The sequence below is a fragment of the Prionailurus viverrinus genome, chromosome B2 (assembly GCF_022837055.1).
Source record: "Prionailurus viverrinus isolate Anna chromosome B2, UM_Priviv_1.0, whole genome shotgun sequence".
NCBI classification, from domain to species: domain Eukaryota; kingdom Metazoa; phylum Chordata; class Mammalia; order Carnivora; family Felidae; genus Prionailurus; species Prionailurus viverrinus.
Genome location: NC_062565.1, coordinates 17,800,907 through 17,945,085, shown reverse-complemented (window position 1 = coordinate 17,945,085; position 144,179 = coordinate 17,800,907). Strand labels below are relative to the sequence as shown.

At 44.9% G+C, this 144,179-nt stretch overlaps 3 protein-coding genes and 1 long non-coding RNA gene across 7 annotated transcripts; 3 read left to right on the top strand and 1 right to left on the bottom strand.

Moving 5' to 3' along the window:
* Window positions 1-21,846: 21,846 nt before the first annotated feature.
* Window positions 21,847-22,823, top strand: LOC125166247 (F-actin-capping protein subunit alpha-1-like). Its single transcript, XM_047860090.1, is given in 2 exon segments — window positions 21,847-22,291; window positions 22,293-22,823. Coding segments are annotated over 2 exon segments (852 nt in total). The 5' UTR covers window positions 21,847-21,970.
* Window positions 22,824-41,847: 19,024 nt separating this feature from the next.
* On the top strand, window positions 41,848-104,096 carry LOC125165762 (N-acetyllactosaminide beta-1,6-N-acetylglucosaminyl-transferase-like). Of its 3 annotated transcripts, none has more exons than XM_047859031.1 (2): window positions 41,848-43,449; window positions 103,932-104,096. In XM_047859031.1, the coding sequence occupies exons 1-2, from the start codon at window positions 42,525-42,527 to the stop codon at window positions 104,012-104,014; spliced, it is 1,008 nt and encodes a 335-aa protein (XP_047714987.1). In that variant the 5' UTR covers window positions 41,848-42,524; the 3' UTR covers window positions 104,015-104,096. The 3 variants fall into 3 exon arrangements, with proteins under 3 accessions (XP_047714987.1, XP_047714989.1, XP_047714988.1); XM_047859033.1 differs by lacking the exon at window positions 103,932-104,096 and adding an exon at window positions 43,613-43,835; XM_047859032.1 differs by lacking the exon at window positions 103,932-104,096 and adding an exon at window positions 43,610-43,835.
* Window positions 68,523-126,819, top strand: GCNT2 (glucosaminyl (N-acetyl) transferase 2 (I blood group)). Of its 2 annotated transcripts, none has more exons than XM_047859030.1 (3): window positions 68,523-69,701; window positions 118,788-118,880; window positions 124,251-126,819. In XM_047859030.1, the coding sequence occupies exons 1-3, from the start codon at window positions 68,780-68,782 to the stop codon at window positions 124,439-124,441; spliced, it is 1,206 nt and encodes a 401-aa protein (XP_047714986.1). In that variant the 5' UTR covers window positions 68,523-68,779; the 3' UTR covers window positions 124,442-126,819. The 2 variants fall into 2 exon arrangements, with proteins under 2 accessions (XP_047714986.1, XP_047714985.1); XM_047859029.1 differs by lacking the exon at window positions 68,523-69,701 and adding an exon at window positions 93,219-94,430.
* LOC125165763 (uncharacterized) lies at window positions 80,816-108,009 on the bottom strand. Its single transcript, XR_007152212.1, has 3 exons — window positions 107,999-108,009; window positions 100,117-100,131; window positions 80,816-80,931 (listed from the first exon to the last, which is right to left on the bottom strand). It is a non-coding gene; the product is annotated as an uncharacterized LOC125165763 (long non-coding RNA).
* Window positions 126,820-144,179: the final 17,360 nt, after the last annotated feature.

Genomic DNA, 144,179 nt, shown 5'->3' with positions numbered 1-144,179 from the left:
GGGGCAGAGAGAGAGGGAGACACAGAATCAGAAACAGGCTCCAGGCTCTGAGCCATCAGCCCAGAGCCTGACGCGGGGCTCGAACTCACGGACCGCGAGATCGTGACCTGGCTGAAGCCGGACGCTTAACCGACTGCGCCACCCAGGCGCCCCAATTACTTGCACTTTTTAACAGGGTAGCCACAAGCCACATGTAACTGTTGAGCACCTGAAATACGGCTAGTGTGACCAAGAAACTGAATTTTCTATTATTTTTTAACAACTCGGGGAGCTGAGTCTAGATGATGACCAGAAGTGGGCTCTGAAGAGAAGAACCAGGGGGCTCCCTGCAGGCTCTGTGAGAAACCTCAGCCCCACCTTCCCTGATGGTATACACCAGGCCAGTAACATTGACCTTGCAGCTTCCACCAAGGTCTAAGAGGAACTGAGACGACATGATTCCTTTTCCTTTTTTTTTTTTTTTAATTTTTTTAAATGTTCATTTTTGAGAGAGACAGGGAGTGAGCAGGGGAGGGGCAGAGACAGAGGGAGACACAGAATCCAAAGCGGGCTCCAGGCTCCGAGCCGTCAGCGCAGAGCCCGACGCAGGGCTCGAACTCACGAACTGTGAGATCGTGACCTGAGCTGAAGTCGGGTGCTTAACCAACTGAGCCATGAGGTGCCCCATTTTCTTTAACTGACTAGTCGTCTCATATCAAGTTCTGGAAGTTCAGTATATACTCTCCGAGAGTCTCACGACCCCATTAGATAGCATCTTCTCTCTGTTGTCAAGAATAGGAAACTGATTCACAGCATGACTGTCATGAGCTGAAGCCTCAAAATGATTCATAGAAGATGTAAGGCTAGACTTAGCAAGATACAAACCTCGCTCCCTTAGCAGGCGAGCGGGTCAGTGACTCAAGTTCAAACCTACAAGAACCTGGGGGTAATAATTAGAGCATTGATGGTTGGGGGGGGGGGGGAGCCTCGGTGGCTCAGTCAGTTAAGCATCCAACTCTTGATTTTGGATCGGGTCACGCTCTCATGGTTCGTGGGATTGAACTCCACATTGGTCTCTGTGCTGATAGCTCTGAGCCTGCTTGGGATTCTCTCTCCCCTCCCCCTTCTCTGCCCCTCCCCTGCCCTCTCTCTCTCAAAATAAATCAATAAACTTAAAAAAAAAATTAAAAAGAGCACTGATGATGTGCTATAGAGTGTTCCAAGTGGTTTCCATCGTGAAGTACATCCCGGTATTTCCTCTTTCACAAGTTAAGAGATTGAGATACAGAGAAGTCAGGTTTGCCAAAGATGACACACACTGTGGAAAAATAATAAATGTTGTTGTTTTAAAAGCTGCTACATTCCGGACAGCTTTGTTAGGCAGCACTAGCTAACTGATATCAGAGCTTTCGGGACTCCGGCCATGGCAGGATCTTTCACCAAAGATGACCCAGCAGGTAAAGGCTGAGTGAGGACTTCAACCCAGCAGTAGGATGGCCGAGCCAGTGAGCCTGCCCAGGGCGCTCCGTTACGTCTCATGTGGCACCATCTGGGAGGGCGCACGTGGCCTCTATTCCCCCTCCTGTCATCCACCTTGCACAGCTTCCACCACGCGCTCTTTCCCACTCACAGCCTCGCTGTGTGTCATACACCCAGAGCAAGTCTTTCTTCTTTTTCTGCCATCAATACCTGCCCTTCTTCCTGCCAGTAAGTGGCTCAAAGAAGAATCACAGAATATCGAAATGTGCCAAGGCCATTAGCGTACAAGAAAGAATTGTGGTTTTCTCAGTGGGAAGATCACCACCAGACTGGGCTGATGGGGACTGAGGGGCAGTTGGAAGACGTGTAGTCTAAAGATGGCCATTAGATCATGAGATAGCAGATCTTATCGAGACTGGGACCCGGACCTTGGAGCCAAAGGATTGGATGAGAAGCAGGATGCTACAGGGTCCCCCCAGAAGGCGTCAGCATCAGGAAGCTTCTGCATAACAGAACACCCAAAAGCTCAGCAGCTTTGTTATTTTGCACAGTTCTGAGGGTTGACTGGGTGGCTCTTGTCTGGGCTTGCCCAAGCTAGGGTGGTCTCACTCATACGTCTGGGGCCTCGGCTGGAAGAGTTGAGATGATGGAGGCCTTTCTCCACACGGTTTCTCATTCTCAAGGAAGCAAGCCAAGACTTGCTAACAGACAAGCTGCTGACAGCAGCAAGAGAAGGTGAATCTCAATGTACGAGCACTTTTCAAACCTCTGCTTGGATCACATGTGCTAATGTCCAATTGGCTAACGCAAGTCACCAGGCCAAGTCCAGATTCCAGGGATGGAGACACAGTCTCTTGATGGGAGGGAGGAGCTGCAAAGCCACACTGCAAAAAAAAAAGGGGGGGGGCCCACAGTGTCCCCGGGGGAAAGAATGTGCAGGCAGCTTGCAATCTACCGCGGTTTCTGAGCTCAACGGTCATTTCCGAGTACTACCCAGGACGTGTTGGAGATGTTGTCACCTTCTGATTTATTTACCGTGGAACCATTTTCGCCTAAAGGGGAAAATAGAAATCACACCTCGAATCTGAAATACAACAACTCTGGAATGATAGCTCAGCTTGATGGGAGAAGGTTTGGGTGGAGGTATAGAGAAAGGCGCTGCATCGTGGTAGTCTTAGAGAAAATTCCAAAGAATCCCAAATTCGGTAAACTTGGCAAGACCAGTTCCTAGTAGTATCTTTTATTTTGAATGTTTATTTATTTTTGAGACACAGAGAGAGAGACAGAGTGCCAGCAGGGGAGAGGCAGAGAGAGACAGAGACACAGAATCCGAAGCAGGCTCCAGGCTCTGAGCTGTCAGCACAGAGCCTGACGTGGGGCTCGAACCCACGAGCCGTGAGATCATGACCTGAGCCGAAGGCAGACACCTACCCGACGGAGCCACCCAGGCGCCCCTAATTGCTAGTAGTAACTCTAAGAATTGCGATAGTTCAGGGGTACCTGACTGGTTCAGTTGATATAGCCTGTAGCTCTTGTTCTGTGGGTCATGAGTTTGAGCCCCATGTTGGGTGTATAGATTGCTTAAATAAATAAATGTAAAAAAAATGCAACAGTTCAGTCCTCTGGGTTGAAAGAGAATGAAATCCCTGAGTGAGTCTGCTGATTGGGTTATGATGAACATTCCAGTTAATTTATCTGTGAGGCTAAACCCCCTCTTCTTATCTAACTTCTCCTGACCCTATAACCCCTGTAGCGCTCTAGGGACTATGTGACCCCATCTCCCCGTCCGTACCTGACTGTCAGAGGTAGATGCCTGATACACAGCCTGGTCCATATGCGGCTGAGCAATGAAGAAACTGAACCAAGAAACACAGAAGTTTGGGCATATAAGAGGGACATTTGAATGACAGTGGTGGAGAGCTCCATCGGGACCATGGCAAGAAAAGTGTAGGCAAACTCAAATGATATGAAGGCAGAAACCACACACAAGCACGATGAGAGTATTCAGAGGGGAAAATGCACTGCCCATGCAGAAATGAGCATGTCCGGATGTTTTCTTATGTCCTGTCTCCCAGCCAGCTCCTCTTAGCTTTACCTTGAACATGGCTATAACGATTTATTTGTTTTTAGGTTTATTTATTTTGGGAGAGACAGAGAGACAGTGGTGGAGGGACAGAGGGAGAGGGAGAGAGAGAGAGAGAGAGAGAGAGAGAGAGAGAGAGAATCCCAAGCAGGCTCCTTGCTGTCAGCGGGGAGCCCAATGCGGGGCTCGAGTTCTTGAACCTCGAGATCATGACCTGAGCGGAAATCAACAGTCAGACGCTTCACCAGCTAAGCCACCTGGGCACCCCGGCTATAATGATTTGATTCTAGATTCATTAGCTTTTCTGACTCTAGCACTTATGACATTGATCTGCTGTCTCAATACCCCTGTTCCAATGTTTCAAAAGACCTTGACTGGTCCAGCTCACCTTTCAAGCCAAGCCGCACAACAACATAGCTGTTGGAAAGCCAGTCGTGGCTCCTGTCAGCCCACACGAGCGAAGCACGGTCCCTCCTCAAAGATGCTGCTGCTGAACAGATGAAGGCAGCCATGTCTGGTATATAACCCAGCTCACAATTTTATACTCATGTATGCATTCACCCATACATGCATGTCTGCAAGAAGCATTTATTTAAATTTTTTTTAATGTTTATTTATTTTTGAGATAGAGAGAGAGACAGAGCATGAATGGGGGAGGGTCAAAGAGAGGGAGACACAGAATCCGAAATAGGCTCCAGTCTCTGAGCTGTCAGCACAGAGCCTGACGCGAGGCTCGAACTCACAAACCGCGAGATCATGACCTGGGCCGAAGTCGGCCGCCCAACCGACTGAGCCACCCAGGCGCCCCAGCAAGAAGCATTTATTGAGCACCCCCTCCACCCCAGATCCTTCTCTGAATTTCCAAACACCCGCAACGTCATGATGGACTGGTAACTTCTGTCACTGGGCATGATTCCTTTCGTACAAGCAGAGCCGAAGAGAAGCATTTGTGCGTCCCCAAACTCCCGGCTCTCTCTGATGTAGTTCCCCTCTTTAGGCAGAAAGTACATTTTATAAACTGGCTGGTTGCCTCATCCTCCAACTCATGGTATCTCAGCCTGTGTCCTGGGCTGTCACGTTAACAGCCAACTGGCGCCCATGCCCACGAGGTGGGGTTCTGGAGCCCCTTCACTTTGGCAGGTAGCTCATGGGAGCTTCTGTGGAGCCTGGAAAGAGGAACCAGAGATTCTAGCCGCTGTGCCAAGTCTGTGTTACTTCTCCTTGCCATGGCCTGCCTCAGTGCTGCTGTCGTCATTTCTTCTGTGTCTGCTCTCTCTTGCTCATTGGTGTGAGTGACGGCTTCTCGAACAACTTCATCGGTGAAAAGAAGTCAGGAAGGGAGTGAGCTCAGTCGGGCTGGGGTCGGAGTGCTACACAGCACTCTGGGTTGCACTTAGTGCCATCCATTCTAAACCTGCCCAGGGAGTACATTCTGGAGCCGAAGCTTCCCTAGTGTGCTGTGATGGGCAGACTAATTGTCCCCCTTAAAATGTCCGCGTCCTAATTCCTGAAACCTTTGAATAGCTTACCTTACGTGGCAAAAGGGACCTTGCGACTATGCCAAAGTTAAGGAACTTCAGGTAGGGAAGATTATCCTGGATTGTCCGGGTGGCCAATGTCATCACGTGGGTCCTTACAAGAGGGAAACAGGAGGGTCAGAGTCAGGAAAGAGGTGCAATAAGGTTGGAGTGATGCTCTTTGAAGATGGAGAAGGGGTCCAGGACCCAAGGAATACAGGTGGAAAAGGCAAGGGAACAGTCTTTTCTAGAACCTATAGGAGGAACTGACACCTTGATTTTAGCCTGTAAGGCCCATTTCAGACATCTGACCTCAAGACGGTCAGATAATAAGTTGGTGCTGTTTGAAGTCATTAACATTTGTGGGGATTTTTTACAGCACCAACGGGAAACTAATGTGTCAGCAAAGGTGGCCGGCTGGGCACGAACACAGACCTCTTTCCTCTGGTTGTGTGAGCTTATATCTTGGTGGCCAGCAACAGAAAACAATGCTTGCGAACACACACAGAGAAGGAACTGGTTGATAGACTACCAGGGAGTTCACGGAATGGATGGGAAATCTGCGGATCCAGGCTTAAAACTAGACAGGACCCAAGGGAAGCCAGCCAACAGGGGTCACAGCCAAGGCTACACGACAGATGATTGGGTAAGCGCATTGCCCAGGACATCACTGCTGTTGCCGTGAACGACTTCTGAATTGTCTTGGCATCATTGCGTCACTTCCTTAGAATTCAAGCACTTGGCCGCAGCATCTAGATGGCAGAGCTTGGATCACTTGCTTGGGCTCTGGCTGATGGAGTGGGAGTCCGATCTCCCCACTTTCGTTTCCACAGCGGGAGGCAGGGCACTGAATCCTGATGGTGCCAGAGAGTTTGCAGAGGCAGAGGGAAGTTTGCCCAAACATCTGATCAATTCTGAATACAGCAGCCTTCCTGAGCTGCTCTCCTATTTTCAACGCACCCCAAAGAGGTGCATTGAATTCTGAGGGTGGAAACGTAACCAGGTTCTGATGTCCAAGGGACTGAGAGCCCAGGCAGAGGGAAGATCTAAGTGGGAGACAGTGGGGGACTGAGGTGGACACCAACGGCGGATAGGGGAACAGGCACATTATAAAAGTCCCTTGTGGGGTGCCTGGGTGGCTCAGTCGGTTGAGCATCCGACTCTTGATCTCGGTTCAGGTCATGATCTCATGGTTTGTGGGATTGGGCCCTAAGTCAGTCTCTGTGCTGACAGCGTGGAGCCTGCTTGGGATTCTCTCTCTCTCCCTCTTTCTCTGCCCCTCTCCCACTCATGCTCATTCTCACTCTCACTCGCTCTCACTCTCTTTCTCTCTCTCTCTCAAAAATAAATAAATTTCATTGTTTCTTAATATAGCCCCTGATGATTCAATCGGATCCTGCTGAAACCACAGTAAGGGCTCTTGCCCACATCCTGCCCACTCCCTCCACTCCCTCTTCCTCCTGAGGAACCTTGGTGATTCCCTGTACGCCCACTACCCCATGCGTGACGTGTCCCCTCCACTTGTGAACCCTGAGTAATAAACCATCTTTCCAATGGCCATTGTCTGAGCTGTTGGCCTCACCACACTCGAATGATCATAAAATTCATACTTCAGGACGTTGAGTCACATTTCTGTGGGCGTTGGATGAGTAAAATTTTGGTGCTGATTGAATGGTGTGCAGGTATCAGTTTTATCTGTGGCTCTGCCAATCTTGGGAAATCACAGGACAAGGGGTCTGTCTAACTAGCTCCAAAGAGGTTCGCCGTCAGGCATTCCAAGTTACCGTGGGGTTTATTTCTGAGGAAGCACCAGCCTTCCATGGAGAACCAGCACCCCTACGGAGGTAACTTCTGGTAGCAGTCTCCACCAACCAGTGGCATGGGCATCACCTGGGCACTTCTCCTGAATCAGAATGTACATGCTACTCTGCCCCCAACAGGTGATTCTTCTCCATTCAATAGTGATCTATTAATCTGTGTTCCATGAATCCGTGATCACGTCTACAGCGTCCAGAGCAGGATGCTTGTGCATCTGACCACCCTCCTCACCAGCAAGGTTTGTTCTTTCTCCTGTGCTACTCTCTGAGCCCCAAATCTATGTCCCTGAACTCCACATCACTGCCCCATTTTGCTACAAAGGATAACAGTTACACGGTTCAGGATTTAGCGGGGTGACCCCAGTGTGTGGTCTAAGATGTTTCCTCCGGGGCAGAAGCCCCACCCATTCCCTTGTGACTTTCTTTGTCTTCTCCTTTTTATTGTGGTAGAGTATACACAACACGAAATTTTTCATTTTAACCATTTGTAAATACATAGTTCAGTGGCACTTACGTATGGTCACATTGTGTTGCAAATATCCCTGCCGTCTATCTCCAGATCCCATGTTCTTTACCCTTCTAGCTAGAACATGACAGAGATGAATATCTCCATAGGTGGTAACACCCCAGAGGGGTTCCTGCTTTCTCTGTGACTTCTAAGACCCTTGCAGAAATCTCTAATGGGCATGGGAAGCCTAGCCTAGGCCATGCCAAAAAGGTATTTCCCGAGAGATTTAACAGGAGGGTCTTCTCCTCTGATCCAGAATCTGTTCGTCAGCCGTGCCAATGCAGAATCTAATTTGTCAGAAAGTCGAGAGCAAATCTGTCTGTCGGGAATAGACATTTATCAAACCCTCAAGACTGATGGGAGATCAGAACACCGCATACCTACCCTGTGCATGAGAACTGCAAATTCTTCCCGGCCGGGGCAGGTAGACTGAAATACCACATGGAAAATGAAACGTAACCAGGAGGTGATTTGATGAGCCCATCATCAAATCAAGAGGCATTGCTAGATCTGAACATCTAATGTCCCAGCCTGCTGCTCTGTCTCCTCACGCTGACCCCAAGTCCTTGACCAAGCACTGGTTCCCCAGGACAATTCTCAGATGTCTTTTCCAAGACTTTGCCACCCTCTCTTCTCTCCTTGGGAACATTAATATCAGCAGTTAGGGTCAAGTTCTGTCCCTTGCCGCCTAGGCTGGTTTCACAGTCTCTCTCTCTCTCTCAGGGAAATATTTTATTTCCCAGTTCTTGGGAGAAGCTCATGGAAACTGATACCAGCCCTATTATTCAATGGCTTCTTTCTTTCCTTTCTGTGGTTTTATTTTTCACTTCCTGGGCTCCATTAGTGCCTCTACTGAGGCTTTCATTATTAATGTACTTTTGCTATGAATTGGGTTTGCTGGGGGAAGGGCATGTTCAGCATTGCTCAACCTTTGGCCTTTTGACATCAAGGCTGTTTTTCAGAGCTCTGTGAACGTCTCTGCCTCCCACAATACTGTTCCACACCATCTGTGTCGTCACCACTTCTTCCCTTATGCGCATGCCCATTATTTCACATTTAGTGATTTTCAAGCTCCGCTTTCCACATTTGGGTTCTGTTTCCTGTTTTCTTCGACACCGTCCTGCTCCTCCTGCCCTGTAGACTTTGCTCCTGTCCCTCGCCTGATCCTTGGAAACTTTTCTCCTAATACCTTAGATCTCAGCTCTGGCTGCACTGTTCACAACCATCTGAGGGGAGTTCTGACAGTCCCAGATGCCCGGGCTGCATCCAGACCAATCTGTTCAGACATTCCAGGGTGGGGCCCCAGCTTGGGTACTTTTCCAGGCCCCCAGACGTTAGTCTTCAGATGATTCCAGTGGGCGGCCCAGGTGGAGTCATACAGTGACCCAAGGGACTGTCTCCACCAGCTGCCTCCAGGCTCCCTCTCAAATAGGGTTTGTGTGTGTGTGTGTGTGTGTGTGTGTGTGTTTTAATTGAAGTATCTTTGATGTATACTGTTGTGTCCGTTTAAGGTGCACAACACGTTGATGCGATATATTCATATAGTGCAATATGATTGCTCAGAGAATTCTTTCTTTTTTCATTTTTCTGCCTTTTTTTTTTCAATTTAAATCCAAGGCAGTTAACGTGGAGTGTGATAATGGTTTCGGGAATAGAGTTTAGTGATTCATCACTTACGTATAACATCCGGTGCTCAACCCAACGAGTGCCCTCCTTAATGCCCACCACCCATTTAGCCCATCCCCCCACCCAACACCCCTTCAGCAACTCTCAGTTTATGCTCTGTATTTAAGAGTCTCTTATGATTTGCCTCCCTCTCTGTTTTTTATCTTACTTTTGCTTCCCTTCCCTCGTGGTCATCTGTTTTGTCTCTTAAATTCCACATATGAGTGAAATCATATATTTGTCTTTCTCTGACCTATTTCGCTTAGCATAACACCTTCTAGTTTTGAGAAGGAACTAGATTGTTGAAAATGGCAAGATTTCACTCTTTTTGATTGCTGAGTAATAGTCCAATATATATATATATATATATATACACACACACACATCTTCATTATCTTTTTTTTTAATATATGAAATTTATTGTCAAATTGGTTTCCATACAACACATATTCTTTATCCATTCATCTGTCAAAGGACATTTAGGCTGTTTCCATACTTTGGCTATTGTCAATAGTGTTGCTATAAACACGGGGGTGCATGTGCCCCTTTGAAATAGCACTCTTGTATCCTTTGGATAAATGCCTAGTAGTGCAATTGCTGGGTCGTAGGGTAGGTCTATTTTTAATTTTTTGAGCAACCTCCGTACTGTTTTCCAGAGTGGCTGCACCAGCTTGCATTCCCACCAGCCGTGCAAGAGGGATCCTCTTTCTCTGCATCCTCGCCAACACCTGTTGTTGCCTGAGTCGTGAATTCTGGCCAGAACTGTTTCTTTCTTGTGGTGGGAATAAGGGATCCTTTGCTTGGCTCTCCAGAGATCAACTTTGAGAAGTCCATGAACCCCTAAACATGTTTGGTTTTAAAGGGAGGGCTCACAGCTTTCAACCAATTCTGAAAGGGAGCTGTGTCTCAAAAAAAAAAAAAAAAAAAAAAAAGGAAATTGCTCGAATACCCTTTATTCCCAGACGAGATCTTAGCCCAGGAGCTTTCCAGCTTTTCTGGCACAGAAGCCCTTGCTTCTCTCCTATAAGCATGGTGGACCGCAGGTGGCAAGGCCGGTCACAGCAGGTGATTTGCCTCCGTGATCCCTCGATGCTCACAATTCTTCCGAAGTCCTTGTTGGTAATTTGTTGCTCTCATGTTTGCTGCTGAATCTCCTGCACTGCGGGTCTGTATATCTGCTGGCCCAAACTTTCCCCGTGGTGTCATAATGCTTTCTTAATTCAACCTGTATGGGCAGGGATTTTTCATTCTAGACTTCTTATTAGGTATAAATGAATGTTTCTGGGTTTGGCCCTTGTCATTGTTTCTGATATTTGTATTGTACGGGGTGGATTTCTACAAAAGGCCATACCTTGAACCTTCTCACGGAAGAGAAAATCCTTCTGTGCCCTTTCTCTCTGTCGTCTCCCCAGAGGTAGGGGACAGGAGGGTCAGTGATGTTTTTTGAGTGCTTAGGCGTAACTGGGGGCTGGGCTTCAGCTACTTGCTCAGGTTTGATGACCCTCTGAGGAAGCCAGCAGTATTTGCTAATGTGGAAGTTCCCCTTAATTTTTTTTTTTGATTCATGTTGATAAGTCATTTTCAAGGGAGGATAAGCTCCATTCTGTCCCATCCCCCGACACACCAATCCCATATACACCATCTCACCTGCTTCCCTATTCAGGAGTGAAGCTCTCTGCACTAAGGCTCCTGTTCCTTGGTATGTTGTTAAACTCTGCCCTTGTCCTGATTCTGCCTTATCCCTGTGGGGCCCAGCAAAGTGCCTATATGGGGTAGGTGCTCAGTCAGTACTTGTGGAATGATTGTTAACCTCCAAATACCGCCTCTTTAAGAACAGAAAAGGTACACTCGTGGGACATGGGCTCTGGACTTTCTTCTTCTTTTTTTATTTTTATTTTTATTTATTTTTTTATTTTATTATTATTTTTTTCAACGTTTATTTATTTTTGGGACAGAGAGAGACAGAGCATGAACGGGGGAGGGGCAGAGAGAGAGGGAGACACAGAATCAGAAATAGGCTCCAGGCTCTGAGCCATCAGCCCAGAGCCTGACGCGGGGCTCGAACTCCTGGACCGCGAGATTGTGACCTGGCTGAAGTTGGATGCCCAACCGACTGAGCCACCCAGGCGCCCCATCTTCTTCTTTTTTTAATGTTTATTTATTTTTGAGAGAGAGAGTGAGAGAGCGAGAGAGTGAGCAGGGGAGGGGCAGAGAGAAGAGGCCACAAAAGATCCAAAGTGGGCTCCTTGCTAAGGCAGCGAGCTGATGTGGGGCTCGAACTCATGGACCATGAGATCATGACCTGAGCCAAAGTCAGCCGTTCAACTGACTGAGCCACCCAGGAATCCCCGGCCCTGGGCTTTCCAAACAGTCCCTGAAAACCAGTGCTTGGCTAATACTGTTGGTACAGCCTCCTCATTTCCATACCTTTTCCTTTTCTCCACCCAGTTTCAAATGGCTTTAAGATTCTGGATCTTGGGGTGCCTGGGTGGCTCAGTCGGTTGGGCGACCGACTTCGGCTCAGGTCATGATCTCACACTCCGTGGGTTCAAGCCCCGCATCGGGCTCTGTGCTGACAGCTCGGAGCCTGGAGCCTGTTTCAGATTCTGTGTCTCCCTCTCTCTCTGACCCTCCCCCGTTCATGCTCTGTCTCTCTATGTCTCAAAAATAAATAAACGTCAAATAAAAAAAAATTAAAAAAAAAAGATTCTGGATCTTTCTTTCACCTGTCCTCAGACTTGGTGACCCCTTTTGCTGATCCCCAGTGCTTGATCTCAGAAAAAAAAAAACCCTCGAGATTCTCATGCACTCTGCTCATACCTGATGTGGGTGTTCCATCTCCGTTCCTGCTGTGTGACAGCTTCCTGAGCCAATTTCCAATCTGTGGTCTCATGGTTGCTTCTGCCATTCTGAAAGGGCTCTGTGTGAAGCCTTTTCTGTTTGATGTGTTAATGAGGTAGCCAGTGTGCTCCTTGCTAAGCCGGAAGAATTCATAAAGGAGATTCCCCCCCCTCCACCCCCCTACCCCTCCCTTCACCCCCCCACACCCCCCACCCACCCCGCCAGTGGCCAGAGTATGGAAAGGTCAGTACATGACAGCCGCGATCACAGGGCTCCAGCCCGAAAAGGAGTACAGTGTTGGAAAAGTTTTATGACTGATGTTTGTCCAGTGATGAAAATGCTGGAAGATGTGTGAGACGGGATACGACTTAATGAGGAGCACCCATGTTCTGGGAGAAATCAGCACTGTCTCCTGGGATATATGACATTCGATGAGGATTAGGGATATAAGCATTTATCAAGTGCTTTCTACTTGCCAGGCACTGTGCTAAGTATGAACTCTCACGGTAATCCAGGAAGGTAGGCACTCTTTTGGTCCCTATATTAGTGTGGTTTTAAAAGTTTTCTTTGTCACATTTATTTATTTTTGAGAGACAGAGTGAGACAGAGCGCAAGCGGGGGAGGGGCAGAGAGAGAAGGAGACACAGAATCCGAAGCGGGCTCCAGGCTCTGGGCAGTCAGCACAGAGCCGGACGTGGGGCTCGAACCCACGAACCGTGAGATCGTGACCTGAGCTGAAGTCGGACACTTAACCGACTGAGCCACCCAGGCGCCCCTGGTCCCTATATTCGTGTTTTCAGGCTGCCATAGCAAAATGCCACAGACCAACTCGCTTAAACAACGGAAATTTACTTTCTCACAGCTCTGGACGCTGAGAAGTCCAAGGTCAAGGTGCCAGCAAGGTTGGTTTCTGGTGAAACCTCTCTTCCTGGCTCACAGATGGCCGCCTTCTCACTGTGTCCTCACATGGCTTTTTCTCTTTGCACGTGCACGCACGCACACACACACACTCACACACACACACACACACTCATTCTTGGTGTCTCTTCCTCTTCTCATAAGGACACTGCTCATACAGGATTAGGGCCATACCCTTATGACTTCTGTAACCTTAATTATCTCTTGAAGGCTCTATCTCCAAATATCATTATATTGGGAGTGAAGTTCTTCAACATGAATTTTGGGGGGCCCAATATAATCCATAACAGTCCCTCTTCTGGGAATAGTGAAAGTGAGATGGAGAGAAGATAAACCCCTTCCTTGCCCAAGGTCACAGCAAAGATGAGAAAAACAGAGATTTGAAACCACATCTGTTTGTCCTCAAAACCCACACTCCTGGCCACCCCACCACACTGCCACGGGTGTGAGAACCGAGGTGGCCTCACCGACCACCTGAGGGTAGCACACCCTGCTTGCTGCCGTGCTGTCTTCTGGGCCTGCGTCATTTTGTGCGGGGCCGAGGCACTCTCTCTCTGTGTTCTGACCGGCTTAGTGAAGCAGGTTCTAAGCATGACGACTGTCCACCCGTGGACGTGCGTCAGGAAGAGAAGCCTTTCCATCCCCGGAAGAGAAGCCTGGTTGCAGCGGGCACAGAGGCCAAGGTTCCCCGGGTTCATCTCGTCCTCCAGGTGTTCATCATCAAGTGTCTCCATATATCGGCAGAGGGGGACATGCTTGTGTGTGAGTTAGTATTTCTAGCCACAACTTCCTAGACCCACAGTGACATCAGTGTGGCCTATTGTTGCCGGTGGGGACTTCCACCTGGATTTCCAGTTACTCTGAGTTCTTTGAAAGGCCCTTCTGGGGCGCCCGGGTGGCTCAGTCGGTTGGGTGTCTGACTTTGGCTCAGGTCATGATCTCGAGGTTTGTGGGTTCGAGCCCTGTGTCGGGCTCTGTGCTGACAGCTCGGAGCCTGGAGCCTGCTTCGGATTCTGTGTCTCCCTCTCTCTCTGCCCCTTCCCCGCTCATGCTCTGCCTCTCTCTGTTTCTCAAAAATGAATAGACATTGGGGCGCCTGGGTGGCTCAGTCGGTTAAGCGGCCGACTTCAGCTCAGGTCACGATCTTGCGGTCTGTGAATTCGAGCCCCGCGTCGGGCTCTGGGCTGACAGCTCAGAGCCTGGAGCCTGTTTCAGATTCTGTGTCTCCCTCTCTCTGACCCTCCCCCGTTCATGCTCTGTCTCTCTCTGTCTCAAAAATAAATAAACGTTAAAAAAAAAAATTAAAAAAAAAATGAATAGACATTTAAAAAAAATGTGTAAAGGCCCTTCTGTCAATGCCTGCCCTTCAGATGTTGATCACCCAATGTCTTACACTTTGCTTGTTCATAGGGGTTCTATTGGAGACATTTCTTCTTCTTCTTCTTATTTATTTATTTATTTATTTTGAGAGAGAGAGCAAGAACAAGCTGGTGGGGGTGGGGGAGTGGTAGAGAGAGGGGGGGACAGAAGACCCGAAGTAGGCTCTGTGCTGACAGCAGCCAGTCTGAAGGGGGGCTCGAACTCACGAACCGTGAGATCATGACCTGAGCCGAAGTTGGATGCTCAACCGACTGAGCCACCCAGGATCCCTAAATGTTTCTTTTTTTTTTTTTTTTTAACATTTTTATTATTTTATTTTCGAGAGAGACAGAGTGTGAGCAGAGGAGGGTCAGAGAGAGAGGAAGACACAGAATCCGAAGCAGGCTCCAGGCTCTGAGCTGTCAGCACAGAGCCCGTGGGCTCGAACTCACGAACTGCGAAATCATGACCTGAGGCAAAGTTGGATGCTTAAACCGCTGAGTCATCCAGGAGCCCCTAAATGTTTTTTTTTTTTTAATTATTTTTATTTTGAGAGAGAGAGAGATAGTGCGAGGGGAAGGAACAGAGAGAGCGAGAGAGAGAGAATCCCAACCAGGCTTTGCACTGTCGGCATGGAACCTGACGTGGGGCTCAAATTCCGGAAGCGTGAGATCACAACCTGAGCCAAAATCGAGAATCGGATTCTTAACCCACTGAGCCAGCCAGGTGCCCCTTCCTAATGTTTTTATTGTCCACAATTCCATCAAACAAACAAACGAAAAATCTGAGAATTTACTTTGTGAAACAACTTCTTGGTAAATTACCTTTTAATTAAATAATCTTGTAAATCTGTGTTTTCACAGACGATGGCTGCTTAAAACAGCACACACTGGTTAGGGTGATCCGTCAGCTGGACTGCACGAGGCAGAGGGCGTATGAGAAAGGTAAAGCTTTTCACCAAGACGGCACAGAGGAAGGAGGTTGAGGAAACACTGGTGAAGGTGACCTTTAGCCAGGACTTGAAGAATGCATCCTAGCTCACCAGACAGGGAGGTGAGGAGAGCAAGATAGTTGCAGGAAGGAGGGATTCCTTCATAGGTCTCCATTCTCCTTTCTTCTTTTTGCCCTTGGGCTTTCCACTTTGCTTAATACGCCTTCAGGATTTCTTGGTCATTGGTAGAAATTCTCAGAGCTGAAGATCTGGGTAACTTTGTACATAATAGATGAATAAGGGCGCTTGCTCTGGTCTTCTTGGGAAAGGGGTGAGAATCCAATAAATACAACTAGTGTCTGTAGGGTGACCCTAGTCCTGTTACTTCCACAGTTGAATGAAAACGGAGGCTTTGACAAAGTACTGTGGTGGGGTCTCAGTGTCTGTTTTTACATACTATTGAAGTACATGATAAAAATATGTGCATTATAATAGCAAGGTTAGGGGCACCTGGCTGGCTCTGTTGGTGGAACCGGCCACTCTTGATCTCTTGATCTTGGGGTTGTAAATTCAAGCCCCACATTGGGTACAAAGATAACTTAAAATTTTTTTAAAAATCAGGATTAAGGGGTGCCTGGGTGGCTTAGTCGGTTAAGCATCCGACTTTGGCTCAAGTCATGATCTCATGGTTCGTAGGTTCGAGCCCCGTGTCGGGCTCTGTGCTGACAGCTCAGAGCCTGGAGCCTGTTTCAGATTCTGTATCTTCCTCTCTCTCTGCCCCTCCCCCACTTGCACTCTGTCTCTCTCTGTCTCAAAAATAAATAAACATTAAAAAAAATTTTTTTTAAAAAAATCAGGATTAAAAGTGAGATAAAGGCAAAAAAAAAGTTTCTAAGGTGTAAGTAGACAATTTCTTTAATGATGTTTCCAACACAGGGACAGGCTATTGGGGTAAAAAAAAAGAAAAGTTATTCATGAAAGCAGAGGCGAGCTGGTCTGGGGTGGCCCCGCAGCCCCAGTCCTGATCAGGCTTAGTCTAGAATGCAACGGCTAATCCTAATGGGGAATTCCAATTAATTAGCCAACTAAATGGATTCCGAGGCAGGCTGGTGCGGCTAATAGGTTAACATGTTCACATCGATCTCAGGAGCACTAGGACCTTGGTTCCCTATCACTGTTTGGATGGATGGGACCTCTACTTGCCTCTGGGATCTCTGGAGGCACCTGGAAAGGAAGGTACATTCCTCAAGTGTGTTCTCACCACACCCACCTCCCAGGGTGGGTTCTCTAGAACCAACCTCAACTGCCTTCTTGGAATGCAAACAAAGTTGAAGGGCGGAATGGTCAGACAAGTTTGATCTTGCCCCAACTTGAACTTTGGCTTGAGAAAATTGTGGTCATTTACATTCCCTCCTTTCAAAATGGCCGAGAGATTGTCTCCTGTCTCTTAGGGTTGGGCAGCCGTTGTGGAATCCTGGCTCTCCCCGTCTATCGGCGACGTGAGGAAGGAGTGTCACAAAGGACTCTCAAAGCTTCACCAGTCCTATTCTCCATTGCCGTTAGTTCTGGAAGCATTGATCTTACTTCCCATAAATGTCAAGTGAAAAAGGGGCCCTCCTGACACCTGCATCGATAAAGGGAAAAGACTGAGCCTGACTGGATCCACTCAGGGCTTTTGCTGCCCCAGCGGCTCAGTTGAGCCTCCCAAGGGCTGGAAAGCTTCAGGGTTGCTGCATTGACTTCTTCGCTGGAAAAACGTGCAGAGGCCCGTGCCCAATCCTTCAAGAAAAGCAAGAAAGTGGCATCGAGAGTCACAGCCTTCCTCGCTGCCCAGTGAGCACCTGACGGGAAAGGCAGAGAGGGCATCATAGCGCTCTGAATCACGATGGGTCACTAGAGAAGCCTGCTCTGAACCATTTGTATAGATTCTGAACATTTTATGCTGCCTAGGTCTTGCTTTAAGATTTATGTATACACACACACACACAAAAAGATTTACATATATACATATGTATAAACACACACACACACACATATACGTATATATATAGGTATGACTCTTAGGGTTGGGTGCCATATATATATATATATATATACGTATATGTGTGTGTGTGTGTACGTATATATATGTATATATACATCAGGTGTTTATTTGGCTCTCCGCATGAAAGCGTCATTCGTGGAATAGGAAGTTTAATTGAATGAAATGAAATGGTAACTCAATTTACATCTAGGAGCACCTAGGAGCATCTTGATTATCATTAAGGTCTCTGGCCAGCCTTAGAAAGTGCCTATGGAGCAGCAGTCACCTATTTGTGAAGTCACATCCTGGCAGCTAAAAGCCAGGCGGCTCCTCACATTTGCTCATTACTTGGCTGCTTTCGAATCACCATACACATGGCTCGAGTCCTGTGATCTCATCGCCGGGGCTAGTTGGCTCCATCAGCCTGGTACCAAACGTGTTAGGCTAGCGCTAATGAATTCTCGCAGGCGATGTTCGCCAGTAGCAATCACTTGCGCTTTCTGGCAATGAAAGCAAGAAATATCTGGAATCCTTAGACTATGAAAAGGCCATGTTTTCTCCAGAGCATGCATACATACATATTTCTCTGTCTCCGTGTGTGCTACGAGGTGCATATGATCTGCTCCAGAGCCTGGTCTGAAGTGGGTTGTTTTTGTCATTGTATTGCACCCTTTTGAGATGAATTACATCTCCACGGCATCGGACAGGGAGCCCACCCCCAAGCACACACAGCCCTCATTGACCTACTCACCCAAACTTACGTTTATTTGGAGCTCTACAACCTGTCTACTGTTCTGAGAAGGACAACTGTTATTAGCATAGAATAATGCCGCTTACATTTTTTTTTTAAGTTTATTCATTCATTTTGAGAGAGAGAGAGAGAGAAAGAGAGCATGAGTAGGGGAGAGGCAGAAAGAGAGGGAGAGAGAATCCCAAGCAGGCTCCACACTGTCAGCGCGGAGCCTTACGCGGGGCTTGAACCCACAAATGTGAGATCTTGACCTGAGCCAAAAATCAAGAGTCAGACGCTTCATCTACTGAGTTACCCAGGCACCCCAGAACTCTGCCCTTCTTACGAGAGCAGCAACCCAATAAAGCCGAGACAGTTTTTTTGTACTTTATTCCAAACTTTTCTAGAATGTTATCAAATCAGATTATCAATGGATGCCACAATTAATGAAATAACACCCACCCTTATTCTCTTTATGGACTCAAAAGATCTCACGACAATTTTCTACTTAGAAGCTGTCAATGTTTAAGCTGCCCCAACAGAATGTTAAATGTCAGCCAATTGGCATTCTCTGGACTTGGGGCTTGACTTTGGAGACCTGAGTGCGGGACCAGAGGATCTGTCAGCGGTGCTGGATCGTGTCTGAAAGGCTGCATCCACAGTGCCCCTAAATATCTCACTGTGCAACAAGGGTCCGAGCTCTGCTTTTGCCTGAATAAGAGCTACTAATCCAATTTTTTAAAAAAATAAATTCTACTTTGGAATGACCTTAAATTTACAGAATAGTTATAAAGAAAGTACAGAGAGTTCCTATATACCAGTCACCTGGTTTTAGTTTTCCACTAATGTTACAATCGCACGTTACTTTGGTAGTACCTTTGTCAAAACTAAGAAATTAACACTGATACATTGCTACCCAACTCCAGACTTTATTTGATTCCACCCAGAGTCCCACCCATCATACCTTCATTGCATTGAGTTGTCCGTGTCTCCTTGGTCCCCTCTGGTCTCAGAGTTACTGTTCTGCCATGTTTTTGTGACCTTGATAATTTTGAGGAATACTGGCCAGGTATTTTCTAGAATGTCCCTCAGTTTGGATTTGTCTGATGTATCGTCTCTAAAGTATCCTGCAATTCTGAGTTTTGGGGGGAAGGTTGAAGTGAAACGCCCTTCTCATCACAGCTTATCAGGGAGTCCCTGACGTCCATACAATGACACTGAGGTGTTAATATTGATCACTTGGCCAAGGTAATGTTTGCCAGATTTCTCCACAGTAGAGTAATGATTTTTCTCTTTCCATACTCTGTAATTTGGAAATGAGTTACTCAATCCAGCTTACCCTTGGGAACGGGGTTTTGAACTTAAGCTCCTGAGGTGGGACTAATTAGATTGGGTTTTTTTTGAGAAGTGGGGATCACTCTCCTCAATCCTACTCTCCGTATAATTTGCCACTTATCTGTATTACGTGACAGAGGATGTGTCTAATATATCACAGCTGATTTAGGGAAGAAATTGGGCCTGTAGGACATGAAGGAGAACAGGAAATAGACTAGTGAGCATTTGTATTATATCCAATTTTTTTTTGCTGTTACAACTAAAGATGCCCTGCTCAGCCATACCCTGAACAGACTATGCACGAAGATATGCTTTGATTTCTCATCATTATTTTTTTTAATGTTTATTTATTTTTGAGAGAGAGAGAGAGAGAGAGACAGCACAAGTAGGGGAAGGGCAGAGGGAGAAGGAGACACAGAGTCCGAAGCAGGCTCTGGGCTCCAAGCTGTCAGCACAGGGGCCGACACAGGGCTCGAACCCATGAACCGTGAGATCATGACCCGAGCCAAAGTCGGACGCTTAACTGACTGAGCCACCCAGGCGCCCCTGATTTCTCTTCCTTATTAATAGGTTTGATACTTGCAAATTCACCTACTCACTAACATTTGTAACCCCAAATCAGTACCCGTGGTCATCTGCCCACATGTGCAGAGCAAAAAAAAACGAGTCTCCAGACTTGCACATTCCCAGCCAGAGTCAAACAAGACAACGCTCTGTCTGATGCTCTGCCTTCTTGTTTCTTCTGTCAAACAGAGATGACCAGACCATTCAGAGGTGTACGTAAAGCTCCAGACCCTGGGGTCAGTTGAATAGGGATTGAATCCCCACTCGGGCACCTGTTAGGGGGGTAGCCTCAGTCCGTTCACTTAACATTTCTGAACTTTGTTTTCTTTTTTGTAAAATAAAATAGAACCTACTGGGATGAGTTGTCTTTAAGATTTAAGACAATAATCTATGTGACATATATATACACATATGATATGTATCTCTTTATATCTTTTATGTATGATATATGTATCTCTTCGAGGAGCAGTGATTCACTGTTGGCTAATTCAGACTTTGTGGTGCCTTTATAGAAATAACTCCCTCCAATTATTAGAATCTGCTGTATGGTACCACTGGAATGGGTGGGTCTTACAGATGTTATATATTTAACATTTGAAGAAACTCCCAGGGCGCCTGACGGACTCAGTGTGATCAGTTTTGTTTTGTTTTTATTTTATTTTTTTAACAAAACGAGACTCTGACGTCAATGATTTTTTTTTTCTATTTTCCCATAGACCTCCTCTGTTTTCGTTTTCTGTTTCTGCTTTAGTGGTTTCTGCAGGTATTGTTGACAATAGGCAAAAGTTTGAAACAACCCAAGTGTCCATCAACAGATGAATGAAGAGACAAAACATATAACATATATACAACGCAATACTATTGTGCCAAAATAGAGTGAGATTCTGACACATGCCTCAACATGGATGAGCTTTGAAAACATTATACAAAGTGAAAGAAGCCAACCCCCAAAGGACAAAGATCATTTGGTTGCACTCATATGAGGTATCTAGAATGGGCAAATTCATAAAGACAGAAAGCAGAATAGAGGTTAGCAGGGGCTTGGATGGAGATGGGGAAGTATTGTTTAATGAGTAAAGAATTTCTGTTCGGGATGATCAGAAAGTTCTGGAAATGGTGGTGATGGTTGAACAACATTTTGAGTGTATTTAATGCCATCGGATTATACATTTTAATCTTATGTATATTTTACACAATAAAATAAAAGCTAGATTGGTAAAAAAAAAATGAGGTTGGACAACACTGGATCGAATACCGCATGGCATCTCAGAATCTTTTTTTATTTTATTTTCTCTTTATTTAGAGAGACAAAGTGTGAGCAGGGCAAGGGCAGAGACAGAGAGGGAGACACAGAATCAGAAGCAGGCTCCAGGCTCTGAGCTGTGGGCACAGAGCCGGATTCAGGGCTTGAATTCACAAACCACGAGGCCATGACCTGAGGACGTTTAATCAACTGAGCCACACAGGACCCCTGGCATCTCAGAATTCGTTAGAATTGTCCGTCTTGGAGAAGGGGAGTTAGCATGTCTCAAATCACCTGTTTTTGCAGAAGTAATCCACAATAAAAGTTGATAAATAACTTTTAGGCATTTAAATTTGAAATATAAGACAGCAGAACAAAATAGAACAAGCATTGATCTTGAGCACTGTTTTCATTAATCAGTCCAGGGTTCCACTCTATAAGCATTTGGCCAGGAAGGATATAACAGGTGGCCTGCGTGCCACACTCAGTGGCCCAGAGGTCAAAGTCAAGGAGAGGAAGAACTAAAGGAAATGAATGCTTCTACCCACCCTCCCCCACCCCAGCAATCTTTCTCGGCTCTGGAAAGAATATGTAGAAAGAAAGACAGTGTTTTATTTCTTCCTGACTAATCTCTTAATTTCATTAAACTGAATCAAATTATCCAGGACACAGAAAAGAGCTTAATAAAAAAATCAGATACTATTTCTTTTTCTTCTCATTGATATATGCCACCAGAAGTCTCTGGGTAGTTCTCTTAGGAATTTCAGATCCACAGTCATTTTGAAACAGGAGGCCCACACTTAGTGCTCCGCGAAACTCACCTCCACTTTGATATTTCTGGATTCCAGTATTTACCTCTTAAAAATGAGACGAAACAAAATGCTTCCCCCTGAATAAAAGCAACGCATACTCTGGAATAGAGTGAAAGTAACAAAAATAATCCATAATCCTGGCCTGGCTGGGCCAGAGCAGTCCAAGATGGCCGACTTCGAGGATCGGACGTCGGATGTGGAGAAGGTACTCATAGCTGCTAAATTCATCACTCATGCACCACCAGGGGAATTTAATGAAGTGTTCAACGATGTCCGGCTACTACCTAATAATGACAATCTCCTCAGGGAAGGGGCAGCGCATGCATTTGCTCGGTATAACATGGATCAGTTTACTCCTGTGAAGATAGAAGGGTATGAAGATCAGGTCTTAATTACAGAACATGGTGAGCTGGGTAATAGCAGATTTTTAGACCTGAGAACCAAAATTTCCTTTAAGCTTGATCATTTACAGAAAGAAGCAAGTGACCTCCCAGCCAGAGGACGTGGATGGAGGTCTGAAGTCTTGGAGAGAACCCTCTGACGGTGCTTTCAGGGCCTACGTGAAAGATCATTACCCCAATGGCTTCCGTACTGTTTGTGCTAAAACTATAGATGGGCAACAGACCATTATTGCCTGTATTGAAAGCCACCAGTTGCAGCCTAAAAACTTCCGGAATGGTCGTTGGAGATCAGAGCGGAAGTTCACCACCACACCACCTACAGCCCAGGTGGTCGGAGTACTTAAGATTCAGGTTCACTGTGACCAAGATGGCAATGTTCAGTCGGTTAGTCAGGAAGATGTACAGGATGCAGGAACTGTTTCGAATGAAGTCCGAACTGCCAAGGAGTTTCTTCACATCATAGAGCATGCAGAAAATGAACGTCAGACAGCAATTAGTGAAAACTATCAAAACAACGTCAGACGCCGCATTCAAGGCCTTGAGCCGGCTACCCGCACCGCAATCGACTGGAACGAGATCCTCAGCTACAGGACTGGCAAAGAAATGCAGAATGCTTAAAGGCTGAGTGTAGGATTCTTCAGTCTGTGGAAAGAAAGGATTCAACATGCAGTCCTAGGATAGTAAGTGATTTATAAACAAGAATGATATTTTGCTAGGGCTTTCAAAGTTAACGGGTTTTCTAGCTTCCTGGAATACTGTTGAACGTATAGCATCATCTTGATTCTTTTGTGTTGTCTGCCTTGTAATTTTCAGTTTTCACTATACCTACTTGTACTTGTTTTTTTTTTAATTCTGTCACGTTTAACAATGGAAAGAGAGAGAGCTATACTGGAGTCGTTTTACTGTTTAGAAAATTTTCCTAGCCATGAAGCCCTGTTATTGAAGTTGACAGTTAACAAGCTCACCACTTTTCTACTCCTATCCTTCAAAGCAATTCCGGTACTTCAGTGCTTTCTCCTGATCCACCAACAGCTAAAGAGGCTATGCTACAGGGGCGCCTGAGTGTCTCAGTCGGTTGAGAGTCCGACTTCAGCTCAGGTCACGATCTCGCAGTTTGTGAGTTCGAGCCCCGAGTGCTCTGTGCTGATGGCTCAGAGCCTGGAGCCTGCTTTGGGTTCTGTGTCTCCCTGTCTCTCCGCCCCTCCCACACTCATTCTCTGTCTCTCTCCATCTCTCAACAATAAACATTAAAAAAAAAAATTTTTTTTTTAAGGCTATGCTACAATGGAAGACACATTCATCCTTCTCCCCCTGACTGCTTTGATCATCATTTACAGCATCTCATAACTACTTTTCAATAGTTTGGATTGGGCTTTTCAGGTCCTTTTGTGGGGGCAGAGGAAGTTTTCTGGAAATTCCATTATAGCCAGCTTCTCTGGAGAAGTTGTTTTAAATCCAAGGACTTGAACCACATTCCCTGCGCGTGAACGTGTTTGCTTTTTTCTCTTCCCTCATTGTCTCCTTCCCACCTGGTACCAGTATAGTTATAGACATCTGCATTTTTAGAAGAGTTTTACCCATTTATTATTATCATTATTATTATTTTATTATTCAAGAGCTGCTGACATACTAGGGATGTAGTACAGTATACAACTTGAAAAATGCAGATGTTGGGGCGCCTGGGTGGCGCAGTCGGTTAAGTGTCCGACTTCAGCCAGGTCACGATCTCGCGGTCCGTGAGTTCGAGCCCCGCGTCGGGCTCTGGGCTGATGGCTCAGAGCCTGGAGCCTGTTTCCGATTCTGTGTCTCCCTCTCTCTCTCTGCCCCTCCCCCGTTCATGCTCTGTCTCTCTCTGTCCCAAAAATAAATAAACGTTGGAAAAAAAAAAAAAGAAAAGAAAAATGCAGATGTTGAAGCACTGACAGTATCTTGTGCTTTAATACTTTGTGGCGGGATTGTACTACAGGCAGATGCTTCAAACAACTACGTAAATCACAAACAAAAGCCAAAAACGAAGCCAAGTGAAAAGGATACGCTCCAGGCTTTCTCTTGTAACCTGTTATTTAAGGGAATACAAGTGATTTGTTCTAAAGAGGATGTAAAACTTGTTCCAAGTTACTCTTCCTCCTTCCTGCCCTGCCAAGAACTTAAATGTAACTGTGATACAGCAACCCTTCCCGGGTATACTGGCAGGTGTATGTGTGATCTCAGAATACACAGGTGACATAGATATGCTATGACAGCTGGTCATGGTGGATTCATTTACATTGTTTACACTTCTATGACCCGGCCTTAAGGGAAGCTCAGTTTTTTAAAAAAACAAGCAGTGGCTTACCTACCTATCCAAATACATGTCAAAAAAGAAGGGTGTTTGTGTTTCAGCTTTGTTTTTGCTCAGTAATACAGTCAAACAAGTTTGTTTCCAAGGGACCTGGTGAGCTGTGTAAGCATTTTTGTTTATTTCAAATAAACTATGTTGGCATATTGAAAAAAACCTGTAATCCTATAACTTAGAGATGACCACTATTCACAAACCAATGTACGTGTGTGTGTGTGTGTCTAGAAAGAATCTATCACTCACCCCTGTCTCCCAAGCACTGAGAACCTATTGAGCTCAATCCCTGTTGTGCAGAAGTTATCCAATAAATCGAACTAAATATTCTTGCATAAATGATCGTAAAATTATACACATTCAATTTTATATCGTACTCCCTTTGTATGACACCTTGAGAATAAGCAAATCTATAGAATCAGGAAGTAGATTAGTGGTTGCTGGGCTCTGAGTTGGGGGAAGGTTAGAGCAGTGACTGTGAATAGGCATATGATTTCTCTGGGAGATAATAAAAATGTTATGGAATCAGATAGTGGTGATGGTTGTCTGACCTTGTAAATATAGTAAAAACCACTGAAGCACACACTTCAAATGGGGGGATTCTATGGGGTGCGCACAACATCGCCTTAAAAACACTACAAAAAACACATCGTAATGGCAATGACCTGTATTTGTAGTAAGTTTAAACTTTCAAAGTACCTTCCTTTTCGTATATAGTTTTAATCTCATTATAATCTTATGAAGGACATGGGGCAAGTTTATCTAATCTCCCTAACAGGAGGTGGGATTGAGACCCAGAGGGACTGAGTGATTTTGCCAACATCACACAGCAAATTAGAAATAGAGACCAATTAGATGTAGAATAAAAATATGGCAGTTCCTGTCCAGTGAACTTCTATTGTCCAATGTCATATTAATGAGTCATAATCAATATCTGGCTAATCATTTTTATCTCTTTTATATAACATTGTTATTAAATGATGACTCATTTCTTAGGTGTTTGCTGCTCGCCAGGTGGCTTCATTCAGTATTGACTAGTCATTATACGAATCTCGTGAAGTAGGTAACATTAGCTCCATTTCATGGCTTTTAGAAATTAGCTTACTGGGGGTGCCTGGGTGGCTCGGTCGGTTGAGCGTCCGACTTCGGCTCAGGTCATGATCTCGCAGTTCATGAGTTCAAGCCCCGCGTCAGGTTCTGTGCTGATGGCTTGGAGCCTGGAGCCTGCTTTGGATTCTGTGTCTCCCTCCCTCTCTGCCCCTCCCCGACTTGCACTGTCTCTCTCTCTCTCCCTCTCAAAAATGAATAAACATTAAAAAAAAAAGAAAGAAAGAAAGAAATTAGCTTACTTGTCCAAGGTTGCCTCACAGGGGACATTTGGCAATGTCCGGGAACATTTTTGGTTATCACAGCTGGGGGTGTGCTACTTGTATCTAGTGGATGGGCCAGAATTTTTAAAAAAAAAATGTTTTTTAAATGTTTCTTTATTTTTGAGAGACAGAGAGAGACAGAGAATGATCAGGGGAGGAACAGAGAGAGAGGGAGACACAGAATCTGAAGCAGGGCTCCAGGCTCTGAGCCGTCAGCACAGAGCCCGACGCGGGGCTTAACCCACGAACCATGAGATCGTGACCTGAGCCAAAGTCGTTTGCTTAACCGACTGAGCCACCCGGGTGGCTCTTCTTTTTTCTTTTTTTCCTAATGTTTATTTATTTTTGAGAGAGAGAGAGAGACAGAGAATGAGCAGGGGAGGCACAGAGAGAGAGGGAGACACAGAATGGATGGGCCAGAATTTTTTTGCTAAACTTCCTGCAGTGTATAGGACAGCCCCCCACAACATAGAATTATCCAGCCCCAAACGTCAACAGAGCTGAGACCGAGATACCCTGCTTGAAATGATACAATGGCATAATATATGTGAAAACACTGTATAAATACAAACTACTCTGTTTGTTGTTTTACTCCCTAGTATGATAGTAATTCCCGGGAACATTCGCCAGCACCAGGCCCTCACCTGGTGATTGCTGGATAGAGCGGTGCCTGCTAAAACGTTTCGGCGAACATTACCTGATGAAAACAAGTCAGTCACAAGAAGACAGAGACTGCGAGATATCACTTACATGCGGTGTCTAAAGCAGTCACATTCATAGAAACAAAAAGCAGAATGTGGTTACCAGAGGCGGTGGGGGGGGGGGGCGATTTGGAAAGTGTTCCGTGGGTACAGAGTTTCAGTTACATAAGATGAAAGTTCTAGACCTTTGTTGCACAATAGATGTATGGTTCAGGCTCTGTACTGTGTGCTTAAAGGTGGCGAAGAAAGGAAGTTTTATGTTGTGTGTTTTTATATCGCGAAGGAAAATGATTTGGCGAGTCGTCAACGTCAGTGACTAGGGACAGAATTTGAATCTTACAGGTTTCGGACCTCAGTACTAGGGGTTAGAAAACGATTCTGTGTCAGATTTTCCTGGGGCAGCAGGCACACCTGTTCCAGCCAATCAGACAGAAATGCAAGCATTTGTCAGCCGTGGAAGGACGGAGTGCTGGTGATGGAGGGAAGAGGGGTGAAAAGATCCGCAGTGGGACCTCATGGTGGAGACATCAAACGTATGTTTGGAAGTGGGCTCATGTGCTGGGTTCGTTCTTGTTTTTACCAGAAATATTCTACTGACAAGATTGGGCACCTGGGTGGCTCGGTCAGTTGAGCGCCGACTTAGGCTCGGGTCATGATCTCGCAGTTCGTCGATTCAAGCCCCATGTCGGGCTCTGTGCTGACAGCTCGGAGCCTGGAGCCTGTTTCAGATGCCGTGTCTCCCTCTCTCTGACCCTCCCCTGTTCATGCTCTGTCTCTCTCTGTCTCAAAAATAAATAAACATTAAAAAAAAATTAAAAAAAAAAGCACAAATGTTACCTTTGGCTTGGGTTCTGAGGATAGAAACTGAATATAAGAACAAATCTTATGAAGATCATCTCAGCCCTTGTTCAATTGTCTTTCCGTTGGGGGGTGAGCTGGGATAGGCAAGCGCTTGTGAAATGTTGTTTTCTGAAGTCTTCTCTGTCGGACAGAGGAAGGAAACACTTTGGAAAGTGGCTGACTGCATTGGCCAGCTGGCACTCTTGGGGCTGGCGTTCGATAGCCCTGTGAATTGAGGCAGGTCCCTTTCTTTCTCAGGATGGCACCTTGCTTTCCCGTGTAAAGCGGCAGCATGGGATAAGATGACCCTACCTTCCTTCCTATTCTCTTCTGTAGCCGTTTAACTTTCCCAGAAAGGACTAGAATTGAAAATGTAATAGTCAAACGACACGAAAATAATTACGAAGAAACTTGAATTTTGAGGCGATTGGACCTAGGATGTTAGGGGAAGACTGCATGTTTAAGGCATCTCTAATTCCGAACATGATAACGTAAGTGATGGTGCATGACCCCAGACTTCATCTTCCTGCTTTCGTATTCCCTCCTGCCTTCCCTTCCTGCCAGCACACTATGAAGGATGCCCGATAGCACCCCACACCCCAGAGCTCGCTTGCTTTTCTTCCAGCTAAGCCAACCTGCCGCTTGTCCCATTTTGTCAGACCCTCTGTTGAGTGGCATTGGTTGCTAATGGCTTAATGAGATGGAGAAAGGAAAGCTGTGTCACCCTTCTTGGCGAAATCACTTAAATCATGGGCTTCCTGATGAGACCTCTTCAATAGCATTCTGGACCCCTTGGCTGGCTGGTGGGACTGAGACCTTGAGGGAGACACGCTTTCCAGAGCCCCGCCGATGCCCCATTGAGCACTGTTCCTATGTCTTTGAAGACATGTTCTTTCCTCCAAGTTATGCCCACTCTAACGGGGAACGCAATGCTATAATGGCCTGAAAATTTTTTTGTCCTCTCATTCACGAGATTTTCAACAACGGAGAGGAAAGGAAAGACATGTCACGCTACCTGGTACAGGGCCATTGTGTGGCAACACCACATCTTGTTGATGTCTGTGAACGACAGAGTCAGGCAGAGTGCTGTCCTACGAATTTCCCATTCCCTAGGGGTGCTGGGAGACTTTAAAAGTGACCATATGCAGATAATAATAACCAGCAGTTGGAGAATATTTTTCATGTGTCAGAGTCTGCACAAAGTGCATGCCACTTATGAACTCATTAACTCACAAAAAACCCCTACTGGTATCGTCTTTATTTTACAGAGGCTAAAACTGAAACAGAAAGGTAAAGCAGCTTGCTCAAGGTCACCCAGCGAGGAACCAGCACAACCACATAAGCCTCTCTTGAAAACCCGTGCCCTGCTATTAAATATGATGTTATACTAGCATTCACAAGGAAAAAGAGTAAAGCAAGGGAAGTAATCCAAAAGTTGTAAAATTGTACGAAGTCCACAACAATCATCTTGACGTGAAAAAAAATACGACTTCTAGAGACGTCAGTAATTAACAGGGGAGGGATCAGCAAACTTTTTCTGGTCAAAAGCCAGAGAGTAAGTGTCTTAGGCATTGGTGGTCAGATGGCTTGTGTTACAACCAGTCAACTCTGTGCTTGCAACGGGAAGGCAGCCAGAGCCTATCTGTGAACAAACGAGTATGTATGAGTTCCAATAAAACTCTGCTGATGGACCCTAAAAGGTGAACTTCCTTTCATGTCCATCCATCACAAAGCAGTTTTTTCTTCAGATTTTCTTGCAACAGCTTAAGAATGTAAGACCATTCTTAGCTCACGGGCTGTAAAAAAGCACATGGAAGCCTGCATTGAGGCCCCGTCCCCACCCCCTGCCATAGTCTGTGTAGCGGGAAAAGGAGACACCAGACTTAATTCAATGATGAGTGTCTACTATAAGGTAGGTGCTGAAAATACAGTGATCAGTAGACAGAAGGACCTTCCATGGGCTAATGGTGGAGCAAACAAGCAATTAGAAGGGTACAAAGTCCTATACGGAAGGTGGAAGTTCTTCTAACCCAGACTGGGGAGAATAGAGAAGGGACACCAGGGAAGTAGTACCCCACGGGGACCTGATGGGTGGGAAGGACTCAACAGGAAAAGGTAGGGGGAGAGAATATTCCAGGAGGAAGACCCGTGGAGTCAGAAGAGTTAGACTTGAGAATCGATGCTACCATTAACTCATTATTGGCTACCAGGCAAGTCAGTGTACATGTGGGCTTCCGTTGGTGCCTACTGGTGTGCCAAATGCGTATAATGTCAATGCTTACCTCACCAGTTGTCAGTGAGAAAATGGAGACCAGAGTGTGAAAGAATATTAGCTACAGTTCATTGTCAGTGTTCCCCGTGAATTGAATGAGTTGGTCTGAATAATCTGCAACACTCCCTCCAGTCTGGAAGTTCTATGAATTCCTGATTTTTATTTTTTATTTTTATTTATTTATTTTTTTAGTGTTTATTTATTTGAGAGAGAGAGCGCCGCGCGCACGTGCGCATGAGTGGGGGAGGGGCCGAGAAAGAGGGAAACAGAATCTGAAGCAGGCTCCAGGCTCTGAACTGACAACACAGAGCCTGTTGTGGGGCTCGAACTCACGAACCGTGAGATCATGACCTGAGCTGAAGTCGGATGCATCCAGGTAACCCCTTGATGTTTATTTAATTATTTAAAAGAAAAATTTTTTTTAATGTTTATTCATTTTTGAGAGAGAGACAGAGCAGAGACAGAGCATGAGTGGGGGAAGGGCATAGAGAGAGGGAGACACAGAATGTGAAGCAGGCTCCAGGCTCCAAACTGTCAGCACAGAGTCTGAGGTGGGGCTCGAACTCACAGACCACGAGATCATGACCTCCTGAGCTGAAGTAAGACGTTACACCGACTGAGCCACCCAGGCACCCCCCCCCCCTTGATATTTATTTTTAAATAAAGATAAACGCTGCTATTGAGCAATTCTGGATGCCGTCAATATTAATGTCAACGGTGACTTGCCTTACCACAGCTGAAACTGCCCAAAGTTGAAGAAATATACTGTCCCTTGTATTCCGAGATGACCTCAGTGATTGTGACGGCGGCCCTCTCTGGAGTAAAAGGGCTGCAAGATGGACAAACGACCCCCCACATGGGAAGACCCCCTGGAATGGGCAGCTGTGACAGATTCGTCAGGGTCTTCACTGGAGGTTGACCTGGACGAAGGTAGTCAACACTGCCCCGCTCTTGCTGTCGGCCCTAGTGGCTCATGTTCTCAGATCTGCTCCCCCCCTTCCTTGTAAGAGAGGAGCTGCAGACTTGCGGTTGATCCCCTTCAGTGAGTGGCACCATTTCTCCTCTTGCTCAAAATCACAAGTGGGAGTAGATTTCCCAACAATCTCAGGATAAACGTGAAGACTGACGTCAGCAACGGTATGAAGTCCAGCAAGGGAAAACTAAAAAGAGATGATGGGGAAAATGAAGGTGAAGCTGTTTGGGTTTGCTGAAGGGCTTCTAGCCATTTCTGTAACTGTTGTGTTCCTGTATGCCAATTTAGTTTCACAAAAATACCCACGAATGAGGAAAATCTCAAACTTCAAAATTTCTCCAGTGTTTGCAGAAGTCCATGACAGGATGGTGACAGGAAAGGAAAACTTCTGGGATGAAAATATACCAGCGACACTGCAGGGGAGAGAAAAACTTTCCCCTCTTCCCTTCTAGGTGCTTCGGCTGGTCGAATAATTAAATTGACGTAAGAGAGATGAACAAGGAGAAAAACATTTAATTTCAGAGGTGTGGGAGCTCATAGAAATTTGATACTCAAAGAAGTGACCCACGGAGGCAGCTTTTATATCTTTTAGACAAAGAAATAATGAATGCGTGAAGAATTCAGAAGATGAAGTTTGGCCTGGGGTAGTAAATTAGTGACAAAGATACAAGGTTTGCTTACATGGCCTTCCTTCTTGGCCCTCAATTCCTTACCTCTGGTGATAAGAATGTCTCCCCTTCTCCTGGTACAAGGAGGATAACTTTCGCATGAGAGATTTATCTTCTGCTTTCAGGGGAAAAAGGAGAGTCCGTGCATTCCTCTTGAACTACCTTTTTTCTTTTTTTTTTTTTTTTAATTTTTTTTTTTTCAACGTTTATTTATTTTTGGGACAGAGAGAGACAGAGCATGAACGGGGGAGGGGCAGAGAGAGAGGGAGACACAGTATCGGAAACAGGCTCCAGGCTCTGAGCCATCCGCCCAGAGCCCGACTCGGGGCTCGAACTCACGGACCGCGAGATCGTGACCTGGCTGAAGTCGGACGCTTAACCGACTGCGCCACCCAGGTGCCCCTTGAACTACCTTTTTTCAATCTTAATTCAAAATAATCAATATGCCCAAGAGGCGTATTTGGGGCAGGCTGTTCTGAATCCCATCAACACCACTGAGAAACGTAACTTGTCAACAATACTGGATCCCAAATCACTACCTACTGAAGCCTCTGCCTGAAGGTGAAGCTGAGTTCTCTTTGGTATAGGTTATCCCCAAAGGCTTGAATATATTTGAAAGGCTCTTCGAGACTATTTGCACACCTCAAAATTTCTACTATGTTCATGCAGATGAGAAAGTCATCTCCACTTTCAAAGATGCAGTGGGAAGGCTATCGAGCTCTGCTAACCATGGATATTCCTGTGTGTTTCTTTTGTTTGTTTGTTTTAAACCAAATGTTGACTTTAACATTTATTTATTTTTGAGAGACAGAGTGAGACAGAGCACAAGCAGGGGAGGAGGGTCAGAGAGAGAAGGAGACACAGAATCCTCTGTGTGTTTCTTTTTTTTTTTTTTTAATTTTTTTTTTAACATTTATTTATTTTTGGGACAGAGAGAGACAGAGCATGAATGGGGGAGGGGCAGAGAGAGAGGGAGACACAGAATGGGAAGCAGGCTCCAGGCTCTGAGCCATCAGCCCAGAGCCCGACGCAGGGCTCGAACTCACAGACCGCGAGATCGTGACCTGAGCTAAAGTCGGACGCTTAACCGACTGAGCCACCCAGGCGCCCCTGTGTGTTTCTTTTTAAAAGCTATTTGAATTAGGGGCGCCTGGGTGGCTCAGTCATTTAAGAGTCCGACTTCGGCTCAGGTCATGATCTCACTGTCTGTGAGTTCGAGCCCCACATCGGGCTCTGTGCTGACAGCTCAGAGCCTGGAGCCTGCTTCCCATTCTGTGTCTCCCTCTCTCTCTGCCCCTCCCCTGCTCGCACACTGTCTCCCTCTCTCTCTCTCTTTCTTTCAAAAATAAACAAACATTAAAACAAAAATTTTTTACGCTATTTGAATTAAAGAGCAAAGGAGTTGCATTATTGTTTTTCTTTGCAATTCAGTGGAGGTGAATTTTTAATGCATATTAGCCATTTTTCTGTGTCTGTGAGTTACCAGTTTTCTCCATGGTGGGCGTGGAATTTAAATGTTGTCTTGCTAATTATGGAGAAAAGTAGGTTAGGTGGGTCCCTAGAAGAAATGATAAGGGTATTTAGAGGAGAGAATGCAGCTCCTAATGAGCAGGGAAGGCCTGAAGTTATTTGAATGGGTGGGACCTGTTAAGGAGTATAGTGAAGTAATTAGGTCATCGCCAAGGAATGGAAAATCCATTTGGCTGACATCATTTGGCTTGAATGGCTCTTTAAAATGAGAGGACCCAATCCTTAGCCCTCAGAAGAGCTACTTCTTCTTCCCCTCTTCCATCTTCATAGGCTGGAAGGGTCTGAAAAACTCCGATGTATACGAATACAGATATCTGGTGACTTTGTTCCTTTGTTGGTAAAAGATGTAGACTCCCATAAAGCGTTTTATTTACCTCTGTAGCAAGAGTCCTATGGAGTGGGCTCTGTTTTTTTATACTTTGCAAGTGGTACAGGATGCCAGGCTGTGAAGACGTTAATGAGGAAGTTGAATACAAATAAGGAAGTTGAACTGTAGATCTGTGTCTACACAGAGCACAGTGTAGGATGAAGGAAAAGATAACCAGCCAAAGCAGTTACAATTTTTCTCTTCAGATTAGAAAAATAATCCACGACTACAAACATGGAAAACAGCAATAAGTATATAAGGCAATAATTTCCCATTATCCTTACACTCAAGAGAAAATTCTGTTAAAACAGTTGGGCTCCTTGGGGCGCCCGGGAGGCTCAGTCGGTTCAGCATCTGACTTCGGCTCAGGCCATGATCTCCCAGTTCCTGGATTCGAGTGTCATGTCAGGCTTTGTGCTGACAGCTCAGAGCTTGGAGGCTGCTTCCCATTCTGTGTCTCCCTCTCTCTCTGCCCCTCCCTCTCTCATTCTCCCTCCCTCCCTCTCTCTCTCTCTCTCTTTCTCTTTCTCTCTCTCTCTCTCTCTGTCAAAAATAAATAAACATTAAACACACACACACATACACACACAGTTGGGCTGCTTTTAGTCTTTTCAGGAGAAAGTTGTTTTAAGAATTGCTGGGGCCCCTGGGTGACTCCGTGGGTCAAGCATCTGACCCTTGATTTCAGCTCAGGTCATGATCTCACAGTTTGAGATTGAGCCCCGAGTCAGGCACGGAGCCTGCTTGGGATTCTCACTCTCCCTCGCTCTCTGCCCCTCCCCCAACTCCCCCTCTCAAAATAAATAAATACACTTAAAAAAAAGAAAGAATTGCTGATTTGCTATTCCTTTAGCTTCTGTTGACTCTACTACAAATTTTGAGTTTGAAAACCTATTGGATTTTATAAGTTGCTTCTAACCATTAATGGGAAAAGAGGAACTTGGGTAAAAGTGTAATAGCACTTAGCCTGTTCCCTGGAACGTGAATCATAATTCATTCCTGGAAGAGTACGTTAAGAACACATAGACCCTCCTGTTTGCCTGGCCTGAGGCTCGGAGTGAAGAAGTAACTTGTTCAGGTACAATTTGCATTGTGGATGGTAGAATCTGCCCTCCTAACTCCTAATCTGGGGCATTTCCTATGAATTGCCTCCTTGTGATTCCCCTTCCTTCAGTGGGCCAATGTGTGTGAGGAGTACGGATCTAAATCCCTTAGAACTCGCTCTGGATCTGAGACTATGGGATTTCCCAACGGAACTAAATTTAAGGGGGAATCTTCAGCACAAATGATCTGTGAAGAGAACCCCAAAATCCCTTCTCTGGCAAAAGCGAACTTTGAGTGGGGGAAATGGAGGGTAGTCTCTGAAAAATACCAGAGAATAATGCTTATGCATCCTACCTCGGGGAGCCCTCGTGGGAGCTCCGGTTATATCAAGGACGACTATTTCCCTATGCAACTTCTTATAACCTCTCTCGGGTTGGAAGCCTTAGATTCAAAGCCCTTCGGGATTCTGTAGGGAAGGGATCAGCTGGTAGTAACCCGATTACAGTAACTTGAGACATCAAAACTCCAGCCACAGTTCCTTCTTGTGTTCCCAGGCCAGCCCTTTGAGGGTGGGACTAAAGGCGAGCAAAACTTTGTGCGGCCGCGTTCCAGCTTTTATTATTCTACTTCTAAACACCAAGGGTAATTTGGTTAGGCTGCCTTTACCTTAAAGAGACAGGTATTTGCTGTAGGGTGTTTCTGGGCAACTTTATCCTCCTGGGAAAGAGAGAGAGAGAGAGAGAGAGATTAATTTGGGGAAAATGACCAGAGAGAGGAGATTGAAGGAAGAGGCACACTGCACTACCTCTATTTAAAATTTTTCAAATATTTTTTAAATTATTTATTTTTGGGAGAGAGAGCATGAGTGGGGGCGGGGGATAGGGACAGAGGCAGGGGCAGGGGGAAGAGAAGGTCCAAAGCAACTCTACGCTGAGCAGCAAGCCCGACAAAGGGCTCGAACTCACAACCCACGAGATCGTGATCTGAGCCGAAGTCTAAGCGCAACCGACCGAGCCACCCAGGAGCCCCGAGTTACCTCGATTTAATCCTGAGAGCCGTGTACGATCCCATACGATTATACTCGTGTGGGCTGCCTTTACGTTGTATATTTCCAGAACGTAGCATCCTGCCTGGCCTAAAGGAAATCCACAAAACATGTTGAACAAGTGAATGAGCCCTTTGATAGTGGTACATGGGATTTCCATCCCTCAGGGTTTCTCAAAGAACAGCTCGGGTTAGCGTGGTGTTTCATTATGTGATGTTCTTCCTGGGGACTGTGATTTTTCATTTGTCTTGGTAAATCGTTGGTGTCCATATATGTTTAATTACAACTTTAAAGTTTTTATTAAAGGACAACATTCATTTCTAATTTAATGGTTTACATTATGTTCCCCGGTTTCCTTGAGGCAAGGGGAAAGTGTTTCCAGAATTTAATAAAATGCTTGGCACCGTCTGGTGGTTAAAACGTACTTTACTTAATCAGTCCCCACAACATTCCTGCGAGGTATGAACTTCAGCTGAGAATAAGGATCACTGAAATGGAACGCTGGACCAGCTAGAAAAAGAACGTAGTTTTGCAAGTGATTTCTACGACAATCCATCTCCCAGAACTACAGACGGATCCACTCAGTAAGTTGGGGTTTTGCCAAACGGGGAGCTACTGTTCTATTTTTCTTATTTTTGCAAGCTAGGCCCGTGGCGAGCACATTAGGAAGGCACGTCCTGAGGTTGTCGTCTTTCTACAACGTTGGCTTTATTCAATCCTGAGGCGAGGTGAACATACTTGTAAAGCAGGTTGGGGATTCTAAACTCCCGGACGTTTCACCGCGCATTTGACTTGGCTTCCACCCCAGCACACGAAACAAAGCACAGTACAAAGTCACGCAACAAACAGGATGCAATACAGAATACGACACAAACGAACCACACGCGAAGTCAATCCGCGGGCGCACCGTTGGGGTGACGCCTTGGTCTGGTCTGGGTCAGCTCTCGGTGTGTGCCGCAGCGGAGGATCTCTGTCGTGTTCAGAGATCGACCAGGCACACAGCCTGTGGTGGCAGTTGCCTTTCAAACGAGGTCAGACGTGTAAGAGCCGACGTGTGGAGCATTGGGCAATTTGCCGCGAGAGTCCTTCCTTTTTAAGAGTTTAATCAGGCCTTTGCAGGCCTCTTCTGATCCTACTGATGATCAGCTCTGGTTCTTCCAGGTTCGTGTAGCCTTACGAATTAACCGTCCTTCGTCCTGTCAGTCTGTGCTGCACTGGGGGGTATCTGGTCTTAGCTGCAGCACCCTTGGCTGCTTTCCTGATCGCCTCACTACTTGACGTGAGTGACTCCATCTTGCTCTCTACAAAGCCTTTGACCTCTTGTAAAGAAGGTTTTTGTTTTTCGAGCGAGAGCATGCACACGAGCGGGGGAGAGGGGCAAAGAGAGAGAGGGAGAGAATCATAAGCAGGTTCCATGCTCAGCATGGAGCCCGACGCAGGGCTCAATCCCCCGACCTGGAATCATGACCCGAGCAGTAATCAGGAGTCAGATGCTCAACCGACTGAGCCACTCAGATGCCCCAAGAAGGTTTTTCCCATCCAGTGGGGGTATTGGCCAAAGAGGGAATAGGCATTAAGAGTTTCTTGTAGACTGTGGGCTTTGGGAATTAAAAATGGGGACCCTGTAACTCCAGTGTCCGGGTGTCCTACAGATGAGGGGCTCACTTCGTTGCACTCTGTTCTGATCGAACAGCATATTGCAGTTGGAAGAAGGGAGGCTATGCTCTTTCAGCCTGTTATTCTCAGTGATCAGAAGCACAGGGTCTCCCCTGTCGTAGGATCACTTGCTGCAGCAGAGGCCTTACGTTCCTCTAACTTCAAAATCAAATTGACGACTTTCTGAGGAATAGAGCAGAAAAGAGAAAGCAGAGAAATCTAGAAAGGCACCAGGATTGGACGGACCCCTGTTCTATTTTCTCTCTTGATACCCAACCTCTAAAATCCAACCAGAACCCAAACCTGAGGATTTTCTGAACTGGGGGGGAGGTCCGGCTGTTCAAACATCCGAAGTCCGTGGGCTCAGACTCCTCCGTTGGCCCTTGGCATTGAAACTGAGGGTTGCCCATTATCTCTTCGTGTGCAAATGAGCCGGAAAGTGTTTGGGCTCAGAGACTCAACTTGACACTATTGAAGTGCTGTTCACTTTTCAGCATGTTTCCTCAGCTCTTAGCATTGTCCCAGGGATGTTTAATTGAGTGCTTGAAAAGAACCAGCTTCTCCGTGCCTTTCCACACTATCCTATGTCCAGTTATTCTGTGTTAAACTACCACAGCCTTCCTCATTTCCTCTCTGCACCCTGCTTTTCCAAGCCTTTCCCTCAAGGTCTGACGCCTCTGGCCAGCCCCGAGCTGGGTGCTGTATTCCTTCTAGAATCCTCTCAGCTCCACCAGGAGGTTGATGTTGCCTAGATTTGGGATATGAAAAACCAAGACTCAGAGGTGCGGGTGACATGGCTAGGAAGGAAGCAGCCGTTGGGAGTTAGAACAACTACAAGGGTGTTTTCTCAAATTTACCCACAAGGAAGCTGTGAAGTGTGAGACTAAATGTGTCGTTCAGGGGCTCCGAGCTGTCCACGTTGGCGTTGGTCCAACTGGAGACTTTCTGACAGGCGAACCCGGGCTCTTTTTGTCTATTTAAAGCCCTGTTGCTTCAGGCTATTTCCTGTGGTTAGAAAAAAGCACTGATGAAGATTAAACAGGGTCCTGAATTTAACGATAGTAAATACAGAAATAAATAGAGGAAGACAGAAGAGGAAGAGAGGAGAGCCAAGGCAGGGCAAGAGCTGGAAGAGTGAAAAAGGGCAAAATGTCAAGTGCATGTAAAACCAACTTAATCCAAGACGCTTGTTTCCTGCGACCTCACCCAGGCTTTCGTAGATTCCGAGCAAGTCTCCATGTGGCTTCCCTGGTTTTGCTCACTTGGGCGCAGAGGTGATGTCACGACGATACTACGCAGAAAGCTCTTTGGGCATCATGTGGCCCCCAAAACAAGTAAGGTGAAGATCATGACAGCTTATCCACCTCCGTAGAAATGAAGCCCTTCTGCTCCCTTCTACAGACAGTTGTTGAGATTACACTCTAAGTGCAGTTTTCTTAGAGGAACAGAAATTCATTGATGTCCAGGGGTGAGAATTTATAGTACGTGTAATACTAACAAAGCAAGCATAGGTTGAACTGTGGGACATAAATATGTACCCTGCAATTTATTGAGTGACCAAGCCACAGGTCTGTACTGGTTCCCACGTTTTTCAGAACTCCATCCCACCCAGTCGCTGCCTCCAACTTAGAATTTGGGACATGAACGTCGATCTAATGCTCAAGCTGGGATGGAGAATCATCTGTTCTTTTTGGTCACCCATTACCACTCCCTTCTATTATTTCGCACAAACGCAAATGCATCAGAGCTCAGGACCTAAGAGAATGAATGGTGCACGTTGCATGGGGTCTCAGGAAAACCGGGAGGATCAGAACCAGCGGTTCCCACGTTTCCTACATGAGCACCAAGAAGGAGAGAGAGCATCAGATAGACTGGGTTGATGAAAAACAAACCAAAACCGACTGGTACTAGTTCTGTCTTTATTTTTTTAATGTTTATTTCGAGAGAGAGTATGTGAACGAGAGGGGAAGGGGCAGAGAGCGGGAGAGAGCGAATCCCGAGCAGGCTCTGTGCTGGAATCACAGAGTCCAACACGGGTTCCAAACTCACAAACCTTGAGATCATGACCTGAGCCGAAATCAAGAGGTGGATGCTTAGCCAACTGAGCCACCCAGGAGCCCTGATACTAGTCTTTAAAAATGTTTAGCATTGTTGAAGATTCTATTTGACATAACTGTGAATGCTTCTCTGGCATCAGCGGGCTTTGTAACAGTGCCAAAAAGTTCAGGTGAGGTGCAATTAAGGATTCAACTGCAGCAAAGCACTAAATTATAAATGGTCTTCGCTCTGCAACTATAAATTCAGGGAGCTGTAGATTCAGAGAAAAGTCAGCCAGCCGTTAGAGATGCATTTCCGTACAAATCCAAACCACAATGAGATACCACCTCACCCCTGTCAGAATGGCTAACATTAACAACTCCGGCAACAGATGTTGGTGAGAATGTGGAGAAAGGGTCTCTTTTGCACTGCTGGTGGGAATGCAAGCTGGGGCAGCCACTCCGGAAAACAGTATGGAGGTTGCTCAAAAAATTAAAAATAGAACTACCCTACGACCCAGCAATTGCACTGCTAGGCATTTATCCACGGGATACAGGTGTGCTGTTTCGAAGGGACACATGCACCCCCATGTTTATAGCAGCACTGTCGACAATAGCCAAAGTATGGAAAGAGCCCAAATGTCCATCGATGGATGAATGGATAAAGAAGATGTGGTATATATATACAATGGAGTATACTCAGCAATCAAAAAGAATGAAATCTTGCCATTTGCAACTATGTGGATAGACCTGGAGGGTGTTATGTTAAGTGAAATTAGTCAGAGAAAGACAAAAATCATATGACTTCACTCATAGGAGGACTTTAAGAGACAAAACAGGTGCACATAAGGGAAGGGAAACAAAAATAATATAAAAACAGGGAGGGGGACACAACAGAAGAGACTCTTAAATATGGAGAACAAACAGAGGTTTGCTGGAGGGGTTGTGGGCTAAACAGATAAGGGGTATTCTCGAATCTACTCCTGAAATCATTGTTGCACTGTATGCTAACTAACTTGGATGTAAATTAAACAATAAAGTAATTAATAAAAAAAAACCATTTTTTCATACAAGTTTTCAGTGAATAAAACTTAAAAGGGCACATCGAAGGAAACACAAGCCAATAAAATTTTTGAAGAACAGAAAAGAAAAAACAAAAGGAAAGAAAAGACATGCATTTCCCGGGGCGGTGCCTGGGTGGCTTAGGCCATTAAGCACACAAGAAATATTATGTAAACAGGTATTTGGGTTGATCCAATTCTATTTTGGGTCCTATTGACAAGACTGTATGCATCTGAATCATGCTCTAGAACTGGATTTAGAAAACAAGTAAGACTTGACTCACCTAGTTCTGGAGAATTTCCACAAGAATGGCCCTATCATCGTTTCCTGCTCCTGAGGCTTACAAAATAAAATTGACAATCACCTCATCAACGCGTCAGCTTTCAACTGGGGTGGGAAAAACTACACGAGATACTAACTCCAGTCTTGTGTTCTAAGGTGATGATTGGGAAGACGATGCCCAATGAGGACCCGGTGGCCCCGTGGCAATGATAGTAAACGCAAGACACGGGCTGCACACGGGCATCGCCCTGGTGTTCTCAGGAAAAGTCAGAACGTGTCTGTCTATGGGCAAGAGGTAAATAGATTTCCCGACATGAAAACACTGTGTTTACAAAGCAGTCTAAAATATTATGTTGTCTTTTAGAAAAAAAATTTTTTTTAATGTTTATTTATTTTTAAGAGACAGAGAGGGAGACACAGAATGGGAAGCAGGCTCCAGGCTCTGAGCTGTCAGCACAGAGCCCGATGCGGGGCTCAAACCCACCGGCCGTGCGATCGTGACCCGAGCTGAAGTCGGGCGCTTAACCGACTGAGCCACCCAGGCGCCCCTATTATGTGGTATTTATAACGAAGATGCATTGAGAAAATAGAGACGTTGGCTGTACCCACGTGTACATACACAAAGATGAGAAATCCTTAATACTTGGAATCTCACACTAATGTGATCAGGGAAACAGGGAAATGAAAACTAGAGCTCTCTCGATCAATAAATATTTGATCGTCTAGCCCGGGCAGACAATGGTGGGAGCCAGAAACAGACAAGAGAGATGTGAGTGCAGCGCTAACTTCTGTGAGTGGGCGCGGCACACTCTCTCTCACCCCCACATGCATCAAGCTACCAAATACAGTAAAAGTGATCCATGCTGTCTTTGACAGATCATCTAACTGGCATAGACTCACGGAGCAAAGAATAAGGGAAGTGTAAAAAAGGTTGCAAAGGAGAAGTGATGATTGTGTCATTTTCTTGACTCATGATGGGGGAGGGGGCTTTTGTTCCCTCTCCTCTCTGCAGCCCTGGGTGTCGTTGGGCGTGGCCATGAACTCTTTATATGTTATCTCATGACTGACCTATGAAGGCGGTAAAATTCATTTTTTTACACAGGATACTCCTTTGGAAGCGCTCGTACGTTTGTAAAGCCTCTCTCCTTGAGTTCTGGAACCTCCCAGACCGAGACAACCTTTCTCTCCTACCTCTCGGGGTCAGTCTACTCCAAGGGTACCCAACTTGGGCCGGGTGTGAAATCAACCTGACATTTCACTAACTTCAGTTTTAGCCTTTACACAATTTCTGGGTAACCACAACTGTTCCTTTTGGGGGTGGCTTTTTTTTTTTTTAATTAACCTTTATTCACCAAGTCCCCCAGTCGCTTTGTGTAGTAAGTTAGGCGGTGACGTAAGTTTGCTAATGTACCTTTTAAAGGACCTCACCTCGCCGCAGAGAAAATTAAGCCCTGGAAAGAATTTGGCTCAGCAGCCAGTCATATGCCTTGCTAAAATAGCACAGCCGGCCAATATAGAGAGGAGGGTGTGTGTGTGGAAAAAGACAGGGTTAAGCAATTAATTTTTAAGCACTAAATATTTATTGACAGAGTGTCTCTCCAGGCAGTGTTCACATGCTTAGAGCTGAAGCTTTTAACTTGGCAGTGCTGTTTAAGCAAACAAAGTCAGTCAGTTGAACGCAATGATTAACAGGAAGTTGGGGAGCTGACATAGTGGGCAACCTTTGGCCGGGAGAAGAAGCTACGGTAGAAATCTTAGAGGGATCACTTGCAGAATGGTGACCTCACCCTTCGGTGATTTTAATGTGGGGACGGGGGGACACATCAGAATCAGAATCTTCCCGAGGCGGCTGGTTTTCGTGTGGTAACAGGTGGCAGGTTCACCGGAGAGAGAGCAGAGCAGATGTCCCCAGGAGCTACTTCAGAAATGTGTCATAGAGAGGTTGAAATGAAACACAGCCGCGAATGAGCCAGAAAGGAAGAAAGAAAAAGGACAAAACCGTCGCCTGGAAGGGCCCAGAGCAGTCGATCAGAATTGCGAGTCCCCAGAGGATGATTTATGGATTCCGGAGGCAATGTAAGTTAAATATATCTACACTCTGATCTGATCTCAAGAGGCGTTTACTCACTTTCTGGCTTTGAATGATGGTCTCTTCGAAGCATTGTCTTTTTAGTGTGTCTCTTATCATGGCCCTGATCTTTGTATTTGTTTATAAGAACGAGTTAAGGGAGGATAAGCGTTTTCTGAGGGCTTCTCTGTCCAATGCCTCGCTGTTAGCAGAAGTCTGTCATCAGATTTTTAAGGGGAAGGTTTTTTACCCAACAGAGAATGCCCTGAAAACTACCCTCAGTGAATCTACCTGCTATGACTACATGGCTCAAAGTCACTATATAACAGAAACGCTCTCTAAGGAAGAAGCGGGGTTCCCTTTGGCTTACACAGTGACCATCCACAAAGACTTTGGCACTTTTGAGAGACTCTTTAGGGCGATTTACATGCCCCAAAACGTCTACTGTGTTCACGTGGATGAAAAGGCGACGGACACATTTAAAAATGCGGTGAAGCAATTACTAAACTGCTTCCCAAATGCTTTTCTGGCTTCTAAAATGGAGCCGGTGGTCTATGGTGGGATTTCCAGGCTCCAGGCCGACCTGAACTGCATCAAAGATCTTGCGGCCTCCGAGGTGCCATGGAGGTATGCCATCAACATGTGTGGGCAAGATTTCCCCCTGAAAACCAACAAGGAGATAGTTCAGTATCTGAAAGGATTTAAAGGGAAAAACATTACCCCGGGGGTGCTGCCCCCCAGTCATGCTATCGGACGGACTAAATACGTCCACCAAGAACTATTACACCAAAAAAACTCCTACGTGATTAAAACGACAAAATTAAAACCTCCACCTCCCCACAACATGACCATTTACTTCGGCACTGCCTATGTGGCCCTCACGAGGGAATTCGCCAACTTTGTCCTCCAAGATCAGCACGCACTCGACTTGCTTTCCTGGTCCAAGGACACCTATAGCCCCGATGAACATTTCTGGGTGACGCTCAATAGGATTCCAGGTACGTGTGTGTCTCTTAACTTTTGTTCTTGTGAGTAAACGTTGCACGATCGGTACTGAATAAACCGCTTTCAAAAATAGTAAAAAAAAAAAAAAAAAACAAAAATGTTGAATGGGGAAGACCGTTACCGTTTTAAATGTTAATCAAAAAATCTTTCCAGCAGTTCTGCTCCCAGATGTAACTCATGATCCGACTCATGTCCATGGCACAGATGAGGAAACTGAGACATTGTGATGAGCAGGGCAGAGCTAGAGCTCAACCGTCTGACTTGATTTTGCTGCTATGCCACGCTGCCTTTTTGGATCCGTAGACTCACTTCAAATGTGTGCGGCAGTCTCGAGACAGGGCAAAGGGTTGAGGGGAAAGCTGGCTGTGCCTATAAAAGATCAAACCCAATTCTCCTTTAAGGGTGATGTTATTTATAATCGGGAGTAAAGCTCATAAAGTAAATCTGAATGGCAGTTCGGACACTTTTTTTTTTTTAATTTTTAACGTTTATTTATTATTGACAGACAGAGAGACACGGAGTGTGAGCAGGGGAGAGGGTAGAGAGAGGGGGAGACACAGAATCCGAAGCAGGCTCCAGGCTCTGAAATGTCAGCACAGAGCCCGACACGGGGCTGGAACTCACAAACTGTGAGATCGTGACCTGAGTCAAAGTCGGTCACCTAACCGACTGAGCCACCCAGGCGCCCTCGGACATTTTAATAATGCTTTTGCTCCTGTTGCAAATTCCCATCCTTTCAACATGGGAGCAGGGGACGACTTCAAAATTTTTTATTTGCAAGTTCTTTCCTGGAATCAAACCAGACATTTAGAGGGCCTTAAAGGAATGTGATTGCATGAATGTGCTCAAGGTACCCAGCTAGCACGCGATCCTGCCAATTGTATAAACCAGGTCTCGTAAGCCTGGTATTCCTTTAACTTGATTTCAATTAGCTCTCAGTGGTTACTAAATTAACGGTACCTTCCCTTTGGTCCACGTTCTAAATGAGTTGAATGATCTTAAGTTGTCTACACTGAACTGATTCAGTCTCGCTAGTTCAAATCAAAATAGGAATTCAGATTCACAGCCAAGGGAAAAGCAACTGGAATCAATATGATGATCAGATTCACGGTTTCTTGAGCTTGTTGCTTCATTAAGGCCAAGTACCACTTCCCAAAGGGCCTGACCACCTGGGTGGACCTCGCCTTAAGTGTTCATTCATTCCGTGTCCAGGTAATTCTCAGAGACGCCCAGGGCTGCGAACCAGGTGCCTGTTTTAGATGTTGTTATACAAAACTTCATAGACCTAGAAACCTGTTTTTTCTCCCCAACCACTTGAAAACAACCTCTTTATTTATTTTTAAGGTTTTTTAAAATTTTTATTTAAAAGAAAAAATTTTTTCAATGTTTATTTAGTTTTGAGAGACAGAGACAGAGTGTGAGCGGGGGAGGGGCAGAGAGAGAAGGAGACACAGAATCCGAAGCAGGCTCCAGGCTCTGAGCTGTCGGCACAGAGCCTGATGTGGGGTTTGAACTCACGAACCGTGAGATCACGACCTGAGCCGAAGTCAGACCCTTAACCAACTGAGCCACCCAGGTGCCCCTAAGATTTATTTTTAATTGAGGTATAATTGATATATAACCTATTAATTTCAGGTATAAAGCATGGCTTACTGTTTGTAGATATTGCAAAATGGTTACCACTATAAATTTTATTTTTCCCGTGATGAGAACTTGTTTGTATGTGTGATGAGAACTTTTAAGAGCTTTCTGAATAGCAATTTTCAAATATATTGTCAGAGAGGAAAAAATTTACCTCTTCTCTTCAAAGTTCTTCTGGCTGGTCTAAAAATTCATTTGACACGAGAGGAATTAACGAGAAGGGGGGAAAAAAACCCAAAATTTAATTAGGGCATGAAGAGACCCAGTAATGAAAGTGAGACCCAGAGAAATGACAAGGGCATCCAACTTTTATACATTTTAGACAAAGAGACAATAAATCTGTGAGGAATTGACAGGACAAAGAAAACTTATTTTGGGAAGCTTCAATCAGTAAGAAATTCTAAACAGGATTTGGGCTGAGGTAGTGAATTAATAGAAGTACCAAGGTTTGTTTATATATTCTTCTCAGCTCTGAATTTCCTACCTCTGTTGATAAGGATGTGTCTTCATCTCCTGATACAGGGAAAGTAGCTTTCACATGGGAGATTTACTTCCTGCTTTCTGGACACAAAGGGGAGAGGCGAGGGTCAGGATGTTGTTTTTGCATTGACTCTTTCTTTCAACGTTTATTTATTTTTGGGACAGAGAGAGACAGAGCATGAATGGGGGAGGGGCAGAGAGAGAGGGAGACACAGAATCGGAAACAGGCTCCAGGCTCTGAGCCATCAGCCCAGAGCCCGACGCGGGGCTCAAACTCACGGACCGCGAGATCGTGACCTGGCTGAAGTCGGACGTCCAACCGACTGCGCCACCCAGGCGCCCCAACACTGACTCTTTCTTAAGTAACTTTTATTCAAAATAATCAAAATGCCAAATGGCACATTTTGAAGTGGACCGTCCTTGGCCCCCACAATACAAAATGCTGTCATTAACGGCAGTCACCATGCTGAACACACTCCAAACTTATTTATTTTAAAACTGGAAGTTTGCAACTTTTGACCACCTTTACCCATTTTGCCTACCCCCCCCCCCCCCAATCTCTGGAAACCATAAATCTGGTCTCTGTATCTGTGACTGTTTTGTTGGTGGGGGTGGTGTTGTTTTTCCCAGATTCCACATATAAATAAGATTATATGGTATTTGTCTTTCTTTGTCTGACTTATTTCATTTAGCATAATGTCTTCAAGGTCCATCCATGTTGTCAAGAATGGCAAGATTTCTTTCTTTTCTATTTTTTTTATGGCTGAGTAACATTTATATATAAAAAATATTAATATATATAAAAATTTAAATATATATTTAAAAATATGTTATTTATATATTTATATAATATATAAGTATACATAAGTAATAACTATATTATTTATATATTACTTATATATTTACATAAAATATAATGTATATTTAAATATATTAATATATAAATATAATCTATATAATCTATATAAATATATTATATATATATTAAATATATATAATCTATATATTATATAAATATATTTTATATATATTTAAATATATATATTTTTATATAAATGTTACTCAGCCATAAAAAAATAGAAAAGAATGAAATCTTGCCATTCGTGACAACATGGATGGACCTCGACGACATTTATTTATTTATCCATGCACCCACTTACGGATACTTAGGTTGTTTCCATGTCTTGGCTATCGTAAATAATGCTGCAGTGAACATGGACTGCCATATCTTTTTCATCTAGTGTTTTTGTTTTTTTCAGATAAATATCTAGAAGTGGATTGCTGGATCATAGGATAGTTTTATTTTTAATTTTTGGAGGAACCTCCATATTGTTTTCCCTGGTGGCTGCACCAACTTACAGTCTTACCGACAGTGCAAGAAGGTTCCCTTTTCTCCACATCCTCGTCAAGACTTGGTATTTCTTGTCCTTTGATAAACAGCCATTCTAGCAGGTGTGAGGTGATATCGCATAGAGTGCTTTTTAAAATGTGGTTTTCCAAAAGCTGGAAGACGTGACGTTGTAGAGATAAAAGAAATCAGGACTCAAGAAAGTGTGGTGGGGGAGTCATGACCATATAGTTGTCTATGTGGAATTCAGTGTCCAGAATGAAGGAGGTAAAAGCCCCACTTCTCTCTTACATGTTGCTGGGATCAAGTATGATGCAGACTGTTTAGGTATAATCACCATGCTTTAAGGGAGGCATTGACAAAGCAGCTTCCAAAGATAGCTTTGGAAAGAGGCCAAACCCCATTTTTTCTCTACAGAGGACCAAGACAAACAAAAAGCATATTCGATCTGAAAAAGATTTGAAGAAGAATCGCTATCTTCACATAATGAAAAGATTTGGGCATTTGGGAAAAGAATCCAGGGTTAGTGGTGGGAGATATAAAAACCCATCAGTCTGGGATTAGAATGGGTAGTTTCCTCAGTGGTGCACAAACCCAAGGGACATGGAGACACAGAGAAGGAGAAATGCTGTAAAGGCGCCTCATTTATCAAGTGTTAGACAAGATGGCCTTGTCTTTTCCACTCCGAGGGTCTGCGATTCTAAAGGAGGATTCTAATCAGACACCCCAGCTTCTCAACCTGATTTATCTGTTGGAAATGGACTTTTACACCTCTGGTTAGCAGTTACAGATCAGTGAAACAATGGAAAACAAATGTGCTGCTCCATGCTTTTCAAAAATGTAGAGGAGTGAGCCCTTGAAGTCGTTTCTGTCTTATGTGTATGTCGGATCCTTTCTGGAAGCCAGTGTCCCTTCCCTGGGGCGGGCCTGAGTATAGTGCTTGGTCATGAGGAGGGAAGGGAACCGAAAACTTAAGTGGCTGTCTTGTTTAACTACTGCTCTTGCTGTGTGGAAATCTGAGTCCGTTCTATTTTGAGGGCACTTCTAGTTGACAGACGAATTGGTGGTTGGTTGTTTAGGATATTTTAAGATTATTGTAGTTGACTGTAGCGATTGGGGGCTTATTAGGCTTCTCAAAGAAGTCACAGGTCAGGGGAAAGAAATCTCACAGACAAAATGGCCTCATGGGGAACTAGAGCAATGCCACCCAGTGGAAATATACTGTGAGCCATAAATGTAATTTTATTTTATTTTTATTTTTTAATGTTTATTTTTAAGAGAGAGAGAGAGAGAGCGCGCGAGGAGGGGAGAGGCAGAGAGACACGGGAGACGTAGAATCCGAAGCAGGCTCCAGGCTCCGAGCTGTCAGCACAGAGCCCGACGGGAGGGGTGGCTCGAACCCACGAACCATGAGATCATGACCTGAGCCGAAGTCGGACGCCTAACTGACTGAGCCAGCCAGGTGCCCCCATAAATGTAGTTTTAGATTTTCCAGCAGCCACATTAGAGAGCAAGAAAAATCAACAGGTGCCATTAATTTAAGTAATATATTCTATTTAACCCCGTATACCCCAAATATCATTTGGACACGTGGCTGGGAGCTACGGTAACGGGTGTACATGTACCAGGCACCCTCCCCCACTCTGGGTAAAATGGTCGCATGATAGCAACGCCATCGCAGCAACGTTGAGAAGTCAGCCACGCTTGTGTCCCAGCGTCTTCATCCCTGTTCCCTTCCTTTGCTTCGCCTGCTTCTTTTTCCTTATCTGAAATTCCTACCCCTGCCTCAGAGCTTCCACTCGTCTCTGGTGCCCCCTGCCCCATGGCTTATACTTTCTGCGTCTTTCCACTCTGCTGCCAGAGTCTGTGCCGTTCTGTTTATATCAATTTCTCGCTGTGTCCCCTTCAGATACACTCAGAGTCTTGCTTTGCGTCACGTGGGAATGGCACGGGTGATCATCTCTGTTCTCATTTCGCATCACTTCGTAGGGTGCCCCGGCCTTCTCTATAGATGACTGACCTTCATCTGGGTCCCAAGTTGCTGCAGTCAGTGTGACCAGGGTGGCCGGGTCATGTGGCTTAAAGCACAAAACGAGACGTGGCCCCCCCTGTCCATATAGTAAGTTCCTTAAGGAGCAGCAGGTCCTCTGGAAAGCCTCAGAAGGGAAGAACTTGTGCCTAGTCCAGAGGAGAAGGTGCTCAGGAGGACAAAAGGGGCACAGAAAGGGGGTTCGCATGTGGTCTTGAAGTGATTGCTCCCCACCCGCCACCCCCAATAAATAGAAATTTAAAAAAATAAAGAAGTTGCCTAATAAATTTCACAAGCTGTTGTGAAGTCAGGGCTTCCTGCCCTTCCTGCTTCCTCTCTCTACCTCCATCTCCCGCCCCCCTCTAAACTCTCTCCTCCCCCACCTCTTCTCTTTATTCCAGTCCGCAACAAGATGGCACCCTCTTAATCCTCTGACATAGCTGGGCATGGTTTCCAGTTGTGGAAAAGATCCATCTTTAGACACCTCCACTTTCCTTCTGAATTACTTCTGAGTTGCTCACCTGGGTTGCGTGGTTTTGCCTGGGTTAGGGACTTTTAGGGGGTGTTGCGCTGGTGGAATGTTCCTTGGATTTAAAGATTTAAAAACTGACCAATGATTTCTGCCTCACTTGCTACAAAGGAGCATTCATAATATGATTCCGTGGGAGTTTCTTTGGAATTCACATTAAAATCTGAATGAGTGAAAAAAAGAAACCTGACAGCAGGTTTTGTTGGAGATGGGGTGGGGGGTGGGGGTCGGAAAGGAATGTCATGGTGCCTGGGGGGATGAAACAGAGAAATGAAGAAAACTGGAGATCATGGACCTGGAAGGCAGACTCCCTGCTTCTCATTTTTCTCTCCCCCTGGAGCCAGCCTATGGACCAGAGCTGATGGTTTTCTGTGCCATCCATGTACCCCAATGCCCTTGGTAGGGGAGGCCTGTTGCTGTAGATTCCATACTAGCTTGACTCTACCATTATCTGAGATTGACTGATCTCTTTAGTTCCAGTCTTTATAGAAATGCGATGTTGAGATGCCAAGCTCTTGAGTCAGGGAAGAGCGGATCTGAGTCACAATGGCCCTGGGAACTCATGCTTGTGGCCCCAGTGACTGGGCTGATATCTTCTAGACCCAGACCAAATTCATGCTCCTCAAACGCATTATGTTCACGGAGCTTCCAAGATCCACTGGGCGTAAGGGGTGGGCTTGCAGGGGGGGGAAAGTTTGGGGAGGTAAGCCTTACAGGTAGCTTGAACAATCTCTTCATTTTTCTGTTAGAAAATACCAATTTTTGTCAACTTACAGGAAAGGGAATCGGTGAATGGGGAATCGGTTCTTTTCAAGGAAATGTGGTCTCTTGAGAAGAGGATAAATGGTGTGACAGACTTCACCTTTATGTAGATAATCAAGGAAATGCTAGTATTAGGTTTTTTTTTTTTTCTCCAGAAGAGATGGGGGCACGTCAGGGGGAAGTAATTTGTAACCTGTGAATGGTCCCATCTGTGCTGTATTTTTGTCTGCCCTCCTTCCCTGATCAATGGATTTGTTCTTGGGGTGTTCTGTGGCTCATATTCTCTCCTGAATTTTCTATTTATCCTTCCTCATGAAGTTAGGCTATTTTTTCCCGGTTCTTTTCTCTCAAGAGGATAATTCAGACCTGTGTCATCTTGCCAATTTCACCCTGATAGGAACAGGGCACCTAGAAATACAGTGTCTTCTATGTTATAAGTTATGGAATAACAAGCTTACTTGCTTCTGATGACCCAACGGAACCAAGGACCGCTGGAGATTTTGACTGGCTTTTTTTTTTTTTTGAGTTTTTAAAAAGATTATAATTTCTGCAAATCAGAAATTGCCCTACGATGTAGTTTAGTTGATTAATGTGCATTTTACATAGCCCCAAGTATTACTCTCAAAAATAGTTGGCTAATAATGATGATGTACATGAACAAGTTTGCTTTGTTAATTATGCCATCTTCTGGGATTTCTGAGGAAGAACCAGAGACATGACCCTAACTTCATTAAATTAAGATACTAATATTTGGACTTAATCAATGTAATGAAAATATTATGAATCCTTAATGTTCAGAAATTACATCTCTTTCTTCGGCGACTCATCTTAATTTTATACCGAGGAAGATCAAAGTAGATTGAAGAGAAAGAAAAAGTAAGGGCCATCAGGCCTCACAGAACTGGAGTCAGGGGTCAATTAGAATGCATTCCAGACTTAAGAGGTCTGTGAAGTGCGTTGAATAAATGATCTAAGGTGGCTGCTATTTGCTGGTGGGATTTAAAGCAGACATCTTGGCTCCTTGTCAGCCTGTTGGAAGGATTTGGCACATTGTAGGAACTCGGTGTTCAAAAAGAGGGGACACAGACTAACTTCTTAGATACTGATTTTTTGAAGGTTGAGTGTTACTATTCCAAAACTTCTGTGTGTGACAACAAACAAAGAAACAAATTAAAAAAAAAACAACCCCCAAAACCATGAACGTTTCGTTTGGAAGGTGCAGGGATATTTTGCTAGAAATGGGGTCTGTGGCCCACGAGGTGACCCTCCCGCTCCCCCAGCTGTAGCTTTTCTTAGCCATGTCAAATGTGTAGAGCCTTAAGAAGTTGGTTTCTCTTTCCTCTTATTAGGAAGGAGGGTTCCGTGACTGGTTGAAAGCCTCCCACTCTGCCAGGCTTCTGTCATCTAGATTGGTCCAAAGACAAATGGTCTCTCCACCCTTGCTGGGTACCATCCCCTTGTTCTAGAATGTTCTTCACTCTCCCTGTTCGTGCTCGGCACTTCTTAAGATTCAGCTGATATGTCACTTCCTCAGAGAAGTTTCCCTTCTCCTTTCCTCCCCCACAGAGGCAGTCACCCTCCCCACCAACTCTACTCCTGGGTGGATTCTAATGTCTCCTCCCTGCATTTTAACTAAATGCGTGGATCTCAGGTTCCCACCTACCACACGTGCCCCAGATGCGAGAACGTGAACTCAATGATTGGCACCAGGACTGAGACATGTGCCTAGCCTTATCATTCTGCGGAGTTCCCGTATAATATTGACTGAGGAGCGGATGAGTTGGACAGAGGAGCCCTGTTGAGCTTGTCTAATACAAGATTTTCTACAGTGAGGACAATCCTTTTTTTCTTCACATTTTTTTCCGTTTCTTAATTTAATTTTATTTTTTAAATTTACATCCAAATTAGTTAGCATCTAGTGCAACAATGATTTCAGGAGTAGATTCCTTAGTGCCCCTTAGTGTCCCCTTTAGCCCATCCCCTTTCCTACCACCCCCCCCCCCCGCCACCAGTAACCCTCTGTTCTCCATATTTACGAGTCTCTTCTGTTTTGTCCCCCTCCCTGTTTTTATATTATTTTTGCTTCCCTTCCCTTATGTTCATCTGTTTAGTCTCTTAAAGTCCTCCTATGAGTGAAGCCGTAGGATATTTGTCTTTCTCTGACTAATTTCACTGAGCATAATACCCTCCAGTTCCATCCACGTAGTTGCAAATGGCAAGATTTCATTCTTTTTGCTTGCCAAGTAATACTCCATTGTACATATGTACCACATCTTCTTTATCCATTCATCCACCGATGGACATCTGGGCTCTTTCCATACTTTGGCTATTGTCGACAGTGCTGCTATAAACATGGGGGTGCATGTGTCCCTTCGAAACAGCACACCTGTGTCCCGTGGACAAATGCCTACTAGTGCAATTGCTGGGTGGTAGGGTAGTTCTATTTTTAGTTTTTTGAGGAACCTCCACACTGTTTCCCAGAGTGGCTGCCCCAGCTTGCATCACCACCAACAACGCAAAAGAGATCCTCTTTCTCTGCATCCACACCAACATCTGTTGTTGCCTGAGTTGTTAATGGTAGCCATAAAAGGTATAATGTGGTATCAGATGACGACAATTCTTAAGCTTTGCAGAAAGTTTATTTTCTTTTCAGTTCTGGTTCAGCTTTTAAGCAGTCCACAAGGCAGGGGTCCTGTCCCCCAACTTCCCATCTCCTTTTCCAAAGGATAAGCCTATGCTGAATCCACTGGAAAACACTCTTGGGAGTGCAGTTGGCCTGTGGGAGTTCTTAGCCATCGGATTGCTAAGGTCAGCATAATTTACCCTCTTTATGCATTTTGGAGATGGAAGTTGTACCTTTCAGTTTGGGTCTGGAAAAGTGAAATCAACAATGAAGGGAATTCGCCAGACTCATTTTGGCCTTGAGAGGCTTTGTTTTAAAATATCCAGAAAATAAGGGCGCCTGGGTGGCTTAGTCGGTTAAGTTTCCGACTTCGGCTCAGGCCGTAATCTCCGGGTTTGTGAGTTCGAGCCCTGCATCGTGCTCTGTGCTGTCAGTGTGGAGCCCACTTGGGATCCTCTCTCCTTCTCTCTCTCTGCCCCTCCTGTGCTCTCTCTCTTAAAAATAAACTTTATATAAAAAATAAATAAAATATCCAGAAATTATAGTCAAAGATATTTGACTACAACTTGAATTCTCTGTGTAATTGTAAGGCCCCAAACAGGCCCCTTGGCCTTTATGCCAGATCTTCCCCTGGGCCCTTCTTTGCCTGGAAAAATCCTGATTTTCTTTGAAGGGTGGAGCTGAGTTGTACCATAGCTGTGAACCTTTGACAAGCCCCAGCCCCAGGCCGAATCCACCTTTGTCCTCTGTGCCCCGGCTGCTCTGTTTTTGCCAAATAGATAGCCCTTATCTTTGGTTTTGTCATTTTAGCAGCTGCCTGGCCTCATGGAATGCGGGCCTGGAGGGTCCTGAGGGCTTTACCTTTTTGCCAGCCTCAACCCACACAAAGCTGGGTGTCAGATTGAATTTAATTCACCTTATGTTGTCACTATGAAATAAATAGGGTGTTGCTTTCAGGCAAATCCAGAAGTTTCCTACTGTCCATGTCTGGACAGCCTACAAGAGGCTGATGGAAATTGCCAGCTGCTTTGTCAACCCTGGGTTTAGGTGCTGTAAAGCCTTTCCAGAAGCCATGAGTCCTTACGATGTCAGGAACTGGACAGATAACCTTTTCTCTTCCCCTAAATTCACAGCTTCTTTGAGGCAGTATTTACATATCGCAAAATTGAGGTATGCAATTCAGCCATCCAGTTCACACACCTCGAAGCACCAAATTCCCCCATTTCAAGTCTTCAACTCAATGAGTTTTAGGATATTTATAGAGAAGTGCAACCATGACCCCAGCCTAACTTAAATCATTTTCGTCACCTCGTGTGCATTTACAGCCACTTTCTATTTCCACACCCAAACCCCACTTTTCTGTCTGCCTGGATATGCCTTTTTTGGACATTAAATATAAATCAAATGATATATGTTTTGTCATGTCTGGCCCTTTCTACTTTGTGTGCTATTTTGAATCAGTACTTTACTCCTTTATATGGACGACCTACTATTCCATAATATGGTTATAACACATTCTGTGTATTCATCCGTTGATAGAACATTTGGGTTGTGTCCACCCTTTGGCCCCTAGGAATGATGCTACTGTGAACATTCCCGAACGAGTCTTTGTATAGACACGTGCTTTCTTTTCTCCTGGGTAGATTCCAAGAGTGAGATTGCCGATCCATATGGTAACTCTCTGGCACTTTGAGGAGCTGTCAAGGTGGTTTCCAAAGCAGGTGCAACCTCTCACGTTCCCAAGGGCGGTCGGTGAGGGTTCCAATCACTCCACAGCGTCACCAGCCCTTGTTACCGCCTGTCTTTTTTATTTACACCATTCTAGAGGGTGTGAAATTATATCTGCGGTGTAGGTTTGCCCCACTCAAACGAACAACAACGTTGAACGCCTTTACACGTGCTTGGTGGCCTTTGGTGTATCTTCTTTGGAGAGGATGAACTCCCTTTTGGGCATTATTTCTTTGAATCTTGGTATTATTGCAATCCTATTTTATAGACGGAGAAACAGAGGTATGGAGAATTTGCAGTACTTGCCCAAGGACACCTGGCGTGGAAGTACCAGAGCCAAGATGGTTAAATTCATTTTGAAGATGGTGTGGATTAAGAGATGAATTTGTCCAACACTGAGTTAAGGACACATTGCATGGCCAGAGCGTTAGGGTTTCTGCCTCTTGAATCCTCTGACTAAGCAATTGGCTAAGACTCTTTTAAAAAATAAATATGGCGGGGGACCTGGCTGGCTCCACTGGTGGAGTCATGTTGATCCCCTGGTCGTGAGTTCGAGCCCCATGTTGGGTGTAGAGACTGCTTAAATAAATACGCTTAAAAAAAAGAAAATCTTTAAAAAGTAAGTAAAGCAACCCTTGTAATTGAGACGCTCTTCGAATACGTGGTTGTGGTGATATGACCCTTTTTCTCTGGGTTTATGCATACCATAATTCCTCCTCTTTTTAAGAACCGAATGGCTGCAATTCCTTCCTTTCTAATAAAACCCTGTTGGCTATTTCAGTCCACGTCCTTATCTTTGCTCTTCTCTAGAAGTGAGAGGAAGGGTTTGTGCGGGAGTCCTGGTTAGAGTTTCTACAGCTTTGAGTCTTTGTTCCTTTCATTCCTCAAGAGTCACCCGATGGCTGTGGTCTCCATTTTGGGGTGTGTTCACTGTCATTCGAACACCAAGAAAAGCAGGAGGGGGGTTTGTTTAAAGCCACATCGGTCTACTGCTTCCAATACTAATTCTTGTGTTACTGAGCTTGACAAATTTAGGGCAATGTCTGACAGGGTTTCGTAACCATTTTTTACCTCAGAGGATTTGTAAATGTGTCTCTGTGTGTAGTCTTCTCCTTATTAGGAACGAAGTGAACTTCAGATTCCTGCAATGCATACAATCCTGCCTCACCCCCTTCTTGCCTTGGTGAAAGATCGTAACAATTTTTATGGAAGGTAAAGCCACTCTTGTAGGATTTTCCATTCACATGCTGAGCCGTGTGCAGCTGTTTTTAGCAGCTCTTGGGACTTTACAGGGCTCAGTCCTGTTCTGTCTGACTCCAGTGTCTTCGGTCTCATGAATCAGGCAAAAGCCAGGCGAGGGATGAGGCTTGAGGCTCTGGTTGTTTACTCTCTCTGAAGCCATAAAAGGGAAGGTTGAGACAGGAGGGGAAAGGAAATCAATGACAAAGCAGCATTGGGGATGAAAGAACTCGCAATGATAGGTCGCTATTGACAAAATGCGGGTCCTGAGAGTAGAGACCTTGACTTGTTCTGAAGGTCATAGTACCCAGCACAGCCGAATGCACAGTGCAGCTGGAAACAGCTGGGCCTTTTTCCAAAGTGTGAGCGTGCTTTTAGCTTCTTCCCGAACTGTCTCCTGTAACAGCAACCTCTTTCCTGGTTATGGTTTGTGCTCGCAGCTGTGCCTGTGTGTGCCAATGGGCTGGCGGTGGTCACAGACAAGCTGCATGTTGATATATATATATATATATATATATATATGTATGTGTGTGTGTGTGTATGCACATATATTTTTAAACTGGTGCCAGACAAATCATTGTTTTCAATATATGTCATGGGGTAAAAACTGCGGAAAAGTATTCCCTTAATAAAGCATCCCGCAGTAGATCCTACATTTCAGAATCTCAGAGGGGCAGGATTTCCAGTTGCTCGTAAAATGTAGGGAAGAGCTGAATCTAGTAACGGAGCGTCGATCTTCAGGTAGCATCATTATCCTCTGTTAATTCCACAAAATGGGGATATTTCCACATTCTGGACAGCCCCAACATTGGCAGTTTTGTTGACGTCAGTAATGCACATTGTATCAAAGAAGAAATTTTGTAGACCAAATGCTTTCTCAAGGAGAAAGCAGAAAGACTTGACATTGAGGCTTCATTGAGTGAGTCATTTAAGTGCCACAAAAATCCTCTGAGGGAGGTAGATATCATTACTTGCAACTTGCAGATGTGGAAACTGAGGCCTCGGAAGGTAAAGTGATTTAATCTAGGTTTGTTTGACCTTTAATTCAGGATCGGTCTAATCCACCATGCTGCCCTGTAAGAGCTCCCACAGCTGAAGCAGTGTATTTAAAATTTGTTTTTTTAACATTTATGTATTATTGAGAGAGACAGAGTGTGAGCAGGGGAGGGGCAGAGGGAGAGGGAGACACAGAATCCGAAGCAGGCTCCAGGCTCTGAGCTGTCAGCACAGAGCCCGACGTGGGGCTCGAACTCACAAACCGCGAGATCATGACCTGAGCTGAAGTCGGATGCTTAACTGACTGAGCCACCCAGGCGCCCCTGAAGCAGGGTATTTAATGGAAACATGACTGGGGGAAAAAAAGAAAGAGAGAGAGAGAGAGAGGAACCAAAAACCAAACTCTTAATTAAAGAGAACTGATGGTCACCAGAGGGAAGGTGGATGGGAGAATGGGCGAAATGGGTGATGGGGATTAAGGAGTGCACCTGTGATGAGCGCTGGGTAAAACCGTTGAATCGTTGAATCGCTCTATTGCGCACCTGAAACTAATACAACACTGTATGTGAACTCTACTGGAATTAAAATTAAAAAAAAAAACCTAACCAAAAGATACTCTCCTACGTGCTCTAGCACAATGATCCAGTGACACATCACCACTCTTTCAACCACAGACCCTATTCCAGTCTTACTGGTTATCCTACACATGTCCTTCATAAATCTGGCATCTGATCAACACTCTCAAGCTGCCCTAGCGGTCCTACCTCTTTAATCTCCTCAAATTTGAAACAATTTCTCCGTCTGTCGGTGTCCTCTCACATCTTATCATTTTCGAAGAATGCAGTCCTGATGTTTCCTCATGATTCGATTCAAGTTATGCCTCTTGGGTAGAGATACCAAAGAAATGCTGCTGTGGAAACACGTTAGTTGACATTCATCTGTAAGGTAGAGCCTTCTCTTCTTCCCGTGTGTTTGTTTGTTCATATCCCTGTGAACATGGATTCCCATTTCACTCGCTGGGTTCCAATCCATTACAACTTGTAGTTATCTTTCTGCTGAAATTACCCTAGGCTTAGCCAACGGGGGCTGCTTCAAGCTGGCTGTTGTGTCCCTTCAACACCGTGATTCTTTGAGAGCTTCCTTCCTTGCATTTAACCTGTCTTGGAACCAGTCATTTTCTTCAAGGAACCCAGTTCCATTTCATAGAGAACGATATTTAGAAGCCACGGTCTGGGCCCTCAAGCGCATGATTACTTCTACATCTTCTCAGGGCTCGGAGCTAGAAAAAAATACACATGTGTGTGTAGGCATAACATCTGTCTACACACATGACACACATTCATGCGTGTGCATTCTCAAACAGGTACTCCAAGTCATTCACATATTCACACGCACATGCCCGTCCATAGTTTAGGTTTCCAAATACATATTACAACCACAAGTTCACACTGAGATCTCCAGTTCCAATCCAACAACACGGGGTTTCTTCCCTCCACTTCCTTCCCTAGCAGCGAGGAACCCAGCCCTGGTTCGCCTCAGTGCCTTCACGGATTTCCTTGCTCCCGCCCTGTGAAATCAGTCCTCCTCAGGGTGCTTAGCTGAAATGCCCACCCCACAATGTGCTCCCAGGATCCACCTCCCCCTGGCTGTAGCTTTAGCCCCTGGGAGAGACCAGGAGCTCGGAATGAATTTTGATACTTTCATAAACTTAGTTGTGTTGGGAGGCCGTTCAGTACGTCAATATGTAAAATACAAAGTTTGGCTCCAACTCTACCTGACATCGTGAGCTTTGGTAATATGTTGGGCCTCTCTGAGTCTCACTTGCTCATCTGTAAAATGGGGCTAATAACGGTGCTTACTTTGCAGAGTTGCTGTGAGCCTTGAATGATGCTCTCTGTGAAATGCTGACCGACGACTTGGCACCTGCCGAGTATTAACTCAAGTGTTATCTTTATCAGTGTTGTATGGGTCAGAGACCCAGCAGGAAACCCACAGCGTACTTAGAAATTGGGCTAAGCAAGAAAGACTTACCACAGGGGCTATTTCTGAAGGTGTGGGCAGAGTGGAGGGAAACTCTAAGGGGTATTACAAAACCGAGGGCCAGTAATAGTGGAACTATTACCATTTCTTGACCTGAAAGGAGTGGTTGCAAAAAAGTGCTGTGGCCAGGGGCCCTTTGAGAAGAAAGAACTTCAGTCAAAGGAGGCAGCTCTCCTGCTGAGGATGGCAAGAAAAGAGCTGGGGAGCCAGCCACTTGAGCCCTGTCTTGTGCCCTCATTGGCAAACCCAATGGGAGCCAGAGCTGCTTGATCCACTCCCTATATGTCAGCCCTCTTACAGGGTGGAGAACAGAGGGAGGGATCTACAAGGGCCAAATAGAGGGGTGTCTGGCTGGCTCAGTCTGGAGAGCATGTGACTCTTGATCTCAGGGCTGGGAATTCGAGCCCCACATTGGGTGTAGAGGTTACTTACGAATAAAATCCTTAAAAATATATCAACGGGGGTGCCTGGGTGGCTCAGTCAGTTGACCGTCCAACTTCGGTTCAGGTCATGATCTCATGGTTCGTGAGTTCAAGCCCCACATCGGGTTCCCTGCTGTCAGCCTGTCTGTGCGGAGCCCGCTTCAGATCCTCTGTCCCTCTCTCTTTGCCCCCTCCCCTGCTTGTGTTCTCCCCCCCCCCCACTAAATAAATATATATATATATAAAGGGACGCCTGGGTGGCTCAGTGGGTTAAGCATCTGACTCTTGATTTTGGCCTAGGTCATGATCTCATGGTTCATGAGATCAAGCCCCATGTCAGGCTTTGCACTGTCAGCACAGAGCCTGCTTGGGATTCTCTCTCTCCCCCCTCTCTCTGCCCCTCCCCTGTGCTCTCTCTCTCTCTCAAAATAAAAAAAAAAAAATTAAAAAAAATATATATGGGCCAATAACAATAAAAGGGCCAAATGAAAGCTGTTCAACTCCATTATTCAAGTTGTGGAGCAGGGGCATGTTTTGGTAAAACTGGTGACTGATTCTGGCAGAATTCTTGCAATGGTGTATCAAACCCCTGTCAATATATCAATCATGTGGATGGCCTCAGACTTAGCCTTCCTGTGAAAGGAAAGCTTAAATTAAAAAAAAAAAAAAAAGAAAGAAAGAAACTTGGCAAAAGTCACCGGGACAGCAGGTGTCTGAGAACTGCGAAGGGCTGGGGATCCAGGAAGCGTGAGACAAGATCTGAGCACCTGGTGTCCCCAAGTCAGAACGGAGGAGGAAGAAGCGATTGGGCACATCCGGGTACTGATGCCATTCCGGGTCCTGCGTGCAGAGGCGCAGGATGGCACAATGACTCACATTCCAGCCCTGGGTCACCCCTCCTCACCGAGTGACCCCAGACCGGGAGGTTCTTGAGTGTCAATTCCACGTCGGGCAGGTGGGCTGGTGTCAGGAGCCAGAGGGGGAACCCCCTTAGCAGTCAGGTTGCTTAAGGGACAAGTAAGGGGGCTCCAGTACGTGGTACTGGAGAGTATTTGGCCACAGGCGATGATAACTCGTGAGCGTTCGTTATTCCAGGACTCCTGATCCCCACTCACCTGGAAGGTTCACCTGGCAGAGTTTTTCTGGAAGAAGGACCATGACTCATTTCATTCATTCATTCATTCATTCTTGGTGAAGAATTTTATAACATAGGAAAACGCACAGATCAGTAAGGAGTGTTGGGCTCAGTGCGGTGTCACTGACAAAACACACCCAAGTAACAACCATCTAAACACAGAACGTGACCAGTATCCCAGTCACTACCCTGATGTCTAACACCATAGATTACTTTCACCTTTGTTCTTCATTAACATGTAAATAACGACATGTACTCTTTTTCTGTCTGGCTTTTTTTGCTCGGTGTTGTGTCTGTGAGATTCACGTTTTGTGTGGTAGGCAGTTATATATATATATATATATATATTTTTTTTCAGGCAGCTATATCTTTTCATTCTCATTTCTGTGTAGACAGAAGGAGGTACATGAGGTGAGGAGGGATGATTTTGCTCCCCAGGGACCATTTGGCGATACCCGGAACAATTTTTGGTTGTCACCACTTGCGGTGGGGTGGGAGGGGGGCAAGGAGGCTACTGGCACTTAGTGGGTAGAAGCCAGAGATACCGCTAAAAATCTACAATGCAAGGGACAGCCCCCACAACAAGGCACGTTCAACCTAAAGTGCCAGTAGTCCGAAGGCTGAGAAACCCTGATGGCATTTGGGTTGGTGGGCGTTAGGGTCTACTGTGAATATGGCTGCAGCGAATACTGACTTGCATGTCCTTTGATAAACGTGTATGCACTTCTATTGACAAAATCCCTGGGAAAGGCATCACTGGGTCGTAGGACCTGCCTGTGCTCAACTTTGGTAGATACTGCATTTTCCAGAGTTGTGTCCATTCCCACTTTGACCAGCAGTACATGAGGTTCAGGGTGTTTCACACCTGCACCAAGATTTGGTATTTTCTGCCTTTTTTTCTCTCTTTCTCTCTCTCTCTTTTTTTTCCTCTTGGTTGTATTTTCTTTTTCTTTTCTTTTTTTTTAGTTTATTTATTTATTTAGAGAGAGAGAGAGAGAGAGCATGTGTGAGCAGGAGAGAGGCAGAGAGAGAGAGGGAGAGAGAGAATCCCGATCAGGCTCAGAATAGAACCCAACGCAGAGTTCGAGCCCACGAACCATGAGATCATGACCTGAGCCAAAATCAAGAGTCGGATGCTGAGCCACCCAGGCGCCCCTCATTCTTGTTTTTTAATCTCTCTCCTACACCCCTCCTCTAATTCAACTTATGGCATATTAGATGCCCAAAACATCAGCTTTTGTCAGTACATAATCCTGTTCCATATTTTGTGGGAGACTGGGATTATGCACAGGTGTGCTTGCTGTATATGTTGGTCCCAAGAGCCTGCTAGAAATGCAGATTGTTAAATTCCACCTGGAAGTTACTACCTCTTGCCTTGCAACCTGTATTTTAACAACCCCTCCAGGTGATGGGATGCTTGACAGAAGTTTGCATACTTTTGATCTGGATGATCCTTATCCCCAAGCCACGAGAACACCTAGTTTGGGCTGAACACTTTTAGAAACAAATGTTTTAGTTCTTCCAGGGTTAAAGAATTCACTTCCACATGTACATTCAGTGGTAAGTTTCATCAGTGGTAATTGGCCGTGACTTCTTTGGGGTCATTTGTTTTTCATTTTCTAAGCCTCCAGCTACGGGGAGATTGCCTCCTATGTGCACATGCTTGGACATTTGCCTATTTGAATGTGTGTAGACTGTGTTTTGCAAGTATTTGCTTAGCACTCTTTAGCATCCAGGAAGTGTTTCCATGATCCCTTCACTCCATCAAAATCGGAGGCAGATCACTTCACCTCACACCGCTGTGATGTGACCCATCTAGCTGGACCATGCTCTGGACCTGCTCTCTAGGTTTTAAGATTCTGCACGTTAAACTTCTTCCTGCCTCCAAAATGAGAGTTTTAATAATGCTTTGGGTTCCACCATCTAGAAAACAACTTCTTCTGTTGCTAATTAGATGAAGGGTATAGAAAGCAAAATGATTGTGTCTCAGGAGAAGGTGGATTTTCCCCAGTGAACCCCAGGACTCCCCAGTTATGGGAGAATTGTTGTTTTAAAGATGTGCTTTGGAAATGTCTCCTTTCTTCTCTTTAACATCATGATCATTATCATGAAAAACACAAACAAAAGCCTCCATTGACAAACTATCTGGTCCCCCAGAACAGATTTATGTAGTTGGCCATCCAAAGGGAATTAGATTGTCCACATTCTCTACTTGCCTGTGAATTCCTGTGAATTCCTGTGAATTTCCTGTGAATTGCATTCAAGGGAAAAACATAAATCCCTATGTTTTATTTTTTTAAGTTTAGTTATTTATTTTGAGAGACGGGGGGGGGGGGGGTGCAGAGAGAGAGGAAAAGAGAATCCCATGAATCATGAGATCATGACCTGAGCCGAAATGGACGCTTAACTGCTTAATCTGAGCCAAGTTGGACGCTTAACCAACTGAGCCCCCCGGGTGCCCCCCCACCTACATTTTATAATTAAAAATGAATCCCTGAGTCATTTGGCCTGCTTCAATAACAAAGGAAACCACACAAAAATGACCTTCCAAAAGACAGCCATCAGCAAACCCAAGAAATGATATAATCTCACCTCATTCACCCAACCATTTCTGCCAGCGTGTGACTTATGCTCTCAATGTTCCTTCAACAAACTTCATTCTGCTGTTATTTAACATTTTAAATGTAGTATGCCTGCTCAAGCCTGTATCCCCTCAATGTCTCTCCCAACTAAAGGACAACAGTTAATTGGGAGTGGAAAAACAAGTCCCAGAACAATGATGAAAGTGTAATGAAGTTTACATAAGTACATGCGATTAAACAAAGAAAAGGTACATGAGGAAATGCAAACACAGTTCAGTGCTGATGTGGGACATTCATAGTTAGGTCTCTCTAGGTGTATGCTGAAACAGGAGAGTGAAGAAAGGACTATCGGGACAGTAAAATCACACATCTAGAACTAGACGTAACTAGAACATCCACTTAAGAGAAAAAATCATGAAGGGCTCTCCTCGCATAGCTCTCCTATGCTATTCCAATATGTAAAATAAAACGGTGGGTATAAATTAAAATAGAAACAGAAATAGAAATTTATATTATAGGTTTTAACACTCCTTCCCCATCGCTAAATTCTGGACCTCTTAAACAAGCTTTGAACGCAGTGTGTGCCCAATGGCCCGCCGGCTGTAACACAAGGGAAGACTCTTGGAGTTGCTGGACCACGGTAGGAACAGGGGGGAGATGTCCCTGCCGTCCTACAGGTCACCTTCTAGCTAGGCCTGGTACTCTGAGGTCACGGCTCACTGATGGGAAGGTTTTATGTGCTGCTCAGCCTGTGAGGTTCTAGATTCACAACTCTGCCTGGGAAATTTCTCCACATTGGGCTTTCTTGTTTTTGTGTTCTTGCTCCCTCCTGTAACGTCTCCAACTGGAATGGATGCCTTCTCCAGATTCGGAGTATAGGAACACACACGTTGAAGGCGCTTTCTCACCATCCCAGCTTCTAGGGAGCTTTTTCTCCTCTGAGCGCCCCCTACGTTTAGTGGCTACCCTCTTGTTTGGAACGGATCCATAGTCTTCTATGTTTCATTGGTTATGCATTTTCAGCTAAATGTATTTTGAAGCCTAGGGAGGAGATGATCTCCTGCGGGACGGGGGTCATACTTCACACTTCCTGGATTCGTCACTGCTGCTTTGTGGACTCACCTTTCACATTCTGAATTACAGCTCAAAGGGCCATAATTTTAGCCAAAAGGGACCATAGAGAACATCCTTTTTTTTTTTTAAGTTTATTTATTTTGAGAGAGAGAGAGAGAATGCACACAAGCACAAGAGTAGGGGAGGGGCAGACAGAGAAAGAGGGAGAGAGAGGCTCTGTGCTGTCAGTGCTGAGCCCCATGGTGGGCTTGATCTCATGAACCATGAGATCATGACCTGAGCCGAAACCAGGAGACAGACGCTTAACCGACTGAGCCACCCAGGCACCCCGGGAGCATCTTTTTTTTAAGACGAAGCAAGTGGGGGCCCAAGATCACATAATCAGTTAAAGGTGGAACAGTAACTAGAACCCAGGTGTCCTGAGTTTTGCACCATGACCTGTTAGCAATATTGTGGGGGTGAATGGGCACCCCTTCTTGATATTCAAATGAAAACACATCTTGCATGGTTTCCCACAGAAATTTGATTGAAAGTTGTGGTTTTTTAAATATCGTTTCATCTATCTGGTCAATCAATCTGGTCAGTTTTTGTGTGTCAAAATAAAAGACACCAGTTGTTCTGTTCCCAGTTCCAGCTAAGAGCGCATTTACCCATGAGCACCTGGAACCTGGGGGTGTGGTCTTTCATTCATTCATTCAACACATACAAACAGGTAAATAGTATAAATAAGGTAACATACACATTTCTACGTTACAATGTTGAGGGAGTGAAAAAGCAAGTCTAGACTTTCCACTAATTTCTTAGCGACCCTGGGACTTTTAAATCCTTCTATCTGCATTTCTGTATCTAAGGAAAAACTCAAAAGATGCCACATCTGATGTTCCGGTTCATTAAAGCCTTGGACTTGTTTCTAGAAGACACTTATTAAGGTGTAGCCAGCACCTTTACCTCATACTTTCAGAGGCTTTATTTACAATTATTATTTTTTAAACACTTTATTTTTTTAATGTTTTTATTTATTTCTTTTAAGACAGAGAGAGAGCCCGTGTGCACGCGCACAAGCGGGGGAGGGGCAGAGAGAGGGGGGAGAGAGAGAATCCCAAGCAGGCCCCACACCTTCGGCGCACAGCCAGACGCAGGGTTCGAACCCACGAGCCCTGAGATCGTGACCTGAGCCGAAATCAAGAGTCAGACACTTAACCCACTGAGCCACCCCGGTGCTCTGATTATTATCATTATTAACGTGATTATATTATCATTATAAACGTAAGCGTTTATGGGCTGACGTAAACTTCTCACCGTGGATTATTTTGCTCTCGCCCTTCCTCCTGTCCTCCTGTTGGCATGTGTTGCCTGGGAATGCTCCTCCACCTAAAAATGTCTTTGGTGTTCCTTTGCAGCAAGATGAAGGCCAAGTGCTTCATGCAAGGCCTTTTACGACTGCCTGGTTAGCCACAATTTCTGTTGTGCCACTGCCTTCAGCTCAGCCCTCTTTAGGTCTCCCCCTTCACATGGGAAGCCGATCAGTGCTGGGATGTCCGAGAATACTCTTTCACCTCTTTGATTATTTAAAAAAAAATTTTTTTTTAATATTTATATTTATTTTTGAGACAGAGAAAGAGAGAGAGAGCATGAGCAGGGGAGGGGCAGAAAGAGAGGGAGACACAGAATCCGAAGCAGGCTCCAGGCTCCGAGCTGTCAGCACAGAGCCCGATGCGGGGCTCAAACTTACAACCTGAGATCATGACCTGAGCTGAAGTCGGTCACTTAACCGACTGAGCCACCCAGGCGCCCCCATTTCTTTATTTCATAGAGATTCTGAGTCTTCTATCATTTCAAATAAAGGGATACCCTCTTCATTTTGGAGCTGTGTTCTGGACAGCTCCATAGCTGGAAAAATTCTTAAATAATGTACAGAAAATAAAAACTGCTGAATGGAATGAAGAGCAGGCTCTGAAGGTGGCCCCAGGGGAGAGTCAACCGTCTAGCCTGATTAATTGGCTGGTTCGGGAATAACTGCTTCCAAAGGAGCCCTGAGGTTTGGTTGCTAGGTCTGCAGGTGCCAAACCGGTCCCTGCCTGTAGTCAAAGGTGTGTAGGGAAGGAAGGCTGAGGTGTTCAGTCTCAGTAGTGAAAACACACGCCGTGGTGTGTGTTCTGAGTAAGCAGGTCTTCTGGCCTATTAGGAGGGAAAGGTAACAGGTACAGCCTTTCTCTATTGCAACATGAAGTTTCTTAAAAGGTTCTCCTGGGAGCTTTTTTTTTTTTTTTCTAAATACCAGAATCTGGGGGGAGGGGGGCAAATTGGCCCAAGGACAGCCGAAAGGGCAGAGAGGAAAAACAGCTATATGTTTAACACGCAAACAATGCCATTCGAGGTAATAGATTGAATACAGAAACATTAGGATCGCTCCTAATTGGGCTGGTGTGTGTTTATTTCTTAATATAATGGCATTATAATGTCTGTCCCCTAAGCCTGTGTAGATCTGAAACCCTGTGTTATCGGCCAGTTGGAAACAGCAACGTAAACAGGCTCAGTTGGCCTGATTAAGTTATGCGTCTGTACGCTGAACACTTTGTCAGACTGCAAATGCATTAATATTCACTCTAAGCCAAGAGGCTTTGCCAAACGAGATGCTGAAATTACTCTCTGTTGTTTTGAAATAAAATATACAATAAGCTAATCTTTAAAGGTATTATTTGGAAGAAGAGAAGCTCGGCACTGAGCTTTCCATTATCACGCGCTCTCCACCGTTTTCTTTGCTCTATTCCGTGGAAGACACTGAGAATTAGACTCATCTGCTTTACCCGCATAAGGGTTACCTTTTCTCTTTTCCACTTGGCCTAAAAATCTGAAGGTGGGTCCTACATGGAGTTTATCTGTGGCGGGTCTTAAAGAACGGGGAGGATTTAGTAAAGGAGAGAGGAAAATAAGGTATAAGTTGGAAGAATAAAAAATGGGAACAATGGACCCTGGCAGAAAGAAAAACTACAGGGCTCGGTTGATGGAGCGTGTAACTCTTGGGCTCTGGGCTTGTGAGTTCGAGCCCGGCGTTGGTCGTCGAGTTGACTTGAAAACAAAAACAAAAACAAAAAAACCACTGTGTTCAGGAAATGACGTGGCATTTACTTGGAGCAGGGTGGTTTCGGATTGCCGGGGCTCACATTTGTTTTCCTATCCGGGCCAAAGCAAGGAATCAGCATATTGTCCTATTTGTTTCATTAATAGCAGCGTAGAGGCTTTTCCAAAGGAAGGAGAGAAAGCACCTTGGAGGGCATCATTTCTTCACGGGGTGGGGGCTCAATGTGCATTGTGAGTTAATGCCACAGGATGGAGGGACTGGGGTTCTGAATTCAGAGAGCGAGGAGAGATGGGAAGGCATTCAGTGGTTGAACTGGCATTTTCGAAGTCATTTTAAATAAAATATATTCATCTATATTAAAAAAAAACAGCTGGTGGGAAAGTGAAGGGTTGAAGACAAGAAACTTCTAAGTCGAAGAGCTTGATATTCTTTACCCAAAACACTGCTATTTACAGGTTGGGGGAAATCGCGCCCATCCTAGGTGGTCAGTATCCGACTGAGCCGATATAAAGGATGTATCTGAGTATTAGACGATGTTCTCTGGGTGTTTAAAACCCGAGTGACCCCTCCCTCCGCCCCGGGGTCCCCGAATCTGAACGTCACTTGTGGCCAGGATTCAAGTTCTTTCCGGTGGAGCTCTAGGGCCTTAAGGAAATCAGGGGGTGCAGCTGGGGACTTGTTCTGTGACCCCAACATTCTGTGACAAGCCCGCAGTGGATGCGTAAGCCGGTGGGGGCGGGGGGTGGGGTGGGGTGGGGTGAGGGGGTGCGGCTGGCACCTCATGGCACCTCACCTATGAGTCACAGGACCAGGAGCCTGCGCTGTCTGATTCCCCCCACGACTGGAAGTCCTGTGATCTCTGGTTTTAGAAAAGGGTAGGGCGGGGCCGGAAAGCCAGGATGGATGATGTTGTTTTTTTTTTTTTCATTTTAGATCTCTGTCACCTCAGTCACTTTTGTCATTAAAGCATTGGTTGTATTCCTTAAAGCATTTGAGCATGGAGGCCGCGTCACCTGGAAGAGTGGGGGGACCCCTGGAAGGGGGGATTGCCACGAGCCACAGGAGGGGATAACCCCACAGCCCGTGGATGGCCAGCAGGAAACGGCACGCCTGCCAGAACACATTTCAGCTTTGCCTTTCACTGTGCTAATTCCCTGAATGGCAATAACAAGCGGGGGAGGGGGGAGGGGGGGGAGGGGGGAGGCTGGGGGGGGGCGTGGTGCGGGAAACACATGGGAACTGAAAGAAAAGAGATCTGAGAAACGAAATCCGCAGGGGAAAGGAGTTGCCGGTGTTTTAGGGCCACAGCCAGCAGATGCGGGCAGGGAAGCGGAGGGAGGGAAAACGCCGGGCTTCTGGAACCTGCTGCTGGGCTTTAGACAAAGGCGGTTTGAGAAGCCGAGACCGCGAGGCGGGACCGGTTGCTCATATCAGCACGGGGGCCGGAGCCAGCAGCGGGACTCCCCGGCCTGAAAGGGGATCGATTCCCAGCGCGTCCTTCAGGCTAGGAGTTCCCGGAGTATGTGCCAGAATAAGAACGCAGAGGGAGAAGTAAGCTTGGGGGAGGCCTGGCAGATTTTGCCCGTCATTGACAACCTGCTTCTCCGGGAGGCATGCTGCCTTCATCCATGCGTTACCTCTTCGTAGTTTCTGTTTCCTGCGTCGTCCTTTTTATCGTGCTCTACGTGTTTGGGTTCGGGGGAGAGCCGGGCTTCCAGAGGCTAAATAATTCAGACACTTGGATGCTGACTCAGGTTTGCACATCCTTTATCAAAGGCAGAACGCCTTTCCTGTGGAGAAACAAACTGAGGATTCAACACAAGTCTTCTTGCCGGGAATACCTGACCCAAAGCCACTACATCACAGCCCCTCTGTCTAAAGAAGAAGCTGAATTTCCTTTGGCGTATATAATGGTCATCCATCACCATTTCGATACCTTTGCAAGGCTCTTTAGAGCGATTTACATGCCTCAGAACGTCTACTGTGTTCACGTGGATGAAAAGGCGACGGTCGAATTTAAAGGCGCGGTGGAGCAATTACTGAGCTGCTTCCCAAATGCTTTTCTGGCTTCTAGAATGGAGCCAGTGGTCTATGGGGGGATTTCCAGGCTCCAGGCCGACCTGAACTGCGTCAAAGATCTTGCGGCCTCCAAGGTCCCATGGAGGTACGCCATCAACACGTGTGGGCAAGATTTCCCCCTGAAAACCAACAAGGAGATAGTCCGGTATCTGAAAGGATTTAAAGGGAAAAACATTACCCCGGGGGTGCTGCCCCCAGCCCACGCCATTGGACGGACTAAATACGTCCACCGGGAGCACCTGGGCAAAGAGCTTTCCTATGTGATCAGAACCACAGCGTTGAAATCACCTCCTCCCCATAACCTCACCATTTACTTCGGCTCTGCCTACGTGGCTCTATCAAGAGAGTTTACCGACTTTGTCCTCCGTGACCCGCGGGCGGTTGACTTGCTCCGGTGGTCCAAAGATACTTTCAGTCCTGATGAGCATTTCTGGGTGACGCTCAACAGGATCCCAGGTATGTGCGACGCCGTGTTTCAGGGGACAGCAGCGTGCCGTACTTGGAAAGGCCGTTCGAGAGCCTGCTCCCTTTTAGTAGACGTGCAAGATGAAAGGGAACATCTGTAGTTCTCTCTGATCCTTTCTGGATGCAGAATCAGGTTCTAGCACGGCCAAGGAATACCTTTCAGAGGTATGGCTTTACAACTGATCGTGTTCTTTTGCGTTCAGCTTACTAAATCTTTACCACGATAGGTATTACTGTTGTCAGTCCATAGTGGTGTTCCTTCTTTCCCCCAAATTTGCCAGACCCTCTCTTGCCAGCGCTTCTCCGTCCTACCCCATCCATCAGCCAGATATCTACAGCTCAGCGGAACTGAGCTGACCACTCCCCTTATTCTTCCTTCAAAGGGTGTATCACCCCTTGGAATAATCACATTAATGTCTTTGTATGAGGTTGTTCTTGGCCTCCTCTGCATTATTAGCTGTGCGAAGCTGGGGTCGTTTTCCTATCTTGTTAACTGCTAAGCATCCTCAGTGCTTAGAACAGATAGTAAATGGTCAATAAATATATAGTAGATAAGTGAGTGAGTGAATGAACGAATGGCCAAGCATGAAGCTTTACACCAGAGTTGTCTCCCTCAGACCCGGCGAGTTGAGAAATGGTTGGACTCGTGTGTATACCGTATCACACGGGTAGGGTTTTTTTTTTTGGTGGTTTTTTTTTTTTTTTTTTTTTGGAAAAGAAAATACATTTTGCTTTAGCTCAAGAATGAGATTCTAGGAACAGCTCCTTCTTTTCTCATCAGAACATTTCCACCTTTACTAATGGACCAGATGGGTTCTTTTTAAAACTACATGAAACATGAGAGAATCTCTTCTGCAGGAAATCTCAAGCTTTGGTCTCCATGAAAAATACAAAATGGACCTCTGATGAACTCAACAGCATTATTATAGCAGGAGAAAAACAATCATTGTTCTGGTTTTGGGGGCCTGCCAAGTTGGAAACACTGGTAGGTCCTCTCAGGCTGCAGGGCAGGGCCTGCTGGGCAATAAACATGCCAGCATTCTCTGGAAAATACCACGTTTGGGCTCTGAATCTCAGGGCGACTGGCTTGGGGAACAGGGTTGGCTCTTGTTCTGTGCCCTCTGGCTTTCCTGGCCTCCCTCTCCGGATGGCCGCCATCTTCCCACCTTCTGTCTGTGGTTTCCATCATTGTCATATAATTTGGGAGGGACTCAGTACTTAGAGGCTGGTTTTCACATTTCAATATTTATCCCTTCCTTTTTTCACTATTCCCTTTTGATTTATAACATTTGGTACCAGCCATGCGGTTCCTTACATCTGGTCTGAGATGAAGGCATTTCTTAGCAAAAGCCTGAATCGTCACATCTTGAAAGAAGAAAAACACGTATTTAGGCTGGGGTTAAATGTCTGGTTACTGTGACAGATGGATGATCAGTCTTCTCAATGTCAAATCAATATAAGAAAACCAAGGAGGGTTGCCTGAGTGGCTCAGTCAGTTGAGTGTCCGTCTCTTGGTTTCAGCTCAGGTCATCTCACAGTTCCTGGGATTGAGCCATGAGTGAGACCCCGCATTGAGCCCGAGTTGGGCTCCTCGCTGTCAGAGCAGGGCCTGCTTGGAATTCTCTCTGTCTGTCTGTCTGTCTGTCTGTCTCTCTCTCTGCCCCTCCTGCACTCTCTCTTTCCCTCCCTCTCAAAGTAAATAAATAAAGAGAAAACCAAAGGAAAAAACAATCTTCCACACCCCCCCCCCATTTTCCAGCCCTAGAAAAATAGACAAGATAGGAGACCAAGACTGATATGTAGACAGGCAGAGGAAAGGAAACCATTTTTTCTATAGGCTGTGGTATGGTATGCTGGCTTCTGCCTTCTCAGAGAGATAGTATGGCTCCATGTAAATCACATAATCTCTTGGAGCCTCAAATCTCCCCAACTACCAAATGAGAGCCCAGGTAAGAAGACCCCCTTCATCTCTGCCTTTGCCTCTCCTTGCGGAAGACTCAATGCCCAGAACGACATGAACACTGCACATATAGCTATGAGGAATTTGTAGGAAGGTGGAAATGTTGGTGAGTCTAGATTCCCGGTTGCCCATTAGCCTTGGCAAATGCATTCCATCTCCTTCGGAGGTGAGAGCTCCACCAAGAGCATCCTCCAGGGAGAAAAGCAAGCATGGTCCAGGGTCAGTGGTCTGTCAGATCTGATTCTACAAGGGATGCTTTTCAGGATAATGTGACGCCTCCTGTGGCTTTGCTTCCTTCCTTTCTTACATGCAGGATGGCATTCTGGTTTAGGGAGAAAGCAGAAGGATATCCTGCTTGTACATGGGGCCTTCATGAATTGCAAGGTATTAAAAAAAAAAAATCATCGGGTGCCTGGGTGGCTCAGTTGGTTAAGCATCTGACTCTTGGTTTCAGCCCAGGTCATGATCTCATGGGTCCATGAGTTCGAGCTCCAGGTAGGACTCCTTGCTGACAGTGCAGAGCCTGCTTGGGATTCTCTCTCTTTCCTTTTCTCTCTGCCCCTCCCTTGCTCATGCTCTCTCTTTCTCTCTCTAAATAAATAAATTAAATTAAATAAGTATCATCAAATGCTCTAGCCCGTGTTGGATATCTCCATCTTCAAAGGCAATGTAAAATCCAATCACACCCTCAAGTAACTCCAGGATTTTATGCTTGAGTCTCCTTTGGGACTTAAGATTTGGGATGTGAGTCTGGTCCTTCATTACGAGATAGCTTTTAACCATATCAGCTTTTTTTTTTTTTTTTTTTTTTTTTGAGAGAGAGAGAGAAAGAGTGCATGTGAGCAGGGGAGGGACGGAGGGAGAGAGAGTCTCTTAGGCAGGCTCCATGAGAACGGAGCCCCACGCAGGGCTCAGTCTCACAACCCTGGGATCATGACCTGAGCCAAAATCAAGAGTCGGACTCTTAACCAAATGAGACACCCAGATGCCCCAGCTCTTCTATGTTCGATGTCATGTTATAAGAGGAAAAGTCCTTCAGTATGTATGGTGTCAACATCGTTTTTGCAAAACGTGCAAGTACAGTGTTGTTCCTTTCCTGTCTCAAAAGTTCCTTCTCTCTTCTGCCTAACACCCTAACTTAAAGTGGTTGTGTTAGAAATACCATGCACAGGTACATCAGCTTCCCCAAATCACCCACAGTTGTCATAGGACCAAGGAAATGACTAGTATCCTACAGTTACATGACATCAGAAAACCAAGTGAAAATAGTTTATGAGACTCAATAGAAAGAATATTCGCAGAGGTAGCACTGAATTACGTAGCTTCACCTGGCATTTTTTTTTTTTTCAAGTTGTGTTTCTATTGAAAAAATGATTTATTTCTTGGTCTTCAACCCTTAGGCTTGTTCCAATCTGCATTAGAATTAGAAATGGTGCTAGGGGAGCCTGGGTGGCTCAGTGGGTTGAGCGTCCCACTTCGGCTCAGGTCGTGATCTCACAGTTCGTGATTTCGAGCCCCTCGTCGGGCTCTGTGCTGACAGCTCAGAGCCTGGAACCTGCTTTGCATTCTTTCTCTCTGTCTGTCTCTCTCTCTGCTCCTTCCCTGCTCACACACTGTCTCTCTCTCAAAAAGAAATAAAGATTAAAAAAAATATATGGTGCTAAAACAAGCCAAAAAGAGTCTCTTGGGGTAAGAGGGCCAGTCTCACATCCTTCTTCAGGGGAGGCCAGGCGGAGTGGCTATCAGCCCATTTCATGTGGCTCTTGGAGAGACAGATGGTCTAGACCTCTCCCTTCTGGCCATATTCTCAAAGGAAACCCTCCAGGAGCACAAACAGAGAGCCAATAGTCTACCTTGAATTCTGGTGCATGGTTAGATTTTCTAACTTATCAGATCTTTGTAATCATTTGTGTCACCTTAAGAAACCACCATTTTCTCTAGCTTTTCTGGTTATTCCTATAGCATTGTCTTTGGCCTCCCTGCCCCATGGTGGAATGTTAGAGGCCATTTTGATTTTTGCTTTAAATCTTGTGAAATTGCTCAGTACCCACAGAAACAGCCGCTAGGCTTGTTTCTTACAGTCCATTCTCATGGCTAAATTGTCTTCTGGTCGCACTTCGGGGCCAGTCCATCCCTAATGGAAAAGGCAAAACTGTTACTTTTTTTTTCCAGCTATACTTTCCCCCCCTTCTCACTGTGTAAGTTTATTCTTTTGAATTTTTGCTCGTGCATTCATTACTCTGACCTTTCTCATGCCGTGAGGTTTTTCCTCCATAAGAATGTTTTCGTTTGCCTCTCTTCCTTTTTCCATTTGTATACATTTTTTTTTTCAGAGCCCCTTCTTCAAATAAATTATCTCAACCTCAGCAGTGACCACATGATCGCATTTCCTCATTTTTCAAACCTAAAAATAGCGTATTTCCTACTTCGATTTATTTTGCTTTTTTAACGCTGAGTTTTATTTATATGTGCACATTCTTTGGGAATGTGCTATGACTCTTTAAGTGGCAAGCGACAGAAACACAACTCAAAGTTGCTTAAATAGACGCAAGAGCCTACCGGGTCACAGAATTGAGATGCCCAAGAAAGGACTCCAAAAAATCTGGATCAAGAGTGGAAACAACATATTCAGGAATTCAGGACACTGTCTGCCAGATGGTCTCTCTGTGGTGTGAAAAACTGTCTCTTTGTCCAGAGCTAAAGGTGGGGGGGCGGGGGTCCCAGGTATGGGACTCCCAGTGCTACAACCAGGAAAGCCCCAGGTGAATTGGGCCAAGTTGGTCACTCTGTCTGCCTGTGGTGGCCCCATTCAGACAGACTCCCCCCACCTGCTGTCAGAGATGGCCACAAGTAGCTCTCGTTTCTTGGTTCTGACAGTTGGCACTCTTAGGGGACAAGAGAGTCTTTTTCCTGAGAGTTCTAGCAACAAGTTTAGGGGAGACATCGTATTTGTCCTGCTTGGTGCAAATCACTATCCCTAACCAAATCGAGGGGGTGAAGGATACTGACGAGCCTTTGTTGGGTCACTTTCCCAAGGGGCAGGCTACAGTTGAAGACGGTTCCTTAGGGTGATGCTGGTCAGACTAAAGGACGCTCCCCACTGCAAGAGCGTTCCTTGTCTTGTGGGTAGAGTGTTAATGAACATCTCCATCTGGTATTAGAAGGGCAAGATTCAGGTTAAGACCTAAAGCTTTAAGCCTTTGAACGATCGTAACTTGGAGAATACTAATTAAATTACTTCTGTGGAAGTGGTGTCATCTCAATAAACATACCCCTTCTGTCTCATAAAAACATTTTTTTTTTAATTTTTTTTTTCAACGTTTATTTATTTTTGGGACAGAGAGAGACAGAGCATGAACGGGGGAGGGGGAGAGAGAGAGGGAGACACAGAATCGGAAACAGGCTCCAGGCTCTGAGCCATCAGCCCAGAGCCCGACGCGGGGCTCGAACTCCCGGACCGCGAGATCGTGGCCTGGCTGAAGTCGGACGCTTAACCGACTGCGCCACCCAGGCGCCCCACATAAAAACATTTTTAATAATGTTTCTTTGTTATGTTTGGATAGTACTTATTTTGCAAAAGTACTTACGCATGATCTCGTCTAATCCTTACAAGACCCCTGTAAAAGGAAGGCTATCATCCCCATTTTGTAGAAGAGAAACTAAGATGAAAATATGTGACTTACCCAAAGACAAGTATTTCATATAACCTAGCAAGAAATTTTAAAAAAAGAAAAAGAAAAAGAAATTTCTAGAGGAAGGAGAGATAAGATCTGTATTACACATTTAGATTAAATTATACCTGGTTTATGGATCCTTCATTAATTATTGTAAAAACTGCAAGTGTCCAGAAGATGAACCTTAGGGGATTCGGAGTCTTGTTGAGCTTGAGGAATGATGTATAATGGGACCCACCCAAAAATATTCTCTCTTGTTCCCTAAGTCATCTGGATGGTTAGCCCCTCTTTCTGGAACTCGGGGCTTTTTTGTGTGAGCAGGAGGTCCAGGAAAGAGGAGGGGACTGCCCATCTGCCCCATCTGGGTCTGCATTATCTCAGCTTAATCTTCTCAAGAATCTCGTCTGGTCAGTATTGAAACACACATTTTGCCATTTTACCGAGAGGTGAAGAGGGAATCGGAAGGGTTGAGGAACATGCTCTGCTCCAAAAGCAGGAGGCACACGAAGGATAGAGCGGATACAAGGAGCACCGCAAATCCAACGCACTCAAAACACAACTTACACAGTCGCCTTTGTGTGTCCTCTTCTAGCTCTTCCCTGCAGGCTGGGTTCTCTCTCTCCGTCGTTCTCACTGCCCCATCCTGGGGGATCTGGCTTTCCCTGGAGCTTGGGTTCCAAGAGTTGGGGAGAGCCAGGCTGGAATCCTAGCTGCCCCATCCCAGCCACATGACCCGGTGTTTATACAAAAGCCCAGTCTTCAAGTAGCAAAGCCAAGGTGGTGAAAGCGTGGAGCCTGGAGCCAAACTGCCTGCATTTGAATCCCTGCTTTGCCGTTTACAAGCTGTGTGACCTTGGACCAGTGACCTGAATTTGGGGACCTCAGTTTCCCATCTGTAATGCGGAAAATAATAATTTTGTATCAAATACGTGAGGCTTCAATGAGTTGGACTATTGCCCAGCCCATATTTTAAGCGTTAATTTTTATCGTTATTGTTGTGATTCTGGCCTTCACCTCTAAAAGGTCGTCTGTAATAAATATCTATAAAATGTCATCATTTAATAAATGTTGAGCACCTAGATACCGTGCTAAGTACTGGGATACAGTAGTGCATGAAACAAATAAGACCCCTGCTCTCGTGGGGTGTATGTTCTAGACGTGGGACACGGATAAAAAAAAGCAGACAGATAAGATAATTAGAGATTCTGTTCAGTGCTCTGCAGAGAACACAGGCTGATACGGAAAAGGACCTGCTTTGAATGGGGTGAGTTGGGGAAGCCTTCTTAGTGGACGTGGTACATGAACTGAGGTGGGCACCTCGTATGACGGCCACGGGGACGATGTGACCTGGCCACCCCACCTTCATAGGTGTTACTGGCAGAAGAAGCAAGGCGATGGGTGTAAGTTTTTGGCATAGCGCTGACTACAGACTGAACAGTCAATAAACTGAACCTGGCTGTCCGCCTCCTCTCTGTTTCTGGTGCCGCCATCTGTCTTCTCTTGTCTCCTACAATATAGTCTTGTTTCTTTCTTTCTTTCTTTCTTTCTTTCTTTCTTTCTTTTTAAAGTTTATTGGTTTATTTTGAAAGAGGGAGAGAGAGCACACACAAGCAGGGGAGGGGCAGAGAGGGAGGGAGACATGGAATCCCAAGTGGGCTCTACACCGTCAGCGCAGAGCCCAACGTGGGGCTTGACCTCGCGAACCGCAGGATCATGACCTGAGTCGAGATCAAGAGTCGGATGCCTAACCGACTACACCCCCCCCCCCAGGCGCCCCTCGTCTCGTTTCTAATTACAACAAACCCACGGGTTTGAACTGCGTGGGTCCAGTTACAGGTGTGTTTTTTTTTTTTACAATAGAGCCCTATAAATGTATTTTCTCTTCTTTATGATTTTCTTCCTAACATTTTCTTTTGTCTAGCTTACTTCATTGTCACAACACAGTCCATGATACATATGATATACAAAATATGTGTTCATTGGCTGTTTGCCATTGGTAAGGCTTCCAGTCAACAGTAGGCTACTGGTACTTACGTTCCGGGGGAGTCAAGGGTTATGTGGGGTGCGCCTGGGTGACTCAGTCGGTTAAGCGTCCGACTTCAGCTCAGGTCATGATCTCGCCGTTCGTGAGTTGGAGCCCCGTGTTAGGCTCTGTGCTGACAGCTCAGAGCCTGGAGCCTGCTTTGGATTCTGTGTCTCCCTCTCTCTCTGCCTCTCCCCCACTCATCCTCTCTCTCTCTCTCTCTCTCTCTGTCTCAAAAAATAAATAAACATTTAAAAAAGTGTTATGTGTGGATTTTCTCCTGCACAGGGGGTTGGCACCTCTAACACCTGCCGTTATTCAAGGGTCAACATATTTTTCCCGACTGTATTCTCAGCCTGCTTTCATCCATCTCCATAGTGACAAGGATGACATTTATAAAAATTGATCATGTGATCATCTCTCTCCTTGAAAACCTTCAAGCAGATCCTCATCACCTCCAGCATGATGTCCTAGCCCCTTCACTGAGCGCAGGGCACTCATTGCCGTCTGGTCTCTTAGGCTTTCCAGCACCTTCTCTCGCTATGTGCCCCATCCCACGCTGTACTCCAGCTCTACCTGGGTGACTTGTGAGTCCCAAATGTGCCACTTCCACCGTCCCTGCCTCGACTCATGTCAGTTGTCCTGCCACGACCTTCTGGGCTTTTTCTCCTTCTCCCTCACTTGACTGACATGGGCCTTTCTTGTAAGAGTCAACTTACGGTCACTCTCTGAAAAGACTTTCCTAATTCTCACTGCCATGGACTCACTCCTCCCGTATCACACTGTACTATTATTAGTCTTGCAGTGCTGTGTTTGTGTTCCCAGCGGACTTCGAGACTGAGCTTCAAAGGTAGAAGCTACACCTGATAATTTTTGTTGCCTTTACGTCTAACACAACCCCTGATACGTGAGCAATGCTCAACACAACGGAGTCTCAACTTGTATTCATTCAACTTGCACAAACTCAACTGTATGCACGCACACATGCGCACACACAGGCCCACACGCGCACACACAGGCCCACACGGTGTGTAAATTTAAATGGTTTGGGCCATCCCACCCTGCCTTCCATTCCATGCAATTTGTCTGGGGTTTCGAGTGAGCCCGAGGTGGATTCTGTTTATTCCCATGACGGGTCTTCGTTCCCATGGCTCTCTAATGTTAATGATACCGTGTACATCTCATAACACATAGTTCCTCAGTTCCAGCCAACTTCTTCATCTGGGGCTCGTTAGAAGAAACTACCATCTAGGTCAAGATTAGAGGGAAAATCGGCCATGTTAGAATTAGGGAGACTCTGTGTCGTCTTAATGTGGCACGTTCCCAAGGGATTTCTCCAGAGGAGTTTTGACTGTATGTCGTCTCCTCTTTACACCCTGACTTTGCAACCTAGACTCCCTATAAGATGTGTACAGTTCTTTGAATTGAATTTATTGTACGCTTATTGTATAAATATGTACATTTATTGTATATGTGTACATTTATACAATACATTTAGGTAAATGCATCGTATACGTTCATTGTATAAATGTATATATTTCTCTCTCCCAACACTTCCCTACAGCAGCTGGTGCTTGTCACAACAAATGCCCTCCTTAATCCCTATCACCTATTTCACCCATCCCCCCACCACCTCCCCTCTGGTAACCACCAATTTGTTCTCTATGGGTAAGAGTCTGTTTCTTGCTTTCCCTCTCTCTCTCTCTTTCTTTTCCCCCTTTGCTCATTTGTTTTGTTTCTTAAATTCCACATATGAGTGAAATCATACGGTATTTATCTTTCTTTGACTGACTTATTTTGTTTAGCATAATACTCTCTAGCTCCACCCATGTCATTGCAAACGGCGAGAGTTCATTCTTGTTTATAGCTGATTCATATTCCGTTGTATCTAGACACAACTTCTTCTCTACCCATTCATCCGTTGATGGATGCTTGGGCTGTTTTCATAATTTGGCTATTGTAGATACTGCTGCTATAAACATCAGGGCGGGTGCATGTATCCCTTTGAATTAGTATTTTTGTATTCTTTGGGTAAATACCTAGCAGTGCAATTTGGGGATCGGAGGGTGGTTCTGTTTTTAACTTTTCTGAGCTACGATTTCAACACTATGTAAAGGTTGTCATGTTGCCAAATGTGTGAAAGGGCATTGCTTTTACAATCCCTCTTTGAGGAACTTGGATAATGGATATTATCCATCCAACTATGGATAATACTGTTCTTTTCAGATGCTTGGTGGCCGACTATTGAGCCTTGGTTAATAGTTGATTTTAGAGTCACTACTCTCAGAGAAATTCAGAATGACGGGGAAATTTTAATTTGCAGTGACTGTCCCCCTTGAATCTTTCCTCAGCTTGCTTTTTGGCTTTTCATGTTCTTTGTTACTTGGTGATTCACATCACGGTTTGGGTTCTGATGAATCATAACACTGTATCATGCCCCTCACATTTCCCTCTTTTTTGGATATCTCTTCCTGAGGCTCCCACTGACACCTGCTGATATGTTCCCCCTCCCACCTCCCTACTCCCCACAAACCCACTTCTCCAGAATCTCCGTGACTGGCACTGCCATTCTTTCCTGGGAGCCAACTGCTTTGTGCCCCATATCTAATCAGCACATTCTGTACATTCTGTCTGGGATGGTTTCTAGCGAGTATTACCCAACTTGTTCCTATCACGGCCACTCTAACTCCAGCCCATCATGCCTCTCAAATGGATTGTTAGACCCGTCCAAGTGCCCTCTCTAGCCCGGGTCTCTCTCTCTTCAAACCATTCTAACACTCGACATATTTTTCTAATTAAGGCATGGCTCTAAGAATAACTTCTCAATCTCACATGCTGTAGGGAGTTCCCACAGCTTATTGATTTGCTCACTATAAACATCTCATGGGATGTCAGATATCAACATACTCCTAATAGATATCACCTCATTATCACCAATACCACCTCACTGTCAATTCTCACTGCTGCTTTCTCTGAGAAGAATATTCCAGAAAAACCACCTTCCTTGTGTTCCTGCCTTTGGCACTTTTCTTCAGCTCATTCTCTCTCTACCGGGGCCACTCTTCTCCATCTCTCCCATTTAAATAATGGCCTTAATATGTCTGCTTTTAATGGCCTGTCATTTGGGAAGCTTTTCCTGATCTTTTTTTTTTTCTCTCTCAATGATACACTTTGTAAACCTTTGTAACGCTTGTATGTCATTTTATAATCTTCTTTACATTATGATTATGAATGTGAATATCGTATTACCCTGACTAAAGTATAATCTCATATGGGGTCTTTCATGTTTTTGGCAGCCCAACACAGTGAGCATCCAGTGGGATAAGAATAGTTATTGAATTGATATAAATGGAAATAAATCTTTTTTTTTTTATGGCGAAAAATTTTAGATTTAGATGTAGCCAGCTGGACTCAGTTTAGACGGTCCCAATTTTGTTGCCAATATCCAAAAGCATCATAATTAGGAGCCAGTCAAACATATGCCTTCTTCTTTCCATCAGGCCTGATCTGGGTGTTGACCTTGGCCACGTCAAGGTAATAGAGTTTCTTCACAGTGTCTTTAACCTGGTACTTGTTGGCCTTGACATCCACAGTGAACACAAGTGTGTTGTCCTCTATGCTCTTCATGGCCGACTGGGTAGTAAGGGAGAACTTGATGATGCACAGTGGTCCAGCTTGTGTCTTCTGGGGGCATTCTTTCAAGGATATTTGGACTGCCTTCAGAGGCATTTGGGTCATCAGAAGGTAGATGACCTGCAGATCTTCCTTTTGTGTGTGTGTGTGTGTGTGTGTGTGTGTGTGACTGTGGACATCTTTCAGCACCATTTTCTTGGACTTCAAAGCCTTTGCTTTGCCTTTGCCTTTGGGAAGGACAGGAACTTCCTTCTTCACCTTCAGCACCATCTTTGTGAAAGGCAGAAATAAATTTTTTTATTCAAGTGTAATTAACATGCAATGTTATATTAGTTTCGGGTGTACAATGTAATGATTCAACAATTCTGTACGTGACCCAGTGCTTGTCAAAGTGTGCTCTCAGGCGCCTGGGTGGCTCAGCCGGTTAGGCATCTGCTCAGGTCATGATCTCACGGTTCGTGAGCTCTAGTTCCCCATCAGGCTCTGTGCTGAGTGTGGCGCCTGCTTGAGATTCTTTCTCTGCCCCTCCACCATGTGTGCATGTGCTGTCTCTCTCTCTCAAAATAAATACATTAATTAATTAAAAAAATAAGTAGATTCTTGATCCCTTTTATCTATGTCACCCGCCCCACTCACCCACTTTCCCTCTGGCAACCCCCAGTTTGTCCTGTGCATTGAAGAGTCTGGGTTTTTGTTTGTCTTTTCTTCTTTCTTTGCTTTTTTTTTTCTTTCTTAAATTCCATATATGAATGAAATCATTTGGTATTTGTCTTTCTCCGGATGACTTATTTTACAAAGCATTATAACCTGTAGGTCTGTCCATGTTTTCACAAATGCAAGATTTCATTCTTTTTTATGGCTGAGTAATATCCCATTATATATGTATACCATATCCTCTTTACCGATCCGTCTAGAGATGCACACTTGGGCTGCATCTGTATCTTGGTTATTGTAAATAATGCTGCAGTAAACATAGGGGTACATATGTCTTTTCAGATTAGTGTTTTGTTTTTTAGGAAACTCCGTACTGTTTCCCACAGTGGCTGCACCAATTTGCGTTCCCATCAACAGTGTACATGGGTTCTTTTTTTCTACATATCCTCGCCAACATTTGTTATTTCTTGTGTTTTTGATTTTGGCCATTCTGACAGATGTGAGGTGATACCTCATTGTGGTTTTCCCTTTATTTTTTAATTTTTTCATTTCATTTTTTTTTTTTTTTAATTTGGGAGAGAGAGAGAGGGCGCTGGGGGAGAAGAGCAGTAGAAGAGGGAGAGAGAATCCCAAGCCCAGTGGGATCTATGCCCTGTGCAGAGCCCAGTGTGGGGCTTGATCCCACGATCCTGAGACCATGACCCGAGCCAAAATCAAGAGTCAGACCCTCAACCGACTGAGCCACCCAGGTGCCCTCATTGCGGTTTTGATTTGTATTTTCCTGATGATTAGTGATGTTGAGCATCTTTTCATGTGTTTATTGACCATCTGTATATCTTCTTTGAAAAAAAGTATATCTCTTTAGGTCCTCTGCCCATTTTTTGATCAGATTGCTTGGGGTTTCTTTTTCTTTTTGTTTTGTTTTGTTTTGTTTTGTTTTGGTGTTGAATTTTATGTGTTCTTTATATATTTTGGATATTTTATCAGATATATCATTTGCAAATATCTCCTCCCATTCAGTATGTTGTCTTTTGTTTTGTTGGTTTCCTGCACGATACAAAAGCTTTTCATTTTGGTGCAGTTCTAATAGTGTAATTTTGTTTTTGTTTCCCTTGTTTAAGGAGGCATAGCTAGAATTGATGTTTCTACAGCTGACGTCAAAGAAATTGCTGCCTATGTTTCATTCTAGGAATGCTACTGTTTCAGGTCTAACATGTAGGTATTTAATCCATTTTGAATTTATTTTTGTATATGGTGTAAGAAAGTTGTCCAGTTTCATTCTCTTACACGTAACTGTCCAGTTTTCCCAACACCACTTGTTGAAGAGGCTGTCTTTTCCGCATTGTATAATATTGCCTCCTTTGTCATGAATTAACCGACCATATCAGGGTGGGTTTATTTCTGGACTCTCTGCTCTGGTCCATTGATCTGTGTGTCTATTTTTGTGCCAGTACCTGCTGTCTTGATTACTACAGATTTGTAGTATATCTTGAAATCTGGAATTGTGATACCTTCAGCACTGTTCTTCCTAAATGGAAATAGTTTTTAATATGCCCCTCAGCCTGCTGCCCAGTCAGTTGCAAATCATCACCCCTTCCACCTCCACCCCCATCACACACACACACACACACACACACACACACCCTAGATTACTTTGCCATGTCCTGAGGGATCAGTTTCAGACAGCATTTTCTAGCCATGTTCAGTCCTTCTGGGACATTTCTGACATTTCCTTTCTACTCCTGGTCAATAGCAATGGTACTGTTCTCTCTCCTTGTGTTTCCAAAGCATCTTGCTCACCTTGGGAATACTTCACAGTGCCAACCTTATTTGGGGAGCAGTGCTGGCCCTAGCCAGACTATGCTTCAATCCGAGGTCGACCATCCCTGATCTTACCAAACTGGTACCTTACTCCACACCATAGAAGTAAAAAAGAACAACCCAACAGCAGAAGCCCCTGCTTTAGAGGACGTATCTGGGTTTTCATAAGGCTACTTATTTGATGAAATTAACTCATCTGTTGGTGAACAATCTTAGAAAGTTATATCCAGGGGCACCTGGGTGGCTCAGTCAGTTGAGCGTCTGAACTCTTGATTTCTACTCAGGTCATGATCTCACGGTTCGTGAGTTTGAGCCTGTGGTGAGCTTGGAGCTGGGAGCGTGGAGCCTGCTTGAGATTCTCTCTCTCTCCCTCTCTCTCCACCCCTCCCCTGCTCTCTCTTTCTCTCTCTCTCAAAATAAATAAACTTAAAAAAATTTTTAAGGAAAAAAAGAAAGTTACGTCCAAAGCAGTAAATGTATTAGTCACTTTCTGAACTAACCTTGTGTTAATGTGGTTTCTCATTGCCACAGCTGCTTACAAGCCCATCTTTTGAAATCTCATCTCCTGACCTGCAGAGTATATCATATTCTTTCTTGAGCTGCTTTTGGTCAAAGCCATGAGCATCAGAAGGTTTTCCCCAAAGTATATTTACCCCATATCCATGTCAGTGCCATGTTTTCTGAGAATAGGTGGATGATATTCCTTCCCCATAATCTTTCTTTTCAAGGCAGGTTTAAAAGATCAGAACTTAACTGTGAACATATTGAAGGCTGATGCTGCCATTTTTTTTTTTTTTTTTTTACTAAGCAAACCAAAGATATTCAGATCATCCTAACGTAATTAGCTTCCCGCCATCATTAGTCTCTTCTCTTGAGTCATCCCCTTCCTTAGCCCCATTCCTCACAGGATTCCTCCTTCATGAAAATCTGGGATTCTGTCCTCAATTCAAATCAGAGCTCCTTGGGGGTCTACAGAAGGAAAGCCCTCCTGCCCGGGACCCCAAACACTCTCCTACATCCCACGTGAAAACTGCCCAGTTTAGACCCTGAAGTCCTGGTGGGGTGTTCAGTGGGGGGGGCCTCCCGGAAAGGCTGCTTACCCCTCCCCCCATGTGGTTTCTCCTCTCCAAGGACTTTGGTCTGTCTGAGCCAAGCGCCCTCCACCCCACTTCCAAGTCTTCTTGGATTTTATCTCTGGTCAGTTATCCTACCACGTTTTGGACTTTCCCCTGCACTTTAAGTGAATTTAAACAAAACTCCCCAGTGCACTTTTCCTGTAAAAACAGCATCCTCTTTATTCTGGGAAGAATCTAGAATAATCACAGCATTTAGAGCTGAAAGAAGCCTGAGGGAGCATCTAGTTCCAATTTGCGCTAAGCTTGTACAAATCGGGAAATTGAGAGTCGGAGAGATCAAACGGCTGGTTGACTCTGCTGCTGTTAAATGAGTTAACGTTTCCTGGCTTTACTGGCCATTTCTTACACATGTTAAAATAAGTGATTCCATTCATAAGACCTTCATACTTTTCTATTCGTCTCCCCTTAACAGAAAGAAGACCTCTCGAGTCACATGTGATACGGAGGGGAGGGGACTTCAGACACAGTCAACACTGCGATAGCTGCTATCTTCCTTTTAGGTTCTCCCTGCATTATATAGGTTGTTCCTAAGACATTCCCCTACCCCCTGGGGAACATCTGTGTAGTTAGAATAATGTATGTGGGTTCTTTTCAGCTCACTGTAAAGCTGTCCAACAAACGCTGATCATTTGGTCCCCACGCCTTAGTGATTTGGGATAGGTAAGGAAGGGCTATATGGGTTTTATGCACTACAGTTTGCAGACTTTTGATGATCTGCATCTCTACTCTGCATTCCCTCTACTCCCTCCACCCGGATCAATGGTTTAAACATTTCTTTTCCTTCCACACTCATCCAGTTATTGAATACTCTTTTTTTTTAAATTTTGCTTAACATTTTTATTTGCTTTTGAGATGAGAGATAGAGACAGAGCATGAATGGGGGAGGGGAAGAGAGAGAGGGAGACACAGAATCTGAAGCAGGCTCCAGGCTCTGAGCTGTCAGCACAGAGCCCGACGTGGGGCTCGAACTCACGAACTGTGAGATCATGACCTGAGCCGAAGTTGGACGCTCAACCAACTGAGCCACCCAGGTGCCCCAAATACTCTTTTGTCAACTATCTTGCAGCTGTGAGTGGGTAGGACAGCTGGTGTCTAGGGTGATTAATTCATCCTGGTATGCCCAGGACTTTCCTAGTTTTAGCACTGGTAATCCCACATCCCGAGAAATCCCTCAGTCCTGGGCAAACTGGGACAGATGGTCACCCTAAGTGCTGCCCCAACACATTCCTGCTTGCTTCCCAATGCCCAGGTCATCTTGGGATCAAGAATTAATGCCTTAGATATTTGTGTTCCACAGAACAGCACCGATCAGTAAATTGGAAAACTGTTATCATCAAAAGCACTCAGTTCCGCAGATTCCAAAACACTGAAGACACATCGAAGGGTAGTGATTGAAACTACACTATCATTCACGAGGGCCCTAACCAAAGCAGACTGGGGCCACACCTCCTCTATTTATAAGAAATTGTCCTTTTCTTTTCTTTTTTCCTTTTCTCTTTCTTTTTTTTTTTTTTTTTTTTTGAGGAGAAAGGATAGAGTTTAAGGAAATCATTTCAAAGGATAAATTGGTAAACATAAAATCTGAATCGAAAACCACTTTAACCAGTGGGAGAATCAAATACAAAGATCTTCTTCAGTTATGCGCAAACACAGGACATATCCTGGAGACAAATTTGTTTGGCTTTAACGTCTAGGAAAGAAGAAATGTCTGCTTCTTTGGGATTGATCCAAGCCCTCTGCCCTAATACACTGTCTAAGCTCAAGTTAATGACAGGTTCTGTGGGAAAGAAGCTAGTAGGAGAGTGGATTAAATAAACTGAACTCAAGTCAAGAATTTAATAGGGCTATTAAAAGTAGAAGTTGGAGGAAGCCACACCCTATTTCTATTTTAAAACTGTTTTGTTTCCACTTATTTGAAAATGTTCAAAAGATAAAGAGTATCTTCAAGATACAGATCTCCCGCAGCTGCTGAATGGTAAAACACTGGGTCTTAGTAGAAATACCAACCCCTTGCAACATCAGTTCAACTTTCAAAAATATGTAGGTGGAGGAGTTTGGAGGCAGTTGGTACGAGAAGGGTAGCAGAAGCATATCCCAGATTTGGACAGACCTTGAACCTGCAAATTCACTTCCTGAATCTGCCATCTTTTTTCTCAAAGGAGACATTTGGAAACCGACACGTTGCATAGAAAGACAACCGTCACTATTCTGTTCCTTGAAGTTGAGCAGAATATAACCAAAGATAACATTTTTGTTTGTGTTTCTTGTCTGCTTTTCGCTTTTGTTTTTGTTTGGGCAATTGACCCCGGAAGGGAAAGAGCTTTGCTACCCCAAGAAGGCCTCTAGGGAAGTAGAAAAGGGAGTGCGACCCCAGAAGAGTGAGGTAAGCTAGGGTGACCGTCTGTGGAAGATCAGGAGAAGATTCGGAAGAAGGCTTCATAGCCAGATTGACTTTCCACCACTTAGAAAGACTATTCCTTTTTAACAATTGGGAAACTAAGGGACAGGGATCCCCAAAGACTTTTCCAAGGTCACGTAGGAGGCAGCAGAGCTTTGTTTGAACCCTGCTCCAGGGGCACCTGGGTGGCTCCGTCCATTAAGTGTCCCACTCTTGACTTGGGCTCAGGTCATAATCTCATGGTTTGTGAGTTTAAGCCCCACATTGGGCTCTACGCTAACAGTGTGGAGCCTGCTTGGGATTCTCTCTCTCTCTCTCTCTCTCTCTCTCTCTCTCTCTCCCCCTCTCCCTCACTGGTGCACGTGCTCTCTCTCTCTCAAAATAAATAATGTTAAAAAACAATAAAATAAAGCCTTAAAAAATATATAACGCTGCTCCAAAGCCTTGGTCTTCCCCCACTATGCTGTGTATTTGTCTCTGTGGTAACCTTTTTGTGGGGTGACCCAGCAGGCTGGCTCTCTGAAGAGGTAACCATTTGGAAATGGTTTGGAAATACAGGCTGAAGAAACCTGAAGTGTAGTCGCCCCACTTTGGGGCGGGGGCACAGGGCAGAAGAGGCCAATGTCACCCATGATAACAGTGACCTTGAGGGCTCCCACCTATCCTTTGGGATCTTTCAGGCGGCAGAATGACCCCTCAAACACAGTTGTTCTGCTTCACTGTTTAGTATCTAGGAAGTAGACGGGGCAGGTATGTTCTTGGATGAGCCAAGTTTGGTAACAGAGAGATGCCTTAAGACTTGTTGAGTAATTCTTACGTGCAAGGCATTGTTCTAAGCTCTTTTTATATCCTGAACCTATTTAAATCTCCTTAAAGCCCCATAAGGTCAGTCCTCTTAATACCTCCATTTTATAGAAGAAGGAAGGAAACTGAGGCATACAGTCCAGTGCTGTGCACTATAACCCAGATGATGGATGTAAAGGGGCTTCAGGCAGGTGTAATTGGCCCCATTTCACATTTCTTTGTCTGGAAAGATACAGAATCTATAGGTGATTGCAAAGATTCCAGTATTGCAAAATATAGGCCTGGAGGAACCCAATTGCAGTCTAGAACAGGGATCGCCAAATGACACACAGCCCATGGGCTAAGTCTCACCCGTTTCTGTACTCTCCACAAGCTGAGAATGACTTTACATTTTTAAATGGTTGGAAAAAACCAAACGAAGACTATTTAGTGACATGGATGTTATATGAACTTGAGATATCGGTGTCCACAAATAAAGACTTCACAGGACACGGGCACATATTATGGCTTACTTTCGAGCTGCGGTAGCAGACGTGAGTGGTTATTACATCAGAAACCAAATGTCTCACAAACCTAAAATATTTACTATGTGGCCCTTTATAGAAAAAAAAAAATGCTGACGTAGAATCATGTGGTCAACATAATTGCCTAATACTTTCAGGGAAAAATTTTTGTCGTAATTGTGATTGCTAAATAATTAAAAGCCTCCCCTTTTGTGCAGAAACTGGTTACTTAAAAAGAAATTCTGAATAAACATCCTTCACAAATGACTTTTTAAATAGAATGTGCAGCAGGTATGCATAAGATAGATAAATACATTTATATATCTTCTCACTAAATGTTAGCACTCTGCTTGTTTTCAGAGACGGTCTGCTTGGCCCAATGTTTGCAATCATCTTTATGATTGTCAAACCCTTTCATAGACATTAACTTATTTGATAATTTACAAGTGCTGGGGGTACTGATCGGCAGTAATAAAATGGTCCCTGAGCTGAACGGATGGCAGCCATCCTTTAACTGAATGGTCTTGCAAGTGCTCTGCTTCTGGATTTTTTCTTGAACCTTCTCACCCGCAGCCCATCACCTTGCTGACAACAGGGTGCCTGGGTGTCCCCGTGCTACATCCCTCTGTTAATTTGTGACTTTTTAAAACAATATTTATTTATTTTTGAGAGAGAGAGAGCACGTGAGTGAGGAAGGGGCAGAGAGAGAGGGAGACAGAGAATCCCAAGCAGGCTCTGCACTCTGAGCACAGAGCCTGATGCCGGGCTGGAACTCATGAACCGTAAGATCGTGACCTGGGCTGAAACCAAGAGGTGGACGCTTAACTGACTGAGTCAGACAGGTCCTCTTGAATTTGTGACTTTTTAGCTGCTTAGGTCTGAGTAACTTTGTTACGACTGTGCAACTATACTAAGAGCTCATGGCTTAAGACCGGAGAGGGGTTCAACGCACATGAACAGGACCTTTGATGCTTAAAACAAAGATGATAAATTTGCATCTTGAAGGCTCCATGCAGCCTTCAGGGTGCATGTACATGCATGCACTTGTGTTTTAAAAATTTCTTAAGTACTTGGTCACATTCAAAGAATCTGGAAATTTTTTTTAAGGGTAAAATTCAGATTTCTCACTTCTGAAAATATTTGAAGAGTGGGGCGCCGGGATGGCTCAGTCAGTTAAGCATCTGACTTCAGCTCAGGTCATGATCTCACGGTTCATGGATTGGAGCCCTGCGTCGGGCTCTGTGCTGATGTCTCAGAGCCTGGAGCCTGCTTCAGATTCTGTGTCTCCCTCTCTCTCTGCCCCTCCCTCACGCATGCTCCTTTTCTGTTGCTCAATAATAAACACTGAAAAAAAATTACAGGCCCTGTGGCCAGCGTGGCATTATTGGCCAGCGTTGAGAGGGAGCTGCTTGCTTTAGGTGGGACATAGGCTCTTCGCTGCGGTCCCCACCCTCCCTCTGTGTCCATGACACCTCGCCCAAATGTGAGCTGCCACTTGTGAACTTACCAGCCCTGTCTTTCCCTTCCTCCTCCAGCTTCACCTACTATTTTCATTTCTCTTCCCCGACACATTCACGTGTGTGACTCCAGCCCACAAATCTGTGATCGTTGGTTGCTGGGAGATCCTTCCTTGTTTATTTTCTGTGTCTCCCGCGTAGCCAAAGCATTTGGGGTTGCCAGACTGACACAGCATGGTATACATTTGGCGGAAATGAGGGGGCCCGTCACAAAGCGTTGTCGTGAGCCAGCAGCAATAATTAGGTTGAGAGGAGTGATCTGTGGTAGAGAGGTATGAGCACTTGGAAAGGAGTCAGGCCCGGATTCCAAGGCTGCCCCTTCCGAGAACCAAACCAGCCTCCACGTTTACCCCTCATGGCTCAGCTGGGGCAGACACATGGCTCCTAAGTTACTAAGAACCCAGTGACTGTAAGGGAGAAAAGATCCCGCCGTGTTCTCAGAAACCTTTAGGTAGCCTCGCCTCGTGTGTTCGTGCAGAGCTGAGCTGATGATGTGTTGTTAGCTGCCTCCTGTGCTATCTCCTCGTTTGTGATGTTAAAGATCATCCTGGGGTACGGAGAGGCAGGGGAAGGTCATACAAAATGCCCGCTCGATGACAGTTTGCAGTAGGTTAAGCCAACTGCAGTGACCAGAGCAGAAATAATGTACTGGTTGGAAGTCACAGCTTAGCCCGCCCCAATTATTTGCTAGAAGAAAATGCCTGTTCAGTTGCCACAGATACCGAGCAAAACAAACCTACCCGCTGGGCTAACTGCTTAGCAGGGCATCACCTCGAAATCTCACGTTGTTCATCTAAACCATTGTACATAAGGCAGGACAGACCAGAGAGGCATCTCCCGGGTCGTGCTGTTTGGAGCTGTAAATCACGTCGCGCCTCTCTCGCAGCCCCGCTTGCAATCTGCGTTGAATAAATCCTGTTGAAAGATTTGTTGAGTTTGCTTTGTATTGGCATTCCATTGGGGCTCTACTGTAGGGTCAAGGCTCAAGGCAAAAAGAGGGAAAACCACCCCGAACCTACAATGAGAGCCCAGAATTCCCTCCCCCCCCCCAGCCCTCCCTTACTCCTGCTCTCCTCGAAAGTTCTGCCAAGGATGTATTTTACAGAAAAGGGCGTGGCTCTACTAAGAGTGAAGGGAGGTGAAGGCATCCACATGGGCTATTCAATTCTTCCCTTCCTATAGCGTATTTCTATTTTGTGTCTGGGGCGAAGGGGGAGAGTGATGGGGAAGGATAAGAGTGGAATTTAACCTCCCCTGTTTCAGTAGAAATAAAGCAACCCACTGGAAAGCCTTAAGAGGGTAAAAATTTCTCTTTGCCATTACTAAGAACAGAAGTCAAAATATCAGTTCATTAACAAGGTCAGGAGATGTTGGATATTTTCCTAAAGAGAAACAATAACAATAGTTGGTAATGCTTATGGAACATGTATGGTCATAAACATAAACCCTGAACAAGAGTCATCTCTCTTTTTTTTCTTAATTTTTTTTAATGTTTATTTATTTCTGAGACAGAGAGAGACAGAGCATGAGTGGGGGAGGGGCAGAGAGAGAGGGAGACACAGAATCAGAAGCAGGCTCCAAGCTCCGAGCTGTCAGCACAGAGCCTGACACGGGGCTTGAACTCATGGACTGTGAGATCATGACCTGAGCCGAAGTCGGTCGCAGGTCCGACTGAGCCATCCAGGTGCCCCCAGAGTCATCTCTTTTTATGTTCTTCCCAGCCTTGTGAAACGGAAACCACTGTGACTGTCCATCTCACAGATGAAGAAGCTGGGGCTCAGAGAGGTTCAGTAACTTTACCCTGGTCTCACAGCTGGTCAGCGACCAGCAGGGATTTGAGGCTCAAATGGACTGGCTCCAGCATCTGGACTAGGGAGCTGCAGAGTGAAGCTTTCTGGCTTCTCTCCAGCTGAATGACTTGGGAAAAGAATGTTCTTCTTGGCCTCGGTTTTCTCATCTGTAAAATAAAGGGTTGTATTAATTAGATATCTTTAAGGTCCCCGCCAACTCTTCGGGTCTGTGTCCAAATCCGTATCCATCACATCCGTGACACTGTTGTCATTCATTAGCTCAGCCCATTACAGTAAGCTGGGGAGTGGGGGGGAGGGGGGGAAGGGGAGAGGGGTGGGACAAGAAGGGGGCAAGGAGATCGCTGCATTATACACCAAACACTTTCCTAACAGAGGCAGCTGATCCTGCCCAGACAGGTGGGACAGGAGATGGGCGCAGGCATTTTTAGCATACCACTGTGACTGTCACAATGGATTTTGTAGTTGGACCAGTCCCTTTTCCCCAGAAGCTTCCTTACCGCCCTCATAGGTCTACAAGGCACTCCACATTTGCTGAGTGCTCCAGGCACCCGGCACAGGTGAGCTGTGACAACCCCTGTGTAATGTGACCGGACCTGCTGGGCTTCTCTTTCTTCCTGCCTCCCTTGAATTACACTGAGTGATACTTCCAGGAATTTTGCAGCGGCCCCGAAGCCTTTGTTCTTTCTTCAGAATAAGGAAGTGGGAGAGGTGGCTTGGTGGGAAGGAGACTTCTTTGAGTTCTGTGAAATGAACTCAAATCTGAAGCTGTCAGACTTTTCAAAAGACCCAGTGGCTAGTCACTCCACATTTCGTAGATAAATACCGTGTTGACAGCTCAAGTTATCTGAAGCTCTGTGTGAAAGGGGAACCAACTTTTCTCTCTGGGAACAAGGACTCTCACGTTTCGGTCTGGTGTGCAAACTAACGTGTGTTTGTTTCATTTACGATTTGTGTCATCCACACGGACCCTTCAATGTTACAAGTCAGTCACTGCTAGGTTCCTTCTGCCATACCCCGAGAGGGTGATGCTTTTTTCCCTCTTCCCATAGCCTCCACAGACTCGGTGGTGTATAACACCATGGGAAACTGGCTGATTTAATCCGGGGAACACGTACCTCACCAGCCTTTTTTCTTTTTCTTTTTCTTTTTTCTTTCTTTCCTTTTTTTTTTTTTTTTTTTTTTTTTTGCAGCTGATAATCTGCTGAACACGTGTTACAAGTGCATTTTTTTCTTATCTGTGTCTGCATGCCCAGAGGTAGAAACAACACTGACAAGCAAAAAGAGGGGCAGAGAAGCAAATAAACCCGAGGGGCAGAGGTCCTCAACCTTGTGGTTTCCCCGGGGCGGCTAGCAGGTCGCGGGGCTCCCCCGGGGGGGCAAAGTGGGAGCATTTACTTTGCCAGGCGAGGGGGGGGGGGAGCCTGGGAAGAGAAGGGAGATGGTACCGGAATAGATTGGATGGGAGGGGGGCGGGGTGAAGCTGGGGAGACTCAGCCCCGGCGAAAAGGACCCGTCCTTCCAATGCAGTAGGTAATTTGCAAGGATCCGCCACTCGCATTCCGTATGCAAATGAGGAGGGCCTCTGGGCGGGGCGGAGCGCGGCCGGGATTCAGCAGCGAGGGTCGGAAGAGCACGCCGAGCCCGGGGAGCATCGCTTCTTCTCCGGCCGGCGCCCCGGAGGAGGGACGCCGCGCTCCGGGAGACAGTAGATGAGGCTTGAAGCGCTCACGCCCCGCTGCGAAGCTGTCGAAATCCCAGACTGCGAAGAGCCGTCAGTTCAGCCTCTTCGCGCCCGAGGTTTCAGGGGCGGGTCATTTCTCCGTCCCTGGAGAGAGATCCCTTCCCCGAGGAAGTGAAAATAATGAACTTTTGGAGGTATTGCTGTTTTGCTTCCATCCTGCTCTGTGTGGTTATTTTGGTGATCCTTTATAGTAGCCAGTTAAACGTGCCAAAGAGTTTCGGGAAGGTGAACGGTTCCAGTCCACGGTATTCTCCAGTGCAAGCCTGTGATGACGCCTTAGGAGCTAAGTCAGCCTTTCTGTGGGGGAAGACCTTACCATCCCCTTTGGGAAGCGTCTCTTGTAAGGACTACCTGATCCAGAATCACTACATCACAAGCCCCCTGTCGGAAGAAGAAGTCGCTTTCCCTTTGGCTTATGTCATGGTCATCCATAAGGACTTTGACACTTTTGAAAGGCTCTTCAGGGCTATCTATATGCCCCAGAACGTCTACTGTGTTCATGTGGATGAGAAAGCCCCGGCTGAGTTTAAGGCATCTGTATGGCGGTTACTGAGTTGCTTCCAAAACGCTTTTGTCGCGTCAAAGAGAGAACCTGTGGTCTACGCAGGCATTTCCAGGCTCCAGGCTGACCTGAATTGCCTAAAAGACCTTGCGGCCTCCCAGGTCCCATGGAGGTACGCCATCAACACGTGTGGGCAAGATTTCCCCCTGAAAACCAACAAGGAGATAGTCCGGTATCTGAAAGGATTTAAAGGGAAAAACATTACCCCGGGGGTACTGCCTCCGGATCATGCAATTAAACGGACTAAGTATGTCCACCAGGAGCACATAGGCAAGGATGGCTCTTTTGTGAAAAATACTAATATTTTGAAAACCTCGCCTCCACATCAGCTGACCATCTACTTTGGCACCGCCTATGTGGCCCTTACCAGAGAGTTTGTCAACTTTGTCTTCCATGACAAAAGGGCCATTGATCTACTACACTGGTCAAAAGATACTTACAGCCCCGACGAACATTTCTGGGTGACACTTAACAGGATTCCAGGTAGGTGCCGGTTGCCGGTCCAACGTTTTCTTACTCGTAGATTGAGTCCACTAACATGGAACGCTCCTAAGAGAACAGACCCATTTGAAATTATTTGGGAAAAAATGTTAGCCCTTAGAAAACTCTTAAGTCTGGTTGCTTTTTGGTGACAGTTAAGTGCCAGCTCTGTCGTCTTGTAACTATGTGCAATATGGTGATTTAAGAAGTATGCAGACTATGGGAGGTCTGGTCTGTTTTGATCATGTATCACATAGTAACCGACTTGTAGCTCAGTGTTTTGTTTTTGCTTTTGTTTTAACCGAGGTGTAATCGACATGTGCTAGCTCAGTCTTGTGAATGAATGCTTTTCATGCTTTTCTGGATAAGCACAGCTACAACGTGATGGAATTGATTTTTCATAAGCAGTCTAGAATGTATGAGTTCTAATATGAGTTTCAGAGTGTGTTACGGGCTGTTAACACTGATCCTCAAAGTCAATGCTCCAAGTCGATGGGGCTGTTTTTCGAATCTTAGAATCTTTGGATGTTGATAAATGATCTCTTCAGTGAAATGTCTCTGGTCTGAGATCTGATCAAGTGCCCAGGTCTCGACCGACTGGGTTCAACACGAGCGGTCTGGTACGGTGTTGCCCAGAAGAACTGGGTAAAATGAGTTGGAATAGACAGAGTTGATCAACAGCTGGGGTCGATCCAAAGTAAATTCTCAATTTCGAAGCCACAGATTATTAGCAATTCCAGTTTGCAGCCGCTTGGCTTTATATACTGTTAAGTCTTTTCCATTGTTTATGATAATCTGGAAAGGGGTCCAAGGGGTGCCAGGCAACTAAAGGCAGAAAACAGAACACAATTCCCTCTTTGATTCAGGACTGAGTATCTTTTCAAAGTTCTGTTCTCCGTATGCTGCCCGAGAACACCTGTGTGGCCTGCACCACCTGTTCCTGGTGATGCCTCCATCGACTAGTTTCTACTGTTGTGCCAGCCTGGCTGCGGGTACCGGCCCTGTGCGAGGGTGGCCCGGTGCCTGCTGTGTGTGAAATCGCTCCCTGCGCTTACATGTAGGACTGCTGGTGACACATTGGAACGTGGTTGGAAGCCGCCTTCATCTCTGAAGTAGATTGATAGTGGTTGCTCCTTTCTCAATCACTCCACATTCCTCAGAGCCGGACTGGAGTCATGGTCTCAAAAGTCTACTCAGGGCGGAAAGAGGACTGGCAAGGGGACTGGGAACAGAGACATATGCTATCCCATGAGCTGCTAAATTGTCAGATCACACAGACTTGTAGGAGCAGGAGTAAACCAACAGTATCATAGTGTAGTGAGTGTTCATCCTGATTATTTACAAACAACTGTCTTAAACACACGTAAATAGGGGCGCCTGGGTGGCTCAGTGGGTGAAGCGTCCGGCTCCGGCTCAGGTCATGATCTCGCGGTTCATGAGTTCGAGCCCCGCATTGGGCTGTGTGCTGACTGCTCAGAGCCTGGAGCCTGCTTCCGATTCTGTGTCTCTCCCCGTCCCCTGCTCATGCTCTGTCTCTATCTCTCAAGAGTAAATAAACTTAAAAAATTAAAAAAAAAACCGTGTAAATATATGATACGTGGTGTCTAATATTGTTTTCTGTTGGTATAGTTTGCTGCAGAGGTATGTATTTCATCATTTCTTTCTTTTTAATTTTTAAAGATTTATTTATTTTTTGGAGACAGGGGTTTATTTAACCCTAAATAAATAGGGTTATTTATTTTTTGCAAGCAGGGGAGGGGCATAGAGAGAGAGAGAGAGAGAGAGAGAGAGAGATACAGAATCTGAAGCAGGTTCCAAGCTCTGAGCTGTCAGCACAGAGCCCGACGCAGGGCTCGAACCCACGAAGCGCGGGGTCATGAGCTGGGCTGGAGTCGGTTGCTTAACCTACTGAGCCACCCAGGTGCCCCCATCATTTCTTTTAATTAGGAGAAATGATCATTGTAATCCTCACGAGCAGAGGAAGAAAAGGAGGTTTAGAGAGACTGAAGTAATATGCTCTTTACACGGCTTGCCCAAGCAAAGCTGGGATCTAATCCTGGATTTGTGTGACCTGAAGTTTGAACTTGTACCAGCAAAGGAGGGAATAGTCATTTCATCTTTCCTGTATATCTGAAGCAAATTCCCTGCAGAATCCCAGAAGGGAGACAGGACAGGGGAAGGGTGGGGAAAAAAATGAGGGGGGGGCCATAGAGGTAAGTTCCAGCTGACCACTTTAAGCTGGAAATAAGGTTAACAGGAAGAGAGAGAGAGAGAGAGAGTCTGTGTGCGTGTGTGTGTGTGCGTGTTCGAACACGGTGAACACGCTGAGGCTTAGCAGGGCCGCTGTGCTAACTGGAGTCATGGGAAGGTGTCCTTGTTGGAACTGATGGCCAACCCCACACAGGTTTCTGTGACAGCTTCCCCAGTCCCCATCTGGAACAGGCTTTGGTCTGGCTCTTCCTTCTGCGAGCCAGTGGAAATGGCCAGCGTTCTTACAAAAGGCTGGGGGGGTGGGGGGGGGGGGGGAGGAACAAGCAGGCTGAGACTTTGAACCTAGTCCCTGTGAAGTGTATCGAGACTTTGTCTTCACAGTGACTAGAAGTCTTCAGAAATTAGTAGAACATTTTGACACTTATATTTTTAGCAGTCAACAAATATTTATTTAGCCCTTAGTTGTACCAACTACTGTTCCACGGACCGAGAGTGCCTTTTGTAAGAAGACAGACATGACCTCAAGGGGTTTGTTTCTGGATTTAGAATTTTAGTATATTGGACTCATTTCCCCCCACTCCACCACTCAAAAAATGTGTTGTTGTTGTAGTGTTTTTTTTCTTTTTCTGAATATCTGCCCCTGTTTTTAAAACATTTTTTTTAAGTTAGCTTTCTAAAAAACAGGAAATATATTCAAAAGGTGTCAGATCTCTTTATTTTGCACTCCGTCAGTTCCTGATAGATTGCTTCCTTCTGTATCCTTCCAGAGATATTTTACTACGTTTACAGACAATAAAATTAATGAAACATCCTGCGTGGAAAACGGTACACATCCTTTTTCTCTTTAATTGAGGTAACATTGGCATAGGATTCGTTGCAGGTGTACAACATAATCATTTGATTTATGGTCACACTACGAGGTGACCACCATAAGAAGTCTGGTTACCACCTGTCGTTATGCAATGAACCCCCTTCACCCGTTTTACCCACCCCCAGACCCCTTCCCGTCTGATAACCACCCATCTCTGTATTCTGTGAGTTTTGTTTTGTCTGTTCATTTTTTTAAATAGTATCTTGTCCATCTATTTATTTATTTATTTATGTATTTACAAGAAATCCCTACACCCAATGTGGGGCTCGAACTTACAAGCCCGAGATCAAGTCACATGCTCTACCGACTGAACCCCCCCAGGCGCCCCCACATATACTCTTTTTCTCCCACAAATACGCAGACGAAGAAAAATGATCTTTATAGCAGGTCCCCTATTGTCTGTAAGCGAGAAACAAAGGACGACACAATGCGTTCTTTATTTGCACAGATCATCGGCCGACATTTAGGAAGCTGCTTTTGACTTAAACGCTTTAGTTTTCCTTACTTTGAAGCGATTTGTCACCTGGATCCAAACAAGGGGCGGCGTAATTTTCGGTAGTAAGGGTTAGAGAAATGGTAGGTAAGATACCGCGTGGAGGTATAATGCCCCAAGAGCTAGGCCAACACGTGGTATCAGTGAAGGAGAAGATAAAAGTATCAGAAAGACCTTGTAGAATTGGCAAGCCTCGGAGTTCCAGTCGGAATGTCATAGGGCAAAGTTCCTCCTTAAGAAATCTGGTTTCCGGGTAGCCACCCCGGGCCCATCATGCGGTCGCATCTGATTCCAAGAGAAAGCACCTGCTCCCTACCTGGACGCCTGCAGTTCGTTTCCATCTTACGTGCGCCTGTTTGGAGTTTCTCCCCCAACTTGGCGCCCCTCCAGCCCCGCTGTTAGTATTGCTGTTAGATTCCTGGCCTGCTCCCCTTTCGTGCAGTGGGCTTCTCCTGTCTTCATTTGATCTGGGCTGCTCCTTCGCTACTGGATTAGGGGGAAAGAAACACGGGCATAAAGAGATGAAAGGTTAAGAAAAGACAACAATAGAAAGAAACTTGAAACATTTCTCCAGGTGTCGCTCCCAGCAGATGTAAACACTGAGCTATTTAGAAGGTAGGTGTTCTCTACCCGAAAGGTTACCTACCGGGCCCTTAAATCTGGGCGTGGCTGGATCAGTCCCAGTGTTTTTCAAAGTATGCATTGTGTTCTCTGTACATCAGCCTAAGTTTAGAAATCAGTTTCTAGAACCACAAAGGATGCATTCAGTCATGCCCATGACCGACCGAGAATTATAAATATTGATGGACTGGTAGGATCATGTCTTAAAAATGTCATTAGAACAGTTGGCTCTACCATACCTCTACCATACAGCTATTTGTGTGTGTCTGTGGCCAGATGAAAATCCACATTGACACTTATTTGATCAATATGGAGGTGAATTCTGGTTGAAGGAAAAATTGTATAAATCAGAAACTTCCATGGGTTCCTATCCATATAACAGAATTTTAAAACGATACTACGTTTGTATAGCCAGATCATAATATTAAATTTGGACATGATTTTTAAAATATTGTGTTGGTGGTTTGGGCCTTCTGGCTTGTGTTTCCTCATGGAGGAAACCTAGACCCTTTGAGGACCAGAAATTTGGGGGAAGATTGAAAATTTACAATTCACTCTGGCTCTTGAGTACCTAGACTGATGGATGAGTCTGGATCACAACGTGCTGAGTTCCTAGTCGAGAAACTTTAGACAGGTTGCATACAATCTACATAGTTGAGCTATGCCCAAGCTGTAGGCAGTTGAAGAATCATTTATGATGCTTCCGGTCATTGGTGATGCTATAATATTTGGATCATCTTTACTGGGGAATCTGTGCCCAAACATACTTTGCTCCCCACCCCCGTGAAGGAAAGAATGCAGAAACACGGCTCTCGGTTAGCTTTTAATTCCTAATCTCTAGAACAACATTCTGCAAGACAAAAGAAATTGGATTAAAGTATATATGAAGATTTAATTAAGTATAAATACCGTTATGATTGGTAAACATTCACTAAGCTGAACTTAATGTGACTTTATTCGAGCACAAAGGATTAATACAGCATCCATTTTAGAAGTGGCAAGACCATTTTTTCCAATTTTCAACCTGACATCATCTCGACCAAGACAAATATTTTCTAGAAGCAGCAGTTGCCTTTTTTTTTTAAAACAAAAACATAGTATTGCATTTCAATGACCCTTTAAGCAATAAAATAAACTATTTTGTGTATCAAAGCCATAATAGATGTATAATCAATGTCAAAATTATCTTCTTAACCTGAATGTCTCAACTCCATTTCTCTGAACCACTACAACGGCATCTCCTTCCATCCCCCTTTGAGTCCAGGTGATACTCTGAAAAGGCTTTGGAGCCAAACAGAGTTTAAGCCCTGGCTGCCCTTATTTGCTAACTATGTGCTGCTGGTTTTAGTGTCTGCTGACCCTCAGTTTACCCATCTGCGATGACGGGAATAACGTTTAGCACTTAGTTCCCAGAGCAGTTATGAGTATTAAATAAGATAATGTATACAGTGCAGTGGTTCTCAGACGGACTCCCAGGATCTGCCTGTTGGAACACAGATAGCCGAGCCCTACCCATAGACTTTCTGATTCAGGAGGCCTGGGGCAAGCCCCAGAATCTGTATTTCCAACAAACTCCCAGGTGACTTGATGCTTCTTGTCTAGGAAGCGCACTTTGAGAACCACTGGTGGAGACCATCTTTTACAGACACTGGCCCCTTTTTAGATTGGCAGCAAATGTTGGTTCTGTTCATTTCCGTCAGAGGTTCTCCTTGACTGTGGAAAAAAAGGCAGTCCCCAGGGAAAAGGAAAGCGAGCCTATGTAAGGAAAAGCGTGATGCTGGTTGCATTATAGTGGCTGTTATAAAAGTGATGTGCAAATAACTGACGTTTGGGAAGTATTCGTATTGAGCAAATATCCCCTGGGCTCGGGAACGAGGCAAAACTGCTGATGAATTTTAGCTTTGCCCTTGTTAGCTTGGTGATCATGGGTAACCCTAACCTCAAACTTCTCATCTCTACAGTCATGGTAACAGCAGCTACTTCTTAGCCGTTCTGAGAAGGAAATGAAAAACTTGAGTGTAAAGTGAGAGGTTAAGAATTTGTCCACTGAGGGACGCCTGGGTGGCTCAGTGAATTGGGCATTCGGCCCTGGATTTCGGCTCAGGTCACGATCCCGGGGTCGTGGGATCCAGCCCCGTGTTGGGCTGTGCACTGAGCGAGGAGCCTGCTTGGGATTCCCTCTCTCTCCCTCTCCCTCTGCCCCTCTTCCTCACTCCCATGCTCTCTCTCTAAAATAAAAGAATTATAACAATAAAAAAAAAAAAAGAGTTTGTCTACGTAGGAACAAGAGGATCCTCAATAAGATAAAATTTAAATATATTCTTACCAGGGTCTACACTACAGTTCCACCACCATGTACCAGCTTAATTTGCTGGGACGGGTACTCATTCTTTCTAACTTTGATTCCCCTTAATGTTACTGGGTGTAATTTTTGAAACTACTAACACCGCCTACTTCATCCTCCCACCAACACTGTGAAGTATCCTCCGTGAGAAGCATTTCCTCGAAAATTCAAAGGATGTCGATAGTGTCTTCAGGACTTTATTTTTGCAATCACATCATGGGAAAGAAACGGGGATTGGGATTCATAGGTTGTTTTGTTTTCTTAAGCCATACCGTGAACCCGAAGGGACTTAAGGCAGTACTTATGTGGAACATAATGTAATTTCTCAGGAAAGGAAATCAGCACGGCAAGGACCTGAAAGAAATGAGAGCTTTTTCACAATCACTCTGTGCAGGTTTTTGCTGGCCCAGCCACATCCTTCCCATTTTGGGCGTTCAACTTCCTCAAAGTTCAAACAGACGTCGTCCCTCCTAGCTGCTTACACCGGGATAATTTATAAACTCTAACATGAAATTCACCAACACACACCACCATAACCCTCTCGTGCCCACTGACCAGCTTTGACAACTACCCCACAAACTCAAAGCAAGAAAACACGATTTATAGAAAATCATGGAGTAGACTCCAGTTTTCAGAAATGAGTAAGCTGCTTCTTTTCAAAGGAAATACAACATTCCAATAGTCCAGGCTAAGGCTTTCTATGTATCCCATAATAATGATTTGCTGAAAAGTGAAACTCTTTGTATCCAACTTAAACTTTTAGGATATGTTACATCAACCAGACTACGTTTTCTTCCTCCTCCTCCTCCTCTTTTTCTTCATCTTCTTCTGTTTCTTCTCCTTCTTCTTTTGTTTCTTCTCCTTCTCCTCTTCCTTCTTCTTCTTCTTCTTCTTCTTCTTCTTCTTCTTCTTCTTCTCCTGTTCTGCTTCTGTTTCTTCTGCTTCTTCTTCTTCTTCTTTAATTTTTTTTAATGGACAAAGCTGAATCTACAAATTCTGTAAGCATTAGAAGCAAGAGTCAGAATAATGATTGCTAACAATGTCCATTCTCTTGGCCTCCCTCTTTCTGTAGGGAAGATGGGTAGAGAATGTTACTAAGAGTAGTAAGCTGATTGGTGATGTAGACTGTTCATGGGCAGTGTTTAGAGATGCTTTTTTTCATCTCTTGTTGCTACTGTATACTGCTTCCTCTATTTAGGAAAAAAAAAAAAAGGCCAAGTTGACCGTCTTTCTATTTTACGAGTCCCTGTATGTTTGACTTTGGAAATGACAGAAGGAAAAATTTTGCCTTCAGCTAAATCTTAATGTATTTTCCATCACAAGTCCTCATAGAGCCTTCTCTGTTGGGTTTAATTATCTTGTTAATTATTCACATATGTCATTTAATCTGAGATTCCCCAGGTTTCAAGCTTCTGAGCTTTGTGCGAGGTTTCTCTCATCTTGCAGGACAGTGTGGAGGGGAGAATACAGACTTAGGCATCCCAGCCTTGTCAGCTTGTAGGACACTAGCCGAATGACTTAACCAAACTGAGCCTCAGTTAATTTTGGTTTTAGGACATTGGAGACAGTTGGGAAGGTGTTTGGGAATTTATTAAAAAGTAAGAATTGTATATTGGGCAGTTCTGATTCAATTTCCCTCCCCCAAATACATAATACATATATATATGTATGTATGTATTCTCCAGATATATACATCTGTGTGTGTGTCTATATATGTATATATACATACGTATGTATATATATGTATATACACATACATATGTATATATCTGGAAAATAATGCATTTCACAGCAATGGCTATGACTTGCTAGTATTTCTCTTCAAAGATGTTTGTAGAAGAGCCGGAAGAATCTCTGGATGGCCTCTAAGGATGAGGTCTTGGATGACCCCAAAAGACACTCAAGGATTAGAACACATAGGTTCTTCAGACTCCAGCCACTGAACCATGTAAGAAAGGCCAGTGACCTACATATGCACATTACAAAATTATCTTCTAGGTTCTAGCCTCTTGTGATTAGCTGTTTGACCCTAGGCAAGTCACTTCATCTCTTAGAGCCTCGGTTTCCTTCTCTATAAAATGAGGAAATTGAACTGGGTGATCTCAAAAAAGTTTTCCTGCATTATTTTGCTTTAACTCTGAAGCATGCAGAGGAAGGAGCAAAAATTTTAGAGGCAGACAGGCTTAGGTTTCAGGTACCTGGTGTATGACCTTGAGCAGTTACCTTATCCTATGTGGGCTTCAATTTACTCATATGTAAAATGGAGACCATGCCGATGATTTACAAGATAATGGAGAATGTAGCTCCCAGCTTGGCCATTGGTGATTCTATGACCAATTCCATCCCTCCCCCCCACCCCCTTCCAGTGGGATTACTGGAACAATGGCCTCTGGGCAGTGAATTTCTCTCCTTGTCACAGTCACTGTGTTCTTGTCTAGATGCCAGCTACCACTCCTGCCATGACTTAATGAAACTCAGGCCAATCGCCTTAGGCAGTGGGGAGAAGTGATTTTTGTACCATAAAATTCTGACCACATGAGGATATTGGGTACCGGGTACTAACACAATATCCCCATTTGCCTGGCTGTTTTAATATAGCACATTTCTCCTTGTTTCTGGAGGGTATTTGGGGGGCGTGCCTATAAATGCTGAGCGAGACAGAGGCTGGGTCGTGTATGAACTGTGGGGGAGGGGAAGAGGCTCTCTGGAACCAGACTACTTGGCTTCGAGTGCAGCTTTGCAGATTCCTAGTGTATACAATGTGAGGCAGATTATGTAATCACTCTGAATTTCAGTTTCTGTATTTGTAAAATAGGGCCCATAATAGCACTACCGTTATAAGTAAATTACGTGTCATAATATCAGTTGCTGAAAGTGCCGCATGGTGCCTAGTAAGTATTAAAAACTGTCAGGGTTGTTTTGTTTTGTTTTGTTTTTTGATTCCACCCAATCGTCCGCATTAAGAGACAACAGGCTCTGGGAGAAGGCAGTTTCCCAAGATGCAGAGGCTTCTGAGATTACTACCAAGGATCTGGAAGATTTTCTAGAACTCAGACAAAGTGCGAGCAGGGGAGAGGCAGAGAGAGAGGGAGACACGGAATCTGAAGCAGGCTCCAGGCTCCAGGTGTAATGCCCGAAGTTCCGAAACCTCCCACAAAAGTCCACCAGAGTCGTAAGTCAAAGCCAAGCGGCAAGGGTCGTTTATTTGCAGGTTCGAACCTGGTCCTCTGCGCACTCGTCGCCGGGGACGCGAGAGGCCTCGATCAGGGTTGGTACAGCGTTTTTATAGACAGAGACAAATAGCACAGGGGAGGTTTCAAATTATGAGGGGCCTGATTAGTTGATTTTAAAGTAAGGACATTTGTTGTTCTCTGATTGGGCGTCCTTTGTCTGTCCTTTGGCGGGAAGGCTTTGTCCGTTACTTGTGGCGGGAGGAAAAAGGGGGAAGGGGGAAGGGGGTAGGGGAGGAATGTGTTAAGCAAGCAGGTTTACAGAAGCGAGAAATGCCGGTTAGTTTATGTACAATCACTCATTCCATCACATATCAGACTACATTTAGGAAGGTTTACAACCCATTCTACGACACAGCGGGTTACATTCAGGAAAGGCCTCACAATGCTCGTAGCAAACAGCAAGCAAAACAGACTTCTCAGCAATTGTATTTCTTATCAAAGATCCATAATAAGCAGAAAAGAGAACCTAGCTTTAAACTAAGGGAGGGCTGTCATTTGGATTGTTCCTTTCACAGGCTCCAAGGTGTCAGCACAGAGCCCGATGCGGGGCTGGAACTCACCAGCCGTGAGATCGTGAGCTGAGCTGAAGTTGGACACTCAACCGACTGAGCCACCCAGGTGCCCCACAACCATTCTGTTTTTCACTTTCCATACAGTACTCAATCAATTACATGAGAGAGTCGACACTGTATTACGAATAAGTTTTGTGTTAGATGATCTTGCCCAACCGTAGGCAATATGAGCATTCTAAGCATATTTAAGGTAGTCTAGGGTAGGCTTTGAAGTCTCATAGGTTAGGTGTATTAAATGTATTTTCAACTTGATATTTTCAATTTACAGTGAGTTTATTGGGACTTAACCCCATTGTAAGTCAAGGATGATCTTTATTTTTTTTTTTTTTAATTTTTTTTTTCAACGTTTATTTATTTTTGGGACAGAGAGAGACAGAGCATGAACAGGGGTGGGGCAGAGAGAGAGGGAGACACAGAATCGGAAACAGGCTCCAGGCTCTGAGCCATCAGCCCAGAGCCTGACGCGGGGCTCGAACTCCCGGACCGCGAGATCGTGACCTGGCTGAAGTCGGACGCTTAACCGACTGCGCCACCCAGGCGCCCCAAGGATGATCTTTAAATAGCGGGAATGTCACAAACTTAATTGGAAGAATAACAAAAACTGAATTCCACTTTTATTCCAGAAACACATATGACCGACTCACAAAACTTCCATTGTGAGTCCTTTCAGTCAGTCATACAAGAACAGCCTAATGAGCACGTCACAACATCCCAATATGATCTCTTATCAGAACTCATTCAGGGAGCACCTGGCTGGCTCAGTCAGTGGAGGATGGGACCCTTAATCCAGGTTATGAGTTCAAGCCCCACATTGGGCGTGGAGCCTACTGAAAATCAAACAAACAAAAAAACTCAGACAGAAGAGGATTTGTCTGGATTTATAGATGACTTTAGAGTTTATCTTTTACTGGGCTCCTGGGTGGCTCAGTCGGTTGAGGGTCTGACTTTGGCTCACGGTTTGTGGGTTCGAGCCCAACACTGGGCTCTATGCTGACAGCAGAGAGCCCGCCTTGGATGCTCTGTCTCCCTCTCTCTCTGCCCCTCCCCCCCCCCCCCCACACTATCTCTCAAAAATAAATAAACATTAAAAAAAAGAGTTTGGGGCAGCTGGGTGGCTCAGTCGGTTAAGCATCCGGCTTCGGCTCAGATCGTGATCTCATGGTTCGTGAATTCGAGTCCTGAGTCAGGTTCTGTGCTGACAGCTCCGAGCCTGGAGCCTGCTTCGGATTCTGTCCCCCTCTCTCTCTGCTCCTCCCCCGCTCATGCTCTGTCTCTCTCTGTCTCTCAAAAAATAAATAAACATTAAAAAAAAAAAGTGTATCTCTTACTATGAATTAAGGATATTAGTTATTGGTCTTGATCTAAATATGTCCATAATTCAGAGTTTCTAAAATACTGAAAACAACGACCGCACAAATGAAAACACCAGTATCAAGTCCTTAAGAATAGAGGCCTCAAAACCTCACAGCTGGATAACTCAAAACTGGCACTTCCATTCCTAAAACGACTCTGGGCGGAGGACGAGAGACAAGGGCAAGGAATTGAACGTGAAGCCAACGTTTCTTTGGCTCACGTTTTATTTTATCACCTTCGTACACATTCTATAACTTTCTTAAACTGGAAAAAACTCGTTTAATGTTTTATTTATTTTTGAGAGGGAGAGACAGAGCACAAGCAGGGGTGGGGCAGAGAGAGAGGGAGACACAGAATCCGAAGCAGGTTCCAGGCTCCGAGCTGTCAGGACGGAGCCCAACGCGGGGCTCGAATCCACAAATCGTGAGATCATGACCTGAGCCGAAGTCAGACGCTTAACCAACTGAGTCACCCAGGCGCCCCACTTTCTTAAACTTTTTATTGAACTTTTGCATATAGACAAAACTGCACTTATTAGAATTGACCACTGAACTCTCAAACTGATCCTTACCTGAGTAACCATCACAAGAACCCATGTTAGGCTAGTACTCCAAAAAACCCTGGTCACTTCCAAAAGTGACAACCATCCCCACCCCCATAAATTACTTCTGCCTTTCTTTGGGTTGCTGTGTAACTTCTAATTGCAGCCCAGTGCTTTTTAGCCAAATGTTCAGCTTCAGGAGATGTTTCCAGAAGAAATGCCAGGCCTACTCTGTGGCTTTCTGTATTTCTAAAAACAGCTGCAAACTCCATGGGGTGAGGGGGTGGCAGGGTAGGGGTGCGGGGGAGGTCCTCCCCCACGTATCCGGGGCACATCCCAAGACTCTTCCTCCCGTGTTCGTTCTCTTTTGAAAGTTTGTTTAGATGTTTCTCATTTTTGCAGAAGAATACTGTAAACAGAAGAACTACTTGTCCCGTTCTGTATAAAAGATTAGGCTTGCTATAGATAGGCACTTAATTCCCAGAATTGGCAACCTGTATATACACCCCAGTACGTGCAGCAACAAATGCAACTTATCAGGGACCTTCAGCTCCTCTGGACCTGTCTTGGGTTGAAAATAGGGATTCAAATCAGACAAGAGTCCTCAACAGGCGTGGTTTTTATTTGGCTGCTTTTACAAGGAATTGGAGGAAATGTTCTACCACTTGCAAATGAATTCTTGATGTACGTCCAACTGGGTGTAGCCTGGTGCCTTGTTTTGAAGGTGAAGAAGGCCCTGTGTCCTGGGCAAGACGAAAATTCGTCTAATGGATTTGCTGAGAACCTCTTCCCAGACAACACAGCAATACAGGGCATGCTATACTCAGTTGATTCCAATAGCAAATGGCCCTGACGAGAAATCTTTATCATGTAAGGGAACGGAGCTCTAAACAAACACGTCTAAACAAATCACAGAGAAAATTACCGTACTTAATGTTCACATGCTGCAAATAACAGAATCTCTCAAGTTTCTAGAATCTAATAAAACTTCAGTCCTAAGGTAACCGTTTTTTGAATTGATAAACCTTAGAAAGCAGTAAACACGTGCGTAGGGAATGCCTAGACTCATTTAAGAAAACCCAACCCATATGTCTCAATGGTAAAAGCCACTTGTGTGGGGTTATTTGCAATCATTATCCAATATAGGTTAGTCAACTAGTTAATAAGTATGTTGAAGTCTTTTTTTTTTTTTTTAATGTTTTTACTTATTTCTGAGAGAGAGACTGAGCACGAGCAGGGGAGGGGCAGAGAGAGAGGGAGACACCATCTGGAGCAGGCTCCAGGTTCTGAGCTGTCAGCACAGAGTCCGATGTGGGGCTCGAACTCATGAACCACGAGATCATGACCTGAGCTGAAGTCAGATGCTTAACCGACTGAGCCACCCAGGTGCCCCGCTATGTTGAAATCTTAAGGTGACATGGAAATATTTATTTGTATAAGAAGATGCTTTATGAAATAATGTTTTCTTTTTCTTTTTAAAAAAAAAAAAAATCCCATGGTTAACATACATTGCTACATTAGTCTCAGGTGTACAACATAGTGATTCACCACTTCCATACATCATCTGGTGCTCATCTCAAGTGCCCTCCTTAATCCCCATCCCCTATTTAATTCAACCCCCCCAAGCCCTGCTCCTCTGGTGACCATCACTTTGTTCTCAATAGTGAAGAGTCTGCTTCTTGATTTCTCTCTCTCTCTTTTTTTCCCTTGGTGCATTTGTTCTGTTTCTTAAATTCCCCATGAGTGAAATCATTCAGTATTTGTCTTCCTCTGATTGACTTATTTCACTCAGTATTTCGCCCTCCAGTTCCACCTTTGTCATGGCATATGGTAAGATTTCATTCTTTTTTATGACTGAGTAATAATCCTTCATATGTAGATATACCTGTTCATCAACTGATGGACGTTTGGACTGCTTCTGTAATTTGGCTTTATAAATAATGCTGCTGTAAACACTGGGGTGCATAAATTAATGTGTTTGCATTTGGGGGGTAAATACCCGGTAGCAGAATTGCTAGATCATAAGGTAGTTCCATTTTTAAACCTTTGAGGACACTGTGCCAGTGTGCTTTCCCACCAACAGTGCAAGAGGGTTCCTTTTTCTCCATATCCTCACCAACCCTTGTTGTTTCTTGTGAAATAATGTTTTCGTAATGGTTGTTACCAGTAGGTGTAGGATGGTGTGGTGTTTGGGTCTTGTGTTAACTTTTCAGTTTTGTTCTTTGTGCTTTTACGCATTATATGGATCCATTCCCATAACCAGGGTTCAATTTTTCACCAACGATAGGATAATATTTTTAAGAGGACAAGAAGGAAATATTCACAAGGCAAAGGTGCCACGATGACTAATTTTGGGCAGCTGGAACATAACTGGTCCCTTTGGAATGTTCTGTACTTTTATTTATTTATTTTTTTAATTTTTTTTTTTCAACGTTTATTTATTTTTGGGACAGAGAGAGACAGAGCATGAACGGGGGAGGGGCAGAGAGAGAGGGAGACACAGAATCGGAAACAGGCTCCAGGCTCGGAGCCATCAGCCCAGAGCCTGACGCGGGGCTCGAACTCCCGGACCGCGAGATCGTGACCTGGCTGAAGTCGGACGCTTAACCGACTGCGCCACCCAGGCGCCCCTGTTCTGTACTTTTAGAGTCTCTAAAACTTTACCTTGCTTTCTTTGGTGAAAAAGAAAATCTCTCCTTACTGAGGCACAACGCGTGGCGTTTTAGAAGCTAAAAAGTCTTACCCCTATGAAGGGATGTTCAATAAAATATTCTGTGAAAAACAGGTGCTCTCCACCCTGGCTACACCTTAAGATTATGGGGACGTGTTGAAAAACATCAATGTCTGAGCCTTACCCCTGACCGCTGAAAATGGGAGACCAATTTAGGAATTCCCCCAAGGGTGGCGGGACCGCCAGGTGTGCGTGGACAGCGATGCATGATGAGGTGGGCAATGTGAAAGACGAGGTCTGGGAACCCACTTTTACAAACTACGCGTTGACAGGGCCAGGTAGACAATATGAGTGAGTGAAGCATGGTGGGGAACAGGGCAGTAGGAGAATCCCTGGCTTCTCAAAGCCCCAGTGAATTGTTGTCGAGGGACACCGGCAATCTAAACTTCCGTGGGGAAATCTTTTTTTCTTTTTCAGTGTTCAACCCACACTTCTGTGAGGGTCGAACCAAACAGGCCTACGATCGATCGCATGCGGCCTGTGAGCGGCCAGTTTGCTGTTCGTAGTCTGGGGACAAGATGGCAACAGTCCTTCCGCGTCATGGTCAGTATTCTGGCATCGCCCTGGCCTGAATGTGACCTATAATGTGGTCCGAGTGGCCTGAATGTGATCTATAATTTCGGTTCTGGGGAGCTCGCTGGGGCGAGCTGCTTGATTAGCGGCCATCCAAAGCAGGAAATTAAAAATGCTAGTTGAGAGTCAAGCTTTTGGGAGAGGAGATAAATGTTAAACTGGGTCCAGGGGGAGCAGAAGCAGCGGTAAAATGAGAAACGGAGCGAGGAGACAGAATTCTAGTAAGAGGTAGAATGGGCACCCACAGGAGAGGTTTGGGATGATGGCCAAGTGTGAGTTTGCTTTCGTTTGTCGGGGATGAGTGGTTGGTGGGTTTAGCATCTCCAAGTGGCTTGAAAAAACAGACACAGGGCAGACAGTTCAAAGTAATCTGACACCTCCCCTCTTGAGGGGAGGGTTCGGGCTACTCAGAAAAATATTAATAAATATATAATTTCTGAATACTCTAGGCCAACAGCTCCAAGGACATCTCGTTCATAGCTCTACCCTCAGCATCTATTCTAGAGCATAGGAAGCATTCGGGAAAACTGAATAATTGGGTGAATTATCTTGAAACAAAATCAACAAGGTATTTAGCACATCCACACTCCTGGGCAATTCACTGAAATTTCCTAGGCTCTAGTTTACATGGCATGCCAATGAGAAGGAATATATTAAAATATTGAAACATACTAAAATTTCTAAAAGCCTTTGAGTCTAAGATTCCGGTTTTTTTAAGGGCACCTGGGTGGCTCAGTCGGTTGAGCATCTGACTCTTGATTTTGGCTGAGGTCATGATCCCAGGGTCCTGGGATCGAGTCCAGTGTAGGGCTGTGATAGCACAGAGCCTGCTTGGGATTCTCTCTCTCTCTCTCTCTCTCTCTCTCTCTCTCTCTCCCTCTCCCCCTCCCCCCCTCTCTCTGCCCTTCCCTCCGGTTTTTTCTCTCTCTCAGGATGGATAAATAAACATTAAAAAAACAATAAAATACAATTCTGGGTTTTTTTTTTCCTTTACTCATTTCATCTTTTCCTTTTACAACCAAAGATGAGTCAGTTTGTTGGCAATTATCTGAGCTGAATGCGGTGATGTTGTTTTAAGGATACTATGCCATTGTCTCAGACTGCAGAGCTCTAGAAAACATCCACCTGAAACAAAGCAGGATCTCTTTTAGTAAGTTTGTGTGTTACAGATCCTAAGTGATTAATGAACAACAACCAAAAATGTATCTTTTTATGGCTAAATATGACCGTAATTAACAATGAGACAAAAAGGCTACAAGTTACTTAACGGTACATTTCCCGCTTCCTAGATAATTTTCCATTTTGTTGTTGTTGTTGTTGTTGTGAAAGCGAATCACCACTGAACACTTTGCATCTTTTTCTTTTGTTGCTTTATTCTTTTTTTTTTTTTTAATTTATTTTTCAACGTTTTTATTTATTTTTGGGACAGAGAGAGACAGAGCATGAACGGGGGAGGGGCAGAGAGAGGGAGACACAGAATCGGAAACTGGCTCCAGGCTCTGAGCCATCAGCCCAGAGCCCTACGCGGGGCTCGAACTCACAGACCGCAAGATCGTGACCTGGCTGAAGTCGGTCGCTTAACCGACTGCGCCACCCAGGCGCCCCAGTTGCTTTATTCTTAAAATATTCACAAGTACAATTCCTAGGTCAGCAAAGCAGTTAAGTCTCAGAGGTATGTAAATAAACTCATTAAAAATATAAGAGCAGTACCATTGAAAAAAGTTTTATAAACTAAAAACTATATGGTCATTTTACATGCAAATATTTGTTCGTGATTTTATTAATAATGGACAATTTTGTGCTCTCAGTCAGGGGCAGTTTTGCCCTCTGGGGGACATTTGGCAACATCTGGAGACATTTTGGGTCGTCACGGGGGTGGGGGGTGAGGAGTGGGGAGTAGGAGGCACAGGGATGGGGACTGCTGTAGCATCCGGTGGGTCAAGGCCAGGGATGCTGGTATATATACATCCTCCAGTGCACAGGAAAGTCCCCAGAGCCCAAATTATCCAGCCCAAATGTCAGTAGCGCCGAAGTTGGTAAACTTGCTTCCGGTTATAGTAAAGAAGCCATCTCTGCCACAGCTACCCTGTCCCCATGATTTTAATAGATTATGTTTTCAACCATTTATTTCGTTAAGTATGCCAGGCACTGTGCTAAGCGCAACACATACATTATTTTATTTAACATTAACAAAACCCCGTGAGGTTTTGAAGATTAGTGTGTGATGTCTTATAGAGATTGTCCAACTGTTCAAGGTCACCCGGCCAGTAATAGCAGAGATAAGGATTTGAAATGTTGACTCTGACCTGAGAGCCTGTGATGTTAATCATTATGTATAAATAATGTCAAAATAAACACCTTCATATATAAACACTTAAAAAATGATTTCCTTAGCTTATTGTGAAGCTATTGGTTTAAAGGGCCAAAGGGAATTGAGGGCGATGGTGACTTTCCCCACGTATTTCCAAAGTGATTTTCCAGAGTCATGCCGATTTACAGCACCACCATTAACTTGTGAGAAAACCCTTGTCTGTACATTGGCATTAGCATTGACTTTTGACACGTAAAAACAAAATTTGGTAAGTTGAAAAGTACATGTCTGAGCTTAAGGAGTAAGCAGTTGCTGGAATTGTTACCACATGGAGGTCTCGCAAAATGAGGCCCGCATTGCCTAAGAACAATAAGGAGAAAGTCAAGTCAATATAAATAAAGTTTGCATTTCAAAGAACCATGTTCATTTATTCAACAAAGGCACTTATTTGACTAATAATGGCTAAGCTCCAAGAAAAACAGTCTTGGTTACTCTGTAAACTTATCTCAAATCTTTTGTTTACATTAGCCTATGAAGAGCAAATCAGAGAATTGGATTTTATAGTTTAAGATGGTTCCTCTGATAATATCGGTGTATTGTTTGCCCTGTCCTAGAAATAATGCAAAATAGACCCTTCCTAGGACGCTTAGGAAAGGAGGGTAGACTTTATCCATAATACCTCATAACTACCCTCCCAGAATCCTGCACAATAATAATCATAATCATAACAGCAGTAATAATGACACAGTCATCAAGTAAAGTGTTTTTATTTATGGTTTTTTTTAAAAAATTTAAGGTGTATTATTTGTTTTGAGAGAGACAGAGACAGCAAGAATGGGGGAGGGACAGAGAGAAAGGGAGATAGAAAATCCCAAGCAGCTTCCGCACTGTCATTACGGAGCCTGATGTGGGGCCCAGACTCATGAAACTGTGAGAAAGTGATGTGAGCTGAAACCAAGAGTTGGATGCTTAACTGACTGAGCCACCCAGGTTCCCCCAGTACAGTATTTTTAAAACAGCACTATTTCCCATTTAGTGGTTCCAGAAATCACTTGAGTCAGTTTTGACCAGAATTTTATTATGAAAAAATAACATAAAATAAACAAGTGCCTTACTTACATGTAATAAGCCTGAGTAATTTGCGAAACTTTCATTTACTTTACATGTGTGTGTGTGCATATGATGATATATGATTGTTTTGGGGTGCCTGGGTGGCTTAGTCGATTAAGCATTTGACTCCTGATTTCTGCTCGTCACGATCTCACAGTTGTGAGTTCGAGCCTCCCTTTGGGTTCTGCGCTGACATCTTGGAGCATGCTTGGGATTCTCTCTCCCCCCCTCCCTGGCTTGTGCTCTCTCTCTCTCTCTCTTTCTCTCTGAAAATAAAATAAAATAAATTGTTTTTCTGTAGATTGCAATTTAAAAGGTTGAAAAATCAGAACGCCTGGGTGGCTCAGTGGGCTAAGCGTCCCACCTCTTGATTTTGGCTCAGGTCATGATCTCATGGTTGTGAGATCAAGCCTGGAGTCGGGCTCCGTACTGAGCCTGCTTGGGATTCTCTCTCTCCTTCTCCCTCTGTCCCTCCTGTGCTTGCATGTGTGTGTTCTCTCTCTCTCTCTCTCAAAAAAATTAAATAAAATAAAATTCTAAAAAATGTATAAAAGGTTGAACAATCACTGATGTGATCTATGCTTCATTTGAAAGAGAGACTGTGTGATGTTAAATGGTGTTCCAGCATACATAGCTGGTTAGCAACAAAGCTGGGATAATAATTAAGTTCCCCAATCCCAGTGGGAAGGCCAGTGTGTTCCATGGGGAGCGGGGTGGTAGATGATTCTGCCTTGGGTCAATCTCTGGGAGAAAAACAGGAAATAGTTATGCTTAGTGGACACTTTTAGAAGAGAAGGAGCATCTGGACGTTGGCCCAAGTGATGGGATCAGTAGCTTTGGGGTCTCCATGTATGTTTTAACCCAAGGCACCTTCAGTTACTGAATAGTGGTCACATGGCACATTTAGACCATTCAATCTCTTGCTTGCCATTATCTCCTCAAAATAATAATCAAGCGATGCCTGCAAAGTATTCACATTGAGCTGATATTCGAGCTGTGACCAGAAGTTTTGTTGAGGGTCTTATCACTTCCCGAAGCTAGTTGCACCAGTAGGACGGATGTGGAGAATAAGTGGTTGGTGGCCACTTAAACAATTGCTGGAAGGCAAACTGAAGCTGGTTGGCCTTGGCTGAGAGAGTTGAATAAGTACTTTTTGATATCAAGAGGTAGAACATGATTACACCTTAAAGTACAGTGGCCTGTTGGAAAACCAAGGTGGCAAGCAGGCCTGTCCTGTCGACACCCAAGCTAAGCGGTCCTACCGCTTAGGGTTGAGGGGCAACCCTTGACCATGGGCACTCATTGACCCCTTTAACATTGACTGAAAATCCCCGGTGGGCCAAATGCTGTGAGGTCAAGGCACAGTGCAGACTGGTCTTCTGTTCAACATGGCTTCTCCTCACACGGAGGAGGCTGATCGTCTCCAAGGAAGTGACTTGAGAGGTCTTCTCAAACACACATATTCCCGGCCATGGGGACGAGTTTGTTAAATTAACCAAAGGATGGAAGGTACACAGTATGGGATTCCTTCCCAAGGGCAAAGTGTGAGGAAAGGGGAGAGAGAAGCTAACTGGAAACCTGCTGAAGGCTGAGGGAGGGACTTCAAGGCGAGGAGACACAGGAGCTCTGTCCTCTTTGCATTGTCGGTGATAGCCCAGGGCTTCTCAGACTTCCTCATGTGCCAGGCTCCTCTGGGGATCTTGTGAAGATGCCGATTCTGGTGCAGGATGTCTGGGTGGGGCCTGGTAGTCTGCGTTTCTAACAAGCACCAAGGGGGTGCCCAGTCCTACAACCACCACACTTGCAACACTAGGGGCTCTGCCCACTCCTGCCAGTTATTCCTGTGCCTCAGGAAGGATTCTTTGCAAGAAAAGACAAAATAGAATTTGACTTTGTCCGTCTCCTGGGTTCTACTTTTTTCCTTTCAATTTTTTTTTTCATTTTATGTATTTGAGAGAGAGAGCGCGCGCGGGTGAGCAGGGGAGGGGCAGAAAGAGAGAGTGAAAGAGAGAAGCCCAAGCAGGCTCCACACTCAGTGCAGTGCCTGACTCGGGGCTCGATCCCACAACCCTGGGATGATGACCTGAGCCGAAATCAAGAGTCTGACACTCAACCAGCCGAACCGCTGAGGCGCCCCTCTCCGATTCTATTTTTCAAACTATAATTTTTGTAGGCACGAATATGAGTAGAATTTAAACAGGCATGTTGGAGATTTGTCATTAAACAGAAAGTATAGAAGTTGAGGTTTATAATTTCATGAGCAGGAGGTTCACACGTGCTATGTGTTTACTTTAAAGACATTAAAGCAGCCATTATGGGGCGCCCGGGTGGCTCAGTCGATTCAGCATCTGACTTCAGCTCAGGTCATGATTTCGCAGCTTGTGGGTTTGAGCCCCGTGTTGGGCTCTGTGCTGACAGCTCAGAGCCTGGAGCCTGCTTCCCATTCTGTGTCTCCCATTCTCTCAGCCCCTGCCCTGATCACCCTCTGTCTCTCTCTCAAAAATAAATAAACATTAAGAAAAAAAAAAAAAGACAGCAGTCATTAATTATAAATGTCACCATCTTATCTCTAGAATAAGGAATGTGTTTCTGAGGAAGAGTCAGTTTTTGGTGAACAGTATTAACGAAAAGGAGAGGGAAAAAAATATCTCGTTTTGTAAAAAAAAAAAAAGTAAAGGAGGGTAGGGACTTTTTCTCATGGCAATGCGTTCTTCACCCTCTTCTGCTGTAGTTATTTAATCAAAATAGACTCATAAAAATCACATCCATGTAGGGGCACCTGGGTGGCTCAGTCGATTGAACATTCAACTTTGGCTTGGGTCATGATCTTGTGTTTCGTGAGTTCAAGCCCAGGTCAGGCTGTGGGCTGACAGCTTGGAGCCTGGAGCCTGCTTCAGTTTCTGTCTCCCTCTCTCTCTGCCCCTCCCCCCCCTAAAAAAAAAGTTAATAAAAACAAATAAACAAACAAATAATCATAAAAAAATCACCTCCAGGTCAGCTAATCTTGCTGACACAATTAAATATACCAAATTATCTCTTTGTTTTCTGGACGGCCCTCCCCCCAACCCCCAACTCAACCAAGGCAAGTTTTATTCTGAATTCTTTTAAAATGTGTACTAAGAACAAAATAAAGAAGTTTCTTTTGGGAAAGGCAAATGCTAAAGTACTTTTTAAAATAATAAATGCAAATCAAAGCAATAGGAAAAATTATTGCTTAATAAATACTGTTTTTCTTCACTACTCAAGATTTATAAGCAAACTTTTCAAGTTTGGCAACAAGAAAAAAAGAATCAGTCTTATAGTGAGCCCTTGGGGGTAAGGATTCATGCTATTTACAGGAAAGGCTTGCATAATTTAATTTTGGTTGGGAGACCTTGGTACAATTCTTGATTCAGAGCATCATATAATTATCATGTGACATCAGGGCAGAAGAACAGAGCTTTTTTCTTCTGAAAATGCACATTTTTATTAATGTTTTTAAAGAGGAAACATGTTTATGTGCCCATCCACTTAAACTTCTTGAAAATTATTGGTTTTTCCCAGTTTCTTTTTTCTTATGAAAAAATACTTATCATCTTGAGTAAGTTTTTGTCTAGTTAGTATGTGTATTAGTTTTCTATTTGCCATTGTAACAATCTACCACGGACTTAGCAGCTTAAACAACATAAATGTATTATGATACAGTTCTGTAGGACAGAATTCTGACACGGTCTCACCAGACTAAAACCAAAACATTGGCTGGTCTCCATTCCTTTCTGTAGGGTCTGGGCCTTTTTCAGCTTCTAATGACCGTGGTCCTTACCCCATTCCTCTATGTTTAAATAGTAAAAAAAGACTAACTCTTTACCTCCCTCTTCCACTGTTAAAGACCCTTGTGATTGCATTGCACTGACCTTGATAATTCAAAATAATCTCCCTATTTTAAGGTCAGCTGATTAGCAAACTGAATTCTCTTTCACCTGTAACATAACATATTATCAGGTTCCAGAGATTAGCATTCGGACTTCTTTGAGCGTACGTCGAGGAGAGTGGTATTATTCAGCCTACCAGATCTTGTAGGAAGGGACTGTTACCGTTTGGGTACACATGTCATACCTGTGTCAATACATTAGAATCACATTCAGATTACATTGAGCACTGGTGAAAATTGCCGGAGCTCTTATGAAGCAAAATATTTCTTCTTTTGTTGTATTTGCATTTGATTCCCACGTACTTACTTTCCAATGATGGGAACCTTGGGGTAAAACTATTCGATAGGAGTAGGCAAAAGTTACTGAGATAGAGAGGGTTATTTAAAATAGTTTAGCACAGTGTTTCTCAAATGGGGCAGTTCTGCCCCCCACCCCCGACCCCGGGGACATTTGGCAACACCGGAAGATGTTTTTAATGGTCACAACTGGGGGGCGTGTACTACTGGCATCTGGTGGGTGGAATCCAGGGATGCTGCTATATTACAATACCCGGGAGAGGCCCTACGGCAATGAATTATCCAGCCTAAAGTGTCAATAATGCCAAGGAGGAAAAAGCCCTGCTTAGCAAGATGGCGACCTCTAGAGCTGTCCTCTCCTCTTTTCAAGGCTTCCTACTTTTCAAAGGTGAATCCGGTAACTAATTGGGTAGTGGGTCGGCAACTAAACGTCTGGCCAAAAGAACACCTGAAAGAAATAGAGAAGTTGGGGAGGTCAGGGCACACCAGTCTTCCTAGGAAAAACTCAAAGCTCACAACTTCCTGCTTGGGGTCAACTGTTCATCTTCTTTGGGTGACCGGCAATCACGTCTTGTCTCCTCTCTCTCTGTTCCCAGGGCCTCACACAATGCCTGGCAACACCAAATGCTCAAGAAGCACTTTAACAAATAAAGAAGGATCGTGTGTTAAGGGATTTGTTTGAGTTTATATGTAGTAAGCAAGATATTTCCCTTCTGTATGCCTCATACTGTAAGTTCACTTAATTAGTGCTTAGCACCTAGGGTGGCCTGTTTCCTGAGCTTTCATTTTAAGGTCGAGGTCACGTGGAAATTCCGAAATAGCTGTAATATTAGGATTGAAAGTGAATTCAGCTCAAGGCCATTGAGAGATGACCCAAAACTCCTCAACTTGTCCATCTGCATTACGGTTTCCTGCTACGGTATTTCTGAACCTCTATTTTGCAGGCTTGGGCACACATTATGAAAAACCACCTATATGTGCGTATGTATTTTTACTGGTAGCAAGGCGGAGCTCATAACCATCAGCTACTCACACCACGAGCTTCTGAGGTCTTACACCAGTGATGGAAAATCTAACGCGAAAGATAACGTAGTGAAAAAGTGAACATGATGTGGAGGCTTCACTGATGCGATCGACACCCTTCTGTCTTGGTTCTCATGTCTGCTTTTCTCCCTTATCAATGTTGCAGGTGTCCCGGGCTCCATGCCAAATGCATCGTGGACCGGTAACCTCAGGGCTATAAAGTGGATCGACATGGAAGATAAACACGGCGGCTGCCATGGTGAGGCACTCACTTCACTCTTTGAGGCCACACTGCTTGTTGGTGTTGGCATGGAGGTACCTGTGGAATACAGGGGTTCTCGCGGACAGAACTGCTTGTGTATTTAAAACAATCCGAGTTCCCGGAGTAGCTAGAGGCTTTAAGACATGGGCCTTGAAAAGGAGAAAGGAGACTTCGGGGTCTCGCCGACATGCTCCAGCTCGTGATTCCTGAGGGGGTTGAGAGGTGGGCTCGACTTATAATGGTATTTTCTTGCTAGTTTCTGCTGTCTTCACATGATTTATTTCTCTTTCTTTTGGGAGTGTGGTGGTTAGGAGGGGAAGTGGTCAGGATGAGAAGTGACGTCATGGTCTCACCACAGACCCAAGCAGGCTCCACGCTGCCAGCACAGAGTCCAACGCAGGGCTCCAACCCGAGAACCGTGAGATCGCGACCTGGGCTGAAACGCAGAGTCGGGCGCTTAACCGACCGACCCACCCAGGCGACCCTGCGATAGAACTTTCTAACGAAGTGTTTTTATCAGCCCTGGCATACGTTCCATTCACACTGTCTGGTACCTACTCAGCATGGTATTCATTCACTAGGATGAATGACCAGATGGCTTACATAACAGGAACTTATTCCCTCCCAGTTCTGCAGGCTCGAAGTTCGAGATCAAGGTGGCTGTAAATTTGGTTTCTTCTGAGAGGCTTAGAGATACCGCCTTCTTCCCGGGTCCTCACGTGGTCTTCTTTCTGTGTGCGTCTCTGTCCCAATCTCTTTTTATACTGACACCACCCATATTGAATCAGGTCCCATCCTGTGTGACCTCATTTTCACCTGATTTCCTCTTTAAAGGCTCTGTCTCAGATTTACACCGCACCCCCTTCTCGTGTCTTCCTGAGGTCCCCATCCGCTGAAGATGGCAACACCCTCACGTCCCATACACCCTGCTCTCCAACATCTTCATCTTAATCAGCCAACATTTTCCCCACAGGACATCTCCCGCCCCCTGCCTGCATTCTCATCACAGCCTGCCCTCCTTGGAGCAGGAAGAGAGTGGAGAGAAGGTTGCTCTGCTCTTTGATCTCTGGGGGACTTCTTTAGAAAAGAGACCACCATTGGGGCGCCTGGGTGGCTCAGTCGGTTAAGCGTCCGACTTCAGCTCAGGTCACGATCTCACGGTCCGTGAGTTCAGGCCCCGCGTCGGGCTCTGGGCTGATGGCTCAGAGCCTGGAGCCTGTTTCCGATTCTGTGCCTCCCTCTCTCTCTGCCCCTCCCCCGTTCATGCTCTGTCTCTCTCTGTCCCAAAAATAAATAAACGTTGAAAAAAAAAAATTAAAAAAAAAAAAAAAAGAAAAGAGACCATCGCCATTAGTCGAGGTCCCAATACTTGAGATGTCTTGCCTTTTCCACAGTCCTCCTGTAACCCTGTCATCCTCCCTGTGGGATTGCTGTGGTCACCTGACCTGCTTCTCCACCTCCTCTCCAGCTGTAACACTGGAAGACTTCAGCCGCCACGGCAGGGACCCCTGTGACGTCATTACTTTGCGCCTCTGGCCTCTACCACGGAAGCTTCTGTTCTGTGTGTCAGCACCAAGCCCTGCCCCTCCCTAGAACCTTACTCTCATTCTCCTTGTCCTCACCTGTATCCAGGCCCTACCCCATAGACAAGGTACAAGCTGGTCAGGTTTCCATTTTTATAGGGACCTTTACTTATCACACGACAGGTGGGCCCACGAGAGTAGCTCCAAGCCAGGAACCTGCAGAGGGTACACAGCTTGGGTAGCCCAAGCCTCTGAGACAAATGTCTCATTTTTCTTCTCTTAGTGCCTGTGATGCCCGTGAACATCTGAAAGCCTGATATGGTTCCGAACCTAAAAATAGTTTGTCCCCCAAACCACTAGATGGGGAAAAGAAAAGACATAACCCAGAGGAGGCAGAACAGTGCCTGCGAGTCTGGAGTACAATCCGGACCTTTCCCCCTTGGTCGTGAGTGGTGGATTTGTTCCAAACCCGTGGATGTGCACCTACTTTATAGGCCCTTAGAATCACAGAGACTACTCTAGCTCTATGGTCTTGAACTTGGCGTTCCCATCTCTGGTTACAATTTCTTGTTACTCGGCTGGTTTTCTTCACTGACTTACAGACTTTATATCTTTACTGTCTTTCTCCCCAGAACAGAAGTGAAGCCCCAAGAGGGTTAGGATTTTTGACCAATTTGTTTATTGCTCTATCCCACACCTAAAATGTGTTGTTGTTTGAAATGCGTTTGCTTTATTATTATTATTATTTTAAGTTTACATATTTATTTTGAGAGGAGGGGGAAAGAGCAGAGGGAGAGGGAGAGAGAGAATCCCAAGCAGTGTGGGGCCGGACGCGGGGCTCAACCCACGAACCTTGAGGTCATGACCTGAGCCGAAATCAAGAGTCGGTTGCTTAACCGACGGAGCCACCTAAGTCCCCCATGTGTTTGCTTTTTTAAAATTGGGATTGGGGCGCCTGGGTGGCTCAGTCGGTTAAGCGGCCGACTTCGGCTCAGGTCATGATCTCGCGGTCTGTGAGTTCGAGCCCCGTGTCGGGCTCTGTGCTGACGGCTCAGAGCCTGGAGCTTGTTTTGGATTCTGTGTCTCCCTCTCTCTGACCCTCCCCCATTCATGCTCTGTTTCTCTCTGTCTCAAAAATAAATAAACGTTAAAAAAAATAATAATAATAAAATAAAATAAAATAGGGATTGCCAGAGTTTCAACGGTCCCAGCTTCCTCCTTCTGCCAGCATCCTTCTGAGGACTCCTTATCCAGCCTGTATACTAGATCAGCCGTCCCCTGCTGTTCTCACAAACAAACCAGGCTCCCCTGCCATTTGACCCTACAAGGCCAACTCACACATGGAATCGCTTCCACCATCTGCTTTTGGCCATTTGTGTTTCCCTGACCAGAGCATTGCTGGGGACTGTTCCAGAACTGTCCCGGTGCCCTTCCCGACGCACTTCTTTTCATCTTTCCTGCTTGCTTTGAACTCTCAATCCTATGCCCAAATGGCCTTTCGGACCCCAAAAGGTAACAGTTTCAACCTGAGGAAGAACTTTCAAAACACGCGGCCCAAATCCCCTTACCGGATTGTCACGCCGTCCCCTTCCGCCATCTCAGGGTATTTTGGACACATGCTTCTCATTGTTCCTTCCTGTCCCCAGAAGGAAAAGTCACCCATCCCCATAACCAGGGTCCCCATCCGGGGTCTCGGTTATGTGCGGGTTTCCCTTAAGGGATCCCCTTGTTTTCTCGCGTCCCAGTGGTGCCCTTGTGCTGGCCCTTTTCCTTCTCCTTCAGTGTCATGCTTGCCTGTAGCCTGAAGACCCCGTTGTCTGTGAGCCTCTAGTTCACGCGCCCTGAAATGGTCTCTCCACTTTGTTTTCTTAAGCATGGATGTGCTTATGCACCTGCATTCCGTTCTCACTCCCCAGTTATCTCCGACTGTCCACTACTCTGGCTTCTGTCCCCCATCCATTTCCCCTCTCTATTGTGCTTCCTGCCAGCCGTATTAAATGAATCACGATTAATGACAGCCTCTCTCTGTTCTGTTTCAAATACCCTTCCTTTCCCACTCATGGCAACGCCATGAACTTGGAACCAGCTCTGTGGTTTACATTAAGTTATTACTGCGGCCTCGTGGTGGATTTCTAACTGTACCCTGCAAAGCTCTGTAAAATTAATGCTGCTAAAGCCCAATTTACCCTCTGATTCTTCCATTCAAAACTCTTCAAAGACTCTCCCTATTTATGGGATTAAAAAAGGCCCAGCCCTTCAGTTTAAGTCAGTCAACCGTAGTTTTTCCAGTGCACGCCAAGAAACCTCTAGAAAAGAGGTTCAACTTCCTCCCATTCCTTTTCTAACCCCCTTGCCAACCAAATTCTCTCTTGTAGAGAAAATCCCCCCCCTGCACATTTTCCCCAAATGAAGCCACCATCCATGCCCCTGATGCCACCCCACCCCCCCACCCCCCCCCCCCCCCCCCGCCCGGCCAAGTTCTGTCCTTCCACTAACTCTCCACTCATTCGTCTCCATTCAACAGCTATTAATTCAACACCTAATACTTCCCAGGAACTGTCCCGGATGCAGGTTGGGACAGAGAGGACAGCAAAAGGGCCTCCAGTTCCAGCTCTTCGGACCTTCCATCCCAGGCCAGGGAGAAAGACAATAAGCCAAATATTTGCGTTCGTGGCCCTGACATAGAATCTATCCATTGGCAGCGAGAGCCAAGAGAAAAATGAATTGGGGAGGGCGGAAGGGGGTCAGAAGAGGCCTCCCTGAGAACTCGGCCTTGAGGCAGATACCTGGGGTGGTGACAGAGGGAGTCTGCGGGAGGTGTGGTGGAAGCTGGCGGAAGGGGGCTGCCTGGGGAGGAAGAACTATGTGGATTCTCGGGTAGAACATGCCTGGTGTGCGGTGGGGGGGTTGGGGGGCGGCCAGCAAGGAGGCCACTGCGGCCGGAGTGAATGAGCAGCGTTGCGAAGCATTGTAATCAGGTGAGCAAGGGGCCGGAGGTCAAAGGTCAGACTCAGGAGCTTTCGATGCCATTGCTGGGATTTTGGCTGCGCGTGCACATGAGATGAGACATCATGGCGTGCTTGCGAGCAGAACAATCCCTGTGGCCGTGGTGCTGAGAACATACCAACAGGCAGAGGTGGGGACAGTAGAACCCAGTTGTTATTGTGACAGTTCTGGCGGGAAGATAGAGGTGGCACCGGCTGGGATGGGAGTCGCCGACGCGGTGCGAAGCGATCAGATTCTGCGACGATCTTGAAGGTGCAGCTGCCAGAGTTGCTACCAGAGGTGGGGGCTGTGAGAGAAAGGGGGAGAAATGCCCAGGGCGCTGAAAAAATAGGAGTGGTGTGGGTGTCACGGGGAAGACGTGGCGGGGATTGGGAGGGGAGTCGAGCTGGCGTGTGGAGACGTGTCACATCAGTGGGGTTGATTCTCCTCTAAGAGGAGACGAACGTAAGCACTTGGAGAGACTAAGCCCGGGCTCAAAGAAGAGGTCTGACCGGTGCCTCCCAGCAAGACCTCTCCCACCCGTCCGCTTCTGGAACTTCCTACCCATAACCCTCAGGCCAGAATACATGAATCGTCTCACGATGCCTGTGGCCGCTCTTGCCTCATATCATTGAACCCTCCTGTTGTTCAAGCACGGATGTGTCCCCCTTAGCCTTCCAGAAGGGGTTTCACTTCCTTGTGGGCCGGGCCGACACGACCCCATGTCATACGGAGTCCCAGAGCACCGGGCACAGCGTTAGCTACTCAGTAGGCAGGCCCCACTCTGCCGCTGCGCCCCTTCACCACCCCCAGCTTTCCAGACCAGACATGTTCTGACGGTTTCTTCTCTCCTCTGCAGGCCGCTACGTACACGGCATTTGTATCTATGGAAACGGGGACTTGAAGTGGTTGATCAATTCGCCCAGCCTCTTTGCTAACAAGTTTGAGCTGACTACGTACCCCCTCACTGTGGAATGCCTGGAACTGAGGCTTCGAGAAAGAACCCTGAATCAGAGCGAAACCGTGATCCAACCCAGCTGGTACTTCTGAGCCACTATAACCCGTGATCGGAGGGCAGTCGCGGCCTTTTCTTCGTGAGAGAACCCAGCCCCGCTTACGGTGACGGTTGTAGCCGCGAGGTCACGGCTGCAGGACCTGGCCGGGTTATTGTTACAACACCTGCCGGGCACTGGGAACTGTGCAATCAGGAGCACTGGGACGATGCTGGCACGTTCGGCATCCTGGCCTTCTCTTGACGGTCGTTCCACGTCGGGCTCGTGATCAGATCCGTGGCCAGTGGAACTGGCGTCAGACCTTTGCACCAGATACTCATCAGAGCGAGATGCTCTCGAGGAAAGGAGAGCTATAGATAATACTGTTTAGGAAAATAGGAACTGTGTTTCTCTGGAGAAGGAATCTCCTATGCCAGACCTGTAGCCACGCGTTCATGGATACCCCTCCTCTTTGCTCAGCGCCCCCCGCCCCCGGGCATAGAAACAGCTTCCTGGGCACCTCAGCAATCTCCTTTAAAACCTGAGCTGCTAGAATGGAGAACTAGATCGTGCTTCTTGAGTTTCAACACGAGCACGGTGAGCTTACCGTGTCTGAAGGTCTGTACAGAATGTAAAGTCGTTAACAAGAGGCGGGATATGCTATCAGACAGCAGTCACTGGCGGCTGCTTCGGCAAAGGGACCCCAGGGAAACGGGACCTTTCTGGTGGGTCAGAATGTACTCTCGTCCCTCTTCCATTGTTTTCCATGGCGAATGCTAAAAAGTTCCCACAGAATGAAGATGTTTCTAGAACTGAGGTTGCTGTTGCATGGCTCTCGTCCCAAGTCTCTAACCCTCAGGAATCAATCACTCGCCTCTTGGATCACCACCCTCCACCCCCCACCAAAGTGATCTTACCTGCAAAATGGAATCCAGACTCTATGCCGCGACACTTTAAGGACTCCAGAGTATTTTCTGAGTAGCTTTACAATGCTTGGTGCTGATAAGAGTGCCTAGATTTTTAAGAGCTTTCAGCTGTGAGTGAGCTTCTCTGTCGCTTATCCCTTGTCCCGTTCTCTTACCCAATTCGTTCCCTCAGCACATAGTAAATATTTCTTGAGCGTCTGTTATACACCAGATATGTGCTTGAGACAAGGAGAAAAGTAAGACAGAAGCTACTTGCGTCTGAAATTCTTGATAATAGCATCCATGTGGGGAAGGCTGCTCTAGAGAATCTCACAGACTGCTTGTATTTCAACGCATTCACATCCAGGGTCGTAGTTTGGGCTGTCCGGCCAGGGATCTGAGTAGTCAGAAATGAGGGTCTAAATCAGAGACCGTTCCAAAGAAAGAAGGGAAGGAATAGACCGAAGCTGAGGCCTGTTAGCGGGCTCGTTGCGTTAAAACCTTACAAACACTCTTGGGAGCCTCACACGATTACCTCCATTTTGCAGATAAATTAAGCCAGGCTTAGAGAGGTTGTTGATAAGCATTAGGAAACAAGTTCTCTGAGGATTGGGATGTTCTTACTGGTCTCCTTAGTTCAGTTTCCCGAGAAGGTGAAATAAAGCCATAGTTAGTATACCAGAGAGGGTAGGTTTTGAGAGCAGTGTCAGTGTTAATATGAGAAAACGTCCTGTCACGTCAGAAAAATGTGAAGTCTACTTTTGTATTCCTACATCCATTGAGTTCCTTAATATTTATTTATTCTCACCAAAAAAAGTTAACTACAGCTAATGATACCCTTAACACGGTTTTGCCCTTTTTCCTCTCACTGTGTCTGTTGAATGTTCGTTGTATTTAAGGGAATGCCTTTGAAGTAAAGCCTTATTTTTTTTTATTTTTTATTTTTTTTTTATTTATTTTTGGGACAGAGAGAGACAGAGCATGAACGGGGGAGGGGCAGAGAGAGAGGGAGACACAGAATCGGAAACAGGCTCCAGGCTCCGAGCCATCAGCCCAGAGCCTGACGCGGGACTCGAACTCACGGACCTCGAGATCGTGACCTGGCTGAAGTCGGATGCTTAACCGACTGCGCCACCCAGGCGCCCCGCCTTATTTTTGTCCAGCTACTGAAAAAGACGGAACTGTGCAACGTGGTAAAGGGTTGAAGCATAAGGAACCCATCTGGAGCTAATGAGTCTAAAAATCATCTTTTCTTTCAACTTCTTTAAATGACCCCCACCTGAGAAGAAGACACGTTTTACACTGGATCGTTCTCCTCTAGAACGAGAAGCCTTTGGGAATAGAAGATGTTTACATGTCTGTTGTTGGTCCGTCTCTGTGTCTTAAAAACCTTCATGTTGGAAGATTGTAGTGTTTGGGCAAGTGGGTTTCCACTAGCCTCCAGGGATGGCTGAAACTTCTAAACCCATCCTTTTTTTCACGATGTTCCATGTTGTTGTCTTGGAAATAAATTAATATATTGTTTTCCACCTTTGGGGCTATGGTGTATCTTTACTCGATAGTTGGGTAATATGCGCTAAAGACCAAGCTTCACAAGATAATGATTCTAGCATTTTTTTTTTTTTAATTTTAAATATGTGCAAAGCAGCGCCTTGCTGCCTCAGTTGGTGAAGCGTGCACTTCTTGATCTCGGGGTTGTGAGTTCGGGCCCAGGCTGGGTGTAGAGATTTCTTAAAAATAAAATCTTAAAAAAATAAATAAATACATAAGAATAAATAAACTTCTCATTTTAGAATAGTTTTACAGACACATTGCAGGTTGCACTGAAAGTGCCCATATACCCCCTAACTCAGTTTCCCCTGCTATCAACATATTACATTAGTATGGCACATTTTATTTAGATTTCCTAAATTTTTACCTAATTGCCTTTTTTTGGTTCCAGGATCCCATCTAGCAGGCCACATGGCATTTGGTCATCAGGCTATTGATCGTTTTGCCGACTTCTCTTGTTTTCGATGACCTTGGCGATTTTGACGGGTACTAGTCAGGTGTTTTGTAAAGCGCCCCCCCCCCCCCCCCCCGCTGCCCCCACCGTGATTTTGTCCGATGTTTTGCTCATGGTTAGACTGGAGGAGGAAGACCACAGAGATTAAATGCCATTTCCATCACATCATATCAAGGGTACATGACTTATCAGAGTTGAGGCTAACCTTGATCACCCGACTTAAGTAATGTTTGTCATGTTTCTCCACTGTAAGGTTACTCTTTTTTCCCCTTTCCACTCAGTAAGTACTCTTTGGAAGGAAATCATTATTCGCAGCCTGTATATAAGGAATGGGGAGTTGAGCCCCACCTTCTTTAGAGTAGAATACCCACATCAATTTGGAATTCTTCTATAAAAGAGAGTTGTCTCCGAGAAGCTGGGTGGCTCAGCCAGGTAAGCATCCGACTCTTGATTTCGGCTCAAGTCATGATCTCACGGTCCCTGAGTTCAAGCCCTGCTTCGGGCTCTGTGCTGACAGCACAGAGCCTGCTTGGGATTCTGTCTCCCTCTCTCTCCCTGCTTCTCCCCCACTTGCTATCTCTGTCTCAAAATAAATAAAAATAAACTTCTTTTAAAAAGAGAGATTTGTCAATTTCCCCAGTTCATTCGAATATTTATATCAGTGAGGCTCGTAGATATTCATTTTATTTTATTTATTTATTTATTTTTCAATATATGAAATTTATTGTCAAATTGGTTTCCATACAACACACAGTGCTCATCCCAACAGGTGCCCTCCTCAATACCCATCACCCACCCTCCCCTCCCTCCCACCCCCCATCTAGATATTCATTTTAAACTTCAGGTTATAATCCAATACTCCTCCCCTCTTTTTTTTTTTTTTTTTTTTTTTTTTTACCTCCAAGTGTTTCAGCTTTGGCCAGAGGTAATTCTTTTCACGTTGTTCCCGCCTCTCTTCGACACACTCCCATCACTGTTGGGCTTTTTCCTTGAACGCTTTCTTATTTTCTGGCACTGCAGAATGTGCAAGCATCTATGTCCCTTATTCGGTTTTGAGGACAAATGAATTCAATAGCCATGGCATGAAAAGTCATAGTGATCAGGGGCACCTGGGCGGCTCAGTCGGTTAAGCGTCCGACTTCGGCTCAGGTCATGATCTCGAGGTTCGTGAGTTCGAGCCCCGTGTCGGGCTCTGTGCTGGCAGCTCTGAGCCTGGAGCCTGCTTCAGATTCTGTGTTTCCTTCTCCCTCTGCTCCTCCCCCACTTGTGCTCTGTCTTGAAAATAAATAAACGTTAAAAAAAATTTTTTTTAATTAAAAAGAAGAAGTGCATAGTGATCAGAGGCTCAGACCCTCAGATGAGGGTCTGGCTCACCTCACCAAGTAAGCCATCCAGACTCGCTGGGGTTCTGGTGAAGGACACGGGGAATCTGGACTGGGAAAGAGAAGGAGACACTGAGTATCAGTTATGGCTTCAAGACCAGCGGCAGCGGTGGAAGCTGTAAGTCATTCTACTAGTCTTCCCTTTGTAAGTTTTCCCTAAGAAAAGATACTTGTGGGATCTTGGAGGAGCTGCTGCCCAAATGTACAAGAAGAAATTGATCCACGCTGTTCAAGTGTGGATTGTGCACTGCACAAACGAGATCTCCTCGGGACTGAAGCTGTCAGCCCTCTCTGAGGGTCACTCTCAGCCTAAGAGAGCGACCCCGCTCCCCCGGTCACCTCCCCCATGGGGGTCAGCCTGCACCCAGTGACTGGATGAGGCTCCATTGTAATTGTATCTCAGCCCGGCTTCTTTACCTAATCCTGATCCCTTCTCTTCCCTCATAAGTACTGAATCTGAAGAGCTCCCTTGCACACAACTTTCCATTTCAGAGCCTAGTTTTGGGAGAACCTCACCTATAACATGTTCCCCACACAAAAGATACGAAAATTTTCCTGTATTTTTTTTCTTTCGTAGTTATTTTTCCCTCTATGTTTAACTCCTCAGGATTTCAGCCATCTGTAATTTATTTTGTGGCACCTAGTGTGTGTGTGTGTGTGTGTGTACATCTAATATCTATAATTTATTTCAGGTGGGCACCTAAATTTTTACTCTGCTAAGGAAAGCCAGTTATCCCAATACCATCTTTCCCCCCATTGCTTTGAAATGCCAATATGATTATGTACTAAATTCTCAATATTTGGGGGGCCTTTTTCTAGAATCTACTCTGTTCTATTGATGTTTGGGGCTATTCATGTGCCAAAGCCATATTTCAAAAATTACAGTAGGTCTCTGCTCTGCACAGGACAAAGAATCCTGTACAACATTTTCATGGCAATCTTTGCTCATTCACTTTCAGGCAAATGCTAGAAACAGTTTATCAAATCCCTTGAAACATCCTGTTAGGATTTTGATGGAATTTGCACAGAATTCATATTGATTAATTTGGGGGTAATTATACCTTGACAACATCAATCTGTAATGCATCTGTTTATTCAGGTCCTCACTTATGTATTTCACTAGTATTTTTTAAATTTTTTTAAATGTTTGTTTATTTTTGAGAGACAGAGACAGAGCGTGAGTGGGGGAGGGGCAGAGAGAGAGGGAGACCCAGAATCCGAAGCAGGCTCCAGGCTCTGAGCCATCACCACAGAGCCCAACGCGGGGCTCAAACTCATCAACTGCAACATCATGACCTGAGCCGAAGTCAGACGCTCAACTGACTGAGCCACCCAGGCGCCCCTATTTCACTAATATATTTTTCTTAAGGTTTATTTATTTTTGAGAGAGAGAGAGAGAGCACAAGAGGGGAAGGGACAGAGACAGAGAGGGAGATAGAGGATTCAAAGCAGGGTTCCTGCTGACAGCAGCAAGCCGGATGTGGGGCTCCAACTTACGAACCATGGGATCAGTTGGACGCTCAACCAACTAAGCCACCCAAGTGTCCCTATTTCACTAATACAGGTGTTTCTTATGTAAGTCTTGCACATATCATGTTATGTTTATTGCCCTGTATTTAAAAATTTTTTTTTCAACATTTATTTATTTTTGGGACAGAGAGAGACAGAGCATGAACAGGGGAGGGGCAGAGAGAGAGGGAGACACAGAATCGGAAACAGGCTCCAGGCTCCGAGCCATCAGCCCAGAGCCTGATGCAGGGCTCGAACTCACGGACCGCGAGATGGTGACCTGGCTGAAGTCAGATGCTTAACCGACTGCGCCACCCAGGCGCCCCAATTGCCCTGTATTTTAAAGAGTTCTTTGTGCTTACTGGGAATGGGATTTTTTTTTCCTTTCCTTTATGATTTTTATTTGGCTGGGGAAACAAACTGGTAAACAAATATAGAAATAAGATAATTTTTACAAGTTACATGAGCTACAAAAGAAACAACTCAAGGCAATATGATTCAGTGTGTAATTGTTGGAGGTAGAGTTACTTTATTTTTTTTTATTTTATTTTTTATGTTTTAAAAATTTACATCCAAGGTAGTTAGCATATAGTGCAACAATGATTTCAGAAGTAGATTCCTTAATGCCCCTTATCCATTTAGCCCATCCCCCCCACAACCCCTCCAGTAACCCTCAGTTTGTTCTCCATATTTATGAGTCTCTTCTGTTTTGTCCCCCTCCCTGTTTTTATATTATTTTTGTTTCCCTTCCCTTATGTTCATCTGTTTTGTCTCTTAAAGGCCTCCTATGAGTGAAGTCATATGATTTTTGTCTTTCTCTGACTAATTTCACTTAGCATAATACCCTCCAGTTCCATCCACTTGGTTGCAAATGGCAGGGATTTTTAAAGTGTATTTCTGTGTTGTTGTTGATAGTATAAAAGAAAACAATGATTTTGATCATGTATATGGGTTTTATTAAACTTTTTCATTATTCCTAGTAGTTTCGCAGTGTATTATACCTCGCATTTTGTGGTAATTATCTATAAATAACAGTTTTGTCTTTTCCTTCCTGGTATTAAGTCTACCTGTTTCTTCTTCTTCTTCTTCTTCTTCTTCTTCTTCTTCTTTGTCTTCTTACATTGGCAGAAATTTGTGATGCAATTTTAAATGGTAGCAGTGATAGCAATATCCTTGAGTTGTTCCCAACATTAGAGAGCACGTTAACTGCTGTGCACGATGTTGGAGGTCTGATGTAGATCTTTCTGGTAGATACTCTTTATTGAGTTAAGAATCAAAATGCCAGAAAATAAATATACATTGAAATATATGATGATTCTAGTTAAATACACACACACACACACACACACACATCTCGGTTGCCATATATATATATGGCAGTTGCTATCCCAGTTGCTATCTCTTTTTCGTTGCTTGATGCAATTAAGAGAGGCTTTGGTTTTTAAAATTTTTTTCTGTGCACATATTGTTTCAAAAAATGAGAGGAAAAGGTCCTAATTTTTTTTAAACAGTAAGAATTTAGTACAGCAGTCTATGCCAAGTGAGAAACAGGAGCAGGGATCCTTTTGAACAGACTAGTAGGCAAACAATTGGAGTTGGGAAAAGTAATGACTAAGCTGGAAGGTTCCTTATTGTAACTACTCCCTCTTCTGGTCAGGGTGGCTTAGGGCTTAAGCGCCAATGGGAAACATACCAGATGTCAACCTCTCAGAGCCAAGTTCTGACTGGTGAAGGAGGACTGTCAGCAACATCTCTGAGAGGAGGGTGAGGGGCGAGGCTGTCCACGTTCATTCTTCCGTGAGGGACACCTACAAACTTAAAAGTGATGGGCACCCACGGTAGCTATCTGGAAGACGAGAGTCCTGTTGTGAGCCCTGGGAAGCCTGATCTACATCTTGGGAAGGATCCCAGGAGCTATATCAGATAAGTGGGCTCCAAAAATAAAGGGTGCTTGGGAAAAGAAAACAAAATTCAGAAAGTGATGGCCAGCAGCCAGTGTCAAACTGGAGAGGTGAATCTCAAGCATAATGTGATCAGGAGCTGAGACTATTAAGAGAAACGGGTGAGAAAGTTAGTGCAAGATTAAAGTGATTTTTTTTTATGAACTTCGGGCCATTTATTTCAGTTAAAGTGAATTCTTAGCGAACTTCAGGCTGGGTGCGCAAAGCAAAAAGGTAGGGTTTTCGAGGGCTTTCTTAAAAATTTCTATTTTGAGGTAGAAGGAGCAAGATGGCGGCGTAGGAGGACGCTGGGCTCACCGCACGTCCTGCTGATCACTTAGATTCCATCTACACCTGCCTAAATAACCCAGAAAACCGCCAGAGGATTAGCAGAACGGAGTCGCCGGAGCCAAACGCAGACGAGAGGCCCACGGAAGAGGGTAGGAAGGGCGGCGAGGCGGTGCGCGCTCCACGGACTGGCGGGAGGGAGCCGGGGCGGAGGGGCGGCTCGCCGGCCAAGCAGAGCCCCCGAGCCTGGCTTGCAAAAGCGGAGGGGCCGGGCGGACTGTGTTCCAACAGCAAGCGCGACTTAGCGTCTGGGAGGTCATAAATTAACAGCTCTGCTCGGAAAGCGGGAAGGCTGGAGGACAAAGGGAGGGAGAGCTGCTGAGCCCCCTGACGACAGAGCTCAGTTTGGTGGGGAACAAAGGCGCTCGCCAGCACCATCTCCCCCGCCCATCCCCCAGCCGAAATCCCAAAGAGAACCAGTTCCTGCCAGGGAACTTGCTCGCTCCGCGCAAACACCCAACTCTGCGCTTCTGCGGAGCCAAACCTCCGGCAGCGGATCTGACTCCCTCCCGCTGCCACAGGGCCCCTCCTGAAGTGGATCACCTAAGGAGAAGCGATCTAAGCCTGCCCCTCCTGCCCCCGAGCACCTTGCCTACCCACCCCAGCTAATACGCCAGATCCCCAGCATCACAAGCCTGGCAGGGTGCAAGTAGCCCAGACGGGCCACACCACCACACAGTGAATCCCGCCCCTAGGAGAGGGGAAGAGAAGGCACACACCAGTCTGACTGTGGCCCCAGCGGTGGGCTGGGGGCAGACATCAGGTCTGACTGCGGCCCCGCCCACCAACTCCAGTTATACACCACAGCACAGGGGAAGTGCCCTGCAGGTCCTCACCACGCCAGGGACTATCCAAAATGACCAAGCGGAAGAATTCCCCTCAGAAGAATCTCCAGGAAATAACAACAGCTAATGAGCTGATCAAAAAGGATTTAAATAATATAACAGAAAGTGAATTTAGAATAATAGTCATAAAATTAATCGCTGGGCTTGAAAACAGTATACAGGACAGCAGAGAATCTCTTGCTACAGAGATCAAGGGACTAAGGAACAGTCACGAGGAGCTGAACAACGCTTTAAACGAAATGCATAACAAAATGGAAACCACCACAGCTCGGCTTGAAGAGGCAGAGGAGAGAATAGGTGAACTAGAAGATAAAGTTATGGAAAAAGAGGAAGCTGAGAAAAAGAGAGATAAAAAAATCCAGGAGTATGAGGGGAAAATTAGAGAACTAAGTGATACACTAAAAAGAAATAATATACGCATAATTGGTATCCCAGAGGAGGAAGAGAGAGGGAAAGGTGCTGAAGGGGTACTTGAAGAAATCATAGCTGAGAACTTCCCTGAACTGGGGAAGGAAAAAGGCATTGAAATCCAAGAGGCACAGAGAACTCCCTTCAGACGTAACTTGAATCGATCTTCTGCACGACATATCATAGTGAAACTGGCAAAATACAAGGATAAAGAGAAAATTCTGAAAGCAGCAAGGGGTAAACGGGCCCTCACATATAAAGGGAGACCTATAAGACTCGTGACTGACCTCTCTTTTGAAACTTGGCAGGCCAGAAAGAATTGGCACGAGATTTTCAGGGTGCTAGACAGAAAAAATATGCAGCCAAGAATCCTTTATCCAGCAAGTCTGTCATTTAGAATAGAAGGAGAGATTAAGGTCTTCCCAAACAAACAAACACTGAAGGAATTTGTCACCACTAAACCAGCCCTACAAGAGATCCTAAGGGGGACCCTGTAAGACAAAGTCCCAGAGACATCACTACAAGCATAAAACATACAGACATCACAATGACTCTAAACCCGTATCTTTCTATAATAACACTGAATGTAAATGGATTAAATGCGCCAACCAAAAGACATAGGGTATCAGAATGGATAAAAAAACAAGACCCATCTATTTGCTGTCTACAAGAGACTCATTTTAGACCTGAGGACACCTTTAGATTGAGAATGAGGGGATGGAGAACTATTTATCATGCGACTGGAAGCCAAAAGAAAGCTGGAGTAGCCATACTTATATCAGACAAACTAGACTTTAAATTAAAGGCTGTAACAAGAGATGAAGAAGGACATTATATAATAGTTACAGGGTCTATCCATCAGGAAGAGCTAACAATTATCAATGTCTATGCGCCGAATACCGGAGCCCCCAAATATATAAAACAATTACTCATAAACATAAGCAACCTTATTGATAAGAATGTGGTAATTGCAGGGGACTTTAACACCCCACTTACAGAAATGGATAGATCATCTAGACACACGGTCAATAAAGAAACAAGGGCCCTGAATGAGACATTGGATCAGATGGACTTGACAGATATATTTAGAACTCTGCATCCCAAAGCAACAGAATATACTTTCTTCTCGAGTGCACATGGAACATTCTCCAAGATAGATCATATACTGGGTCACAAAACAGCCCTTCCTAAGTTTACAAGAATTGAAATTATACCATGCTTACTTTCAGACCACAATGCTATGAAGCTTGAAATCAACCACAGAAAAAAGTCTGGAAAACCTCCAAAAGCATGGAGGTTAAAGAACACCCTACTAACGAATGAGTGGGTCAACCAGGCAATTAGAGAAGAAATTAAAAAATATATGGAAACAAACGAAAATGAAAATACAACAATCCAAACGCTTTGGGACGCAGCAAAGGCAGTCCTGAGAGGAAAATACATTGCAATCCAGGCCTATCTCAAGAAACAAGAAAAATCCCAAATACAAAATCTAACAGCACACCTAATGGAACTAGAAGTAGAACAGCAAAGGCAGCCTAAACCCAGCAGAAGAAGAGAAATAATAAAGATCAGAGCAGAAATAAACAATATAGAATCTAAAAAAACTGTAGAGCAGATCAACGAAACCAAGAGTTGGTTTTTTGAAAAAATAAACAAAATTGACAAACCTCTAGCCAGGCTTCTCAAAAAGAAAAGGGAGATGACCCAAATAGATAAAATCATGAATGAAAATGGAATGATTACAACCAATCCCTCAGAGATACAAACAATTATCAGGGAATACTATGAAAAATTATATGCCAACAAATTGGACAACCTGGAAGAAATGGACAAATTCCTGAACACCCACACTCTTCCAAAACTCAATCAGGAGGAAATAGAAAGCTTGAACAGACCCATAACCAGCGAAGAAATTGAATCGGTTATCAAAAGTCTCCCAACAAATAAGAGTCCAGGACCAGATGGCTTCCCAGGGGAGTTCTACCAGACGTTTAAAGCAGAGATAATACCTATCCTTCTCAAGCTATTCCAAGAAATAGAAAGGGAAGGAAAACTCCCAGACTCATTCTATGAAGCCAGTATTACTTTGATTCCTAAACCAGACAGAGACCCAGTAAAAAAAGAGAACTACAGGCCAATATCCCTGATGAATATGGATGCAAAAATTCTCAATAAGATACTAGCAAATCGAATTCAACGGCATATAAAAAGAATTATTCACCATGATCAAGTGGGATTCATTCCTGGGATGCAGGGCTGGTTCAACATTCGCAAATCAATCAACGTGATACATCACATTAACAAAAAAAAAGAGAAGAACCATATGATGCTGTCAATCGATGCAGAAAAGGCCTTCGACAAAATCCAGCACCCTTTCTTAATAAAAACCCTTGAGAAAGTCGGGATAGAAGGAACATACTTAAAGATCATAAAAGCCATTTATGAAAGGCCCACAGCTAACATCATCCTCAACGGGGAAAAACTGAGAGCTTTTTCCCTGAGATCAGGAACACGACAGGGATGCCCACTCTCACCGCTGCTGTTTAACATAGTGCTGGAAGTTCTAGCATCAGCAATCAGACAACAAAAGGAAATCAAAGGCATCAAAATTGGCAAAGATGAAGTCAAGCTTTCGCTTTTTGCAGATGACATGATATTATACATGGAAAATCCGATAGACTCCACCAAAAGTCTGCTAGAACTGATACAGGAATTCAGCAAAGTTGCAGGCTACAAAATCAATGTACAGAAATCAGTTGCATTCTTATACACTAACAATGAAGCAACAGAAAGACAAATAAAGAAACTGATCCCATTCACAATTGCACCAAGAAGCATAAAATACCTAGGAATAAATCTAACCAAAGATGCAAAGGATCTGTATGCTGAAAACTATAGAAAGCTTATGAAGGAAATTGAAGAAGATTTAAAGAAATGGAAAGACATTCCCTGCTCATGGATTGGAAAAATAAATATTGTCAAAATGTCAATACTACCCAAAGCTATCTACACATTCAATGCAATCCCAATCAAAATTGCACCAGCATTCTTCTCGAAACTAGAACAAGCAATCCTAAAATTCATATGGAACCACAAAAGGCCCCGAATAGCCAAAGGAATTTTGAAGAAGAAGACCAAAGCAGGAGGCATCACAATCCCAGACTTTAGCCTCTACTACAAAGCTGTCATCATCAAGACAGCATGGTATTGGCACAAAAACAGACACACAGACCAATGGAATAGAATAGAAACCCCAGAACTAGACCCACAAACGTATGGCCAACTCATCTTTGACAAAGCAGGAAAGAACATCCAATGGAAAAAAGACAGCCTCTTTAACAAATGGCGCTGGGAGAACTGGACAGCAACATGCAGAAGGTTGAAACTAGACCACTTTCTCACACCATTCACAAAAATAAACTCAAAATGGATAAAGGACCTAAATGTGAGACAGGAAACCATCAAAACCTTAGAGGAGAAAGCAGGAAAAGACCTCTCTGACCTCAGCCGTAGCAATCTCTTACTCGACACATCCCCAAAGGCAAGGGAATTAAAAGCAAAAGTGAATTACTGGGACCTTATGAAGATAAAAAGCTTCTGCACAGCAAAGGAAACAACCAACAAAACTAAAAGGCAACCAACGGAATGGGAAAAGATATTCGCAAATGACATATCGGACAAAGGGCTAGTATCCAAAATCTATAAAGAGCTCACCAAACTCCACACCCGAAAAACAAATAACCCAGTGAAGAAATGGGCAGAAAACATGAATAGACACTTCTCTAAAGAAGACATCCGGATGGCCAACAGGCACATGAAAAGATGTTCAGCGTCGCTCCTTATCAGGGAAATACAAATCAAAACCACACTCAGGTATCACCTCACGCCAGTCAGAGTGGCCAAAATGAACAAATCAGGAGACTATAGATGCTGGAGAGGATGTGGAGAAATGGGAACCCTCTTGCACTGTTGGTGGGAATGCAAATTGGTGCAGCCGCTCTGGAAAGCAGTGTGGAGGTTCCTCAGAAAATTAAAAATAGACCTACCCTATGACCCAGCAATAGCACTGCTAGGAATTTATCCAAGGGATACAGGAGTACTGATGCATAGGGCCACTTGTACCCCAATGTTCATAGCAGCACTCTCAACAATAGCCAAATTATGGAAAGAGCCTAAATGTCCATCAACTGATGAATGGATAAAGAAATTGTGGTTTATATACAGAATGGAATATTACGTGGCAATGAGAAAAAATGAAATATGGCCTTTTGTAGCAACGTGGATGGAACTGGAGAGTGTGATGCTAAGTGAAATAAGCCATACAGAGAAAGACAGATACCATATGGTTTCACTCTTATGTGGCTCCTGAGAAACTTAACAGGAACCCATGGGGGAGGGGGAGGAAAAAAAAAAAAAAAGAGGTTAGAATGGGAGAGAGCCAAAGCATAAGAGACTGTTAAAAACTGAGAACAAACTGAGGGTTGATGGGGGGTGGGAGGGAGGAGAGGGTGGGTGATGGGTATTGAGGAGGGCACCTTTTGGGATGAGCACTGGGTGTTGTATGGAAACCAATTTGTCAATAAATTTCATAAAAAAAAAATGGAGCTAAAGGTAAAAAAAAAAATTCTATTTTGAAATAACTTTAAATTTGGAAAAAAGTTACAAAAATTACAGAGAGTTCTTGTATATCCTTCAGCTCACTACTTCCAGTGTTAACATCTTACAGAACCAAAGCTGAATTATCGAAACCAGTTTGTTTGGTTTTTAATTCCGAGTTGGCTGTGTATTGAGAGCTGTGGCCAGCTGCCTCTTACCTTTGCCCAGGACAGAGCAGACGGTACGTGAGTCCCAAGAACATGTAGTGCCATCACATTAGACCAAATGAAAGCAAGGGCCCGGTCTCAAGTGATTTTTTTCCTGATGAAAATTTTACTACGGAAAAGAAAACTCTGTAGTTCTCTATTCCGGACTATGGAAGTGAGATAAAAGATGAAGACAAAAGAGCAGATCCATAGTTATGTCACTAAGAAAATGCGGAGGAGAAAACGGGTGCATGGTGGTTAAAGTGCATCTTGCATCTCATGGATCACTGGCTGGAAAACTATCATGTCGATTCATTTTCTCAGGATTTCACTAAGCAGATTTCCTGGGTCATGAAGAGCTCGGAGGAAAAGCACTGATTACTGCCACGTCTACACGTTTAAACTCTGGTGCTCAACACCTTTGGTGATCCCTTTCCGCATACCTCGGAGTGGCCCAGGCATGGAGACTCCACAATTAGCATTCATGTGGTGGCCTTTACAGAGGACTCCACAGGAAGTGTTTAAATTAGACTTTCCACTTGCATGGCTGCGTATCAGAGATGACCCAGTGGAAGAAGAATGGTTTAAAGAGTAACCACGGTAATAGCATGAGATTGATGGGGGATACGGTTACCAAAAGCAACAGTGTGACTTGACTACATTGTAGACTGGTAGGCAAAGATACGGAAAAATGTAGGAAATTTACTAAAACCCTAACGGGGTAGTCATTACCGTGCATCCAAATTTTCCTATCTGGATATGTAGTTGAGAAACTTTCCTAAGCCATGGTGGGACTCTGGGCAAATGCCACTGGAAAAACAGTCATAAATGTAAAATAAGGGTAAAGAAATAGGTTGTGTTTTCATGGGATTTTTAAGCAAGAAGGTTCCGCTTATTCACTTATATATTTCACAAAGAAATTGTGCCAGTTTCACACGCTGGCGATATTCCTGTGTATTTAAACAGATAGATCTTTTATAGTCGCGGTGAAGAGATAGAAAAATTATAAGAGTATATCAGCAAGCAAGACAATTTTAGACCGTGATTCAGTTCTGGGAAGAGAATAAAACAAAGTGAGGTGACAGAGATCAACAGACATAGAGGGAGACGGGGTCCTTTGGATTAGGCCGTTCATCCTAAAAGAAAACGCAGGCCATGAACACATGCTAAGACACATGGGTCTTAGCAATACATTTTTTTTTTTTTTTGATCATCTCCTCAGGCAAGGGCATCAAAAGCAAAAGTAAACAGTTGGGACTACATCAAAGTCAAAAACATTTGCACAGCTAAGGAAACCTTCGATAAAACAAAACGTGCAACGTAATGAACGGGAGAAGATATTTGCAAATGACATAGCCAATAAGGAGTTAACATCCAAAATACATAAAGAACACATACAGCTCAGCATCAGAAACAAACAAACAACCCTCCCCCACTCTAATTTGAAAATGGGCAGAGGACCTGAATAGACATTTTTCCAAAGAAGACATCCAGATGGCCAACAGATACACAAAAAGATGCCCACTGTCGCTAATCACCAGGGAAATGCAAATGAAAACCACGTGAGATACCACCTCACTTCAGTCAGAATGACTAGTATCAAAAAGACAAGAAATCACAAATATTGGTGAGGATGTGGGGAGGAGGGAACCCTTGGGCACTGTTGGTGGGAATGTAAGTTGGTTCAGGCTCCATAGGAAACAGTATGGAGTTTCCTCAAAACACTAAAAATAGAAACATTACTGTCAGCATGGAGCCTAGAGATTCTCCCCCTCTCTCTGACTCTCTCTCTTTCTCTCTCAAATAAACATTTGAAAAAGAGATACAAACTTCCAGTTATAAAATAAATGAGTCACAAGGATATAAAGCATAAAGTATACCATAGGGAATATAGGCAAAATATTGTAACAACTTTGTATGCTGACAGGAGGTAAGTGGACTTATGGTGATCATGGTGCTTTATATGTTCAAAGATTAGGCTGTCTGGGGCGCCTGGGTGGCACAGTCGGTTAAGCGTCCGACTTTGGCTCAGGTCATGATCTCACGGTTTGTGAGTTTGAGCCCCGAGTCAGGCTCTGTGCTGACAGCTCGGAGCCTGGAGCCTGTTTCAGATTCTGTGTCCCCCTCTCTCTGACCCTCCCCCGTTCATGCTCTGTCTCTCTCTGTCTCAAAAATAAATAAACATTAAAAAAATTTAAATATATATATATATATATACATAATAATAATGGGAAGAATGAGGAAAAAATGGTTAATATATACAGATAAACATAAGCAATGGGAAAACATGCAAAGCTACCATAGTCCTCAATGTTTCTATCATTTATTTAAATTGCGTTTAAAAACACATAACATAAAATTTACCATCCTAACCATTTTTAAGTGTACAGTTCGATTGTGTTAAGTATATTCACAGTATTGTGAAACCGAGCTCTAGAACTTTTTCACCCTGTAAAACTGAAACTCTATACCCATTGAACAACAACTCTCCGTTTTCCCTCCTGCTAGCTCCTGGCAACCAACATTCTATTTTCTGTTTCTATGAGTTGACTATTTGGAGATACCTCATCTAAGTAGAACAATACAGTGTTTGCCCTTTTGTGACTGGCTTATTTCACTTAGCATAATGCTCTCATGTTCCATCCATGTTGTAGCATGTGACAGGATCTGCTTTTCAAAGACCATATAATATTCCACTGTATGTATAGACCACGTTCTCTTTATCCATTCCTCCATTGATGGAAATGCGAATTGCCTCCACCTTTTGGCTAGGAAGAATAATAATGCTGAAAAAACAACGGTATGGAAATATATCTTTAAGGTCCTACTTTTAATTATTTTGTTTTTTGTTTTTTTTTTTAATTTTTTTTTCAACGTTTTTTATTTATTTTTGGGACAGAGAGACAGAGCATGAACGGGGGAGGGGCAGAGAGAGAGAGAGACACAGAAACGGAAACAGGCTCCAGGCTCCGAGCCATCAGCCCAGAGCCTGACGCGGGGCTCGAACTCACGGACCGCGAGATCGTGACCTGGCTGAAGTCGGACGCTCAACCGACTGCGCCACCCAGGCGCCCCTTAATTATTTTGAATGCGTACCCACAGTTGGGATTGCTGGATTATACAATAATTCTGTTTTTAACATTTTTGAGGAAACTCCATATTCTTTGCCATAGTGACTATACCATTTTACATTCATCCTCAATTACAATCCTCACTTTTTAATCAGTCACCAGTTTACACATTATAGCTATGACTTTCTCCTTCCACTACCGATTCTATATCTCTCGTGCTTTCAGCTAGAACTTCAGGTGCTCAGGGTTCTTTACCTGGTGGAGTGATCCAAATCTTCTGTCCTGAAATTTTATCATCTTGTCTTTTGTTGTTGTTGTTGTTGCTGTAGTTTTCCATTAACATTTATTATTGGGCATGGAAATGTTAAGAGGTGATCCCCAGAGAACTGCCTTGGTTCCCAGAAGTGTCCACCTTGCCCACACTGGGTAGTGCAATGCAATTACCTTTGTAATCATCCCCCCCTAGTAGAGTGATGCTTTTTTTTTTCTTTTAGAGTGATTTTTTTCTCCCTATTGGTTCAGTGGCATAAGGAGTTCAGAAAGACCAAGTAGAAATCTCCTCTCTGAATTCAATGGAACCATTGTTGTGTCCCTTAGAGGGAGCATTCTGCCTTAGAAACCAAGACTTCCAAATCACAGAAGTCAAAGTTGTCAGGATAAGAAGTGAAAATACTGTGGGATTCAGTCCTCGATTTCCCAAACCCACGTATTCCGGTTAAGGAGAAGACTGCCATATAGTCTCTGATTCAAAGTATATATGGCATCCTCTATGAGAGAACCCTATTCAGAGAGAAATCTTCCAGGATTTTGCGTCTCAAGAGGAGCTGGCACTGAGTTTTCAGAAAGCCATTACAAATTTGAATTAGGCCAGCCACTTGGACTTGAGGAGGTATGTGGCAAGACCAGTTAATTCCATGGACATAAGCAAATTGCCGAACCTCCTTTGCCTCGAAATGAGTTCCTTGATCTTTGTACAAAATGACATGGCGATAGAGAAGTCATCCTATGAGTTCGGGGATTGTGGTGCTAGATGAAGCATTATGGGCAGGGAAGGCAAATCCATATTCCATATTCAGCATGTAGGTTTATTCTGGTGAGGGCTTATCTCTACGCCCAGTGATGAAAGAGGTCCAGTGCAATCAACCTGACACCTGATAGCTGACTGGCCCCGTAGACAATAGTACCATTTCAGGGCTCCGTGTTGGTCCCTGCCGTCAGTAGATTAGGCATTCAGGTCAGCCTTGGTAATGGAAAGTCCGTATTGTTGAGCCCATACTTAGCTCCCATCCCCACCACCAGAGCCACTCTTTTCATGGGCCCAATGAGAAAGGATTGGGTGATGGGGGAAAGTGGCTGGCTAATGTACACAGAATGTATCATTTGCTTCACCTGATAATTGAGAGCCTCCTCTGCAGTGCATGCGGTTTGGTGAGCATTCACAGAAGACACAAATGTCTTCATAGTTGTTTCCCATTCTGACAGACCCATCCATTCGTCCCCAGACTTCTTTGTCACCAATCTTCAATCCTATTTCTCCCAAGTCCCTAACATCCAGCCCAGCTATGCTACTGCCCGTGTAGTGAGTATAGATCCATACTTCCGGCCATCTCTCCTTTCAGACAAAGTGAACTACCAAATGTACTCCAAGTTCTGCCTGTTGGAGAATTTCCCATTAGCACTATCCTTCAGAGTCGCCCCTGACTGCTACTGTAACACTGTAGCTGTTCACTCTAATTGGTGTAACCCTACTCTGTATTTCTTTTTAATGTTTATCTATTTTTGAGAGACAGAGACAGAGCGGGAGCAGGAGAGGGGAAGAGAGAGAGAGACACTGAATCTAAAGCAGACTCCAGGCTCTGGGCTGTCAGCACGGAGCCCTATTCGGGGCTAGAACTCACAAACAGTGAGATCTTGACCTGAGCTAAAGTTGGACGCTTAACCGACTGAGCCACCCAGGCGCTCCCTCCTCCACACCCTGTGTTTCTATGACTAGCCCCACCTCTCCCCTCAGCTCCATATACAGCCTTTTTTTCTGGTGTAATTTATTTTTAATGTTTCAGTAGGAAAGTGTCCCAACGGGGGCACCTGGGTGGCTCAGTCGGTTAAGTGTCCGACTTTGGCTCAGGTCATGATCTTATGGTTCGTGAGTTCAAGCCCCATGTCAGGCTCTGTGTTGACAGCTCAGAGCCTGGAACCTGCTTCGGATTCTGTGTGTGTGTGTGTGTGTGTGTGTGTGTGTGTGTCTGCCCCTTCCTCACTCTCTCTCTCTCCCTCTCTCTCTTAAAAATTAACATTAAAAAAAAGAGAAAAGTGTCCAAACATACTTTGAATATAGAATATGACAAACCCCAGAATCCTATCAATCAGCTTTAAGAATCATCCATATAATGCTATCTATACTTGATTCAATTACTGCCCACCACAATTTTCTTTAACTTCCATATTTGGAAGCAAATCCCAAGCTAGTATGTCTTTTGCAACCCTAAAAACTTCAGTGTGCTTCTTAAAAGAAAAAAGAGACCGTTTTCTTACTCAAGAGAACACCATTAACACATATAACAAAATTAGTACTAATTCT

Bases quoted from the DNA above. Each gene is read 5' to 3' on its own strand.
- GCNT2 (XM_047859029.1), top strand. From the start codon at position 93,506: ATGAACTTTTGGAGGTATTGCTGTTTTGCTTCCATCCTGCTCTGTGTG. The intron at 94,431-118,787 runs GTAGGTGCCGGT...TCAATGTTGCAG, and splicing joins GACACTTAACAGGATTCCAG to GTGTCCCGGGCTCCATGCCA. The intron at 118,881-124,250 runs GTGAGGCACTCA...TCTCCTCTGCAG, and splicing joins TAAACACGGCGGCTGCCATG to GCCGCTACGTACACGGCATT.
- LOC125165762 (XM_047859031.1), top strand. From the start codon at position 42,525: ATGATGGTCTCTTCGAAGCATTGTCTTTTTAGTGTGTCTCTTATCATG. The intron at 43,450-103,931 runs GTACGTGTGTGT...GTCCGCATTAAG, and splicing joins GACGCTCAATAGGATTCCAG to AGACAACAGGCTCTGGGAGA.